Source organism: Saccostrea echinata, unplaced genomic scaffold (assembly GCF_033153115.1).
Source record: "Saccostrea echinata isolate AGI-Se365-2 ecotype Australia unplaced genomic scaffold, CSIRO_AGI_Sech_v1 ptg000014l, whole genome shotgun sequence".
NCBI lineage: Eukaryota > Metazoa > Mollusca > Bivalvia > Ostreida > Ostreidae > Saccostrea > Saccostrea echinata.
Genome location: NW_026889763.1, coordinates 16,911,130 through 17,055,308, shown reverse-complemented (window position 1 = coordinate 17,055,308; position 144,179 = coordinate 16,911,130). Strand labels below are relative to the sequence as shown.

At 33.6% G+C, this 144,179-nt stretch overlaps 9 protein-coding genes across 17 annotated transcripts in view; 3 read left to right on the top strand and 6 right to left on the bottom strand.

The window, feature by feature from the left end:
• LOC133186546 (tetraspanin-18-like) overlaps nt 1–7,831 on the bottom strand; it is an 18,346-nt gene extending 10,515 nt beyond the window's left edge. The window contains exons 1-3 of the mRNA XM_061321777.1: nt 7,787–7,831; nt 7,032–7,250; nt 6,550–6,711 (exon numbers count right to left, since the gene is read on the bottom strand). Coding sequence (XP_061177761.1) covers nt 6,550–6,711; nt 7,032–7,250; nt 7,787–7,831 — 426 coding nt within the window. The remainder of the gene's footprint in view (nt 1–6,549; nt 6,712–7,031; nt 7,251–7,786) is intronic.
• A 4,360-nt stretch (nt 7,832–12,191) lies between these two features.
• Nucleotides 12,192–17,351, bottom strand: LOC133186856 (uncharacterized). Its single transcript, XM_061322220.1, has one exon. The coding sequence runs from the start codon at nt 17,349–17,351 to the stop codon at nt 15,363–15,365; it is 1,989 nt and encodes a 662-aa protein (XP_061178204.1). The 3' UTR covers nt 12,192–15,362.
• Nucleotides 17,352–31,983: 14,632 nt separating this feature from the next.
• LOC133186853 (prolyl 3-hydroxylase 1-like) lies at nt 31,984–59,100 on the bottom strand. 4 transcript variants are annotated; one of them, XM_061322211.1, is made up of 19 exons: nt 58,595–59,100; nt 57,635–57,787; nt 56,100–56,280; nt 55,850–55,975; nt 52,627–52,763; nt 51,431–51,532; nt 50,802–50,951; nt 47,696–47,752; nt 47,420–47,570; nt 47,072–47,174; nt 46,402–46,474; nt 45,898–46,132; nt 45,203–45,309; nt 44,784–44,879; nt 42,095–42,208; nt 36,237–36,387; nt 34,141–34,252; nt 33,748–33,826; nt 31,984–32,468 (listed from the first exon to the last, which is right to left on the bottom strand). In XM_061322211.1, the coding sequence occupies exons 1-19, from the start codon at nt 59,036–59,038 to the stop codon at nt 32,004–32,006; spliced, it is 3,036 nt and encodes a 1,011-aa protein (XP_061178195.1). In that variant the 5' UTR covers nt 59,039–59,100; the 3' UTR covers nt 31,984–32,003. The 4 variants fall into 4 exon arrangements, with proteins under 4 accessions (XP_061178195.1, XP_061178197.1, XP_061178196.1 ...); XM_061322213.1 differs by lacking the exon at nt 42,095–42,208; XM_061322212.1 differs by lacking the exon at nt 44,784–44,879.
• A 222-nt stretch (nt 59,101–59,322) lies between these two features.
• LOC133186852 (NSFL1 cofactor p47-like) lies at nt 59,323–67,293 on the top strand. The gene is made up of 10 exons (XM_061322210.1): nt 59,323–59,477; nt 60,340–60,473; nt 60,949–61,044; nt 61,178–61,258; nt 62,230–62,383; nt 63,574–63,683; nt 63,810–63,941; nt 64,927–65,067; nt 65,292–65,351; nt 66,851–67,293. Exons 1-10 carry the CDS (start codon nt 59,370–59,372, stop codon nt 66,981–66,983), a joined length of 1,149 nt encoding a protein of 382 aa, XP_061178194.1. The 5' UTR covers nt 59,323–59,369; the 3' UTR covers nt 66,984–67,293.
• A 1,186-nt stretch (nt 67,294–68,479) lies between these two features.
• LOC133186851 (bone morphogenetic protein 7-like) lies at nt 68,480–86,760 on the bottom strand. Its single transcript, XM_061322209.1, has 6 exons — nt 86,160–86,760; nt 83,669–83,855; nt 81,049–81,200; nt 72,733–72,927; nt 71,673–71,749; nt 68,480–71,267 (listed from the first exon to the last, which is right to left on the bottom strand). Exons 1-6 carry the CDS (start codon nt 86,530–86,532, stop codon nt 71,007–71,009), a joined length of 1,245 nt encoding a protein of 414 aa, XP_061178193.1. The 5' UTR covers nt 86,533–86,760; the 3' UTR covers nt 68,480–71,006.
• A 6,203-nt stretch (nt 86,761–92,963) lies between these two features.
• On the top strand, nt 92,964–96,057 carry LOC133187308 (lipid droplet-associated hydrolase-like). The gene is made up of 4 exons (XM_061322669.1): nt 92,964–93,049; nt 93,836–93,954; nt 94,819–94,950; nt 95,247–96,057. The coding sequence occupies exons 2-4, from the start codon at nt 93,843–93,845 to the stop codon at nt 95,924–95,926; spliced, it is 924 nt and encodes a 307-aa protein (XP_061178653.1). The 5' UTR covers nt 92,964–93,049; nt 93,836–93,842; the 3' UTR covers nt 95,927–96,057.
• Nucleotides 96,058–97,554: 1,497 nt separating this feature from the next.
• On the top strand, nt 97,555–118,635 carry LOC133186850 (V-type proton ATPase 116 kDa subunit a 1-like). 4 transcript variants are annotated; one of them, XM_061322207.1, is made up of 22 exons: nt 97,555–97,685; nt 104,476–104,616; nt 104,802–104,880; nt 105,413–105,510; nt 107,406–107,534; nt 108,459–108,544; nt 108,657–108,783; nt 108,921–109,003; nt 110,857–110,950; nt 111,114–111,326; nt 111,434–111,584; nt 111,721–111,860; nt 112,114–112,262; nt 112,357–112,456; nt 112,624–112,742; nt 113,085–113,236; nt 113,634–113,692; nt 113,901–114,002; nt 115,273–115,380; nt 116,827–116,947; nt 117,345–117,516; nt 117,605–118,635. In XM_061322207.1, the coding sequence occupies exons 2-22, from the start codon at nt 104,500–104,502 to the stop codon at nt 117,696–117,698; spliced, it is 2,493 nt and encodes an 830-aa protein (XP_061178191.1). In that variant the 5' UTR covers nt 97,555–97,685; nt 104,476–104,499; the 3' UTR covers nt 117,699–118,635. The 4 variants fall into 4 exon arrangements, with proteins under 4 accessions (XP_061178191.1, XP_061178190.1, XP_061178188.1 ...); XM_061322206.1 differs by lacking the exon at nt 115,273–115,380 and adding an exon at nt 115,907–115,996 and having other exon boundaries at nt 108,438–108,544; XM_061322204.1 differs by having other exon boundaries at nt 108,438–108,544.
• A 2,740-nt stretch (nt 118,636–121,375) lies between these two features.
• LOC133186855 (beta-1,3-galactosyltransferase 1-like) lies at nt 121,376–130,765 on the bottom strand. 3 transcript variants are annotated; one of them, XM_061322218.1, is made up of 2 exons: nt 130,747–130,765; nt 121,376–122,849 (listed from the first exon to the last, which is right to left on the bottom strand). In XM_061322218.1, exon 2 carries the CDS (start codon nt 122,774–122,776, stop codon nt 121,838–121,840), a length of 939 nt encoding a protein of 312 aa, XP_061178202.1. In that variant the 5' UTR covers nt 122,777–122,849; nt 130,747–130,765; the 3' UTR covers nt 121,376–121,837. The 3 variants fall into 3 exon arrangements, with proteins under 3 accessions (XP_061178202.1, XP_061178201.1, XP_061178203.1); XM_061322217.1 differs by lacking the exon at nt 130,747–130,765 and adding an exon at nt 128,103–128,371; XM_061322219.1 differs by lacking the exon at nt 130,747–130,765 and adding an exon at nt 125,866–125,948.
• An 8,469-nt stretch (nt 130,766–139,234) lies between these two features.
• LOC133186854 (uncharacterized) overlaps nt 139,235–144,179 on the bottom strand; it is a 15,276-nt gene continuing 10,331 nt past the window's right edge. Inside the window, exons 4-5 of the mRNA XM_061322216.1 lie at nt 144,026–144,179; nt 139,235–141,602 (exon numbers count right to left, since the gene is read on the bottom strand). The exon at nt 144,026–144,179 is cut by the window's right edge and continues 751 nt beyond it. Of these exons, the coding sequence (XP_061178200.1) occupies nt 140,326–141,602; nt 144,026–144,179 (1,431 nt within the window). The 3' untranslated portion in view covers nt 139,235–140,325. The remainder of the gene's footprint in view (nt 141,603–144,025) is intronic.

Below are 144,179 nucleotides of genomic sequence, written 5' to 3'. Positions count from 1 at the left end.
TTTTTTCTTTTCAAGATATTTTCGCGGTTTGATACTTTTGGGAAATCAGTTTTACTTGTCAAGAAATTTCTGGGTTGGATTTTCTTTTTTGACTTGGATGACCCCCCCTCCCCCCCCCCCCCCCCCCCCACTGGAAAGAATTACTGGATCCCTACTCTCAATTAAGAATTTTATAGATTTAGTGAAGATCCAAATTAGACAGATTGCTTTCATCAGTGATTAATAAATGGTGATTTATGAATAAATAGAATATTTTTACACAGAAATTTAGACAATTTTTTTTTAATATTTGCGTATAATTTACAGATTAGGTACGTATATTGTACAAGTAAAAAATAACTACCGGAGAAAGAACAAAGAAGAGGTCGTGGAGATTAATATTACCTAATCATATTTTCTTTTCTGATATACATGTATATACAATGTGAATTAATAAATTTGCCTAACCATGAGTAGCACACTAAAATATGAATTTAATTAATAAATGAAAATAATTCTTGCATGAATGAAGATATACATGTTATGTAAAACATGTCACAAGAATATTGATTTTATTCCTTATTTTTTTTTCTTTTGATATAGTTTCAAGTGCATTGTTTCATTGCGTGGACAATATTATGAGATTATGAGATTTTTTACATGTGCGTAAGACCCCCCCCCCCCTTTCTTAAAAACGTATGATCTTGGTTTGGGAGAAATAAACATGCTCTCTGTGTTTGCACGTTAATTTCATGTATTCATTGATTAACGTGTGCACTGTCATAATATTTGCAACCATTTTACCATAAAATAATTCTGTGAGATTTTATTTGAGACTACTATGTACCAATCTCAAGATTTTCTGAGAAATCTCAGATTTTTTTCTCAGCTGAGTCAGAAAAAATGTTGGTGGCACGCACGTTTCAGAGAAATCTCAGATTTGAGAAAAATCTCAGATTTAAGAAAAAACTCAAAAGATAAGTCTGAGTTTCAGAAAATATTTCATTGGTGGCACAGTTTGGTGAGAAAAACTCAAATTTTCTGAGAAATCTCAGATTTGAGAAAATCTCAGCGTTGGTGGCCCCGAAGCCTGGCTTCGGGGCCACCAACGCTGAGATTTTCTCAAATCTGAGATTTCTCAGAAAATTTGAGTTTTTCTCACCGAACTGTGCCACCAATGAAATATTTTCTCAAACTCAGACTTATCTTTTGAGTTTTTTCTTAAATCTGAGATTTTTCTCAAATCTGAGATTTCTCTGAAACGTGTGTGCCACCAACGTTTTTTTCCGACTCAGCTGAGAAAAAATCTGAGATTTCTCAGAAAATCTTGGGATTGGTACATAGTAGTCTCAAATAAAATCTCACAGAATTATTTTATGGTAAAATGTCGCAAATATTATGACAGTGCACACGTTAATCCATGAATACATGAAATTAACGCGCAAACACAGAGAGAATGCTTATTTTCAAAACAAGATCATACGCTTTTAAGAAAGGGGGGGGGGGTTCTTACGTACATGTAAAAAATGTCATAATATTGTCCACGCATTGAAACAATGCACCTGAAACTATATCAAAAGAAAAAAAATAAGGAATAAAAGCAATATTCTTGTGACACGTTTTACATAACATACATGTATATCTTCATTCATGCAAGAATTATTTTCATTTATTAATTAAATTCATATTTTAGTGTGCTATTTATGGTTAGGCAAATTTATTAATTCACATTATATATACATGTATATCAGAAAAAAAATATGATTAGATAATATTAAATCTCCACGGCCTCTTCTTTGTTCTTTCTCCGGTAGTTATTTTTTACTTGTGCAATATACGTACCTATTCGTGTAAATTATACGCAAATATTAAAAGAACATTGTCTAAAATTCTGTGTAAAAATATTGCTATGCTTTCAAAATAATTTATAAATCACCATTTATTAATCACTGATGATAGCAATCTGTCTAATTTGGGTCTTCACTAAATCTATAAAATTCTTAATTGAGAATAGGGATCCAGGAATTCTTTCCGGGGGGGGGGGGGGGTCCATCCAAGTCAAAAAAAAAACAAAAAAACAGAAATTTCTTGACAAGAAAAACTGCTCTCCCAAAAGTATCAACCCTGAAATTTTCTTGCAAAGAAAAAAAAATCCGTTTCACAAACGTGAAAAACCTATTTGGTTGTGGTAGTGGTGGGGTCCACGTTTTCAACGGGGGGGGGGGTATCCAAAATCAACTTTTATTGATTCAGTATATACTTTTAAGAACTCTGCAAATTCCAGGGGGGGGGGACCACCTCCCCCTTCTTGATCCGCGTATGAGGATCTGCTTTATACTCACAATCCATCGCACACAAAAATCTCTGACCGTTTATATTATTTGTAAGAGTAAACCTGACCTTTTTTTTTTTTAATACGACCAGTTACATTTTGAGATTAAAAAAACAAGGATGGTCCAAACTTTCAAATAGTGCACGATTATGCCGTGAAACTTTTCATAGGAATTTTAAATCAGTTAATCTTCACTTGATAAGTGAGTGTTAGATTGATTTAGGTGTCCAGTGTAACAACGAATATTGCTCACTTTATTCGTTGTTATTATATCTGAAATTAATTATTATTATATATATTATATCTGAAAAGAAGAATATTTTTCCTGTGACATTTTCTCACAGGGGATCGTGGAAAATGTGATGTGTTATTTAGCCTCGTCTCTACATACATGTCCGTAGTTCAATTTCAGGTTTTTTATTTCTTCGGGGGAAGGGGTGTGTATACCTGATATAACCTGACATTAAACAATTTGTATCGAAATTTTCTTGATAAAATGGGTTCACGTAAAACCAAGCATATATGTATATTGAATTGAATTGTAATTATGTTACGCGCCCAGGACATTTTTTCTGTCGCAACTTATGCACGAATTTTACGGAACACTCAAGAAAATTATCATGTGAGAAAATTAACATTTACATGTAATCTGCTAGAAAAAAAAAATTACTCGGTATTTTCTTAATCACTGTTAATGCCGAGTTTGCAGTATTAAAATCATCATTTCGGCGGTAAAATTTATTTTCTTTGATCGCTTAAAATGATTTTTTTTTTTAAATTATTCTAAATAGGGACAAAAACTCCCTGTATTTAAAACATTTTTTTCTATAGAGGTAAAATGTAATAGATATATCTGACAGTACAAAACAAAATAAAAGAAAAAAAATGAGTAATCGGTCTGTAACTATAGGCCCCCCTAGAGTCTTGATCCGCCTATCTACTCTTTGTAATCTTTCGACACGTAACGTCACAATGGCGGAAGTGACGCCTCGGTGTATATTTTTGTGTGTTTATGTAGACAGACGAACCAAGACTATAAAGTTTGGATATGTTTTGTGTTATTCTTCTGTAGGGATTATTTTACGGGGACTCGGTGAATATTTATTGTCGCAAAGATCGTAATGGAATCCTTTCCGTTGAGTGACTCAAAACAGCAAATAAAAGACGAAGGAAGTGTAGAATGTGTATTTTCGCGATTATACACCAAAATATTGCATAAACAACTAACTGAAAGGTAAATTCAATCATTGATTCAACAGCTTCGTGCATTATAAGAAAAAAGGTCGCATATAACAATAAGAATAAGTCTTAGATTTTTCTCAAATCTCAGCTTACGTGAGACGAATCTCAGCAATGTTGGTGGCACGGTGTTTTAGGAAAATCTCAGGTGAGACAGAAATCTAAGATTTGAGGTTGAGATTTGAGCTGAGATTTTTATATGTTGGTGGCCCCGAAGCCTGGTAAGAAACAAATCTAAGTTTAATCCAAAACGAGGAAGAAATCGAACTTTGGATGCCGTTTGCGACACATTAGAAAATATTCATTTTCCAAACAAACCCAGAAATATCAAACCCAACCTTTCTAAGGAAGAGGAAAAAGCTCTTAAAAGCCTATGCGATGACCCTACTATCATTATTAAAGAGGCTGATAAAGGAGGTGGAGTTGTGTTAATGAATAAGGATTTTTACAAAAATAAAATCTTACAAATGTTACAAGACAACAACTTTTATGAAAGACTGCACAATTGTCATGAGAAGAAAACAATTACTAAAATAAAAAAGCTGGTATATGGACCACTATCGGAAGGTTTAACAGATAAAGAACAGGACTACCTGACAAACTTTGAATTCCGAGAGAGCCAATTCTATGGTTTACCTAAAGTTCACAAGTCTAAAATTATTAAGGACGCCATAGCAAATCAAAATAGTGTATGTATTAAGTGTCTAGATCCAGGTGATTTATGCTTCAGACCCATTGTAGGAGGACCAAACTCATCAACACAAAGACTGAGTCACTTATTGGATATACTTTTAAAACCATATTGTCAAAAAGTACCCAGCTTTGTAAGAGACGATCTGGATTTCATAAATCATTTACCTACTCAGATCACCTGTAACACAAAACTTGTCACTTTTGATGTCGTTAGTTTATATACTAATATTCCTACAGAATTAGGATTGGAAGCTGTAAAATTTTGGATGGAAAGTTATCCCGATATACTAAATGACAGATTCCAACAGAATTTTATTTTAGAAGCACTTAAATTAGTTCTAGAAAACAATTCATTTGCTTTTTCTGACCATCATTACCTTCAAACTAAGGGAACTGCAATGGGGACGAAAGTCGCACCTACCTATGCAACATTAACCTTAGGTTATTTAGAACATAAGTTACATGAACAATTATGTTCGTTGTGGGGAATAGAATCTGCAAATAATATACAGTCTAAATGGAAAAGATTTTTAGACGACTGTTTTATCTTATGGGATGATGATGTCGACAAATTATCGGAGTTTTACGATCTAATAAACCAAATGAACTCGGATATCAAATTCACGATGGAAACAGATGATACGCAAATGCCATTTCTCGATGTTCTTATATCAAAAGATAATACCAGGTTAAATACGGATATATACTATAAGCCGACAGATACACACCAATATCTGCATTTCGGATCGTGCCATCCCCACCATACTAAAACGGCTATACCATATAATCTCGCAAGAAGGATCTGTACCATTGTGAGCAATATTAATACGAGGGATATCCGTTTGGAGGAATTAAAATTGTATTTATTGAGCCAAAAATACCCAGAGCAACTGGTAGATAATAGTATTATGAAAGCCAAGGAGTGTGATAGAACACAATTACTTTCAAACACACGACGTGCGAAGGACGGAGAAACTATACCCTTTGTTCACACGTACAATCCGAGAAATAAAAACATCAATTCAATTGTTTATGAATTAAATAGCTTACTTAGAGAGGATGAACAAACGAAAACTACATACAAAAACTGTCGTTTTATCAGCAGTAAACGTCAGCCTAAAAACCTTAAGAGAATACTTTGTTCCTCCCAATTCGCTGACCATAATTATACAGTGTCAAAGTGTACGGACCCTCGCTGCGGCACATGTGACTACATTACAGAAGGGACGAGTTATAGTTTTAACGGACGTGAATTTAAAGTTAATGCCAACATGTCATGTGATACGAAAGATGTCATATACGCCATCATATGTCCTGGATGCAAAGAATATTATATTGGTGAAACTGGCAACAGTCTCCGTGCCCGTGTACGTGTACATAAGCAACACATCAGTACACCTGAATATAGACAAATCAAGTTAAGTGCACACCTGGAAACTTGTGGAAAAAAACGATTTAACATTTTCCCTTTTTATAAACTCAGATGTGCCAGTGATATCCAGAGACGGGAAAAAGAAAAACATTTTATTTGTATTCTAAAGCCAAAACTTAATAGTCTCTTATAAACTACCTATGATTTTCCCGAACTTTTTCATCATCATTGCAGTATTTTATCTATGACGTCACAATATAGACATTAAACGTTCCGCTTAGTTTAACGTCATAATCATTGTTACTATGTTACCGTTGTATACATTTTTGTAATGTAAAGCTTCTGAAGATTTTTAATGAAAGCGCTAAAGCTTTACGGAGGATTCTTGTGTTTTCTTTTTATATTTGTTTAATATTGTAATCCGATTACTGAGACTTTATTTCAATTTTGGATATATATATATATATATATATATATATATATATATATATATATATATATATATATATATATATATATATATATATATAGTTTTTTCCCCAAACAACATACTGGTATGACGTTCTCAGAAGCCTGATGATTTGAAACGATATGTCCAAGCGGAACAAATAATTGCAAGTCCGGAATATGCTGGTTCTGGTGAGAAAAACTGACTAAATTTGTAACGTTGTTTTACTTTTTTCTTTGAATTAGAAAGGTTTTGAAAACATATTGCAGATAATATGGCATATACTTTTACAAAATAAGGCTTTTCTGTTAACAACACTGTATGATATCTGCAGTTATCTAAAATTTACAAATACCTTTCTATAACTTTACATGACCCTGTTATCTTAATGATAACTTACTTGAAAACCAATTTAAGCGCGATTTGTCGAAATTCACAGCTTGAATACTAAGATACCTATTTAAATTTGATTTTATGCTTACTTACTTTATTTTGAAATATTGCCGCAATAACAACTGCTGCTATTTGTACAAACAATATAATCACCATCACCACACAGTACTGAAAAAAAAATTCAACAGAATTATAGTTAATAAATGTCGTAAATGTGGACATTTGATACTCAATACTAGTTATACAAACAAAAATCTAGAAAAAGAATGTTTGGGAAATTTCTGACTAGTGAAAAAGGCCACAATTTCTTTCAAGTCGGGGATAATGTAATGAAAAATTAATCCATCATGATTTATGCTTTTATACTTCTCTTAACACTTTTATATCTTTATCCAATCTTAAATTTGATGGTGATAAATTCGTAATGTATTAATATTTCTAGCCATTTGTGACCTCATATAAGATTTGAAATATGAAAAAGACATATGATTAACGACATAGGGTAAATACTAGTAATTATTTCACATTCCGAAGTATATGTCTACGTTTGCAAATTCCATTTAAAAATCACCTACAGCAAACAGGAGACAGTTATTTTCCTTCACAGCTCCACAGCAACCCAGGAATCCAATGAGGACAGCCACACCCCCACTGGCGATGAGAACCATTGCCCCCGTGCGGATGAGAGAGACGACATCGAAGTTGTCGGCATCCCCCACCTCCGTTAGAATTAGGATCTTATCATCGTCAATCAACGCCCAGACCCCCAGACCCACTGTCCCCAGACCGATGAGCTGGACAAAAAAAATCGAATTTAATACAACTGATGTAGTTTGAAGAATTCAAAAGCACCATAGAATTTGTCTTTGAATGGTTGTTTATGGTTGCTTTTGTTTTTGTTGTTGAGATTTTGTGCTCATTTTTTTAATTTTTTGTTTGTTTCTCAAATAAATCCTCATTATCAAGCAAAGGACTTTAATTTACCTTAAAAATTTTATATGTAGTAATATCGCCTTCAATGTAAACATGCTTAATTATAACATAATTGACATAAACATCTGATCTCTTTGTTTCCCGGTTTTTATTGTTATATCTTGCAAAAAACAAAAGAGTTCATCGAAGCTCGTTTTCCATACCGTCTACCATATGTTTTTGTTTCACGAGCTTGATGGAAACCAATGTGTCATTGATATGGTAGTAAATCGGTCTGTGTTGACGAATTAACTAATTCAGTATCTCTGGTGTATATGTTATTGTGTGACCACAACATTGCTGACCATAAAAGAACTTGACCTCAACAGGACAAAGCGACGCCCTAGTCGCAAACTACGACAATTCCAGAATTTATCGTCTGGACAATATATTTCAGTGCCATTTTCAGAGTTTTAAAAAGAGTACGAGGAGTTGATTGAATGCAAATAGAGGACATTTTCTTTCAATATTAAAAAAAGTATACCACACAAAAAGTATTGGAAAATTTGATAACTAATCCTTGTATTGGTTATCAATTATGTATTTATTCAAAAATTATTTTCTGAGATTAGAAATTAGAAGGATACCAATACAAAGTTTAATACTTGATACAGACTTGCTTAACGACATTAGTCTTCCACAACGAGCAATCAAACATGCAGAAGTAGATTCGTTAAAAAAAAAAACTCAACAACCTTTCCTCTCCATTAAAACTCCTGAAAGCAATGAATGATGACGTCATTAAACAGATGGTTACTTACGAAAAAAATGAAGTTGGCGATGAATAAAATGTATTTCACACATGTACTACCGCATGCCAGAGACATGGTGCCTAAAACAAGGAGAAAAAAAACAAGACATTAACTATAGCACGAAAACAGCTTGTACCTTAAATCTGACAGGAAACGAATAACGACTCACTATTAGTAAAAATTATCAATCGATGAAGAATTTGAACTTAAGAGGTTCGGTTCTGATATCCTTCTATATGTAAACTGTTTGCAGATCACTCATCAATCAAGCCGTTAGTCTCGTATTAAATTGTCTACGGATTTCTCCGTTTACCCTATCTTAACAAGGGTCATACGGCGGGTGTGACCGGACGACATGGGATGATTACTCCTCCATGACACCTGATCCCACCTCTGATGTTTTCAGAGGTCCGTGTTTGCTCTTTGAACATAATTACTGTTCATTATGTCTGCATAAAATTTCCCTTTTAAGATTGGACTCTTTCCTAACGTCTCTTGCAATAAGACCTTACTATTTTGAATTTCAAAGTTTATAATATTTTTGCTTAAATTCGGTGTACGTTAATAATTACTGGACATTGTGATTTACAGATGAAAATTTCTTGGAAAGTTCAATGAATTCAAAAAATTTCTTGTTTTGATTTAGAGCTCTTGTCATGATGCTACTCATCCTGGTGATGCAGAGGTGAGATGTGCATAAAGATCTTTTAAAAGCCTTGTCTTAAACGTTTCTATAATGATAATTCAGTTAAACATTTAAGGTGAATGTAAATAATTCACAATTATACATAAAAAATAATTACCACAGTTTAAAATTATTTAGCATATACGTTATCAATGATGATGAATTTGAAAATAACAAGAGTTAGTAAATTATTTCATTAGCAAATCGCAATTGAAAACTTGAAAGAAATGAAATATATTCATCTGAAGTTCATTGTTATAAAAACTGAAAATCTGGCAAAAATGTGGTCACTTTGATTTACTATTGTAAACACTATGAAACTGGAACCTTTGGTTTACCATAATAAACTATAGTGTACTATACAATTTTTTAAGATTATAATGAAATAAAATGAAATATTGTTTTTAACTTTATCCTAATGCAAGCAATAATTAATTGTTAAAGAGGTGAAGACCAAATTTGAGCACGAAATAAATGTATATTAATATAAAAAAAGAACAAAATAATATATATTGTTTAAAGTATCAATTAAAAAAAAGAAAGAACTGTAGAACAAGCAAACTCGTTTCCTTTAAGGACAAGAGATAACGTTTTCATTAAATATACTGGCAAGGACTTAAAACAGAAGTAAACTTACGTGCTGTGTATCCCGTGTTGTGAGAGACATCTAGTATGAACTCTGGCGACACTGGGCGATTCCCGGCAGTGTAAGGCTGGGCGTGGGAGCAGACGAATATAGAAACAGGCGGGAAATCGGACAGCTTTATTACCCTTACGTCGTCACAGTAACGACTAGCAGTTATGACAGAGGGCCAGTCCACTAACAACAAGCTCAGATTATTCCTCGTCAATTACATGTACTAAATTCATTAACTTTATCATAAAGAAATTTTAGGTTTTTATGACCATCTTGTAAATTAAAGTATTTACGTCTGCATCACATCAGAGCAAAGGTAAGAATTGTTATATAGTGTTATATAGTGTTAGCCTTTATTACTAATTTACACAAAAATACAGAACAAATGTTACATGACAATTTGGTGTCTCAAGCAATCGTTGTGAACCCATTGACCAGCTCAGTCGTGTTTTGCCGTCAATAAAGATTTTCGCCTGTTCTTATAGACAAGAGACTTGTTTCAATCAAAATATGTGTAATTTATGCAATAGCGGGGCTCGTATATTATTGAGTATTGATATTTGTACCTTATTCTGACCCTAGGGGACCTTGATGAATTCAATCTGAAATTAGGTATTAGGATACTGACAGGTTGTACTTGAAAAATATTTTAAAAGATGTTCCCCAGTATGTTTCTATGAAAAGCATCTTTAGGTGGCAACATCTTTTATTTGAAAACCTTTTACCCAGCTTATAGCTTTATGCTCAAATTGGTTGAAATTGGCAACATGGTTTTAGAGAAAAATATAAAGTGTATATTAAAAAAAGTAAACAGATATCAAGACATATGCCGGACGATTTTTTGGTCAGAAAAGCTTATTTCTGTCCTTAAGTGAACTAAAACTTGGAAACTATACGACATAAGAATAGTTATATACTAAAACAAATTATACCTGGTAACCCTCTTTTCTCTGGTGTGTCCTCAACCAGATTCAGGGGATCAGCCAAAGCTAAGCTTAAATTCTATATTTAATTATGGTCACTGATTATTGAAAACATAGCTAATGGGTCTATTATGCTAAACATATGTATAATCAAAGCCTATATATGCAGCTTATCTTCGTGGATATTAGCTATAGCAAAGACTCACTCTAAATGAATGATCTCGAATGTACATCCCTAGATGAAATATCCGTGCATTTGTGGTCATCATAGGACTAAAAGTTACTTGAGAATGGGCTTGCCCCCAGAACTTTAACATGGTTACACATTTAGAATATGTAGGTCAGATCCAGCATCCGTAGCCAATCTGGTATAATGTTCATCCCTAGAAGCATAGACCTTGGTCATCATAGGGCTTAGAGTTTCTTGAGAATGGACTTTCTCCAAAAACTTTAACATGTCAGGACACTTATCCGGAAATGTAGGTCAGATCCAGCAGCCGAAACAAACTATAGTATCTGGTAGTAATATGCTTCTCTGGACGCATTATCCATGCAAGTTTGATCCAGATAGGGTTAATTGTTACTTTGAAATGGATTAGTAGGGGTGTTATAATAGCATTTATAAACCTCATTTTCGTCGGGGAGAGCTCAAAATATTACAAAGATCAATGACTTTTATATAAGAAAGACAAAGTCTCACATTAAATGACTGTTCTTGTTGTGTACACCTTAGATGCAGCACCCATGTAAGTCTAGTCACCATAGGACTTGGAATTACCTGGGAATGTATCTATTCTTAAAATTCTAACTTGGTCACTCATCCAGAAAATGTAGGTCAGGTCCAGAATCCAAAGCAAATCTTAAATCATTCATCCGTGGATGCATCTTCAATGCAAGTTTGGTCACCATAGGGTGTAGTTACTTGAGAATGGACATGCTCGAAAAACTTTAACTTAGTCACTCATCCAGAAAGTACTGCCTGCTGGTTATTTAGGAAATAACTAAACCCTGGACGCGGATGCCAGAGGTCAAGTCATATTTTTTTTACGTCGTTACATAGTTGCATAATAACAAGATAACATGAGCTAAACATAAGATAGCTCTTTAGTCGACTAAAGGGGTATAAGCTTATCTGGGCTCCGTGGAGGTAGGCTAAAAACCCATCTCTAATGTCAAGGAGGTTTTGTGATATCGTCCCTCTTAACGAGGAACTATATCACAAAACCTTGACATTAGGAAGATGGCTAAAACTAAAATAATGTACATGTGTACATTTAGATATACAATATCTATATGATATTAGACAGGTAAACGTTCATACTTTCAGTATTGGATTCCCTCGTATCATACAGAGAGACAGATATATTTATATATACCCAAATAAAAAAAATTAACCCCCCCCCCCCGAAAAAATAAAAAATACAGTTTGTCCCAACAGTCGCTTTGGGTAATTTAACTTCTAGTTTTGGAACTAGTATCCTATGTAATTACCTCTCCCTCAAACCAAGTCATTGACTTTACTTCTCGCCAATGGGTGGTGTTAAAGAAATGTAATATAAATACTTTTCCTTTCAAACTTAACGCAACTGGGTGATAGCAACTGAAACAGTATCGACCAAGTTATGTGGGAGAGATAAAAAATACATCATTTTATTTTGGACTGCATTATAGGTTTTTTGTCAAAAAGGATGTGAAACACGTTTCTTTAATTTATTCAATATACTAGTATGTTTGATTTAATCTGAAAATTATAAACAACAGTATAATAGAATTCCACCATTATCTTATTTTATTTCAATATAAAAATAATGCCAGTACACACTGAGAGAAGGCAACAACACAATAGGCATCTTTAACATAAATACTAGTAAGTAATATTAAAGTAGAGAAAACAGCACCTTTCAGAATATAGAAATTGAGAATTGTTGAAAAAATATCTGCCCCTTCAAGTATTCAGTTCTTTGAGTAAAAAAAAAGTCCTTACAAAATATAAGCATGACGTTACCTTGTTTTTAACCGAACAATCGGTTTGAATATAAGATTGATTTTTTTTCTCTTCTATTAAATACAAATGATATTTTGAAGTACATGTATAATTGAAGTGAATAGCTGAAACTTAAATACATTGGAACAAATTATAGACACACGTATGTCAAAAAATGTAATTTTGAAATACCAGTAGTATAATTGTAGACATGGCTACTGTCTATAAACTATATGTTAAATATGAATGAGTTTAAAACTTCATGGAAGAGGAGACTTGACAATCAATAAACTTTCTTGAAAAAAAAGAAAAATCTATCGATAGTGTTGTATGATCTCTGTGATCTACTAATGTGTTCATTGTGACGTTACATTGATTGAGCACGTGATAAAGCACAGAACTTATTTATTGATATCAAATCAACTTTATCAAATTATTTTTATAGGTTGATAGAGTATAAATTATACATACAAAGAAGTGTTTAAAAAAGCCACATATTCCATCATTTTTTTTTTATCTTTGATATGTGAATATCTTAATTTTTCTGCTTGTTTTTTTTTTTCACGAGCACATCGTTTACATCAAGTGGAAAAAAAGTGGATAAAATAGTTTTGCTAGTATCAGAAATGAAATACCAGGTATGTGGTACTGTCTTTATTGATTTCAAGAAAGCAAAAATAGTTACCCTGGATATTTTTGTCAACATAATATCAAATATCTAGTGATGTCATACAAATACTTCCCATAGGCCTAGACTTGTACCTTACTACCCCCCCCCCCCCCCACCAAATGAAAAGAAAATATGGCAGTAATATACTGAAAGTGTCAAAGACAAATAGTGATCGATAAAAGGCTATAATTCCCCTTTTTGGGGGGTTTCAGAACCTTAGAGCCTCGAGTTTATCTGTGAGTTTCGGTCTAATTTCCAACCAGGAAGGGAAATGAACACATTCTAACTTATAAATATTGACAAGAGGATTTCTTGACTCGAAAAATAAAACTACACTGTCACAGAGTATTAGAAATATTGAAAATACACATTTATAACGGTACTGTAACAGTTTCTTTCTACAGGCATACATGTAGATTATTAGTTATTTATACTATATTGCAACACTTGATCGCATAGAATGTATTCAAATATTTTCACATTCATCGTAAAGAAATGTTCACAAGACAAAAACAAGAATTCTCTTAGGGGAAAAATGACTTAGTCACACGGAACAATCCATATAACATAACATAACAACGTGTAAGCTTAAAAAGGGTAGAACAAAAAGTACTGTCACAGGGAAATACGCGTGAGTCAACATTTTGATCTTGCATGGCACAAAAGAAAGATTTCTTGCATTTATAATCGTATAAAGAGCATTAATTATGAAAGCTTGACAAATTGCATAACAAATGTTAATGCTATTTTTCAGCCGTAACAAACTCGCATCCACAGTAAAGTGTACAGTCACTAGCTATCGCTATTGATTATAGATACTAGTATCAAATGTATAGGGTAAAAAAATAATAAATCAATTTACAATATAAACGGTATATATAGTGGAAATAAAAGAACGAGAACTGCATGCATGAATTGATATATTATGCGACATTCAAGAATGCATACACACCTACACTGAAAATTTGCATAGTGAGAGCAATTAATTAACTCAATATACCATTTATCTTACAGTTGCTGATAAAAAGCAACAATTTACTAACAAAGCTGCATTGATTGTAGATGAAAAAAAAAAGTCAATGTATAACACTTCGAAAAAAAAATACCTGTGTAAATTACACATTGCATTGATACTTAAATGATGTGAAAATACACGAAATCTATCATACACGAAATTTAAAATGATAGAGTCTACATAAATCTTAGGAAGTGAAGTATCCAACCAATGAATATTTATATTCCATTATCCCCTCTATAAAACCTACCCAAATGATTCAATGGCTATCATATTTATTTTACCAGTCACCATAACGTCAGATTTACGTATTCTTATTTTTTAAAAATAGTAAGGTAGAAGTAAAATATGATAATAACTTTTTGAGTAGATACTTATAATACATCTTACAATAAATGAATGGATGAAGCGATGGTTTATGAATCAGCAAAAGGGGGCTCATTGTATCATTATGGTCCTCACAAGATAGGCAGTAATGACACTCAGCGCCAAGTGGGTGTCATTTTTGTAGGCGATAATGACCAGATTACGAGAGTATGACAAATGGATTTTGTATCACAGAATCAACTTTAGCAAGTCATGCTTAATTACATACAAATATATAGAAAAATACACATGTAAAGTATAGAAAAAATACAATGAAGCAAAAATACAGCACATTCACAAACAATAAAGATATTGAGCTTTGACGACACTTTGTATTCATAAGGCAATGTATAAGAAATATAAAGATTCTAAGCTGCTGTCTGACACTTTATCACAGGCTTAATTAAAAGCTATATGTTCAAAATAATGCACCAATATTATACTGCTCCGAGAAGGTTTTCATGAATTAAAATTTCTTTCACCTCTTTAGATCAATAAAAGACAACGTATTGGATTACTTCAGCAGAACAAAACTTTTTTTCTATAAATAAATCAGAAAATAAGATTGTGTGTGTGATGAACACAGAATGAGATCATTTTCAGTTTTTCATCCTAAAAATATCAATTTGCAGCCACATTTGACAGAACCCATACGCAGCACCCCCGATCCTCTCAATGTCTCAATATACATTCCTGTGTATATATTCACAAAATAAATATCTACTACCTTGTCACAATAACTCTTTGGGGAGGTACTATTTACATACATTATCTATCTCTTGTGAACCTGAGGTCATTCACCTGCCGATTATCAGAGGTCATTGTTCCGGAAGCGCATCCGCTCTGAACTAGAGAGACAATCCATCTGCGGTTCTCCTGTATAATATCATGACTGCTGACGTTCAGATGCAGTAGCAGTATAATCGCCTAATCCTGTCGCCGTGGTCAATACATGACGATTGATTTCCATACGCGTTCGTTCTCAGTATATTTCCTAGGATTGTAATGTCTCTAGGGTCTTTATAATCAACCCGTGCTTCAAATAAAGCATCTCCAGGCTCGGTTCTGAGGCTTATTAGAAAACGCGTGGAACTTTCTACTTTCAAGAAATAACCTCGTAATGAGAAGCCGCGTTCTTGCGATGAATCGCGCTGCATATCTGGGAATATTAAGGAAGCATGGTGAATAGAGACAAATTTAACCTTGGCACACTTTGATTGAACTTTCTTTAGAATGTCGTTTATTCTATTAACAACAAGCCTCGCTGACTGTATTATTCTCTCATCCGAGTTCGATACCCTCACTGACGTATAACACGGACAAAAGACATCCGAAATTCTAGCATCTGCACAGCTGCGGGAAGGTGGAATTTCCCTAAATAAACTGATTTCATATGGCAACATGCCGTTTTCGTCAGGTTTCACCACGGGCTGTTCCTCGTAATTAGCGTGCAATATGTCTTTCAGCATTAGAAAAACATCGTGATTTGTAGTAAGTCGTTCAGTATTCATTTTCATGTTATGCGCTATATGCGGGTATTTTTCAGTCAAACGTTTCGGGAGAACAATTGACATCAGTGGTAGGAGGTTTGAAACCCGGCCTATGTCTGTATTCTGAATCTCGCTGTATCGTGGCCCGTGATCACTGAAAAACAGAAGAACCGCGTTGTCTAATTTCCCAGACTCTTTTAGCCATTTGAAAAGATTGAGAATATCCTCATCCGCCAGTTCCACCATATTAAAGAAATCATGGGCAAGTTCATTAATCCAAGAAAATGCGAATTTCCTAGTATTTCCATATTTCTCAATAAATCTCTTGTAATAATTCATAAGGATTTTATATCTTTTTTCATTTCCAAAACACAATGCCGAGACTTTCCGAAGAGGAATATTATGACTCTGAAGAAACTGGAAACTTTTGTCAATCGCCAGGTAGGACGGTCTAACTTGGTCCATTGCTTGAATTAGTGGTTGTGAATAGTGCATGGTGGGCTGGTCAGTAAAACCCTTGAATGTAGCAACTTCATACCAGTCCTCCACAAAAACATTAACGGCCCCTTGATCCGAAAAATTCTTAAATATGAAAGGCAACTGATGTACAGGTGGAATGGGATTGGTGTAATCAGATATCAACCCTGTCAATAATGGATTTAAATTTGGAAATGAACTGTCTCCTAAACGAGTATGTCCGGTAAACACATATGCACCTAAAGACTGGCGAAGATACTTCATAGTTTTTGGAAGTTTTCTTTCGGCTATGAGTCTGGAAACAGAGTCCAAACCAAAAGAAATAACACTTAGTCTGTCCAGAGACTCGTTCACTAGTTTTCTTGATTTCAGGAACGGCTTAGCGTCCACGTTGAAGTGAAGGTTGTTATACACCCGTTTGTTTTGATTGTCGAAACATTCCACATGAACAAAATCTCCATCCAAATACTTAGGCGAAATGTAATCAATTTTCTCAGAAAACACAAATTTTGTTTCCGATTTGCGTATTATGTATCTATAATGACATCGAATATTACGTAGCCCCGACAACTGGACGGCAGTTTGATTCAACGTTAAATTCCCCAAAGGTGACACAAAAAACAAATCTAACCAATTCTCGCACGGTAGAGGCTGTTGGGACCAAAACTGATCATTGATGGATTTGTCATACATGTCAAAAACCGGAAGTAGACAGGGAGCATGTATATTTTTGTTACGGAACACTTGGAAGACAGGCATATAAATAAGCATATTGATGTACGTAAATCCAACTATCATCACACATGCAAGTAAAAATCTTCCCCGGCAGGTGCCACAAATGACACGCGAAAATTTCCTCCGAGAGTTGCATATTCGCACTGGCATCACAAAGTAGTCCTGCCAATTTTTCGGACCCTTGTTCATCGTCGTCTGAAAGAAAGGAGAAAAACATATAATACCGAGAAATGTTGACGAATTGCATCAATATCATATGCTGTTTCGTGTCACATTAGGTGATGTTTAATACCAAAGCATTCGAACAGGCACTATAGCAGTGTCAAATAAAGTAAATAATGCATAATGCCACAAGCGACAGATTTTCTGCTCGCGCGTCCAACCCAACAGTTCAAAATCGATTTCAAACTATTACCTTTTTGTATTCAGTTAAATCGCTTAAATCGTTAATCCCTTAAAGCGATTTTCGAAAGAGTCTTGGAAAAGGTGACATTTGACCCCGTGATTTACATTTCATTTTTAAATGGACACCTATACTAATCTTCTTTGTTGGGTCTATTTATCTATCGATTTAACTGCGCTGTACAAGCACCGCTTCATTTTTTGTTTGTCCAATAATAGGGAATTGCGGGGTTTCAAATATGTCGCACGATAATAACGACTCCTATATTACTGGGAGTCGGATAATCAATGGCAAGTCCGAGGAACGGCCCGTCTGGGGACATTGAGGAAATGTTCTACCGACACTTTGTGTTGAATGTCTCTTTTATGTACTATACCCAAAGACAGTGAAATCAATTTCACGGCTGTTACTCTTCCTGCATATACTTGGGCCTGAAATCAATTATATCCAAATCTGTGTGGATATTTAAAAAAAGGTAGCGATGCATGAACTGTGTTCCAGATGTTTAAAGAGATATTGAGAGAAATCGAATAACTTTCCTAGCAATAATAAAATTTTAAAGTCAAATTTTGAGAAGAAAAAGTGGCTACCTCCCTACCTCTCCTCTCTCTCTTCTTTGAAATTCTCGCGTTCTTCCAATACCGGTGTTGATTGTGAAATTGATTGCATTAAATCCCCATTGTCAAACAAAAAGCCAAAATATAGAGCACTTATCTAAAGCAGATTTCAAAATACGAAACGAAGTCAATTAGTGCACTTTCAACCCAAAGGTATTATGTCTGCTTGACTTACCAATACGAATTAAATATTTCACAGAAAAAGGTAATTTTCTTTTCTTTCCGGTCCAAAGCTTATTATCGTAACTGAGAATTCGATAAATTTCTCCACAGCCAATAAAGAAATTAAAAGTCCCTTATTTTGAAAACTCCTTTGTAATAGCTTTCAACATAGTTGTTAATTTTACATTTACGTGGGTGGATTAAGTTTTTTTTTCTTTTAAATTAGAAATGTTACATAACAAGGCTATATTAACCGACATGAGAAAAATGACACATAAGACACATGACGGATGAGGCTTTACATTAGAATATAAACTGCTTCAACTAATTATGGGAAACATTTTATTTATTCACCGTGGTTGTCAACCGTGTATAAAATCGACATTGCTGTGACAAGATTTGCTTTAAATAATTTGATTTTATTTACTCAATGACTGTACAATAAAAAAAAATGTTAATCCCCATCATCCTCTTCTAAAGATTTTCGATGAAAATATGGAGGGAAGTGAGATATTTATTATGAATACTGGGATACACTTCTCATTCAAATATTTTCTCAGAAATTGCTTATTTTCCTAGATTTGCAGGTGAAACCTCCCAAGATGCACAGCCTGAGTTTGCGCTATAAATATTCTATAGGAAAAAAATGATCTCGCACAGAAATTAATTTATTTTACTCATTAGCTGTATAATGACACTAATAATCACTAACAATCGTATTTCGACCACAGAAAAGGTAAAATAATGTGTCAAAATACATATGTACGCTATAAACATTTTCTGTTAATTATTTTATGTTAAGTAAAAGTGTCTTTGATGTACATGTATATTTGTATCCTATACGTTTGTGCCGCATGTTTAATATCTTGAACGAGATATGTTCTTATCAAAATAATGAATAGGGATTTGTGTGGCACTAAAACATGGTGATGTTCTAGTATCTCAGTCTACTCTTCGCCGTTTTCATTCCAAAACCATTACAAAGGTATGGAGCAAGTAAACAAAACTGCGTTGGTTTACCAGAACCAATTTCAATGCTTCTCCACTTTTTAAAGTTCGGTGCGCCAGTAGCGCATATTGTCATCTAATGACATTAAGGTATTGATCTAAATTCTCCTGAATATTAATATACCTCAATAATTAAGTAACGCTTAAAAAAAACGGAGTTTATTTTGTAATTAGATTCCCCGAGGAATGGTGATAGCTACACACTTCTGACCCAATTTTCTGAACGTGTGTAAGTTATGGCAATATAAAAACAAATTACAAAAAACAAACCCCCAAAACATAACAGATTTCAGTTTACCTATTTAACCTAAAAGAACTTTTTTCAAATATACTTCGAAAAAAAATATTCAGCTTAAAAAGTTTTGATAAGCGAAAAACGTAGAAAACATGAACTTACTGATTTCACTGCGTTCTGTGTTTACTATCGGGTCTATCCTAGCTTACCATGAAATACGGAAACCAATACGGGACTTTAATTGCTGCCATTCTCCTCGTGTTCAATTACGCAATAAGTAATTACTTTATAGCGGTTTATTGACACCAAAGTGAACACAATGACATGTCGAATTTGCTCAAATTCACAGGTTATATTGGTAATTTAATGAACTGTTATCAGTAAGTGAAGCTTTGAATTAGTACGTGTGATAATTCTTGACAAACTATAGGCTTTTAAAGGTGCTTAGACACAGATTTGAAGTTTATATTTACTCAAGTTTTCTGTATAATTTCATGACGTGCTTGTTGCTATAGCATTTCATACGAAAATTTGATAAAAATCTTACTTTATCTGGAAGTTATTGAAACTTCGAATTTCTGGTCGCGTTTGATAGACATGCACATCCTTGCACTTTCACAAATTTTAACTTTATCCTTATTACTTTAGAAATGTAGCAATTTTGTTGTTTATTAATGAAAAATATTAAAACTATAATGCAGAAATTTCAGAGTAGAAATGTAGAAAGCAAAATCCTCTCACCAGTATTGTCAGTCCGTGCTCAGTGGTGTGTGGAGAGTTTAACAATTGAACACACCCGGTGAAATGTAAATATTAACAACAACAGAGCTCGTGCCCTGACGAAAACAGTTTACGTTTCACGGGTGTATTCAATTTGTTAAACTCCGTACACAACTACACAACACTGAGCACGGGCTGTTTTGCTTTCTGGATTATAAATGTAATGTTATTCATTAATACACAGCTAAATTGCTACTTTTCTTAAGTATTAAGTATAAAGTTAAAAATTGTGAAAGTGCAAGGATGTGGCTATCAAACGCCTACCGAAATTCGTAGTTTCAATAATTTCCAGATTAAATAAGTTTTTAATTTTATTTTCGTGTGAAATGCTATAGCAACATATAAGTTGTGATATTATACAGAAAATTTGAGAAAATATAAACTTCAAATCTGTGTCTATGCACCTTAAAGGGAGTATATATAAAGGCAATATTGTTTGCTTGCCCTCTCCCGACCGATTGACTATAAACGGCCCTATCAAAACTTTTCTTGACCTCCAGAAAAGAATTATTTTTTTTTATTCATTTTGAAATTTTCGCATCCCATTCACAGCTATTTAACGTCACATTTGCAGATATTTTTAAATTTAATTGCCTATCTACCCACCCAATTTGTTTATATCCGGGGTCGGGAGAGGGCTAGCAAACACATTTTAAAGATGGCCTATCCTCGAAGAGGTTTTAAGTGAATACGGAGTTAAAACAATATGTTTAGAAAAAAATACAACTACTTTTCCAATTGCATATAATCCTGTGATATTTGATATGCAGGTGTTTGAGAAGCAAGTATACGTACACCTGACATTTACATTTTCCAGGAAAGAGTTTTCTACTTAAGTATATAGTAGTGTGGTCCCTTTTTAAACTCTTATTTTACCAGCTAAATATTAGCATATGGTATTCAGTTTATTTTTATTGTGTATAACAAAGTGTTTCTTATTTTAAAGCATTGTGTGTATTTACATTTTGACATATCAAAAAATACAAGTAAATTTTAACACTTACCGCGCTTAAAAATTCCAGAACATTCCCCAGAGCAGATTGCGTTTTCTCTATTACATGGAAATGGGCGGAGACATTTAAATTAGATACAATATCTAAAGAAGATACTTGACAGTGTCCATTGCTACGGAAGTCGGTTGGTGCCAAGAAGAAAAAAAATATTTTATCTAGCGGCCGCCACATAAATAACCAGAAACTTATCTGGCGACCGCCCTATAATTTTCTGGCGGCTGCCAAATAAATAGATCATGGGGCCGCCACATAGATAACTGGCAGCCTCCAGAAAATTATTTTGCGGCCGCCAGTTCATTAACGACCGACCGCCAGATAATTATTTGGCGGCCGCCAAATAAATAGTTCTGGCAGCCGCCACATAAATAACTGGCGGCCCCCACATATTTTTCTGGCGACCGCCAGATAAAATATTTTTTCTACCTTGCACCTACCGGCTTTCCGTACATTGCAGAGACAAATTAGATAATTTTACCAACAGAATAAGAAAACTGATTATAATTTTGTATCAAAGATGTTCATTTCTTACTTGTATTCATTTATGTAATATAATTATAATTTATTTATGTTCCTTTTTTTTATATAGAGGGGATATTTCGCTGTTATTCCTAAGCATCATATGTTCTAATGTTTTGGCAATGTGGAATAAAAAGTTTATGAAATTTTACAATATTCACTAGTTCGAAAAATGCAAAGTTTAATGAATTCAACGACAAAAAACAAACAACGGAATTTTAGTTTAAAAAAGGATATGTGCTAAAAGAGGATGAGTTAATTAAGAGTAAGAAACATTCTTGATATATACATATATATATTTTGCAAACACGAGTTATATGTTCAAGAATTACAATCAACTAAAAATACAATTTTCCATTTACAAAACTTTGGTAATAAAACATTATGATAAGATGAACTAAACATGTCCATGCTAACCGGTATAAAACTGAGTAAGTTTCAACTGCGAGCTAGCACGTTTACTGGGGTCATTTACCCGTGACGGATACAAAATCACGTGGCTTGTTATGATTCTAAACAGGACATGAAGAGGTTAATGGCATGTAAATGAAGTCAGCGAAGAGATTCAAAATAACAATACTTTTAATTTAAAAAAAAAAAAAAACAACAGCACAAGATTGTTCAACAAAAATATTTATACATATAATATATAATATACACATTATATATCAAACTCGACTCTGAACAAACCTGTGCTCATTGTTTACAAAAGCTTAGAAGTGTGCACCTGTCATTGATTTCTTTAATTTTTTTTCTTGATTTCAATTATTTCTTTAATTCATGAACATCAGGGGACCCAACCTTTAAAACACAGCTTCGTATATTCTCTATATCTATTGTTTGACATTTTCAGATGTTGACTCAGACAATAAAGACATCAGTTAATTATAATATAATTTAATTCTTAAGGTTTTTGTAATAAATGTTCAGAAATTTACGAGTAACCGGGGACCACAGCTCTAAAGCCTTATTGAGACTTGTTCTTTCCGTAATAAAAGGAATATTTGTTATGATTAATTATATAGAGAACTTTAAATTTATACATTGTGTAAAATTATTTTACTTGTTGGGCGAAATCAGCCATCTTTTTGCATAATAAAATAGTAAATAGTATTGCAAGCAAGTACATATTTTTATTATACTACTAGTATTTATAAACCCTAGTTAAATGTCACGTAAAAAGAATTTCACAAGAAATTCACGTGAAAATGTAACTCAGATTAAAGACCTTTAGTTAGCGTACTAGTATTTTGAGCACTATTCACATGAATTTCATTTTAAAATAGTTAATTATCAATGTCAAGAATTGTCATGCTCTGTAAAAAAAAATAAAACATGTAAAGAAAACTATGGGCATGATCTTGACAAATGGCGTATTTAAATTATTAAAAACTTTTGGTTTTTTAATCTGTTTGTCTCTTTCTGATTATACCAAGAGTGCATGACACGTTTGACTTCGATCAAAGGAACAAAGAATAAAGATGTTTAAATACCTGGTATGTGAAAACTGAGAGTGGACCCACTGGACCGACCGTACATCAGTCAAACATGTGTTTGTGGAAACACCAAAAAAAATGGTTATTTGAACGTCTTATATTAGGAACCCATGTATACAATACGAGGGTCATTAAAAAAACGTAGACAAATGTCCCTCATCATCATATTATTTTCACAAGATTTAAGATCAACACATTTTCATATGTAAAAACATTTATTTTGTCGATGTGTGAAGTTTCATTCCATTTGATTAAAAGGAAGTCATGTTAGTCAGTTTTAAATGCAACTTTTTTGTCAGCACTGAGCACGCTTAACAACATTGTAACGTCAACACAACGTCGAGAAAGTTTCTCATTTCATTGTAGTGTCCTTCATAAAAACGTATTCATAACATTTGACACCTAGGTTGCTAACAGTTGTTCGAGTAGCTTAAGTTAGATTGTCAATGTTTTCAAATTCTTAACCGAGAAACTCTGCTTTCACAAGTTCCGCAACAGTGAAGCGCACCACAGACACTTGGAGTATGGACCACCCCCTCCCCCCCAACCTTTCCATTTTTTTTCTTTTTAAATCTGGGGTGGAGTCGCCTTTCCCCTATTTTTTATATTCTAATATGCACTATATGTTATCAATAATGTAACTCTCTTGTCTCTTAAGCTGTTTTTAAATGTATTGTTTTCGACTGATGCACTCTCTTTTTATGTATCAGCATGTAATAGACACTTATTTAAACTAGATGTGTCGATAACGACACGAATGCCCCCGCAAGCAGCCAAAATTTCAAATGCAATATATTTTTATGCCCCCTGCAAACGAAGTTTTTTTTTGGGGGGGGGGGGGTGGTATATAGGAATCACTTTGTCCGTCTGTCCGTCCGTCTGTGCAAACGTGTCCGGTCCATATCTTTCTTACGGAGGAACATTAGAATCTCCTACTTCACACAAAGAATATTCATGACCTTGACCCAAGGTCACTTGGGCAAGTTCAAGGTCACTGAAAGAAAAAGTTCATAATTCGTGTCCAGTTCATATCTTTTTTATGGATAAACTTGGTGAGTTCCCATTTTACACAAAGATTACTTATGACCTGAGGGTGTGTCAATGACCTTGACCCAAGGTCATCATGGCAAGTTCAAGGTCACTGACAGAAAAAGTTCATAATTCATGTCCGGTCTGTATCTTTCTTATGGAGAATAATGTAGGGATGTTGGGAGTTTCCACTTCACACAAAGATTGCTTATGACCTGAGGGTGTGTCATGATCTTGACCTATAGTCACTGTAGAAAAAATGGATAAATAATGCATCCATACTTTCCAACGGAGGAATACTTGAAAAATTGTTATTTATTTTTTCAATGTAATAAAAAAATGTTATTATAAGTATTGATGTTTTATTAGGCTGCGCCTTAGTTTCATTCATTAAAAAAAATTAATGAGCAGTTACCAGTAAATTTTCACTCTAAATGCTTAAACAAATTGTGAACACTTCTTAGATCCATCAAATACTAGTATTAGAGATGTTTCTGAATATGAGACGAATCTGAAAATGAATACGAAACGAATCTGAATCGGAGGGATCTCGATCCCGATTTGAAAATGAACAAATGTATGATTACAGTTTTTTTTCTTTGGTATATCAATCTGTAACCTGTATAAAAGGTTTAATGTGTTTGTGACCCCCTCCTCCCTAAAACAACACCACCACCAAATCCTGGGAATAATACATCCATTATTTAAATCGTATATGGATGTTATATTGTCCATTACTTGTAGCAATGTGAAAAAATAAGAGTTAATGGAGTAAGCTAGGTTTATATTTTCTTGGGGCTAGGAAATGTGTTTGAAATGTCAAGGGTGAACCAGGAATTTTACTTAGGGCTGGGAGGGGGACATACTAATAAATTTCAACAAGTAGATAAATAATCACCCTTTTTCTCAAACACGTATAATTTTTGACCGGACGTGAAAAAAAAACCTATTTGGGGGGATGGGGGGGGGGGTGTCATGCTTGTGTAATTCTCCTCGACTAGCATACGAGAGGTCCGTCCGTGTTTTCCAAAGGAGGGGTGGGTTGGGGAGGGGGCTGGCAAGTTCATCTTTGCTAACTATATGACATACAAATTAATATGTTCTCTGAAAAAAAGGGGGCGGGGCTGGACTACTTTGACACCTTCCACTGCTGATCGCTACTGAACGGCCTCTTTGTTCAAGTCGTCGAAAAAATAATTGCATAATATCAGGCCCGTAAGAACTGGGGGAGACAAGGAGGCCAGCCCCCCCCCCCTTCCTTTTAATTTTGCCGATATATACTACACAATTAATTTTAATCAGATGAAATCAAATTAAATTACGGTTATGCCCCTCATAAATAAAGTTTGTAGACTTGATTTTTGTTCAGTTCTGCCCGATTCCCGTACTGTAACTTCATCTTATAGATTAGCCACATTACATATTACATGTACTTATAAGTTTCTTTTTAATACATACAAAAGCTATCAGTTTTGTATTATTTTATTGTTCAACTCACTCGATATTCGTTCCTCGGGAGAATTGTGTTCTTTGAGATGAAGGAGACATTTAACTTTTACTATTCATTTAAAACTAGCTACATTCTTCGCCAATCAAGGAAATTTTCATGAAATGAAGGAAAACGTTTAAACTAAAAACTTGTAGACATCAATGTAAAGCTTTCGACAAAAAAAAAAAAAAAAAGGCTGTGAAAAAGTGTCCAAGGGGTTGCTGAAAAGGTTATATATCCGACATAATTTTCAATTACATATAATATATAAATGACTCGTATGTATAGATTTACACAGAAAAACTTTAAAAATAGAGTCCAGAAAACGATTCTTGCGAGAAACAAATTATGTAAGTAGGTGAATAATACAACAAGCAGGTTTTTCCATGAGATGAAAGGGTACCTGTTCTGTTTTTCAGTCTATAGAATTTGACTTGTTCCTTTTATAACACTCCCATCCTAAAGACAAAATTAAATATAAACATCATCCACTATTTTTTAATGACACATTAAACAGATACTTGTACTTGTATTTCACCATCGTCGGATACCCATGGGTGATCTCGTCATTTACACATTACTGGATGATGAGTAATAGACGAGATCACCCGTGGGTATCCGACGATGGTATTTCGCAAAAGTAATTTTGAACTAGTAAAATTCAGAAGGAGGAGGAGGATCAAACACTTTTCAAATTTAAATTCAATATATTCCTCGTCATCGTAATATTAAAAAATAAATAACAGAAATAATTATTATTATTCATTGTATAATTAAGAAATTTCCTAATGAAGATATCTTTCTCAGTTTTCAAATCGGGATCGAGATCCCTCCGATTCAGATTCGTTTCAGATTCATTTTCAGATTCGGATTCGATTCATATTCAGAAACATCTCTATTAGTGACTTGGCACCTTCTCTGAAAACCCTGCGGGGGATATTTGTCCCTTTTGGACAGTTCTAGTTAAATTTATATTCGAACTTGAACCGTACTTTCTGGTAAAATACCTGCATATACAATTTCAACCTTATACGTTGTACATACATCCCTACAAAAGTCAGAGAGTGGAAACTGAAAATTTCTTATTTTTTCCTAAGTTCAAGAGGAATATCTGTCAAAAATCATCGGACCATTACCAAATTAAATCTTGACCTGCGTATTCCTATGACGTATCCATATGTCAGATTTGAGTTGAATGTGTGCAACTGTTGCAGAGATAATGAACGGAAAGTGAATGGTGACAGAATGACGGAACAGGGTAACATTATATGCCCCGGCCATTTTATGGCGGGGGCATAAAAAACATCTTTTGAAACTCGGAACAACTTGGGACACATTCATTAAAGAACGATCGAAGCAACATTTGGAGACTGCATGAGTTCACTTGTCTAGAATAGAAAATTCGTAGCTGATCTTTAAGAATTTCTGTAAGAAAATCAACGCTGAATATATATACATAAAAACATCTTTTGAAACTCGGAACAACTTGGGACACATTCATTAAAGAACGATCGAAGCAACATTTGGAGACTGCATGAGTTCACTTGTCTAGAATAAAAAATTCGTAGCTGATCTGTAAGAATTTCTGTAAGAAAATCAACGCTGAATATATATACATTGATCTCCCTTTCAAAATCTGCCAAACGGAGAAATGTTTTGGGAAATGAAGTCAAACTTGAATTATATTGCACTTTTGAATATACAGTACACAGTTATAATTCCCAGACAGGAGATTTCCTTTGTGTGGATCCAGCTGATTTGCATGCTTTCCATTTTAAACTGAAAAAAATAATGTGTGTTTATCATGAAAAATATACATGATAATTCTAAAAATAATTATATCACTGAAATCGAAGAAAAAATGGGTTAAGGCTGAAATTGGGAGCAGAAAGTTTACAGAAAGACTTGGAGAGGAAAACATTTTGTAGCTAGGGTTCCTAGTCGTCCAAGAACTCCACACACAGTCTGAGATTCAAAGAGCAACTAACAAGAGGTGGGCTATTCAGCATCTGAGGCAAAAGAAGATTGAATTCGTTAATGACTATTAGGTTCATTAATCTGGACATAAAATCCCTGCTACCTTGTTAATGGAGGAAATACATTCCTTTCGTTTTACAGCTGGAGTGCCGATACAGTAAAACTAATGGGGTCTGCCATGGTTCGCCGTGCATATTCGTTCGCCATGCCTAATATTTCCAGCAGATTTCACTGAAACGGAAAAAAATCTAATAGCAACAAATATTTGAATCTCCTGAAATCCTTTTTATGAAGTCAAGGGAGCAGAACACATATACTTCTACAGTGTATATATTAATCTGTGCTGGTGCATCGAAATTTTTCAGACCATTGAGTTAGATAATTGCAGCTAAATCTTATAGACCGAAGACCTATATATTTTTGATACATACTACATGTTATTTTAGCACATTACAGGTGGAGGATGGGGTGGGGGTGACATATCTTCATTCAACTGAGTACAATACGTCACCGTACAATACGGCCCGGCTGGACATTATTAGAGAAACTTTAGATCATGACGTCTCCCCAAGTTTGACAGACAAAACTATAGTATCCGAAGTAAACACGAAGAACTATAATTCACAGTCACATAAGGCCTATCAGTATATTAATATCCAGTGATATTGACTCTGGCCTTGATCCTAAGTTTCATACTGTGTTGACTATCCCTAAGGCCATCTTTTAAAAAAATTGTTTGGTTGCCCTTTCCCGACCGACTGACTAAAAACGGTCCGACTCAAATTTTTTTTTTATCCTCAGTCGGGAGAGGGGAAGCAAACAAATTTTTTAAAGATGGCCTAACTAAAAAATTCCCAGAAAGAGGCCACTTTAGCCAACGATTGGGTAGAAGCCAGAAGCACATCTTCTACCGTAACCGTGATATATCAACTGATTTTTTTTTTAAATCATTTGTATAGTCAGAGTATCCTTAACACAGTTAATCTGTGTCTGATGACTATCAAACAATGATTCTCAACAATCATTTGGGTAATGCAGAAAACCACACAACCCTTGATTTCTTGACGCCAAAACTGTTTGGACCATCTGTCTATCATGGACAGTTTATATACTAGTATATATGAAGTTTGATAACAAGGAAATGGTTCTCAAGATTTTAGTCGGAAATAATTTCATATGGCACAAAGAAAACATGTGACCGGCCATCCAACTCTCCAAACAACAGACATGTGCTTAGTAGTTTATCCCACTTCTTCAAAAAGGGCATAAAAATCGACTGAGAGCTGGATGACTTATGGATCCTTTACACATGGAGACCGTTGAGAGACCTTTCAGCGATTAAAATCTTTCCGATCTCTTAGTGATGTTTGGAAGCATCGGAGACTAAATTCTCCAACAAACTGTTGGAATTTCGATGGACACTAATTGTGTTCCTTTATAAGCTGACCTGTTTTTATATTCCTATGAAACAGGATTTATTCAAAAACTACTGCACGAGAAGAGGAAATCACTAGTTGTGGCCTTCAATTCGACATTCAGATATATCGACGATGTTTTGTCAATTAACAATACACGTAGTTATTTTCATCCGTATGTTGACTCGAAATATCCCAGTGAACTTGAAATCAAAGACACCACAGAATCTGCTACATCTCAGATTTAGCTATTTTACTAACTATAGACGATAAAGGTCAATTAACAACTTAATTGTATGACAAACGAGACTTTAGGTTTTCCGTCGTCAACGTTCCTTATTTATGTATTAGTATTCCACTATCACCTGCTTATAAATGGTGTTTATGTCTCCCAACTTATTCGCCACTCAAAAGCTTGCTATGAGTACGATCAATTGTTACAGTGAGACAGGCTACTCACTAATATGTTGATGTTACAGGGTTTCAACAGCCTCGTTCAAAGTCAGCATTTCGTAAATTTTATGGTCGATATAATGACCTTGTTAGCAAATATAACCTATCATTTGGTCGTATTTTGGCTGACTTTTTTCATACCAATTGTTAGGCCTTTGTTTTTGCACTGAATTGCCTACGGATAGTTCCCTCTATCTGATCAATACATTGGGCTCACAGCGGGTGTGACTGGTCAACAGGGGATGCTTACTCCTCCTAGACACCTGATCCCAACTCTGGAATTTGCAGGGTCCGTGTTTTATGCCTTCTTCACATATTTACATTGTTTGTGGATTTTTTGAGATCGATCACTGTTCGTTATCTTTACCTTGTACAATGTTTTGTATAAATGTTTAGGGAGTCGTTGTCTGATGAGGTTGAGGATATTTCCGCGGCAGTGTCTCTCTCAGATCTCACACCAGTTCCCAAGATCTCACAACCAGATTTCCCATAGATCTCTGATGCAGTCTCCAGTAAGCTCAGTTGGTATCTTTACAGTCTCCAAATGATCTCTTTATATCTCTACCTTTATAAAGAGATGGCGACCTTAGGAATAGCTGAGCGTAGCGAAAATGGTTAGATCTATGAACGATTCTTCAACGGTCGCTCAGATTTCGTCATGACCTTTCAGGATTTCCCAGAGGTCTCCACAGTATCTTTAAGTTTTTAATCTGCCCAATGATATCTTTGATCTCCTTATGATCTTTTAAATGTCTTCAAAAACACACAAAATTTTTTGAAAGAACGCCTTAAGCTCTCTAAATGGTCCACTTTAGTCTAATAGATATCTCTCTTAATTCATCATACTTGATTTCTTTGCAATTTCTATGATTTCTCAATGATGGTCGCAAACCAATCACACAACAAACTTTTAGACGTTGTTACTGGAATGTAATCATCAATCTCTGTGGGATCTTTCAGTGTGCCATCCTTATTAATCTGATATTTTCAGGAGAGTTGTAGGCCTCCCCCCCCCCCCCAAAAAAAAAAAAAAATCGGAGAGGGCTAGATCATTGCAACTACTATTTCGTGACGGATCATCATGAAATGTGGCAATACCCTCAGTTTTTCATCGCACAACAAGCACTGTATGATCTCCCTATAGCATTCAGACAGAGACGGAATCTTCCCGGCTTTAAGAGATCAGAAAATTTGCACATCACCAATGGTCATGTAGAGTCTCTCAACGATCTCTATGTGTAAAAAGCCCCCTCCAGGGCATTCAAAAAATTGAGAGACTTCTAAGAGATCATTGGGATATCCTAGATCTTTGAGTGGTCTTTCTGTGCTCTTTGAGCAATCCATGGGTGTACTTCAATAATTACTGAATTTTGCGATTGTTGAGAGACCTCTTTGGTAGAGTCTGTAAAGATCTCTGGGATATTACTGAGAGATCATGGCGATGGCTGGATGATCACCGAGAGATCCAACCCATTTTGCAACGGTCAGTAATCTACCAACGGTTGCCTTCTTTGTGTAAAGCGGGTTTTAGAGGCAAACGTAAAGCGTTGCACGATTCCCAACAGAAATATGTAGGTAGATTTGACCAATTACTATAAACAGGTCATTAAAAAAAAAAACAAGAATTGGAACGGCAACAACAAGAATACGACGAAGTCTTACATCAACAATGGAAATTCTAAATTTTGCTAATGCTAACATAAATTAAAAGCAATGAAAACAAGGCCCATATTTGAACAATTTAGAATCCCCTTAACCCAAGGATGCTTCATGCCAATTTTGGTTTAAAGTGGTCCAGTGGTTCTTGAGAGGAAGTCGAAAATGTGAAAAGTTAAAACAGATGAACAGACAGACAGCTAGACAGATGGATGCCGGACAACATGTGATCAGACAAGCTCAATTGAGCTTTCAGTTCAGGTGAACTAAAAAAAAACTTTTAAAAGATTGTACTGAGAAAGAAACCTCAGAAAGCACAACACTGGAAGAGGAAGCTTTAGGAGATCTGAAATCCTTAATTTGTCGAAGAGAAATGGACCGTTGAACATCCATCGTTACTTGTAGTTATTCATTACAAAATCACGGAACACTTGAAAGGTTACAGAAAAAAACAGAATTTATGTACAAGTACTTTCTCCATGAACATCAAAGAAAATTCAGCCCAAAACGAAGCGTTTGATATTGGAAATTGTTAGCTAGAACCTAGGCCAAAATAACAAATAAACCAAAACTGTTTTAAATTCATTTAATCTCATAATTCTTCATGATCTTCATTCTCTTTTATTTCTGAGTTAATTTTTTCTTGCCTTTCTTTATCTTTTTCAGTCACTTTTGATTCATTTTCTACATCTTCCTGTATTGGAATAACATCAGAATATTCTTCATCCAAATTACTTGTGTCTTTATTAGGAAATTTATTTTTATTTGTATCAGTCTCATGATTCCCTTGCTGAATTCTGTTTGAATGACCGTTTTGGTTTTCGTTCTCGTCATTATTTCCTATTTCTATTTGCTCCCTTGTTCGTGTTCTCCCTCGAACAAAGGTTCCGTCAGCCATCTTCTTTTGAGCCTGGAAACGAGCCAACTCCTGTGTGTTTGGATCCATGGTGTACCACATGGCTATTGCACATCTCCGACCTTTACGAACTGCCTTCACTCCATGGTAATCCCCAGCATTAAAGCCCACCATCCTACCACACTTAGGGGATATGCTTATCTGAAATAAATTATTCACAATTTAAGGAACTATCTAATGCAAGTACAATCAAGCCTCGTTATTCTGGACGTTTGTGTTCCTGAGCAAATTGTCCGGATTAATGAAGCGCCCAGATAACTGAAACATACTTGGTACATGTAGTATATCTAAATAAATAAAATGTTTCCCGCATATTTCGTCTGGAAGGCGAAGCGTTTGCATTATTGGCGTCCAGACTAATGCGACTAATCCACTTTCATTCTGAAGTCTCTGGTTTATCCTACACTATATCAATAACCGGAAGCTGTTATATCCCGTCTATAGTCTTAATATGTCGTGAAGTAATTTTCGAGGAATAAACGAGTGGTTTATATTAAAGAGGCTTGATGAAGGACGTCTGGAACAATATATTTGAAAAGGGAAATGTCTCTAGAAGCGAACTATGTCCTATTGAAGTAGGTTAATGATTGATAAAATTGTAAAATACTGGCTTGAAGTGGGGTGCCTGAAATTCAGTTAGGTACCTTGTGGTAAAAATAAGTAGCAATGGCCCGTATACGAAAAAAAGTGCAGCCGTGCAATAACCTCATGAAAAATTAACGCTTCTAAAGAATTTAGCTTTATTTGAAACACTACTGCATAACCGTAGGAACCGGGGGGGGGGGGCACGGGGGGGGGGGGCGTGGCCCCCCCCCCCAAAAAAAAATTTTGCCGATATATAGAGTACTATAGAAAACATAGCTACTATATGCTTGTGCCCCCTCAATAAAAACGTCTGATGACCATTTTTTTTTTTAGCTTGTCAAGGAAATTTTTGGTAGCTGATAGTGCCCCTTCAACTGAAAATGTATGGCTGTGTCCCCCCCCCCCCAAAAAAAAAACAACAAACAAACTGAAATTGCTTCCTACGGGCCTGTACTGAACAAACTAACTTTCTTAAAAAGGAGAGGTGTACTAGTGAAGAAAAGTGTTGAGTATACATAGAAAACATTTCTTGATAAACCATGTAACTAAATTAATTCTTCAACGCAATTTACAAGCAATGGAAAATGTTCTTTCCTTCATTATATTAAGAAATTTTTACGAAAATATGCCACAAAAAAGATGCTGGTGTGGTATCAGCTGTATTTAGCAGCAGTTCATCAAAAAACTACTACATGTAGTATATTAGTAATACCAAAATATGATCTTTCACAAATTACTAGTGCATTTCTTATTTGTAAAATTGACTTCTTCCAATCTTCTTCTATTTAGGATAATTAATTAATTACCCATAAGCAGATATATTAGCAGCACAAACCTGCTCTGTTTTATTGTCATGGGCAAAAAAGAATTCCCCTCCCAGAAAATCTTCATGTCCATTCAGATATAACACGGCGCTGTAAAGAAAAATAAGAATCAAGAATAAAGAAAGGAATCATTCAGATATAACACAGCGCTGTAAAGAAAAATAAGAATCAAGATAAAGTAGAGTTAGTAATCAATAAGATATAACACAGATGAAGAAGAATCAACATAAACTCTGGAATCTTGTCACTGAAATACTTCTTTGATGTATCATGGAAATAAGAAGACTATATCTGTAGAGTTGAGCTATTGCCTTTAATTGTTCTATTTTTTAACTGTACATCAAGACATTTAAGCTTAATTTTTATAATGCATGTATATGCAATGTGAAGAAACAAAACTGGACCTATAGTCTCTTGCAATGTATGCTGGGAACTGACGCAGACAGGATCCATCTGGCTGAATCTGGCAGTTGTCAGCATGAACAGGATGACTCAAATCTGATCGCTCTTCTTCATCTGAAGTCACAAAAAAAACAGTGTTTCCTACTTAATTTCTATTTTATTCATAATAGGAGAAAAATTGCATAAATTCTACTACTATAAAATTACAAAAAATTTATCAACATTTTTTTGCTGAATTTTTTAAAAATTACCACAAAAGCTATATTATTAGCATAAAACACTTCACTGAAACTAGAAATGTAACTAAAAATGAGTGTCTTGAAAAAGTTCATACTAAAAAGCAATAATTCCGTGAAAAGTGGATCATAGGTCTAAAACTTGTTCTTTAACTCATCATCACTCCAAAAATTCAGTTTCAATATCTACAGATGCAACAAGATAAGGTATATAATGAAATTTTCAAAAACAGCAGTAGAATTCAGTTTGATGAGGGTCAATGGGGGAAAAATGATACAGGAGGCCAAAGGCCCTTAACGGTCTGATTATAATACAACACTAAAGAATCCATATAATAGAAATTTAGTTACTATATGAGAAACAAAATAAAGTTGAAGATATGATGCTCAAAAACAATGAAATAGGATGATAAAAGGATCAACAAAATAGTCTCAGCACCAACTCAGAAAGTAGATCTATTTACTTTTTTTGTATGTGCCAGTGCTAACTGTACACTCATTTATCATCGTACAATACAACCCATGTTAAGGATTCATTGATGACAATTTGATAATCATATAACAAATCAAAATAAGCTAATAGAGGAAGATGTCTACTCAAAAACAATAGAAATGGGGCAATGAAGGGTAAAAAAAATAGATAGTCTGATAATCTGCAGAGACTCCGAAAGTAGGTATATTTACTTGCATGTATACCCAGTATGTCAATATTATTACTAAACTCCCAAAAATATCTGCCTATCCTGTCTTTAAAAATAATATTTTTGGAATTAGACTGTAAGGTGATTTTGTCTAATTTTATTTGTTTATTATTTACAAAAATCTGACCATTAACCCTATAAAAATACTTTTCAAATTATACATAAAAATTCTTGAATAATTCTTTTATTCAAGTGACCTATCAATTACATTATTTACAATGATTAATTATCATATATAAATAAGGAAAAGGGAAATAACTTCTCTCAAAGCAGAGTAAAGATGGCCTTACATGATCAACAGAACCCTGTCTTAGCACCAGAACCCCTGACAAGGGCCATGAATGTAACAATTTTGAAAGAGACTCCTTGCTTATCAAGCACTTAGTTTGTCTGCTTCATTCCCTAGAGTTTCAAAGAATTTAAAATGCATTTTCACTATATAATCAATAGAGCCCCCACCCTTACACCAGAAACCCTGAACCTGGGGCCATGATTTTCAATATTTTGGTAGAGGACTAAATGCTTATTATAATCATGCCAATAGTTTGACTGCTTGATGTCTGGGAGTAAAGAGGAAGATTTTTAAAGATTGCATTAATTTTGATGGTTTTGACCCCAACCGGAGACCACAAAATTAATAATTTCATAATTTATAAATTCATATTTTTTGTTCCCCTTTGTCCAAAGATTCTATTTACCAAATCTGGTTGAAATTGACTAATCCATTCCAGAGAAGAAGCTGGATATGCTTTAAAAATGTTGAAACATATAGACAACTGGGGAATAATGAAAACAGATAGCAAAAGTTCACCTGACCAAGTGACTATCTGCAACTGATCATCATATACAATTATTTGTACAAAAAAAAATTCTAGTTAAAAAAAAAAGATTTCACAGTGCTTTATGTACTATCTGTTTTTAGTGTATCTGATTAGAGTTGTCTTATCTTTACACAGCAGGTTCATTCCTGTTAAATTGACTTCTTAGTAAGATCCAACCCTATTTAGAGGTTTAGGTTATCTTAACACAGCATTAAGTTTGATATTTTCCCTGTTAATCAGGATTAACTTCTCATCACGTATTACCCCAGTCTGGGCAACTGTCTATAACTATTAAGCTGTACCCATAACAGTCAGAAAATCACATGGATAAACTCCATACCTGTGACAGCTTTCCGACAAACTAAGTGGGTAAAGTCAAAATAAAGGGGGCGAGTCAAATTGAAAAAGTTCTCCACAAGAAGGCGAGCCCGCTCACTGGCATCTAGGTACAACTGTACCAAATCTTTGGATAATTCCCCTGATTGTGCAAGCTAAAATATAATACAAAATTTAATATTAACAAACAAATTTTTAATACATAAGTTTTCTTTTTGAAAACAAAAATATAATTTCTTCTAATAATTATACACCGGTATTTATTTAACTTGTAACTTGATAAATTAGGTAAAATAAAAATGATCAAGTGTATGAAAACTAGTTTATCAGCTTTATTAAAGTAAACTATTGACAATGTTCTTATCCTGTGACATTTATCAAACAAATCACTAAACTTATCATTGCATTTGTGTGTTTCATTTTAAGTACAGTAAAAATAGGGATACTGTTCTTACATTGCAAATGAAAAAAATTTGGTTAAGATAACAATGGACAAACATTCTAGAAGAAAAACTGGGTTACTGCGCCTTGGAAAATATGTAATTTTAGAGATTAAAATTGAACATAATGAAAATAATCTCTTAGAATAATAATTTTAAAAATGAAATGTGTATTTGAGAAAAATACTATATAAAAAAAAATACAATACATTGAAATAGGTAACAATAATTAAAGAATGATGATACTAGTATCATGTCCCGAAAGTGAATTTTATCTTTATGTCTCTTAGCTGCAAAATTGTAAGAAAAACAAAATGCCTAGGCACTACAATTCTTGTGTAGCAACAAAATCCAAAAGCATGACACCTTCATTCATTGAACTCAGTTCTGAAAGTATTGAAATGTCTGGGTGTTGTAAGATGAAACACATTCAAGGCATTAAGCATCACTCTTAGGGCCGGTACACACGATAAGGCTTGCCTTATAAGTCATAGAACTTAAGTTCTTGCCTTACCATGTGTATGCCCTTAATACACGGTTTTTCGAGCCTTACAAGTCTGACTTAAAAATAGAACACTGCTCTATTTCCTAATACAAGACTTAGCTGAAATTTTCTTCTCAACCAATGAAAATCATTCGCCCAAATGTCATTCTATTTTTATCAAGCCATACACATGGGTATTTGAAGTGAACACAAATTATTTTCGAATAAGCTTATGAAAATATCCACAAATGTTTCTGTTCAACCTCTTCCTCTTTTTGTTAAGAAGTGTGTATGTACTTGTTGGTATAATTATTACAAAGTCCAGTAATCTATTCTTCTATTTTAATGACCGAATGCACTATTTATGGCTGGAAACACGTGGGATTTATGGAAATGTTGTATATAATCTTGTAAGTCTTGCCTTAACGTGTGGACACGAGAGCCGTACATCCTGCAAAACGTAATGTTTTAGACTTATGAGGCAAGCCTTACCGTGTGTACCGGCCCTTAGGTACATGTAGTAATGAAATTCCAGAGTTTATAGCTCCTCCATAAGACACTGTGTAGTATAAGAGGTCACTCATAAACAATAAAATTCAGCTTTACATGTAGGTAGTAATGAAAGACATGAGCATGCAGGTCATTTATCTCTCCTAGAAAATGGCAAAATACCATTGCATCAACCCTAAGCTTTGCTCCTAGGTAGTAATGAAATGTCTGGAAATTAGTTTCTCTCCTAGGAAGTAAATGCCTTGGAAAAAGTTCACCCCTATATACATGTAGTTTGATAAGAAATGCATTCTCATTAAGATTCAGTGTTAGGTAAAAATGAAATGTCTTGGGTTTATCTTCACTCTTACTCTGTAATTATATGCCTGGACTTTAAGTTTCATCCCTATGAAGTTATGCAATATACCTTGACATTTTTATTCTATGGCAATAATGGATGCTTTTGCAATAAGCTTCAATCCTAAGTAATTATGAAATTCCTTGACAAATTGTTTACTTCTTATGTAGAAATGAAATGCCTTAATCTTTATTCCAAGCTAGAGATAGTAATCATTTTCTCACCAATGTATGCTACACTTATAAAGGACAGGTAAATGACAGGTAAATCCTCTGATTGTTGGTTTGTTTAAATATCACATGCAATATTTACTTTTTAATAACATGCATTCTACAGTAAGGTTATTGCCTTGAAAACTGTCCATTGAGATTTATCCACAGTGACAATGTCAAATACACTGATAATGTTAAATGTAATACATGTTATATAAGTGGGTTCTACAAGGTACAAGAGTTCACACATGATTACAAAACCTACAAAGAATTTTTATAATTATAATAGACTCAGACTTTTTTTTTAAAAAACCACAAGACAAGGAAGACAAAAAAAAAAAACAAAACAAAACAAAACAAGAGGCCCATGGGCCACAGCGCTCACCTGAGTAATTTTGGCCCTGCTGTTCTTCACCAGACTTTCCCCCATGTAATACACCTATTGTGGTCCCATCCTATCCCAGGGGTCATGATTTTAACAATTTATAATCTACACTACCCCAGGATACTTCCACATTAGTTTCAGCTTTTCTGGCCCTGTGGTTCTTGAGAAGAAGATTTTTTCTATATATTTCAATGTAAAACTTGGATTCCCTATTGTGGCCCCGCCCTACCCGGGGGGTCATGATTTTAACAATTTAGAATCTACACTACCCCAAGATGCTTCCACATTAGTTTCAGCCTTTCTGGCCCTGTTGTTCTTGAGAAGAAGATTTGTAAAGATTTTTTCTATATATTTCAATGTAAAACTTGGATTCCCTATTGTGGCCCCGCCCTACCCCCTGGGGTCTCGATTTTAACAATTTAGAATCTACACAACCCCAAGATGCTTCCACATTAGTTTCAGCCTTCCTGGCCCTGTGGTTCTTGAGAAGAAGATTTTTAAAGATTTTTTCTATATATTTCAATATAAAACTTGGATTCCCTATTGTGGCCCCGCCCTACCCCCAGGGGTCATGATTTTAACAATTTAGAATCTACACTACCCCAGGATGCTTCCACATTAGTTTCAGCCTTTCTGGCCCCGTGGTTCTTGAGAAGAAGATTTTTAAAGATTTTTTCTATATATTTCAATATAAAACTTGGATTCCCTATTGTGGCCCCGCCCTACCCCCAGGGGTCATGATTTTAACAATTTAGAATCTACACTACCCCAGGATGCTTCCAGATAAGTTTCAGCTTTTCTGGCCCAGTGGTTTTTGAGAAGAAGATTTTTTAATGACCCCACCCTATTTTTGTCTTTTCTTGATTATCTCCCTTTGTAAGGGGGCTTGGCCCTTCATTTTAACAATTTAACTTCCCCTTCAGCCAAGGATGTTTTGCGCCAATTTTGGTTAAAATTGGCCAAGTGGTTCTTGAGAAGAAGTTGAAAATGTGAAAAGTTTACAGACGGACGGACAGACAGACGGACGGACGACAGACAATGGGTGATCAGAAAAGCTCACTTGAGCTTTCAGCTCAGGTGAGCTAAAAACAAGAGGCCCATGGGCCACAACGCTCACCTGAGTTACTTTTGCCCTGCTGTTCTTCACAAGACCTCCCCTTTGTAATATTTATTGCGGCCCCGCCCTACCCCTGGGGGCTATGATTTGAACAATTTAGAATCAACAATACCCAAGGATGCTTCCACATAAGTTTCAGCTTTTCTGGCCCAGTGGTTCTTAAGAAGAAGATTTTCAAAGATTTTGCCTATATATTTCAATGTAAAACTTTGATTCCCTATTGTGGCCCCGCCCTACCCCCAGGGGCTATGATTTGAACAATTTAGAATCTTCACTACCCAAGGATGCTTCCACATAAGTTTCAGCTTTTCTGGCCCAGTGGTTCTTAAAAATAAGATTTTCAAAGATTTTGCCTATATATTTCAATGTAAAACTTTGATACCCTATTGTGGCCCCGCCCTACCCCCAGGGGCCATGATTTGAACACACTACCCAAGGATGCTTCCACATAAGTTTCAGCTTTTCTGGCCCAGTGGTTCTTAAGAAAAAGATTTTCAAAGATTTTGCCTATATATTTCAATGTAAAACTTTGATTCCCTACTGTGGCCCCGCCCTACCCCCAGGGGCTATGATTTGAATAATTTAGAATCTACACTACCCAAGGATGCTTCCACATAAGTTTCAGCTTTTCTGGCCCAGTGGTTCTTAAAAAGAAGATTTTCAAAGATTTTTCCTATATATTTCAATGTAAAACTTTGATTCCCTATTGTGGCCCCGCCCTACCCCCAGGGGCCATGATTTGAACACACTACCCAAGGAAGCTTCCACATAAGTTTCAGCTTTTCTGGCCCAGTGGTTCTTAAGAAGAAGATTTTCAAAGATTTTGCCTATATATTTCAATGTAGAACTTTGATTCCCTACTGTGGCCCCGCCCTACCCCCAGGGGCTATGATTTGAACAATTTAGAATCTTCACTACCCAAGGAAGCTTCCACATAAGTTTCAGCTTTTCTGGCCCAGTGGTTCTTAAGAAGAAGATTTTCAAAGATTTTGCCTATATATTTCAATGTAAAACTTTGATTCCCTATTGTGGCCCCGCCCTACCCCCAGGGGCTATGATTTGAACAATTTAGAATCTACACTACCCAAGGATGCTTCCACATAAGTTTCAGCTTTTCTGGCCCAGTGGTTCTTGAGAAGAAGATTTTCAAAGATTTTGCCTATACATTTCAATGTAAAACTTTGATTCCCTATTGTGGCCCCGCCCTACCCCCAGGGGCTATGATTTGAACAATTTAGAATCTACACTACCCAAGGATGCTTCCACATAAGTTTCAGCTTTTCTGGCCCAGTGGTTCTTAAGAAGAAGATTTTCAAAGATTTTGCCTATATATTTCAATGTAAAATTTTGATTCCCTATTGTGGCCCCGCCCTACCCCCAGGGGCTATGATTTGAATAATTCAGAATCTTCACTACCCCAGGATGCTTCCACATAAGTTTCAGCTTTTCTGGCCCAGTGGTTCTTAAGAAGAAGATTTTTAAAGATTTTGCCTATATATTTCAACGTAAAACTTTGATTCCCTATTGTGGCCCCGCCCTACCCCCAGGGGCCATGATTTTAACAATTTAGAATCTACACTACCCCAGGATGCTTCCACATAAGTTTCAGCTTTTCTGGCCCAGTGGTTCTTGAGAAGAAGATTTTTAAAGATTTTTCCTATATATTTCTATGTAAAACATTGATTCCACATTGTGGCCCCGCCCTACCCCTGGGGGTCATGATTTGAACAATTTAGAATCTACTCTACCCCAGGATGCTTCCATATAAGTTTCAGCTTTACTGGCCCTGTGGTTCTTGAGAAGAAGATTTTTTAATGACCCCACCCTATTTTTGTCTTCTCTTGATTATCTCCCCTTGTGAGGTGACTTGGCCATTCATTTTAACAATTTAAATTCCCCTTCACCCAAGGATGCTTTGTACCAAGTTTGGTCAAAATTGGCCCAGTGGTTCTTGAGAAGAAGTCAAAAATGTGAAAAGTTTACAGATGGACGGACAGACAGACAGACGGACAGACAGACGGACAGACGGACGGACGGACGACGGACAAAATGTGATCAGAAAAGTTCACTTGAGCCTTCGGCTCAGGTGAGCTAAAAAGCTCATGTGTACATAGCTCAAAAGATGTAAGAATAATTCAATAAAAATACTCCTAACAAACTTCAGTATGAAACAAAAGCAAGATTGTTACTTTTTACATAAGAAGACTGCAGGTGTAAATATAATTTTATCATTTGAAACATTAACATGATTGAATGCTCTTAAAATGAGTCCAAAATATTTAAAAGGTTGACAGTCATCTAGAATGTAAAGAATACTTTTGTTCATTATAGGGTGTGTGAATTATATAATCCTGATGTCTTTGCTGAAATTACAAACCTGAGTTGCCCTACCAACTGTCAAGCCCTCGAATATTTCGTGTTTAGTGTGTGGTGATATTTTGCCGACCTGAGATGCCGTCCCTTTGTAGCCATCTCCCTGTATTCCACCTCTCTATATTAAGATAATACAATCAAGCAAAGTCAAAATCAGCCATAACCACTCCCAGCAAACTTCATAAAATCAAGAAAATGGAATTCAAGAACATTTGGAAACTGAGAAAATCCAAAAGTCAATGTTTTTGATTTTCAGTTCATTTTAGAGTGTCAGTATTGCATTTTCAAAAGTTCAAGATCTTGGTTTAAAATCCTTCTAAAAGGACTTGCATCTCTTTTAAACTGATTTAATTGGAAGGTAAAGAATATCATCATCATCTTGATTTCATTTCTTTAGACATGCAACAAAATTGAATTAAATGCCAACCCCTGTAAAATTTACAGAACTGATGGGAACTGTCTATTTAAAAAAGAGAGGTAACTCTCAGTGCAGTTACAAATATCACTAGCATACTGACATTATTCTACAGATTAAGTAAAATTTTCAAAAAATATGTATTCAATGATTATATGTAAAAAATGTTCAGGAAATTTGAATTTGGCAGTAACCTTGAACTCGATTAATATTTAATCAGATGTCAAATTAGAAAGACCAAAACAATGATCTTGACCTAGTAGTAATTCTGAATTCCATCAGATCACTGATATTTTCAATTGTTTTTTTTGTTGTTGTTAATAATGAAATTCATGGCATCTGGCAGTGTAACTTGATACAGACAGACAGATAGACACTTGACAGTGATCCCTCTGTGTCAACCATGTTCACCTCAGAACACAAAAAGGACATTTATGAGGGTAAGAGTAAACATTGGTCATGAGTACCTTTGTATAAACATTAATACACAGTACTACTTAGTATGTCTAACTTACCAAAACACGCCAAGACCTATATCTTAGTAAAAGGTACACACAACAAAGAGTTATCTGATTGTTTGCTATGAACAACACATACATAGTAACATAATTATATATATATAGGATCTCCCATGATTTGTAGTTGGATATGATTTTTATCCAACGAGTTGTGTGTTTTTTTTATCCCTGAGCCTTGGCAAGGGGATAAAAACACACAACGAGTTGGATAAAAATCATATCCAACTATAAATCATGAAAGATTCTTTTTATCCCATGTTTAATACTTCACAACCAATGTTTTACACTGTTTTATATAGGACTCCACTTTATTTTACTTCATTGCGCTAATGCAAAAACCATTGTGACGTCACAACTGTGGATTATGAAAAAATTATCCAATGAGTCATATCCACGGGATAAAGGGGTAAACATGGGATAAATAGATGTATATATAAAAAATGGCAAATCCTACTGAATTTAAAGTTTACGTGACCAAATATTTTACAAAACCAAACATTTAAAAACAAAAAGAATATGGAATGTTTAAATACAAATATTTGAATTATATCCTAAAACATGCAATAATGTTATTACAATATGAAACCCTAAAGTATAAACCTTACCTATGACAAATAATATACATAAAATGTTTGATAATAAAACACTATTAGTCGAGCATAAATATTAACAGTGGGAAAACACTGTAAAAATAAACTGGGAATAAAAAGCGAGCTGGAAAAGCCCAAATCTATAAACCCAACAACAGAAACGTACACATCAGTTTGCTCTTAGATCTATCATTACTGTGTTTTTGAAATTTCAATGGTCAGTTTTATTCTTTCTTTCTTCATAAAGCTTGAATAATAGCACATGAATATTGTTTCTTTGGTTTCTAATTTGTTTTATTATATTGCTTGTATAAATAATTAAGCAAACACAAGAGCTGGGATTTCATCAAAGCTCAACATTTTCAAGAAATTTACATTATGTCAAGTAGCCTTGACCTTTCTAAGTGCAACTAGGTTAAGATCATTACTTGACTACCACTCTTCACAAGCATTCTAAATGTTAACCTCTTATTTTATTTTAAAGTCTTAGAGCGATGATACACCAAAAGGTCATAAGCAGCCTTTTGAGTCATACATATGAGGTTCTATTAGAAAGTTAAAACCAAGGTTTATTTTTATGCATTTGAGCACTTTCATACTCTTTGACCTTGCCCAAATGACCTTAATTCAGGATGATAGCTTACAGAAATACCATAAGCAACCTTTCTGTCAAGCTTAAGTCAGTATCTCTGGACTACAATATAAAATGCCTAGAAGACAATTTTACATTTTGATCCCATTGACCTTGCCATTGAACAATTGACCCAGGTGCCATTGAACGACTGATGTAGGTTCAAGGTAATGAGACACTGCAAGGTCAGGGGCAACCTGAAGCTTCTTCTATCTCCGTGTTGTAAAGAAATGCCATGCTCTAAAATTAAAAAAATTTGATCCCCATGACCTCCTTCGGGCTTGTTGTGTTCATGGCACATCCTCAGGCATTATGCAAAGTAAAAACTTCTAATATTTCTCCAGAAAAAAGTTATAGCCTGAACAATGATTGGCAAGCAGACAGATGAACAATAGACTTGATGATTCCTATATATCTGGGGGGTTTTTGGACTTTAATTTCTACATATAGTTATGTATACAAAATTTCTAAGAATTTGAGTTTTCTGATGTGTAGATTTCTATAAAATTTGAAGCTTGTCTCACACTACCCCTGTCTACCTGCTTGGCTCTGTCATCTGTCAGACCAGTAAACACTTCATTTTGTGTAAATGGTGACCTTTCACCCCTGTAACCATCCCCTTCTATACCACCAGCCTAAAACGGGGGTTAGTCATTGTGTACCAGTATCTTAGCTTCTAACAAAAAATTATGAATCCAAAAAAGGTTCAATGGAACAATGACAAATAAATAATTTATTTTCTTTGAAACAGTCCTGGAAGCTAAAAAATTAACTTAATATTTAAACAAATACATTTTAATAAGCAAAGAAAAAATCTAATTATCTTCCCTTCCATACAAAGATTCTTCAACAGTCTATAAATAATATGTGAAAATAGTATCAATGATGGACTAATCATTAAAGTTTATTTTTCTAACCATATTTAAGACTTCAGTCAAAACCTCTGGCACAGTCTTACCTCTAACAAAGACATCAGGTTTTGACAATCTCCCTCATTCATCAAACCATCAGCTACAAATCTTTCTTCTCCATGCAATTCCTCCCCACTCTGAACAATGGTCACACCTAATATAAAATGTTATTTAAAATCATGTAACACAAACTTTAACTTTAAAACAGCTTATTTTTTGTATAACTGGCATTGGGTACCAAGGATACTTGTGTAAAAAGTGGGAGATCATGAAAGAAAATTAAAATTCAATTCTAAGGATTTTAGGAGGAAAAATTCTACAGAAAAGGGCAAAGCATGTAAGTATACTTGGGTACAAAAGACCAATGTCTTCAGATAATAGAGCAACTGTATGGTACATGTAAGTGGGGTTAAGTCCCAGCTTGATCATTGCTTTCTTTTTCTCATAAAACACTGTTAATAATTATTGATCAAATTCAAAGTAGCTCAATTTTGATTAGAACATATGTATACCAATGTTCCTTTGTGTGTGACTAATCTTTAAAAGTTTCATGAAAACTGCAAATGTGAAAGCTTGTCACCTTGTACATGTAGAAATTGTTTTGTATCTTAAAGGACAGGCAACTTAATTATGAGTACCCATGAAAGAAAATTATTGAGAAAAAATTTGAAGGGAAAAGTAGGTGCAAAGGAAAGATGGCTCATGCTGGTGGAAAAAAAAATCTATAGAGGGGATAGCTCACCTTTATGTTTGAGTTCATCCACCCTCTTTAGATGATCAATATTGAGTTTCCTGACTCGGTCTTCATCAAGGTCATTAAGAAAGGTCATGGCTTGACGATATTCGGGATTGTCCTTGTCTTTCTCAAGGGCAAAAGTCATAAATATAACACATCGCTGAGAGGCTGGCTGTGTAACGGTGTGTCTGTCTGTGGCCTCAAACACTGTAAAGAGCCCCTGTCTGGGGGATACTCCTGCCTGAGGAGAGAGAACATAAAAGTACTGTACACAATAGCAATATCTAAGGAATGGAAGCAAACTCTTGAGCATTAAAACAATGTATGCTTAAAATTCATAACTAAGAAGATAACAAGTAACATAACCCCTACAAAACAAACTTATTTAACAATGAATTTTAGAGTAGAAAATCATCATCTGAAAATTGAAGACATTGTAAGCACAGCTTGCGAGTAATGCTGAATACCATAGGTTAATGGAATAAAAAAACTCTTTCAGACAGTACGTACCACTGCAGTGTTCTTCCTGTTTAAGAATACAGTCTCCCCTCCATCTGTCACATTATTAATAAACAATACAGCTCTGCAAAACGATAAATTCCACGTCAAAATTTAGTAACAGCACATAAAACAATAAGGTATAGATATGTCAAATATTTATCTAAATATATTATTATTTCAAATCATATGTATATTTCTTCCTTTTTAGACTAAACAAAGTCTTATATTGTTTTACATTGTAATACATAACCATTGCAAATAAATCATCAACATTTATTCTACCAGCATATATCAATTGTACATTGTACGTTGCTTCCTATTTTTCCTAGATCCACTCCCATGCAGACTTTTATATACACAGTAGTCATCTAGATACCAGTATTCTATGACAGATTTCAACACTCCTAGATCCATTCCCACACTTACACATACCAGTAATCATCTAGATACCTGAGGCCTGTTCAGCAGAGCGAACGTTCGCAAGCGCTCGCGAACATTTCTGATTGAGGGATAAGGAATTTTGGCGAGCGCTTGCGAACATTCGCTCTGTTGAACAGGCCTCAGTACTCTGTAATAGATTTCAACACTCCTAGATCCATTCCCAGACTTACATGTATTCATCTAGATACCAGTATTCTGTGACAGATTTCAAAACTCCTAGATCCACTCCTAGACTTACATGTATTCGTCCAGATTTTCTGTGACAGATTTCCATGCTTCTTCATCCACACAGCTCCCATCCTCTTGAGGGAAACAGCTGCCATCTTCTGCATTTTCCAGGTCTTTCCAAAATAATGACAAATTGAGGGAATAAATATAAAAAATAAAATTTCAAAATTCATCAATACATTTTTAAAGCATGTGTCATATATTTTTACATCTTAAGCTTTTCAAGGAAACTCATTTTATTGTTAAAGAAGAATGTCCAATTCTGATCAATATCTGAATTACATAAAATGAAGATATAGCAAAAGGGGAGTAACTCTTGTCCATTATCTGCCAATATATTAATAAATACTATGTGTACCAGGATCAGTAGGCCCTCTGCACACTAATTTAGTTTCCTTGGTGTAGAAGCTGGTCTGGTTGTAGAATCTGGAGGTAAACAGTCTGACAGACTCGCTTAGTTTTAGTAACAGTCGGAGTGAAATCTCCAGATCTGGGTCCCCCCTCACAGCCTGCACAGATCACCCATCACAATTATACACAAAAATCAACTCAGAAACTTATATAGGAATTTATTGTGAAGAATTTAATGCAACCAATATGAATTATGCTAAAGATTTTTCTAAATAACCAATACCTCAATAGCATTTGGAATAGAAATTGTCTTTACACCAGACGAATCTGTTTTTGTGGACTGAAAATAAATAAAATCACAATAAAGATTATAATTATCACTGTTATATCATCTCAAACATTAGATCTCATTGAGTAAAGAGACAGAAATCATCAACATCAAAGAAGACATCTCATTTCCTCTGTTTATTTAAAACCTGTTCTCCTAAGGTTATCCAGTTCTTCAGATAAAGTTTCTCTAGACTTTGAAATTTATCAAACTGATGACAAGTTAACGTTTCATTTATGATGCATCTTTCTAAGAATTCATCATGAAGATAACAAAAATATAGGTCAATAAAATTTATATGAATATTTGCAAAATTATGGAAATTGCATTTATAAATGGAACATTTTTCTGACAATCAAAATGTAAACATTTTGACTGTACGAGGGGTGATCAAAAAGTTCGCGAACTATTTCTATATTTACAAAACAACAATTCACATCAGAATGAAATTTGGCACACATATAGTCATACACATGTTCTATAAATAACAGATGTTAAATAATGTTTTGCTCCGTGTTTGTGACGTCACAATGTGAAAATGACGTCAATATGTAGGTCACTTGTGACAAAAAATGGTTGATTCAGTCGTACTCGAACAATGAACGGCTGTAAAGTTTAACGTATATCTTGGAAATTCCTTTGCAGTAGAATATGATAATTTGTACAAGGTTTATGAAGACAAAAGACTTACCAGAAGTTCAATCATTAATTGGATTGATTGTTCAAGTGAAGACAGGGAGATGGTTAAAACTGATGTTTGTTCTGTTGTCAAGCGAAAGCAAGCCGGGGAAAAAATGTGTCCTTAGTTGAGCAATTTGTTACAAAACATCGTCAAGTTACAATTACAAAAATAGTTGAATATCTTAACAATAATATAATTATTAAATCCCTAAAATATCGGTTACTTTAGACTTTAAACATATGAGATATGATAAAAAGAAGGCACCCACAGTTTATCCACATTGGATAAACGACACTCCCAGGACAGAGGACTCGGGTTGTGATGGGTCACCATACTAATTGTGGGAAGGGATATCCTTATCCACCCATCCAGTTGCCAAGATTTGGCCATTTCTGACAGATAGACTGTTCTTGTTATAAAAAATAATTTCCACGGTAAGAACTATAAGACTCGGAAAATTCTTTTAGCTTCTGTGAACAGACTGCTACAGAGCAGGTCACGTGACTGCCTGGATCACGTGATTCGCGCATGGGCAAAACAATGGCAGATGTGCTTTAAAATCGGAGAGGACTACTTTAAAAAATAATAAACACTGAAACCTCATTTTATTTCTTTTAAGGAATTTATTCAATTAGTTCGCGAACTTCGTAAGTGATAATGCAGTATTTCAAACAAGAAAAAAAATGCATTTCATAATTAATTTCAGAGATTGTTGACTATGTTTAAGTCAGAACATACCATGTTAAATTAACAGCATCAGAATAGAAGATAAAAATGGGTTTATAATACAACTTCCTGTGTATTTTACATTTTGACTGATTGTTAAGGTACCCTAGCCTGGCTAGATTGAGTAATTCCTCTGATTGTTAAGGTACCCTATCCTGGCTAGATTGAGTTATTCCTCTAATTGTTAAGGTACCCTTCCTTGGCTAGATTGAGTTATTCCTCTGATTGTTAAGGTACTCCCTACCTTGGCTAGATTGAGTTATTCCTCTGATTGTTAGCGTACCCTATCCTGGCTAGATTGAGTTATTCCTCTGATTGTTAAGGTACCCTACCTTGGCTAGATTGAGTTATTCCTCTGATTGTTAAGGTACCCTACCTTGTCTAGATTGAGTTACTCCTCTGATTGTTAAGGTACCCTATCCTGGCTAGATTGAGTTATTCCTCTGATTGTTAAGGTACCCTACCTTGTCTAGATTGAGTTATTCCTCTGATTGTTAAGGTACCCTATCCTGGCTAGATTGAGTTATTCCTCTGATTGTTAAGGTACCCTAGTAGGGATGGATATCGGCAAAAATTTCGTATCGTGATATATCACGATTTTTTCCCAAAAATATCACAATAAATCGTAATATTTTTACACACTATTTTTACTAGAATTTCAAATGAATTTACATAGTATTTGTTAAAAATATGCTATAAAAACATAACTTTATTTTTTAAATTTTTATTCATTTAATATAAAGCATGTTTGGACGCCGTTGTTTAACTGTTTTCAACATTTTTTACACTTCCTGTAATTGTCATTCAATAGTTTGAACAAATTAATGAATGATTTCCGGAATTTATAGTTATGTACCAAGTACCGGTACTTAAGTCTCCGTATCACGATACGTATCACACAATAAAAAATCGCGATATACCAGTATACCGATAAAATCGTGCATCCCTATACCCTAGCCTGGCTAAATTGAGTTATTCCTCTGATTGTTAAGGTACCCTATCCTGGCTAGATTGCATAATTCCTCTCATTGTTAAGGTATCCTACCTGGGCTAGATTGAGTAATTCCTCTGATTGTTAAGGTATCCTACCCTGGCTAGACTGAGTAATTCCTCTGATTGATAAGGTACCCTACCCTGGCTAGATTGAGTAATTCCTCTGGTTGTTAAGGTACCCTAGCCTGGCTAGATTGAGTAATTCCTCTGATTGTTAAGGTACTCTACCCTGGCTAGATTGAGTAATTCCTCTGATTGTTAAGGTACCCTACCTTGGCTAGAATGAATAATTCTTCTGATTGTTAAGGTACCCTACCCTGGCTAGATTGAGTAATTCCTCTGATTGTTAAGGTACCCTACCTTGGCTAAATTGAGTTATTCCTCTGTTAAGGTACCTTACCCTGGCTAGATTGAGTAATTCCTCTGATTGATAAGGTACCCTACCTTGGCTAGAATGAGTAATTCTTCCTATTGTTAAGGTACCCTACCCTGGCTAGATTGAGTAATTCCTCTGGTTGTTAAGGTACCCTACCTTGGCTAGAATGAATAATTCTTCTGATTGTTAAGGTACCCTACCCTGGCTAGATTGAGTAATTCCTCTGATTGTTAAGGTACCCTACCTTGGCTAAATTGAGTAATTCCTCTGTTAAGGTACCTTACCCTGGCTAGATTGAGTAATTCCTCACTCTGCTCATCCCTCAGGACCCCCTCTGCTGTAAACCTCTCCCCCTTCAGCTCCTCAGGGTTCTGGATCACTTTTATACCCAGTTTCTCAAAAATTCCCAAGTAGTGACCTCTTTCTTTATCATTCTACAAGTATAAATAGCTTTTATTCTTAAAATATTTCAAGGCCATGAAAAGTATTTGTAGATATAATACAGCAATGTGAGAGTCACCATAGGATCCATGCAATTCAATGCACCAATATTAAAGGTTAATGATTATATTTATGACTATGAATTTTCATCTCACACAAAGACACAAGGACATTCTACCCATTAAAAAGGGTTTTTTTCTGTAATTTTGAAAATTTCCTGATAGAATATGGAAATAAAAAATTATATCAAAAAAGATTTAGGATACCATTTAAGACAGAGATTTAAGACGAATTGTATTTTGAGTTTAATAAAGGAAACACAGTGACAGAGTTATCTCTCATAGTTGAGAGTTATTGCTCATTGCTCCATCAAGACAAGAATTGTTTTGTAAAATTTTATATGACAATTCAAATGTACATAGTACAGTGTCTTACACATGTCTAATAGGATGACAATGGCAGGCAGACTTACTCCTTCAGAATCATCAACAAAATCGTCTAGTATATCATCAGACTCCAGGTACTGTAACAAAGACTCCAGTTTATTCCTCATCTCTATGTATTCCACTGCCTCCTACAAATAAACCACTCAACTTCATCAGATCCTGCTAGCAACAATCCTAAGAATTTTTTGTCAAGTACATGACATTGTATATTTTTAGTATCTACACACAGTTTAAAAAGAAAAAAAAATGGGGGTCAATTTGCTTCTTTTGGTGCATTTAATGTGATCTTTTTGCACTGTAATTGTGTCTTACACAATAATCTTTTTTTTTAAAGTTTTTCCTCCAATATTTTTTATCCAAATAAAATATGGGACCAAATACAGTCTTATTTAAATATTGAATTATTATTGTTTGAAATATGTAGTCTCATAATTACAAAGGTGTGTGCAAAAAAAACAGAGTAATGTGTGTTATATTATCTAACCTGTCTGTACTCACAAAATGTCATTTTTCTGGCATTGAAAATTTAACAAGCAATAAAATTATTTAAAATTATTATTAAGATTTTACTGAATTTAAGCAGAATGATCAAAGTTATCTTATATATTCAGAAAAAAAAAATGGGGCTCTGTGATGAAAATTTTGAGATATTACCATACTAAAAAGTGTTCATTTTAAGCTAAAATTGGGGCTATTTTTCTCTGGACTTTCACAATATATTTGCTATTCTTAATGGTTAATTTAATTTATAATTCAGGACCAGCAAAAAATATCACACTGTGCAAGATAACTGTGTAAGCAACCTGCATAGAAGAATAGAAATACAAACCCAACAGTGCCGTAAATACTATGAAAAACTGATCATTTCTTCTAAAAAAAACTTCTGCCACAGAGTATAGTTCCCCCCTTAATGCTTTTTGTATAAAATTTAATTTCAATCATGGGTTTATAATTGAATATAGTTAAATTGGCATTGTTTAATCCAATTTTATTGAAAGAACTAAAATATGATGCAGAATTTTAGAAATAGAGGTCCAGAAAAAACTCTGCTCAAAAAACTCAGATCTACATGCCACATTTTCAAGAACTAATGTACTACTTGACAATGTACAAGTACACTATCTGTTACCGGAATTAAATGATTAATACTAAACTGTACATACAAATCTAGATCCCAATCAAGTAAGATTTGACCACATATAGATAAGAACTTCATTATTACCTTTCTAGCACTGAGGTGGGAGTCATGGTAACCCAGCCTGGTGATAAAGTAGAGGCGATTACGTAGCATGTCCATGTGGGAGGAGTTAAATAACAGGAATGCTCCAATGGCCTCTGCTGCTCGGTCCAAATCACCAGCTAGGAAAATAAAGACACATAAATACTGCAGGTAACAAAAGATTTTAAGAATATATACTTAGGGTGTTATTATTGGGAAGCAGACCTACTATCAGTGGTAAATTGCAACAAGCTTTGGGAGTATGCATGATATATGCCAATATTTAACATAATGCTTATTAAAATGACATACTATGAAAAACAAAGTAGCTATGGGCCTAATAAAATGAGCTTTGATGGCTCACACATTTTTTATGAAAAAAAATATTGCAACATACTATAAATGCATACTATGACAGATGTAGAAATACCTAACATACTTTAAAGGCATACAAAGGCGTACTGTATTGAATAGACTTACAGTGACATACTTTGAGAGTAGGCATACCATCTCAGTAGAAAACACACTATATGATATACTTTGATACGGGTATACTATGTCAGAAATAAACACACTATGGTATACTTTGATACTGGGTATACTATGTCAGAAATAAACACACTATGACATACTTTGATACGGGTATACTATGTCAGAAATAAACACACTATGGTATACTTTGATACTGGGTATACTATGTCAGAAATAAACACACTATGGTATACTTTGATACTGGGTATACTATGTCAGAAATAAACACACTATGACATACTTTGATACTGGGTATACTATGTCAGAAATAAACACACTATGACATACTTTGATACTGGGTATACTATGTCAGAAATAAACACACTATGACATACTTTGATACGGGTATACTATGTCAGAAATAAACACACTATGGTATACTTTGATACTGGGTATACTATGTCAGAAATAAACACACTATGGTATACTTTGATACTGGGTATACTATGTCAGAAATAAACACACTATGACATACTTTGATACTGGGTATACTATGTCAGAAATAAACACACTATGACATACTTTGATACTGGGTATACTATGTCAGAAATAAACACACTATGACATACTTTGATACTGGGTATACTATGTCAGAAATAAACACACTATGACATACTTTGATACTGGGTATACTATGTCAGAAATAAACACACTATGGTATACTTTGATACTGGGTATACTATGTCAGAAATAAACACACTATGACATACTTTGATACTGGGTATACTATGTCAGAAATAAACACACTATGGTATACTTTGATACTGGGTATACTATGTCAGAAATAAACACACTATGACATACTTTGATACTGGGTATACTATGTCAGAAATAAACACACTATGACATACTTTGATACTGGGTATACTATGTCAGAAATAAACACACTATGACATCTTTTGATACTGGGTATACTATGTCAGAAATAAACACACTATGACATACTTTGATACTGGGTATACTATGTCAGAAATAAACACACTATGGTATACTTTGATACGGGTATACTATGTCAGAAATAAACACACTATGACATACTTTGATACTGGGTATACTATGTCAGAAATAAACACACTATGGTATACTTTGATACTGGGTATACTATGTCAGAAATAAACACACTATGGTATACTTTGATACTGGGTATACTATGTCAGAAATAAACACACTATGACATACTTTGATACTGGGTATACTATGTCAGAAATAAACACACTATGGTATACTTTGATACTGGGTATACTATGTCAGAAATAAACACACTATGACATACTTTGATACTGGGTATACTATGTCAGAAATAAACACACTATGACATACTTTGATACTGGGTATACTATGTCAGAAATAAACACACTATGGTATACTTTGATACTGGGTATACTATGTCAGAAATAAACACACTATGGTATACTTTGATACTGGGTATACTATGTCAGAAATAAACACACTATGACATACTTTGATACTGGGTATACTATGTCAGAAATAAACACACTATGACATACTTTGATACTGGGTATACTATGTCAGAAATAATCACACTATGGTATACTTTGATACTGGGTATACTATGTCAGAAATAAACACACTATGGTATACTTTGATACTGGGTATACTATGTCAGAAATAAACACACTATGACATACTTTGATACTGGGTATACTATGTCAGAAATAAACACACTATGGTATACTTTGATACTGGGTATACTATGTCAGAAATAAACACACTATGACATACTTTGATACTGGGTATACTATGTCAGAAATAAACACACTATGACATACTTTGATACTGGGTATACTATGTCAGAAATAGACACACTATGACATACTTTGATACTGGGTATACTATGTCAGAAATAAACACACTATGACATACTTTGATACTGGGTATACTATGTCAGAAATAAACACACTATGACATACTTTGATACTGGGTATACTATGTCAGAAATAAACACACTATGACATACTTTGATACTGGGTATACTATGTCAGAAATAGACACACTATGGTATACTTTGATACTGGGTATACTATGTCAGAAATAAACACACTATGACATACTTTGATACTGGGTAAAAGTGCAGAGGTAAAGACAATGTAACATACTTTGATATAGGCATGCTCTGACATACTTTGATAGTACATTATGACATATTTTGAAAGTAGGCATATGTCAGAAGTAGACACATTATGACATACCTTAATAGTAGATATATATCATAAGTAGACACAGTATGACATACTTTGATAGTAGGCATATGTCAGAAGTAGACACAGTATGACATACTTTGATAGTAGGCATATGTCAGAAGTAGACACATTATGACATATTTTGAAAGTAGGCATATGTCAGAAGTAGACACATTATGACATACCTTAATAGTAGATATATATCATAAGTAGACACATTATGACATACTTTGATAGTAGGCATATGTCAGAAGTAGACACAGTATGACATACTTTGATAGTAGGCATATGTCAGAAGTAGACACATTATGACATACTTTGATAGTAGCATATGTCAGAAGTAGACACATTATGATATACTTTGATTATTAGGCATATGTCAGAAGTAGACACATTATGACATACTTTGATAGTAGACATATGTAGGATGTAGACACATTATGACATACTTTGATTATTAGGCATATGTCCGAAGAAGACACATTATAACATACTTTGATAGTAGGCATACTGTAGATAGTGGTAATGTTCCTCCAGGAAACCTTCCTCGTGATCAGCAAAAACTCGACTCAGCTTGTACTCACAGTCCACCTGACATCTCAGTATGGGAATGTAAAGCTCTGTTCATTAACAATATATATAACTATATGTTTTACAATAACATCTTATAAATTTGTGGGCATCAGAACTTTTTTATCATATGAACATCTCTACCAAAAAGCATTCTTGTTAATGCCAAATTACCTGCAAAATAGTGAAAGAAGTCAGTCAGATGGGAAGAAGCTGGAATGACTAATTTGTCTTCACACTGGAGTCGACATCTTTGTTCCTCTTCATAGAATTCCTTTAAAGCCCTCTCAAAATGTTCAATGACACCAGTCCAATTGCTTTCATCATATGCAATGTCTCCAAGGATGTGAGATGCCTTTTAATATGAAAATATGGCATATAAAGTTAGTCTGTAAAATTGGATAAGGAGGAAACTGCAATCCCAATATATTTCGTGCTTAATGATTGCTATGAATATAAATGGGGAGACCATCTGACAACTCTCAAATGACTTTGATTATATTACAAAGACAATATTTTTTTGATCAGAACATTTTTTTTTTATTATGACCTTCATTCTAAGTTTACACTATCTGTATGTTTCCATATAATAATATACAAGTTTTTGTTGTAAATGCCTACTTTTCCTCTCAAACTCACATATTTTTCTAAAGAAATTAGGCCATTCCAAGTTTTTTCTCTGTTTAGCGTCCACCCATCTTTCAAAAACCTACCTACCTATTCGCAAAAAACACACAAACCAAAAAATAAAACACAGACTTTATATGTCTTAAAAATAATGTTACTCAAAGGATTTGATTTTATTAATCTATTTTTCTCATAGAAATATCTTCTGTTTGGTAAAATTAAAGTATTAAATGCTTAAAATATACATATGACATTCTAGTGAGAAATATTTAAAGAACTTGACAAATTTCCAAAATTTTGACCAAAAAAATCAATTTTAGGACTCCTGATTTCGTTTGTTTTTTCTGATATGGGGTGTCAAAAACCAAGGTGCACACGGGCGCTAAACATAGAAAAAACTTGGAATGGCCTTAATAAAAAAAAAATTTTAAAAATCAAAAATTGTAATAATTAAGTGTCTAAATATCAGTGTCCTGACAATGTTGTGATCCTGACCTGTGATACAGTGATTCTTAATCAACTTCCTTCTTTCCATTTAAGAATATGTTAAATCTAAATTTGTAAATTGATAGGATAATTCAACTTTCACCTGAGTTAAGTCAAGGCTCAATGTAAAATTCAGGAGATATCCTAAAACTGAAGTGATATTTATTATCAGCTGAATTTAAAACATTTTGGACAAATATGGTTTCAACTGCCTTCATGGGTGGAGGAAATTTCAAATCTAAACAATGAACAATAACATGTACTCATAATATGTCAAGTGCAATAACTATGTGAATATATTCTAAAGAATGTTTGCATTCATCATTTGTTACTGCTATGCATACATGGCATGCCTCACAAAACATACAGAATTTTTTGGTTGCCTATTCGCTAAAAATTTAAACTGGTATGACATCTCAAAAAAAAAAAAAAAAAAAAAAAGATGAAAAGCATGATTATAATATTGAAATATTTTAACTTTATTCAAAAGATTTTCAAAGTGTGCATAATATACAAATACATGTAGTTAAAAAATCGATTTGAAAACTTGAAGCCTTTTCATCAACAGAAGATAAATTTAGAGACATGACCTTTACCTGATACGGTTTTCTGTCAAGGTCAGTAATTTCCTCATCCTTGACCCCGAATCTTTCTCTGTACAGCTGGACATTATGCTGGGCATTTATGTCATGTGGATGTTTTAAATAATAAGTAAAGGCTGCAGAGGCAGCTTGGGGATAATTCTTCAGCTGAAAAAATAATGATTCCATAAAGCATCTGTAAAATTAAACAGGCATTTACCACATCCTCCATTGAACATCTGGAAATCATTTAGATTCATACATAATTTCCCAGGGTTTTGTAACTAGAATTATCCTTCCTCAGACTAAATCATCAAAATAAAGATAGGGAAATACTCTCCTACTACTGTAACAAAGATTCATTTCTAAAAGAATTAGAATTGTTCTCCATCCTCTTTTAATGGATGAAAACAATTATAAATAAGTAATTGGTAGTTCACAATAAAATAACTGGATAAATAATAATAATGATTTTTTCTATGTATACAGGTAGAATAAAGAAGAAAAATAAAAACTATTATGGAAAATTGATTGTTTACATTCTTAATACACTGTAATAAGATTATACCCTCCTGGGCTAATCATCATTCAACAACTGTATAATCTATCTGCCAGCCCCCTGCCATGAAATCTCCTGCAGTCATCATCAAAAGATCAAGATAAGGGTTCATGGTAAATCTATTTTCTAAGATGTAAACAATCTCACAACGCTCACATGCAAGGAGATAAATTTACATGAATGAATTTTCAGTTCGAGAGAAGCCAGAAAAATACACCCCCCACCCCCCCTAAATATAGCTGTAGAAATCTTCTTTTTTATTTATTTTCAAGTGTCCATTATTAATTGTCCTTTAATATTTAAGAAAATCACAGTAAACACCCCCCTTTGACAAAAGCATAGCTGCAGATCTACAGATTTCAAAACTATACAACAGGAGTTATTTCCCTTTATATCGCATTTTCAGCATCTCTCACCTCATATTGGCAAAACTGAATAAACTGGTAATGTCGTCCATCTTCAAAATCTTTGTCTATCCTCACAGTGTTTGAATCGGGAAGATGTTCTGGTCTCCCTCCAAAAATTCTTATAAAACATCTTTTTAAGCATTTGGATTGATAAATAAAACTTTGAAAAATATTAATTTCTAAAATATCTAACACTTTTCTAGAATTCGTAAGTTTTTCTTCCAGAGTGCTGTTTTTCCTTCTACACTCAACACGACAGTTAATGGCATTCTTATGGTAGAAATGGTAATCTTCCAATGCTTTCTCGAAGAGAGTGTTTGCAACGGTGTAATTTTTCTCCCGGTGATGCTGAACTCCCAGTTCATAAAGTCTGTAATAAGTCACCAAAGGATCTTCTTCCAGTGCTTTAATAGTTATCAAAAGTGACACTGTACATAAAATTACGGAATGCATCGTTTAAAAAACTTCCAGTTACATGTAACTTACACGATATCTACACGCGTCTTACGATGAGATCACAGTCACATCAACGACTTTTGGGATAGTCCCTCGCACTCTCAAATAATTGCTCGATCCCGAACGGTGAGGATGATGAGATAAAATAATGATGAGTTGGTAAAACTCAAACAGTATAGAAATATAAATTTATAACATCATGCAAAAATATCCTTTTGATAAAAAATAACTTCTTTCGTGCCGAGATTTTATGTTTAGAACATAATTATTTCGATCGGGTTAGCATTGTAGCTCTTCAGTCTTCGGAGGTAAATAAAATTGCAAAATCATGGCTGACAATTCTCAACGGGAGAAAATCGAACAATTTACTAACCTGACCGGCGTTGATGCAGACAGAGCAAAGTTTTATCTTGAGTCATCTGGATGGAATATAGAGGTATATGTACAAAGAATAAGAAATGTAGCAATATTTCTTGATTAGAACGTTTAGAATATTGCCTTTTCATTAGAAATGTTGAAGATTTTTAGAGACTAATTAATTAAAATTGAATACGAATGTTGTTAAAACAACTAAAAAAACAAAACAAACAAACAACTTCCGTGAGTCCCTTAAGCTATATTGAAAAAAGAAATATCTTGACTATTGACAAGAATATGAATAGCAAAACTAATGTCTTAGTCACTGCTCATACTTTCTCTTCTGTAAGTATTTGTAGGCCTTGTACATGGTAGTGCATCTGTTGCAAGATTAATAAGACTGGCTCAGAAGGGTTGCATTACATTAATAATGTTAAATGTTCCACAAATCAAGATAGATTGATTTAATATGTTGACGGTGGGACCGTTGGGGGCAAGCGCAGTTATTCACTAAGATCTGCCTCTTCAAACCGCACGAAACATTTGGAATGTCTAGACTGTGACATCCCATGACATCGTATATTAGCTGCATATTTCCATAAATGAAGTTTGAAATGTGCAAAGTTTTAACTAAGAACGTACATTTAATCTACTATCTGTATGCAATATCCACTAAATCAAGGTGAGTTTATTTTTTGTGAATTTTTAGTTGTTGTTACCATGAGAACAAAGTTAGCAGCAAGATCCACTTGCATTGCATTGTGGGTCTTAAGGTAAATGCTGAAAAAAATCATTTGGATCAATGTGCAAAGTCTGAATTTTCTCTTTGCCCAGGCATTGTCTTTAGAGCTCGCATTGCTATTGGCACTTCGTGTCGCTTGCTGCGCTCGTTTAAATTTCTCTACTGGATTTTCTGATGTCTACATTGTCCTTATTTTCAGCTGGCAGTAGCTAGTTTCTATGAGCATGGTGAGGATGATGATGATGTACAGGTCCTAGATGCACCACCCCCTGAAGAAGATGTATCTATAGTTGAACAGCCCCCTCCTCAGAGAACAGGGGCCACAAAATCACGGTAAGCATTTGAATATATCTGTTCCCAGTTGGAATTTGTCCCTGTAATTGAGTTATACAAGAGCATTGTCAAAATTTTATGAATACTGTCAGACATTTGGATTTACAGAGCTTAAGATTTGTCAGTGCAAAGTTTTTACACAAAGCTCTATCAATCCAAATACTGAGTACCTTCTTTTGGTTGTTCAAGTTTATCAGATACCTGGACTGATACAAAAAAAATGTTGTTCCAAATTGTTTTTTTTTCCAATCTTGCTGACAGGACAAATGTTTTTACCACAACTCAAGTTACAGTAACCTTACTTGTTAGGGAGCAGGGGATTGCAGTGTTAAAAAACCCTTCTTCAAAGAATGAGAAACAGCCTAAGAGTTGGAGATCTATGTGTCTTGTTGAAATCTATACTCATTTAATTATAACATGTAGCTCACGATCTTTCTCACAAACCATTACCAAATTACTGATTTCTTTTTTGCAGGTTTGGCACTATCTCTGGTCTCACACAAAGTGACAGTGAAAATTCCGATTCCGATGAGAAGGGACAGGCCTTTTATGCAGGGGGATCAGAACATAGGTATTAAGTTTATCAATGAACAGCCTCACTATAAGTGTTTTCTCTCAAATGTTTTCTTTTTGATTGTTGCTCACAATATTTACAAGCACTATATAAGATGTTATTTTATTGGTGAAACTTCTTTTTTTTTCAGTGGACAGCAAGTTTTAGGGCCACCAAGGAAAAAGGAAAGTGGGAAGAAAATTGTGGACAATCTGTTCAAATCAGCAAGAGAGTATGAACTAAACAATTTATAAGAATGTTAATGTTTGTGCATAAAACGTGAAAATCATTGAAGCGAAATGGGCTATAGTTAGGGATGAGTATTTCCAAAAATTGTTGTATCACGATTTTTCCCAAAATATCATGATAGTATCATGATATTTTTACATGCAAATTTTACAATGATTTTAAATGAATATCTGTAATTTTTCTGACATATATGCTGGAAAAACATAAGTTCACTTTTTTTAAACATATTTTTATTTACATAATATAAAGCATGCATGTATTTAGATGCTAAGATGCCATTCTTTTACCATTTTCAACTTTTTCTTTTACACTTCCTATAATTGTAATTTGAAAGTTTGAACAAATAAATGAATATTTGCTGGAATTTATAGTTATGTATCTAAATACCCAGGGTTCGAAATTCACTATATACAACTCGCAAAATGCGAGTTAGAATTCCCAAATTGCGAGTGAAAAATTAGGTAACTCGCAAAAACTTGCAAGTTGATTTTTTTGCATTGAAACTGTAACAAAATTATATAATATGACAGAACACAATGCTTTTGATTTAAATCAGTAATTAAACTAAAAGTCACACTGAGTTGTATTTTGTGTATTGCACAATAGTTACTTTTTCCTTAAGTTACATGTATTTAATTTATATAAATTTAACTTTATATGAAAATTGCGAGTAGTCTTATAATATTGCGAGTTCACTTTATTGGTACTCGCAATTATTTGCGAGTTGTAATTTTAGGGAGTTTCTAACCCTGAATACCCGTATTTTAGTTTCCATATCATGATATGTATCACACAAAAATCACAGTATACCTGTATACCTATAAAACTGCCCATCCCTAGCTATAGTAGGCATTTGCATCTTCTCTGCCATTTAAAATATTGTTAATCTACATTAAAAAAAAAAGTATATAACATACAATGTAAGATTTTAAAAGATAGGATTTATATTTTCAGACATGGAGCTGAGGAAGTTGGGGAGGGTTCAGAAACACAGACCCAGGGAGCTAGTCGTTTTGCTTTCCGTGGGGCAGGATACAAACTAGGGGAAACAGAGGATGACCCTGTCAGTGTGATACAGGGAAAACCCATAGAATCAGAGAAAAGACAGGTAAAGGATTGTAGGGAACACCTATAGAATCAGAGAAAAGACAGGTAAAGGACTGTAGGGAAAACCTATAGAGTCAGAAAAAAGACAGGTAAAGGAATGTAGGGAAAACCTATAGAATCTGAGAAAGGAAAGGTAAAGGATTGTAGGGAAAAACCTTTAGAGTCAGAGAAAGAAAAGGTTATGGATTGTAGGGAAAACCTATAGAATCAGAGACAAGACAGGTAAAGGACTGTAGAGAAAAACCTATAAAACCAGAGAAAAGACAGGTAAAGGATTGTAGAGAAAAACCTTTAGCATCAGAGAAAAGACAGGTAAAGGATTGTAGGGAAAACCTATAGAATCAGAGACAAGACAGGTAAAGGATTGTAGGGAAAAACCTATAGAATCAGAGACAAGACAGGTAAAGGATTGTAGAGAAGAACCTTTAGAGTCAGAGAAAAGACAGGTAAAGGATTGTAGGGAAAACCTATAGAATCAGAGAAAGGAAAGGTAAAGGATTGTAGGGAAAAACCTCTAGAATGAGAGACAAGACAGGTAAAGGATTGTAGGGAAAACCTCTAGAATGAGAGACAAGACAGGTAAAGGATTGTAGGGAAAACCTCTAGAATGAGAGACAAGACAGGTAAAGGATTGTAGGGAAAAACCTATAGAATCAGGGAGAAAGAAAAAGAGGGAAGTTAGGGAAAACCCTTGAAATCGTAGAGAAAATTGGTTAGAAATCCAATTATAGGAAAACTCAGAGAGAGAAGATAAGTTAGGTGGAAGCAAAGAAGAAATGGTAAGAATGATAGGGAAAAACTAGTAAGGAGGAAGATGGTTGACCATTGTCGGGGGAATTGTTGTTCCTTACCACAACAAACAGAGCATTATTCTTCAAAGGCATAAGTCTAATTTGAAGGTAAGATAGGAGACAGATTTAAAATATGGTATGGGTTGCAGTGAATTTAAAAACTGTTCATTCATTCTGGAAACATAAATACATTTAGCATCCATGACTTGCCAACATATAAAAAAACCCCAAAGAAGATGGCTTAAATAGATTAATTATTAAGAAGAATTTCATATCTTTAGAAAAGCTCAATTATTTGCCAAAAATTATTAAAAAAAAATTACTAGTAAGCAAAAAGCATGCATAGATATGTTGATATTTAGAATTCTTGTGTTTATTTCCAGTTTGACTATTATTCCAGGTTGACATGGTGCTTAAGTTATGGAAGAATGGATTCAGTGTCGATGATGGCCCTCTGAGAGATTTTCAGGATCCAGCAAACAAAGAATTCCTAGACGCTGTGTCAAGGGGGTCAATATCATTTATTTATCCTTAGAAATAGAAATATAATGTAGAACATAGCTTAGTTTTCCTTGGAATTGAAAGAAAATGTAGAAAATACATGTACTTTATTTTCGTGCAATTTTCTGGCTTTAGTGAGGTTCCGAGGGAGCTAATTAGCAGAGGGAAGGAAGTTAATTTAAATATGGAAGATCATCGTACAGAGGACTATGTCCAACCCAAAGTTACAACCAAACCTTTCACAGGTGCTGGCCATATGTTGGGAAGGTATGAGTTAATACAACCAAACCTTTCACAGGTGCTGGCCATATGTTGGGAAGGTATGAATTAATACAACCAAACCTTTCACAGGCTCTGGCCATGTGTTGGGAAGGTATGAATTAATACAACCAAACCTTTCACAGGCTCTGGCCATGTGTTAAGAAGGTATGAATTAATACAACCAAACCTTTCACAGGCGCTGGCCATGTGTTGGGAAGGTATGAATTAATACAACCAAACCTTTCACAGGCGCTGGCCATGTGTTGGGAAGGAATGAATTAATACAACCAAACCTTTCACAGGCTCTGGCCATGTTTTAGGAAGGTATGAATTACAGGTGTAATAGGGCAATATCGGGCATACGTAAGGAAATGTCAAATTTTTCTCTTTACCAGTTTTAGAAGCCTTAAGAATTTAAAGTAATCACTCTGTCTATTTGTATGTCTGCAGATTTCCAGAATTAGATATAACTTCTGTCAAAATTTTCTCATAAGAAATAAATTTAATTTTGTAGAGATTTAGCAAGTTGAGACACATTTTGAATTTTATGTTCAGGTCATCTGGATAGATGTATGTTTTATTTTTTTTAAGTTCACATTTAATTGAATTTCAAATGATTAAAATAAAAAAAATGGGAGGTTTAAAGTTTTTCATTTCTGCTATATCTGTATGTAAATACCAGTACATGTACATGTGCAAAAAATATTTATTTTATAGCTGAATTTAGGAAATGCACTATTTTCTTTGAATTTAATAATAAGTGTAGTTATTCATGAAAACATTCTTTTTCTTCAAGTTTTATTTTTATTGAAATTATCAAATTAGAATTCTCATTCGCTCCCCCATATATCACCACTGATGATTTCTTATTTAAGACAGTAAAGTTAGTGTGTAACATCATATGCAACTTAAATAAAGGTAATAAGTTTATTGACTTTTTACTTGTTAGTAAGTATACATCTAAATATAACTCCTAAATAATTTGTTGTAGCCCAGCACCAACAGTTGTCCGATCTCCAGGCACGTCATCCAGTAGTTCTGCGTCCACAGAAGAAGCAGCAAAACAAGGGGTCAAGGTCAACGACAAGGCCCCGACAACAAACCTTCAGGTCAGATTGGCCGATGGATCACGGTAAGTCTTATAACTTATTTACTGTCGTGCAGTCATAATTATTTTGAAAATTGAAATGATTTTTTAAATACAAGTATTCGTATGATAGTGCAAGATGTTATAATTTGGTGATTTTTGTAAAAATTTGTAATATTCTATAATTTTGATGATATTTTTATAACTTTGTGGCATTTGTATAACTATGTAATATCTGTAGGATGTTATGATATTTATTTTATTGACAGGTTAGTCATAAAGCTGAATCACACACACCGAGTTAGGGACATCAGGAATTACATCGTAACGTATCCTTTTAATACGGAAACTGATAGGTCTTCAAAAATCTTTTTTTCTTCCTTAGATTTTTTTTAATTTCAAATTTTGGGATTATTTTGTTTAGATAAGTCAGAAAAAGGAAATATGTCTTATTTGGATTGATTTCAACAAAGAGGGGTCTTATTGATAAAATGTTACATTAAAGAGCTAGGTTCACTTTATGCATAAAATGGCCCTGTCCATGTACCAATGAATTGACAAACACCCTATGTCCCATTTCAAACATCAACATAGAGACTTTGTGCTTTCATTTCCTAAATTGAATTTTCTCTGAGAATCCAGGTATTGGAAAACAGGGTTTTCAAAATTGCAATATTCTTGGAATTTTGCAGAAAACAGTTGTATTTGAGTACCATTAGAAGTGAAATAAGAGCACACCCTCAATCCAAAAATAAAGCATACAGTCAAACTTCATTATCTCAAACTCAATGGGACCGAGAAAAAACTTTGATATATCCAAGGGTTCGAGATATTGAGGGTAAAATACTTAAAGAAAAGAACTTGGGACTTCCAAATCACTTCGACATATCCATGGTGTTCGAGATATCTGTGTTCGAGATACCGAAGTTCAGCTCTATTTTTCATTCTTCAGAAACATTTCTATCATAATATAATTGCACATTTTAGATCAGAGGTTGTGCTCTATACAAAATATTGAAAAACAGCTTAAGCTTTTGTTCATTTTTGAAGAAATTTTCAGGATATGGGAATAAGTACGCAATTTACCTCATGATGCATTGACTAGAAGAAAAATCATTCATTTTCAGTAGAAATGCAGTCAGCAAGGGTCCTAGTAATATTTGATGCATTATCAACTATAACTGTGCAGTTTTGATTTTTTCAGAATTTTACGGGCCAAAAAAGTCCATACATGAACCTTGCTCTTTACTGAAGATTTTTTTAACACAAGCAGAGCTGCCTACATAATGAAATGAAAAATTATAAGGAGGGGTCCAGGGCTGCCTAGACCCCCAGTTGCTGGAGATTTTTAGTCATTTCGTTTACTATAAAATGATTTAGATCCCTTGTTAGCATAGAAATGGCAATGACAACAAAAGCAATCAATGTGAGAAATAATAGTGACCACTGAAGATGGAGAACTTTAAAATCCCAGCATTTTGAAACTTTGATGGAGAAATACAAAAATTGAAAGAATAAATAGAAAATTCATAAGGTGTATCTTAGGTGCTCAAACCATAAGCCTTACAGCAAAATGGTAAGGGTGCCAGCTCTGCACAATACAAAAATATCTTATAAATCTGCAAAATTCAAGAGTTATTTTAATTTTCGTTGAATTTATGTCTTATTACTTGTAAAATTTTGAGATTATTTTGCTATGGATACACAGATACAAAGATAAATGGCTCCCTATTTGTGTGGCATTTATTATATAATCTGATATTAGTATTTTGTGTTAATTTTTTTTTTCACATGAGATTATCAGAGTTGATCTTAACTCATTCCACAGAGCCCGTCCAGAATATGCCTCATCAAACTTTGTCCTGTTGACAACTTTCCCAAACAAAGAACTCTCAGATGAAAATCAAACCTTAGCAGATGCCAAACTATTAAATGCAGTCATAGTGCAAAGACTCAAGTGAATAGGACCAGTGATATTGCATAGTTATCTCCCTTAGGGTGCATTCAAAGAGATTTTAAAAAAAGCAACTAAGAAAAATATTACATTAGATCTCTTTATTTATCTTGAATAATTTGTTTTTTATTTCAACAAATTATTAAAAATTTGTTTTTAAAGTTTCAAAGTAAAAATTGATATAGCACTCAGAAACAAAAGTTTTGCGAGTGCCGTGTCAACTCTCTTTGTAGTCCATGTCTACGATTGTTGTCTTATAACAAGACGATAATCCTGAATATAAAAAAATAAACTTGTTGATAATACCTGAAATGTTATTGGTGTCTCTCCTGTTATTATTTCAGTTACTTTCCTCTTATTAAACAAATATTTCGTAGACCTTTGGGTGCATGTTGGGAGGGGGGAATGTATGTTACTAAAATCCCAGTCCATTTAGGCATTGATTTTCATCAATACATAAGAAACAATTATTTGTTAGAATAAAAAATTATCTTTTGAAAGTGTTTCTAATAAACTTTTTATAATATTTTATTTGGAGTAGGAAGCACATGGGTTTTAAATAGTACCTAGAGGGTAACTCTTCAAAAACAGGAGAATTTGGAAAAAAAATTCCATATTTTACAGTTTGTTATCTAGGGGAAAACTAGTGGATAAAACCATCCTCACTGTGTGATAAAGGATCAGCCAATCCTACAGACAATGTATTCAGTGTTTTCCCTTTATTTCAGAGCAAAAGGATGGAGATCAATTGTAACAGGCTTTGGGTTGAAGATTATGCAAATCTCTGTGGACCTTACAACAATGTAATTTTGATTTTTTAAAATTTATATATATATTTTTATTTCGAAGCGGCATTTATATCAATTGAAGCAGTCAATTTGGCCGCTAGCCGGTTCTTAGGGAAAATACTGATGTACTAATACAAAGGATATCAACCAACACAATAGATCCTATAGGCCTGGTGATAATATCAAATATTATACTTTCATGTAAATTAGTTGAATCTGATTCGTCGAGAAACATTTGTTAAAAAACACTATTACCCGCTGAATAATGAAGCCACACCCACCAGCGTAACAACAGTTAACATTGGTTGACGACGGGTGTTATTCCAAAAAATATTGACTGCGCAGAATTCATGCGCGCAAGGTTCACTGTAATATGTATTTGTATAAAACATTCAGTATAATATAATAAATACTGCATGTAGTTGAGTGTAACATTGAAAATTTTCACCCCTCGAAAACCATTGTCAACCTCGGCTGCGCCTCGGTTGACAATGGTTTTCTTGGGGTGAAAATTTTCAATGTTACACTCAACTACATGCAGTATTTATATATTAACGGATATCAACACAATAGATCCTATAGGCCTGGTGATAATATCATTAAAGAATATCAATGCAATAGATCCTATAGGCATAGTGCTAGAACAAAGAATATCAACACAGTAAATCCTATAGGATGGTACTTATATTAACAAAGCAATCAAATAGGACATTTTTTATTGCAGAATTAACATTTGTACATAATATACATATTTGTATAATTTTTGTGTAAATTAAAATGTTCTATAAACACAGATCTATAAAATAAAAGTTGTATCAATCACAAAACTGAAGTTCTTCATGATATCATGAAAGTATAATTCACAGCAGTTTGTAAAACAGGAATATCAACCCAAATAAATCTACAACTGACAATGTTCATGATTACTGGCTGAAAAGTCCCAATGAAAATTTATAAAAAAAAACAAAAAATATGAAACTCATTGGCTGACAATATTTTGGTGACAGTAACTCAAGCCAAGTATGTAGTTCAAATGTTCAAAAAGTAGTCTGTTTTAACTTAAATGAAATTCAAGTCATCCCCTGGCAACTGTATAGTTTTAATTTTTTTGATAGTAATTTTTCTGTTTTCTTAAAATCTGTTTTTGCTTCATATTCAGTTTATTCAGTTCCCCCCTTCATTCATTATATGTATGTATTAAGTTTTACAACAGTACTCTCTTTACCATTATATACTACAGTAAAACTCAGCGAAGTACTGGGGACCTGTGAATTTACTTCATTATACATGTATCTGTAATTCGTTATATCTATAACAAATTTGTTAAAGTATATATTGTGAATTTGCAATGTACGTTTACCTTCAAGAATGACTACTGAATATGATCAGGGAAGTATTAAGAACAGAACTTACCTTGGATTACACTAAAGTTTTCTTATAAATTGAAAGTCAAATGTTAATACATGTACTTAGTATGAAAAAATAATGTCAGTTCCTATTTTAAATTTTGTAATCTTGAAAAATTTATTATAAAAGAGGCAATTTTTGTCATTTTTAACCTCTATGGGGCACAAAATCAGTTCACTATATCCATAAATACACTATATCAGAGTTCGTTATAACAGTAAAATTTTACAAGGAATCGTTAAGAATTTAGTTAGGGATCCCCCAAAACTTTGCTATATCCATGTTATACTAAACAAGTTTTACTGTAGATATATCCGCTAAAAAAGGCAGAAATGAAACTGACAAAGACATAAAAGATAAAGCCTTGTATGTATTTTTGCATTCCTGAAAGGAAAAAAAAATTATTAAAAAATTGCATGTACTGCAGAATCATCACTTTTAATGGGAGACCAATGTTCATGGGTCTCCCTTACCCACAAATTTACATCTCCATCAATTATAACATTATCAATATATATCTTCATTTCATTTTCATTATTTATGAGTGCCACAAAATTACATCCCTATGAACCAGTAAAATTTTGATTACCCATGAACATTGACCCCCTCAAATTAAAATGATTCCACAATAGTGGAAGTATCTAGATTAAGAATAAAAAATAACGACCCAAAACTTTCAAAGAGGGTTTTTTTGGTCCATAATAGATTCATAAAGTGTCTGAAAAAATATTAATGTCAACAAAAATCACTTTTCTTTAATTAATAAATATTAATTCGACCTGACTTCTAGGCAAGATTTATGGATATACCAGACATATTGCCTAGACTTACACTGAAAAAAACAGGAATACTTTGTACACAAAATTCAAAAAAATATTACAAAATTAATCATATTTATACAATTCAAACTTAATTCTCTTCATGTCTAAAAATAATTATGCATACAGACTCTAAGATATGAACCAAACTGATATGTAACAATTTAAGAGCACAAAAAAGCTAGTACTGTCTTAAAATCCTTGGTATTTTTTTCTTCCCTTTGAGTTAAATTTCTGTACATCTAAATTTATGATATATGTATGTACATTGACAAAGAATTTTTCATGAAAGCTTCAGCAAACATTTTATTTTAATTGAGTACCAAAGCTCAGAAAAACAAAGGAAGACCAGATATTGCAGATCAGTCTAAATCTCAAAAATGAAAATAATGATGTTGCGTAATTCTTTTCATAGAAATGTTGACTACGATACAAAAATATTAGAAACTGTAAATCTACCAGATCTGAATTATTAGCAAAAAAGCTGTCATAAAAGTGGAGGCACTTAATGCTTCTGGGCACTTTTATATCAACTAATGGACAAACACATTTTGTAAATAATGATTATATAGACATGTAAACTTGTTCAGATATATATGAAAAAGGCACAGGTGTTATTTACTAATTGAAACATGAGGCAATCATGGTTCAGGTCATTGAGATTCTTTGGCTTTTACAAAATAAATTAAACAAATCAAAACATCTATATACCAACAAAAGACTAAGTGTCCTAGTAGCTAAACTGCTAATCCCCTGATCTGAAACTCAACTGGAAATAACATACTCCCTGCACAGCAGATATTTGTCTATGGACAACCTTGACCTAGTCCTTGTGTCAATGTCACAGCAAAACCCTGATAAGCAAATAAAGAGCATAGAAATGCCTCTTTTATAACAATTTTACGGACTGGACAAAGATTCTGACAGAATAATAGACAGGTTAACAGGGGAATTCTACAATATTTCTTTTCCTAACTCCACTGGAAACTACAGCACAGTGACAAGATACTAGACTTCTCAATGGCATCCACAGGATGTGACGATCATCTTAGGGAATTTTTTCAGAACTACATTACCATCATCATCAAAGTAGAGTACGGACTGGGCACTGAGCTTTGATGGGGCACACCCAGGGCTGGGGGCCTTATAGGGGGTATACATGTGGACAAGTGTCTGTACAATGGCATGATTTGTGGCGTTAACATGATTTCCTATGGGAAATGAACATTCTCCCTCACAGAAGAAAGCATGGTATCCATCAGGGGCTATAATCCAGCTCTGCCAAAATGTTAAAAATAAATTGCAGTATGTAAAAAAATAATTGAATAAAACATAAAAACTACAAACATCACCTGAATTATCGAAGGAAATTTAAAACTTATCTTTGTATATTTATGAGTTTCATTAAAATGCAATCAAACATGAGTCAGAAATTTAAAAAAAAAAAAAATCAATTCTCCCCTTCAGATGACATTTTCTAATACACTGTACTTGAAACAAGAGAGATAAAAGAAAGTGTTATTAAAACCTTCTCATGTCAATCTGTATCTGATTTATCAGTTTTCAGAAAATAGAATGGCATTCTTTTTTTCTGAATTCATTTGCATTGGTAATCAATTGATTATAAGCTTTGATGTCATTTTTTGCATGATTGTGGCTTATTTTTAGAAAACTGATTAATACCTGCCACCCAAGATCTCGGAACTTGACATACAAGGATCGCCTCTGACATGGCCACCTTCCTGCACCCCGCTTGTGACCTACAGCATTGATCATTAAAATAATTATTGTTATTTTCCTATTTCTAGTATACACATCTCACATACTTTTTGTAAATAAGGAGAAGTTACCCCTTAGAATGAAGTATGTTTGCTTTAAATATCATCTCCATTTGAAATCAACCGGAGCATGTAGCTCTAGTGTGTTTAATTACTCTGTAAACATAAGAACAAGTCTGCTCTGTTCCCTCGTTAGATGACGGGGATGATAACAATGTTTGTGATGATGACACATCTATTGTAACCCTTACTTCATGATAGTTTGATACAATCAGCACATACAACAGATGATTTTACAGAAATTACAGCACACATTTCTCCAGGTCCTAGGGACTTTACAGACAAAAGAACCCCCAAGATTTGTAATAAATTACATCAGATAATCCTGTGATGATGGTATGAGCTACACTGATATCTATATGGTCCTGTGAATCTGTAATTCTCTTAATATGATTAAAACCATTAAATTTAGATCAACTTACAAAAGCGAGAAAGCTTTAGATACACTCCCTGGTCTATAGATATATATACACTCCTTGGTCTTTATTGCTGGTCAATTTAAGATTTACAGACTGGAGTTGAAATCCCAAATGTAACTGTTGCCTTTTGTAGCTTCATCTTGTTAGTAAATTAAGAACTTCCTCTTTGTTGACAGATACTTGCAATTATGACGATGACCTAGTTCTAGACCCCCCCCCCCCCCCCCCCCGACTTAATTCATATACATGTACTTTTATCTAATAGCAATGCTGTACAATATATTATATTGGTATGTATATATTATTAGTCCCTTGCATCAAATAATTTAAAATATGGATAAATTTACACATATACATTTCTGTTGGATCCATTCTTCTTTTGGCATGAATATATTCTGCATAAAATTATCTGTATCTCACTTTCAATGCATTGTTAAGGAGGATATTCAATGTTTACGAGACAAACTGAGGATACTCAATACTTACGAGACAAATTATAATCCTGGTATTTTTCTTTCTCCTCCCTGTAGGAGTACAGCTCCCGCCGTCGTCTGAGGGCTGTTCGTGTCCTGTGGGGATAAACCATTTCTTGTGAGGAGAAAAATCCCACCATGAATGGCCTCTTATCCTCTGAACCTTTATAACTGATGATACCCAGTTTGTTAGGGTCAATTTCTCTACCTACAATATAGAGATACATATTAGACACTTAGTAGCTGATAATACCCAGTTTGTTAGGGTCAATTTCTCTACCTACAATATAGAGATACATATTAGACACTTAGTAGCTGATAATACCCAGTTTGTTAGGGTCGATTTCTCTACCTACAATATAGAGATACATATTAGATACTTAGTAGCTGATAATACCCAGTTTGTTAGGGTCGATTTCTCTACCTACAACGTAGAGATAAATATTAGATACTTTGTAACTGATGATACCCAGTTTATTTAATAGGGTCAACTTCTCTACCTACAATGTAGAGATAAATTTTAGATACTTTGTAACTGATGATACCCAGTTTATTTAATAGGGTCAATTTCTCTACCTACAACGTAGAGATAAATATTAGATACTTTGTAACTGATGATACCCAGTTTATTAGGGTCAATTTCTCTACTACAACGTAGAGATAAATATTAGATACTTTGTAACTGATGATACCCAGTTTTTTAGGGTCAATTTCTCTACCTACAACGTAGAGATAAATATTAGATACTTTATAACTGATGATACCCAGTTTATTAGGGTCCCTAACAAAATGAGTATTATCAGCTACAAAGTAACTTATATATAACTTTATTATAAGGGATGATTTGACTTTCTTCACAGACTTAATTTATCCTGCACCAGGGTTTTTCTAGGGGTTGTAGGGGGGCCTGTAATAGGCCCCATTCCCAATGGTAAAAAGTATGTGTTTTTCCCAATTTCATCAAAGAAAATTCCCAAAAGATGATTTGAAGCATGACATTAAAGTCAAATAATTCTAAATATTATAGAAAGAATAGAACTTACAACTTAACTGATTTTCAATAAGATTTATTGAATGTAAATAAGTCAATAAATGCCTTGCAAGTAAAGAAATGACTCTTATTTGAATTTTTTCTATAAAAATGTGAATTATGATATTTTCCCCAATTTTAACTAAATGTCGCTAATTTTTCCCAAATGGAAAGGCCCAGGCCCTTGATTTTAAGACCTAAATAAAAACCCTGTGCACAGCTTTATATTTCTGCTACTGCTCTGTTTTGTTTTGTTTTGTTTTGTTTTTTTTTACTTATACAGAAATGTTTGTAGGAGGACAAAATGTTTACACTAACAGTGCAGTACTAAATGTAACACATAAACAGAAAATTTCAAAGATGAGTGAAAATTGAATATTATAGTAACCATGAGAGAAATCATATGTACATCTGTCTATAGATGTGTGTCTTACTCCTAATATATCAAACATCAAATCCCATATACATGTAGTTATTTATATGGCAAAAATAATGTTAATACACTGGACATTACTAATAATCATACTGGACCACAGAAATATCAATGTCACCATTAGATTAACGTTAATATCAAAATAACAGGTGGGTCTGGACCACACCACACATCAAAATACAACTGGCCAAGCCTGGAAGAGCATACTCCCTGATTATTTGAAGCCATGCATTATCATTTCTTTAGCAAACATAGAAATTTTCCAGAATTTTACTGCATTATCTGAAAATTTGTGTGTAGGAAGTCACAGTGGAAACATGTGGTATTACAGGAGAATTCTTTACTGAATGACTTCTCCTTAGAACAAACTGCAGATGCCTTCCTCAATCTGCTTAGTGCTATACATCTGCAGTTCTTCTGTATGATTTTAAAAACAAAGGTAACAGGTATTCTTATGTACACCTGTAGATTACCATAATCAAGATGCCAAGATTTACAGTCAAAAATGGTGAACTGACAATAAAGTATGTATGTTTAACATAAACAGAGAATTTTATTCACTTTACAGTTGCAAATTCTGGATATATGATAACAAATTTCATAAAATACTGGATATACAGTCAAAATTGGTTATCCTGAACTAGATGGGACCGAGAAAAACTTAAAGACATATGAGAATTTAAGGTTATAATACATGAAGAAAGAGTAGCTGGGACTTCCAAGTGACTTTGACATATAATGGTATTCAAGTAATCTGTGTTCAAGATGAGGAAATTCTACTGTATATGAAAAATTTATGAAATATTAATTGGGATATGCATGTCAAATGATAAATATTGACAGGATACAATGACTGATATCAACTGCATATCATGACTGATATCAACTGGATATCATGACTGATATCAACTGCATGGATATCAGAAATGATAAAAAGAAGTAATTTAAACCTCTAAGGTCAGATTGTAGCCATATTTTATACAGTATAGACAGTGCACAAAAGCATTTATTAAATGTACAGTGTATATCCTCAAGTCTTTAGCCCAACAACAGCTGTAATTCTTAAGAGTCGTTCTCTGTAAGCATCAAAATGGGTGGAAATTGACTGTCACTGATTTTGTTGAAACTTGGTGAAATAATTACATTATAAGCCCATTTTACAAATATATTATTGGAAATGATCAATTGGTCTTGTTTCCATGGCAACAGGTCACGTATTTTCGTACATAAATGGTGGAAAATATCAATAAATGTAATTTCACCCGATAATATATATTTAATTAATATAGGTGATCATTATGAATTTTTTTCCTAAAAATAATTTGTATTTTTTATACAAGAAAGTTGCAAAAAAATCTTGGACTTTCCAATAAATGCCAAATAATATTTTTAATAAAAATGCTTTAAAAAGGGGGTGGAACATAACAGAAATTTAAGATGAAGTTGGCATAATTTCAGTAGGCCGCTCCATATTTTTGGCCTTAAAATGGTGGTTTTGGTTACCATGGCAACCATTACTCAAATTTAATAATTGACCCCAAATATGCTCTATACATGGTGTTTCTACATTACATGCAAAATATCAGCCAAATCTGTGATGTACCATTTCTAACTTTTTTCTAAATTCTTTGATTCTTACAGAGAATGACTCTTAAATTGTTTTCATGATAAATTAATATCTACAAATTACACATACAATCAAAATTACATAAACTGGTCAAAAAAAATCTTGGCAAATGTTTGGTTTCCTTAATACAGAAGGTAAATGTGTTTTCCAATACACAAATAAAACCATTCAAACCTATTCAGTATTCTAATAGCATTAATATAATTTAAGCACTGCAAGTAAACACAATGTTTTCTGTATATCTGAGGTAATCTGTCGCTTGAATTAAATCTTAGTTTGGTAGACATGTAGAGATTCCATCCCCTTCTCAATACCATTTCAGTCTCATTGCATCATATTTAAAATTTAACATTTTTATCAGCAATATTTCCTCAGTTACACAGATATAGTGAAAGTTTTTTAGGAACCTCAGCAAATTCTTAATTATAAATTCTTGGTAAAATTTTATTGTATAACAAACTTGGATATCAAATCTATATGTACTTGTATATAGTGAATTGATTTTGTGTTCCATAGATGTTAAAAAAAAACCCCACAATATAGTAGGTCTTTTATAACAAATTTCAAGATCACAAAATTTAAAGTATCGAAATGACATTATTTTTAGTAAGTACATGTATTTATGTTTGAAATTGAATTCATCAGAAATTTTCAGTTCTCCGCTGAAGATATTCAGTAGTCATAATTAAAGGAATTTGCTATACATGTATATATAATTGAACAATTTAACTCGATATATGAATTTAATGAATTATGGATACAGTGAAATAAATTCACAGGTCCCCAGAACTTTGCTTTAACCAAGTTTTACTGTTTTTTTTTTTTTGAACTTTTTTGGGGGGAGGGGCGTGTTTATCTTTTAAAGATACCAGTATATGTAATTTTTTATCCTATAGTGATCATGGTAGATATTTATATACGACAGAAAAATGATGACACAAAATCCTTGTAATCTCTAAAGAATGCAGAAGTAAAACCTCACTAGAGTTTTACATAACTTTCTCATCTGCTGTCAAGATAAAAACCCTTTTAATACAGATATTTCCAGAGAAGATATCCTTTAAATGGACTTGTCAAATCCCAAACTTGTCAGTCCTGTGACTAACTGAGCCTTTATATTGCCTGACATTTTATAGACTAGATTCCCTTTATCTTGTGTTGTGTTCTGGACTAGAATTTAATTTTATCCAAAGACTGTGGATCAAAGCTAAAGCACAGGTGGCAGAAAAACTCAGGCGTGCAAAACAATGTTTAATGGGTGCTGTGTACAACTGAAGAAAAGTTTACAAATAACTTAAAAGACATTTTGTAAACCATGAACCGCTAAGAAGTCTGTTTTGAATAGATTTGGTAGAAATTAAAAGGTAATACCTTTGAAGACTTTTATAAATTCACGTTATATGGAAATAAAATTAAATCAAATCATATCATTTGTAAATGATCAAAAGCCGATTGTGGTTTATCAATATGAGAAGTAACAACTGAAACTAAAGGCTGAGAAATAATCATATCTCACTAAACCACAGCTATGTCAAATTAACCTGACTGCTTTTAACCACTCTACTTATATATGCTGGCCTTGATTATAAACTGAGTGCCAGGTGTGAATTAATTGTGATATCTAGACCATGGAGGATTGTAACATTGTTTTAATATTTTTTAAATATCATTATGAATAGAAGTTTGTGAGACAGCTAGTCCAATGTACTACTACTCTACTTAATTTGTACACAGATTTAAGAATCATCTTGATATAAATAGTAATTTTTTGCAATATGCAATATAAAGATTTTATGACAACAATTTATTTTAGCTACAGGGGCATTATTCCAATGTGATCAAATGGCTGTATATTAATTGTTTTATCACTTTAACACTTAAGTTTTGATGGTCATTTTCTCATCAATGTATATTAAATAAATGAAGAGAAGTATAAATGACAGACAGCACTACTTACAGTTCCAGAGTAGGGATTGATGACATCACAATCACAAAGACTGATGACATCACAATACAAGCACTGATGGTAAGGACTGAATAAAGTCTTATGATATCACAATCACAAAGACTGATGACATCACAATACAAGCACTGATAGTAAGGACTGAATAAAGTCTGATGACATCACAATAACAAGGACTAATGACATCACAATAACATCAAAAACAAGGAACTTCTCAAATGAAGTACAAACTGGATATTGAGTGTGTAATATTACTTCTAAGGTTTGTTACTGACTGCATACAGAAATCTATTGGACTGATCAATCTCTTAGATGGTGAACACCATGTACACTGTTATAAATTATTCCAACTACATTGTTACAGGATTGTTAGACATCAGCTCTGGCCTTCCAGACATAAAAATTAGCCAGCAGTCACGTGTCACGTTTAAACCAATGAATGTGTGACATATTTCAGTCTTAGGGCTGGGATGATATATCGAGATATCGATAATATCGATTCAATGTGAGGATGATATGCATATCGATACTTATGAAGAAATATCGAAATACATGTATCACAAAAAAATTCTGACTTATGTTTTTCTTTGTTTACTTAATATTTTGGGTTAAATATATTATAATATAAATATGCTGAATATTAATATAAATATGAAATACATAATAATTAACATGACTTGTGTAAAATTATTTTCTTTTACAACAGGTATACAACTTCTTTGAATAAATTATTCTTATTTGTGAAGAAATGTTTTGTTTATTTAAATATAAAAAAGACATTTTATAACCAATTCAATATATCGTGATACATATCGTATTGTGCCTCAAATATCGTGATACATATCAATATAGAAAAAGTTCTATCGTCCCAGCCTTATTCAGTCTGAGGGAAAATAGATGTGAATAGTTTGAATCATGGCTCTAGTGGAGGGCTATAATATGGAGTCAAAGTTATATGTAACATTTTATATAAAAATAAATTATATCTTTGAAATTTTCTTCCACAGAATTTTATAAAAGGCTATAAAGAATTGTCCATAAAATTTAGTGAGGGGCAATGCCAGAATAACTGGGGGATTATGTCATTATAGGTGGGGAAACTCCCTGTTCCTGGGTCGTATGCACAACCCTGCTATAAAACTAGATGTGTCGTTATTGCCACGAATGCCCCCCCCCCCCCCCCCCAATCAGGCAAAATTTCAAATGCAATATTTAGTTTTAAATTTGTGTTCAAACTTGACCCATATTTTCTGGTAAAATACATGCATATGCAATTTCAACCTTTTACATACATCCCTACAAAAGTTAGAGAGTGGATTCTGCAACTAAAAATTTTATTTTTTCTAATTTCAAGAGGGATAACTCTGTCAAAAATCATCTGACCATGACCAAATTCAAATTTGACCTCTGTTTTCTGGTGAAGTACCTCAATATGCAATTTCAACCTTATACATATATCCTTACAGAAGTTAGAGGGTGGAAACTGAAAATTTCTTATTTTTTTCTAAGTTCAAGAGGGATAGCTCTGTCAAAAATCATCGGTCCCAGACCAAATTTGAAAGTGAATGATGACGGAATGACAGAACAGGGTAACACTATATGCCCCTGCCATTTTATGGCGGGGGCATAAAAATAACTTTGTATAAAGAAGCAACCCTGTATTATGACAGGTTTGAATTGCTTAAGTTTCTGTAAGGAGTTAAGTAATCCCTTAAAGACTTAGAGCCAGGGTGAGGGATGTGATTCAGACGATACTGTTGCCCACTGCAGGCTTCTTTTTTAGGATGGGAGTGGTTAAGGTGACATTAAATACAAACTGTAGAATGGATGTTGAATGGATTTGGAATTCAAAATTTCAGGAGAGTTGTATTCATGGATGTTGAATGGATTTGGAATTCAAAATTTCAGGAGAGTTGTATTCATGGCTATTGGACCTGATCCAGTATACTGACCAATAAATAACATAGATTTTATCCATATTGGCATTCATCTAATAAAAAAAAAAAAAAACAAGAGATGTTTGTAAAACACTTATGTTCCCTCCCCCCCCCCCCCAAAAAAAAAAAAAAAATTATAATTTTTCTAAGTCCAAGGGGCATAACTCTGTCAAAAATTGCTCGATAGTACCCAAAACACAACTTGACCTAAATATTCTCATGATAAATGTGTATACCAAGTTTCATTTCAGTATGTGCAACCTCTGCAAAGAAAATGAACGGAAACTCTTGGTGGATGGACAGACTGACAGACCAACCGACCAACCGACAGCTGCAGAGCAATATGCCCTCCCTTCTTCGAAGGAGGGCATAAAAATACCTCACTGATGGAAAGATCATTAACCTAGAAATATTTTAAAATTGTGGAAAAAAGATATTTTTTCTATGCATACATTTAATTTTAGTATCTCATAAGTTTTTGAGACAGGATGCCAATATTTTATATGCAAATGTAATCATGATATTTTATTTGTAAGACATGTATTTGGCATGTGACACTTAAATAAACAATTGCTCACTAAATTATAATATTGAATTAGAATACAATATGTAAGCTAATTCATTGTGTACTTAAAGAATGCCAACATTTTCTTCAATTATTGCATTCATTGAATTATTGTTGCTTTAATGAATGATAGTTGAACAATGTTGGTTTAGCTAGGGCAAGTAGGCGGAAAGGAGGGTGCAGTTCACATTGAGAATTACAGTAATTCAATAATATTTACAAAGTTAACCACATATTCTCTAGATCTGCTCACAGACCCCAAGCATCTTTGTTAGCATGAGGATTTTTCAGCTTAATTTACAACTTTACAGCTGTGTCGAAACAACTTTATGAAATTTAAACCAACTCCAGATATTCTAAACCATTAAGAATTATGTACATGTACTTTCAAAATTTAATTATTTTGTCTGTAACAATAGCTTTTTTGCCAGTGGGTTTATATTTGTAATTTCACCATTTTTTACCCAACAATCATTTCGATGAACTTAGGAATAGCTATAAATGAAAAATATTAATAATTTCTCTATTTTATCTGGTTAACTTATACATGCATACTATAAAGAACAACTGGAGAGTAAACAGGCAAAGAACAGGGTTGTTATCAACATCTCCTGCACAACCAGCATACAAATGTATGCACAAACAATGTACATGTACTTCTTTACTAATGGCTACCTTTTTTTCCTTTAAGTAAATGACAATCAAAACTCAGTCCCCTTTAACCCCAAAAATGAAATAAGGAGAGACTTTGATTTCTTTCATTACGCTGGTTACCTTTAATAATAAATAAGACTTTCATGAACAGTCCTAGGTTAGTCTCTGGCTGAATGGTCCACAGCTCAGCAGCTCGTGTCAAGTTGAATGTGATCCACCCCTCCGTTCTGGCCTGTACAGTTACATTGGAGACAGACTCTAGGATTTTATCTCTACAAAGAGATATGGTAGGGTCATTATCTTAGATTGAATTGTGTTTGATGAATATCTTTTAGATTAATTTTCTATTGAGAGAAGCAAGGAAAAGACTGCAATTTAAATTCTTGCATATTCAGCTGAGCAACTAAACACATAAAAGCACCATAAATTTACTTGCATTTAGACATATTTGAAGAATCTTAAGTGCTTAAAGTACTTAAGTATTCAAATTCTTACATATGTACATATTCTCTAATGCCAAAGTTCAAGTTAGATGACATCTTAACTGAACTTACAATAATTTTTTTTCATTACAAAGTAATGGTCTGAATAAAAATTTCCTGTCTTGGTTGTATAATCTTATAAACTCTGGTCAATGAATCTCTGCAGGTCATTTAAACAAAACTTCATAAATGCATAAAACATGAACTTATATAATGTTGGGCAATATAATTTAAGTTTAAGGTCAAATATATCTAATATTTCTAAAATTCTTATTTTCATGACCATGACCTTGTCAATGACCTTGAATCAGAATCACAATGTGCCCTCTGTTCATTAGCAACATTTTTGCCAGGTATGAGCATTTTCATTTCCCAGTAATGAAGTTTCAGCATTAAACAGACAAACAGATGGACAATGTGAATTCTATACAGCTCACAAACTTTGTGTAAAAGATAATGAGCTTCCTTGGAACTCTATAGATTTCTCTGCTTGCACTTCAAATAGTGTAACAAAGAGAAACCCTGTGGGTTCCAACAAGGGATTAGGGGATGAATTACTCTGCTAAGGAATGAACTATTTTATCTACAGAGACAGCTAAAACATGCAATTAAATTCACCACAGGAAATAATTACCTCCATCAGACTGCTGCATTACCATTTGACTGTTTTATGCTTTTCAGTGTCATAATTATCACATCAACACCTTCCCTCAAGGCTGAGAGATGTTCCAACTCACCCAAAAATTATTGACTTTTGATTGAATTTTTTCAGCCAAGGCTGTTGTCAACAGCTTCCTTCTCCAGGCATTACTAGATGACACTGTCAACATTGTCATCATCCAGAAACATGATTTAAAAGGTGCATCATTTATTCTACTTAAAATTATTCAGTGTATGAAGAATAATCAATCCTCCATACACAATTAATTTTTAACTAAAACTCTTTCTTTTAAACACATCTTTTTTAATTACATTTTGTAATTATAAAAGTTATTTGAGCTTCATTCTTAAATTAAAGAAAACAAAAAACAAGCAAAATCAGAGAATTGTGGTCCCTTGCTTTTTGGGTCTTATTGGTTGGGGTGCAATGAACCAATTGGCATATTGTTAACTTCTTTTCTGTCCTATCTCGCTGTCCATCACACTATAAAGAAGTTTTACATTTTTGAAGCAACATGTTTTGGTGCAAACATTACAGCTAAGTTAAATTTTTGAAAAGCAGGCCAAACTTTAAGGTCATGAAGTAAAAAAATCATAGTACATTTGGAAAGACCTTGACACAGAAAATGCAGACAAAAAAATATGAAAGCAGTTTTCTTTTCACGTACAATAGCACTGGCAACAGTCTTATCGCAGGTATTGGACACAAGACATATGGAAGCCCTATATTCTCTCATTTAAAAGCTACAAGTCATGTATTACTAAAGTTAATTTTTATTTTATGTATATTAAGGTCAAGGTCATGAGGTCAAAATTCACAGTACACGTGTTCTCAAAGATAATTCACATGTGAAATATGTAAGTCCTATCTTCTCTCATTCAAAAGTTAGGACCAAGGTTAAAGTTTTTGTAACTGACAGATGGACAGACAGGCTAGACAGATGAATGGACAGACAGATGAATGAGATTTAATGTCCCTGCACTTTCATGAAAGTGCAGGACAATAATTTGGAAATCATCTAAGAGATCAGCATTACCATGTGTGTGTGTGTGTGTGTGTAGTTAAAAACAGTTGGCCTTTTGGCAATGCTAATCTGATTCCATTTTTATCAGATGTTGAAAGTCCATGTGATAGATGGTAAAGGTTAAAGTTTTTTTTTAAATATTTATTTTGAATTAAAACTAATACATGTATTTATTTTAATTCATTTCTTTCCTTCCAAAAATTTCTTTTTGATTTTCATTTTAGACTTCTTTGGTTTGATAAACCACAAAATTATGTATCCCATAATGCTTTACCTAAAAAAACCTAAATTTGATTTTTGTTTTATAGGCTTGACAAAGTGATATTACTAATGTCAGATTTGTAAAAGTAAAAATTCCAATCTCTGTAAATATGGTAAATGTTCCGCCTTCACACAGAACTAAATCAACCAGTGAAAAATCAAACAGAAGGAAACGGCACTAACAGACTACACGCATCACCGCATTTTTAATGCCACAACAAAATCCCTCTTACTGTTAGATGTGCTTGTTCCTGACTTTAATGACTTATAAGAACAACAATGATCAATTGATCACCAAAAACTACAACTTACTCAGGGTCTTTTCCTTGTCTTATCATATAGATCTGAATTTGGAAATCATGGTTCTTTTTCCATTTTTTGGCTTTTTCTTTATAAAGCCTAAGCTCGGCCCCGACCACTGTTTCTTTGGCAGTAACATCACTAAAGTCAAAGAAAAAGGTTCTGTCCTTTTCATGCCGCAGGTGTGGAACTCTTCTGGCTTTAAAGTGCAAAAAAAAATAAAGACAAAGATCAAATGTCATGTTATGCGTACATGAAACCTTTACAGGAGTAATTCTGCCAATGACAAAAGCAGTTTTATAATGGGCCAAAATATTTCTGCCCCTGACATAACTCATTCTAAAATGCTAAAAATTCCATTTATCTTCTAGGCACTGGTATTCCAATTAACACAAAGTGACTTGTATTTATCTAATAATGAATCAGATGTCTAGAACTTCTATAATTTTGCATTAACTGTACTAACAAACATACCGTAATATTAACTGATACAAGAGTTAGCAATAGAAAAATCCCAAGAACATATTAGAATAATTCCTTCAGATACATTCATTTCTGGTAACTACAGTATAGTGTAATTAACAACTTAATGTATTCAATAAATAAAATTATAAATTTACACAATTTTATTTTCACTGAGGCTTTTTTTATTTATTTTTCTAAGTAGAGTAGATCTATCAAAATTAAGTAAAATAAAACGATATGTTAAATACATCTATTATCAAGAAACAATACTATTTAAACATTTTGCCAAAGAAAACAAAAAAATCAAAACAAAATTATCTGAACATCTTGACAATATTATGTACATCAATTCAAACTGTTTGTTTTTTCTTGCCTCTCCCCTCCTATTTTTGTTTTTATGTCGTGACAAATCAAAAGGTTGAAAAGCACCTGTTACCACTATTCTATATAAGATTTGTCCATGTCCATTATTTAGATCTACAGTACTTAAGACTTTGTAAAGACATGGATTAAAATATGAGTTCTTTGCTGAAAAATTATCAATTCCTTTTAATATAATGTTACTCATATATATTTAATTAATTTACACATCAACTTAAAGGACATAGGATACTGAAAAATATGTTACAGAAATTTGTAAAACAATTTGTACAGGATTGTCAAAACACTTACTCCTATCAAGCCATCCTTAATTTTGCATCTTCCCCAATTTATACTTTTATATTTATAAAATGAAATTCTGTAAAACCATGAAAAAAATTGAAATTGACTCTTATTTTAGCATGTAAAAAATTAATTTGAATCTAACTAGAGCTATGATCATAATGATCAATGGGTAACCTACAACCTTAAGCTTTGGGAAAAAAAAAAGAAAAAAATATTGAAGCCTGAGATTCCTTTGTTTCCTGTCTAGAAATTGTAATTAGAATTACATAAAAAACCTATCTACACAGGAACTGTAAGTGGGAATACATTCCTTAACTAAGACAGTTCAAGAGTGTTTTTTTTTTTTTTAAAGTTGTTTAACAGTTTTAAAAACACTCAAAATAAATTACTGAACTTCTTTTTCAAAGAATATGATGAGGAGAAAAAAAAAACTGAAGAAAAAAAAACAAATGTCCTTGGAAAGTTCTGCATAAAAATCCACTTTTTTAACTATAATTTTTTTTCAAGGTTTTCAAAATTTCCACACTAGTTGAACCACTATAGATTACATCTCTCTCTTGCCCCTGAACAGACAAAGTACAAAAACTGGGGGGATTGCATGTACACTGGCCCTATAATTGAATAAGAGTGCTTTGATGAATCAGAAGCCTAATTTGCACTTTGGATCTCTGACAAAGTTTGTATTTACAGGACGATTTTGTCTGTAGTCTATATACACAGACTTTACATTACGACCTATCAAAAGTCTGAGTTCTTACAATGAGCTTAATGATATATCTACACCACAAAACACCAAACTAATTCCTAAACTCAGCAATGCAATTTGAAGGTCTGGTATATTGTTGAGACAGAGAGGGCTATAATTTGTGGCCATAAAGAAAATTCAGAAATCAATGCTTGAGCAGAAAAGACTCTCTTCCCATCAACATGATCAAACCTACGACTCAGATTGACGGAGCATCATTGTTCTGATATGATTCACAATCTAAATGGATACTTTGAATGGGACATAGGTTAAGGACTCATACAGAGTCTTTTAGAAACACCATTTTCAGTGGCTTTCTTTACAAGTCCCATAATGTATTTTACAAATATATCAAGTATATATATGAAAATATATAAATTATTCTGCACATTGACTTATTTGTGTAATCCAGGATTACAAAGACTGCAAATGATATTAATTAGTGAAATTCTTTGACATTTTTTAAAGATATTTGTTTTACTCCTATAGTCCTATTAAAATAATGGATAATTGTAAGCTGCTTTTAAAATTAAAAAAGTTGAATTTTTGCTAAAGTATCTATATTCAAAATATTTTTTTTTTTAATATTTCATTAGTAAGGCCAATAAGTGACCACCCTGTGTTTACCTTTGTTGACAAAACTAATGATAACGTCAGTTCCTTCAATGGGTTGGACAACACTATCTCCCACAGTGACGTTATGACTTGTATGAAAACTACCGTCATCTCTCACCACCCCATTGTCTGAAGTAATGGAATTATACAGACTCAACATAAAAGTCGGAGCTGAATCCTTAGTTGTGCTGGATTTCGGTTTGGGTCTTTGATGTAAACCAAGTAATGTAAGAATCTCATGTTGAAGCTCGCGTTTATCTCGTGAGTTCATCTCATGCACTTTTTCTGTCTGTCCGATACCATTGTCTACATAATAAGCAGAAGATGCTAAGATCGTCCTTACAAAAAATAACGCCGTCCAAAGACAAAGAAAGAAATCCGCCATGATTAGCACAATACAAAAATGTCAAATATTTGTTGATGTTAATCAAATAATGAAGGTATTTCCAAACACGATAACTTATCCAAGGAATTTTGTTAACTTATATTATTTCATATTGTCTCCTGAATACTTATAACACAACTGATCACTTATGATTTAAGTGAATTCCAAAAGTAACAGAAAACTTTTCTCTCGCAAAAGCATGTCGAACACTACGCTAAACGCAGGTATAAAACGGTAATTACCTTAAAACAGGTCATTAGGTGCAACGGTTCGAAGTAATTCGCTCGTAAAAGTGTTCGCAAAGAACATACATTTATATAGCCTTGTGAACTCTCAGATTAAAATCAACACAGGTGCACAGGTCTATTCCAAAATAAAAATGTTGTATTGTTAAAACGAACAAAACAATAAAACGTTGAATAGAAGCTGGTTTAAATTTATTCAAATTCATACAGAGAGTGGGTTCATTCCCGGCCCATATGCAAATATTCCTCCAAGTTTCTATTTGTGCTTAAAACAATTCATTATTATCTATTGCCAGTCTACTATTTTTTTTAACTCTCAGAGGTGTAAGTGTATAATAATTGTTTCCCAAAGCAGTGAACCTTCCGATCTCAAAAATAAATAAATAAATAATAATAAAAGAAATATAATCAGATCTTAAATTCTTCAGATCGAATTATAGTGATAAAGAATGGGAATATTTAAATTTCCAACACTGAATTCAATACGATTTTCTTTTCACAGGTGTCCTTTAGTAATTATTCTCTATATCTGTCTGCAATTTACACTGGTTTACACTTCATTAATAAATTCGAGTCGAGAGAGAGAGAGATAAAAATGAAGACCAACTAGTGCAATTTTCTAAAATATGGAACGATCCTTCGTGTTGCAGTAGCTTCTGGCATGGAAAAGATTCAGTACTCGTCCAGGTCTAAACCCCCCCCCCCATAATTGGTAGTGTCCAAATTCTCGAAGAGACTGTGTGACGTAAAATGAAATATATGGAGATATCGAACAGTATTCAAGCTCAAAAGTCCATTAAACAATACAAAATAGGAGCAGAGCAAACACGGACCTCCAAACCATCAGAGGTGGGATCAGGTGCCATGGAGGAGTGAGCATCCCCTGCCGACCGGTCACACCCGCCGTGCGCTCCTTGTCATGATAGGGAAATAACGGAAAAATCCGTCGACAATTCAGTTTGTAAATAATGGCCTAACAATTAGTATGAAAAACGTCAGTCAGCATTTGACTCAATGATAAATTGTATTTGCTGACAAGGTCATTGTATCGACCATAGAACTTACGAAATGATGACTTTAAACGAGACTGCTGAAATTCTTGTTTCATCAACTTGTTTGTCAATAATTTACCTCGTTTTAGAAATTGTATACGTAGAGCATGCTCTTGCGTATCGAATCAACTGAGAGATATAAACCCCGTATGCAGGTGATGAAGGTATATTGCTGCATAAGTAAGGGAAGTTGACGATTGAAAAGTTAAAGTCATCACGTTTATCATAAAGCTTGGTTGTTAGATTACCATTAACGTCTTTTTCAAGTAAAATATCCAAATATGAAACAGATGTGTCAGACTCTGTGGTATCTTTTATCTCAAGCTCACCAGGATATATCGTATCGACATAAGAATGGAAATAACCATTGTTAATTGACAATACGTCGTCGATATATCTAAATGTCGAGTTGAAGGCCACAGCAAGGGTTTTCTTCTTTTCACGTATACGATTTTAGACAAATTCTGCTTCATATGAATACAAAAAAAGGTCTGCTAATAACGGGGCGCATTTGGTACCCATGGGAATTCCAATAGATTGTTGGAAGACCTGGTCTCCAAAAACCACATAGATATTGTCAATCAGAAACTCAAGAATCTTTTAATGTCAACTTCAGAGTACTTGTGTGTACAATCGGAATGTTTTTTAGCAAAATAATTTTGCAAATGACCAATGACAAGGTAAGTAAATTTACGAGTTCCATTTTTATTTAAAAAAGCAGCTGTCAATGATATCAAAAAGCCTGGACTTTAATTTATCGTGGGGAACAATCAAACAATCAAATGAAACAAACAAACTGACAAACATATAGGCCCTGGCTATACAGGTACTTCGAATTTCTGAGGTTTTGGAAGTTTAGACAATGAGACACCCTCACAACATCAGGGATCCTGAGTCAAGACGTTGCCGCTGGGCTCCTGGCAAATTTCATTCGATATCTTGCGGGCTGATTGCGGCGAGGTCTTTCGGGAAAAAACAATTCTTTTTTTCTTATTTCTCAACCAATCACATTAAGCCTTTTGCTGACGTGTTGACTCAGTATCCCTGACGTTGTAAGGATGACAATGAGGTTGAAGGTGACTTCTGATTTTTTGAAACCAATTCAACCAATTTTCAATCAATTTTTTATTCTCAGATTGTGTAAACAACATAGAGAAAATACAACACCGATATCAAACAAAATACATGATGCAAGAGTGTACAGTTTACATTAACCTGGAAGGGTAACTCTCTTATTAATTATACTGATGAATTTACAAAGGTTATTGATGACAGATACCTTTTTACATGAAAATAAATTTGAAAACTTAAAATCACTTGGTCGAGTTATATATGTTGATGGTAAATGGTAAACCATACCAGTATATTGAATTTAAAAACTTGTATCCCCGCTATTTTCTTCAACGACTAGTATTTAATATAAGCAAAGGTGTTTGAATAGAATTTGCTTTGATTGTATAACTGATTTGGAATATTTCATTAATTTGTCCACATAAGTCAAATTAAATTGACACAAAAATATGGAATTAGGTACTGAGATATATAGGTACTATCCTTGTACCCTAGTCACTTGTGTACGGCCTCCAGCTGATCAATATTTTCACAGAGCGAGAGGGGAGTTCGCGTCCTTTATAAGGGTGTAGATATTGAGGACTAATTTTACAAGTTTTACATATATATGACTAGGTCGTAAAATCTCGACTTTGGTCAATGTATCATTTCAAATGATTTATATATGTGTCTAAATATTCTTAAACATTTATCGATGACTATCAAGAAACTACCAAATCTCACGGGCCTGTCCCCTCCTCCACTTTTTTTTTTAATTCCAAACACTTTTTACGATTGAAATTGTTCATTGAAAGGCCGGTCCCCCCTAATGTTTTGTTGCAATATAGTCAAATAAGGGTAATATAGTACTTGTATAAATACCACCCCCACCCCCCGAAATAGGATTTTCGAGTTTAGACAATTATTTTCCTTTTTTTTTTACTTGTCAATTTTTTTTTTTTAGGCAAGTTGAAATTTTTTCTCTGGCTGCCCCCTCCCCCATCCCCTTTCAAAAACTATGCAGATCATGTAAAGTTCGCTACATTACATGCAAAGAGCAGTAACTCTCTCAAAATAAATTTCATTTATTTTTAATGTACAATATTAAAAGATAAGAAGAATCCATCTCTTAAAAACAATATCTAAAATTAAAATATGATAATTGGGATAATACCGATATATAATTTACACAGTTTAGAATGAATTTTACTTTTAAAAAGAGTCTGATGTGTATGCACATGTGGATGTGTGAGAGTAAATATATGTTTGATATGTATTTATATATAAACAAATTTGTAATATTGCTTAGAACTTTTGTAAACATATATATGTTATCTGGTTTATTACCCCTTTTAATGCCTGCATGCAACTCTTTTTCTCTTGCGTAGAAGAATATTGTATTACATGTATATGACCTTATATGAGTATTTACAATGTACTTTCTTGTTGCCCGAGCCTTGAGGGCCCTTAATTGGTAAAAAAGAGATGTGTTTGTGAAACACTGATGCCCCCGTATAGCAGCTTATGGCGAAAGTTAAAGTTTCTCAAATGCAATTCAAACTTCAAGGTCAAGAGATCAAAAATTTTGTTACCCAAAGAAGGGACCTGTGTCAATGAATAATTATGCCTGGTAAATAAGAAAGCCGAAGCGCCAACCATTCAAAAGTTATGGTCAAGGTTAATATTTTCTAAAAGTGGGTTAAACTCCAAGATTAAGGTCAATGGGGTCAAATTAATGGTATGCAGGTGAAGACCTTGTCATAAGAAATGCACATGCAAAATACAAATGCCCTAGCGCCAACTATTAAAAAATTATGGCGAAGGTTAACGTTTTTCAAAAGTAGGTCAAACTCCAGGGTCAAGGTCAAAATATTGGTATCCCAACTGTTCAAAAGTTATGGCCAAGGTTAATGTTTTTTAAAAAGTGGGTCAAACTCTTAGGTCAAGGTCAAAATTATTAACCCCCCCCCTTTCCCATGGAAAGGTCTTGTCACAATGAATACACATGTGAAATATGAGATCCCTAGCACAAATTGTTCAAAAGTTATGGCAAAGGTTAAAGTTGGATAATTTTTTTGCAAAAGTGAGTCAAACTCCAAGGTCAAGATAAAATATGATGGTACCCAAGGGAAGGTCTTGTCACAAGGAATACACGTGTGAAATATGAAAGCCATAGCTCCAACCAATAAAAAATTATAGGCAATGTTAAAGTTTTTTTTTATTTTTGGACAAACAGACAGACGGACGGACAGGGCAAAAACTATATACCCCGAATCTTCGATTACGGGGGCATTTATAACTTGAAACTTTTGATTTCACTAAAGCCCCCACATGGGGTATGTTAGTACAATGAGAGTTTAACAATTGAACAAATCAACATCTTGAACATGTGAACAGTTAACATGATGAACTACAAAAAGATCTTTGATACGGACATCTGCTCTACAGTCAGTTGTGGTTACCTCTCTTTGTGGAACTCTCCAAGGTGTCGGGTGGTTACGTTCCGATTCCGTGTTCGACCCGCGTGGTTACGGTAACGGGACGTTTCGCCCCTATTGACGTTTCGCGCCGAGACCATTCGCCCCTAAAGACGTTTCGCGCCGAGACGTTTCGCGCCGAATTTAATCTACATTGTCTACAACGATATATTACGATGTTTTAAGATAAATATTTATATATAAGGTTAATATTGACTGTGTTAAAAAAAAGTTCTAAGGTTACTAAAAAACTTTTATGTTTTAAAAGTTGTTGAAAATAGGCTTATACCATAATTAAATGTATAATTATCCATGTGCAGATATAATTATGTTTATTCAGCAATCATAATTGTCTGATTCAGTTTTGTAATTAAGGTGTTATAACTATAATTTGGAGATTCTTCATCATGTCAAGATAAAGAGGAGAATTAAATTATGAGACGGGTGTCAAGTTCATTTTACCGTTGCTCAATAGCTAGGATGCACACTGACTTCAATTTTCTTTGCGATTTTGAGTAATGCTATATAAGCATGATAAGTTCTTATCAAAAATATACTTCCAAAAAAATCTTTTCATATAACCAATTTCAAAAGTGACATTTCTATGCCTGTTACATCAAAATAGATATTTTTTTCTTTTAAATCATCATGTCATTAAATTAATCACGAGTTGCTGTTTTCTCACATCATAAAAAAAATATCAGGTCATTTAAAAATATCTTCTTTTTTTTTAAGTAACAGGAATTCATTAAAAAAAAAAATCAGGTCTGACAATTTTTTTTAAATTTTAGTGTGGTTATGGGCGGGCCGGAGGGGATATACAGTGAAGTCGCCAATTACGGGTTATTGATTGAACCAATGGATTGGATTTATATAGCACAGTACAAAAGTTATTAAGAAGTTAATAATTGCTGTTAACAAGTGATAATTACCACATAATTGATTAATTGATCTTCGGCGCGAACCGTCTTGGGGCGAAACGTCTCAGCGCGAATGGTCTTTCGGGGCGAACCGTCCCGCACTCGTGGTTACGACCCAAGTGGTTTCGACCTACTCTAATATATATATCCCTTCATGTCAATACCTGAGTACAGGGGTATACACTGTGCGGTAAACAAATGGATATCCGGTAGTTGTATATTATATGGCTTCAGAGATGTGCGTGTCAATAGGTAGTTGTTTCCGTACTGTGTAGTCAACATGCAGGTTTCCTAACATTTTTTTTCTACTATCGTGGAGCATGAATGTTGATAAATTTGATTTAGTAATGAATTATATTTGAACAGCTTTCCATAAAAATTAATCAAATACTTCTTCAAAAATACCGTGATCACATATGCACTGTCTAAACAATGTACGTTTCTCCAAATTAAATTACATACGATAATTAACACAAATATACGTGGTCAAAATAAAAAAAATGTAGACGAAAAAATAAAATGTAAAACTTTTGAAAGTGTGAATTAATTTTGTTCCGAAGCAATTAATTGTTAATTAATTGCTTTGGAACGAGACCACTCGGGTCGAACATGAATTCGTGTCGAAACCACGCGGGTCGAACAAGTCATCGGAACGTAACCACCCGCATTCCTCTCCAAGATGTAAAGGTACAATTATTCGTGCGGATATTCTGGAGAAAATTTGGAAAGGGTAACGCTAACGTTTCCAGTCCCACAGCTGTTTATTTTACAAGGTTGAAAATTATGGATGTAGAAAATACAAAATTTTATTTAAAATTCGAATTATCACTGAAAAAAGCAAGATTCGAAATATTGTTAATTCATAAATAGAATCTTTAAACCGTGATAGATTACAAGTGTCCGAAGTACATTGTTTTTTTCCAATCAGCTGATCAGTCGTATGTTTATATAGTTGTTAGTTTCTTTGCATCTCTTTAAGTGAAAAATAATATATAGAGGATATTCAATGTTTTGTAGATGAATATGGAATTTATTTCACGAGTGGGACAGGATTTTTTGATATTTTCACGAGTGCGAAGCACGAGTGAAAATATCAAAAAATCCTGTCTCACGAGTGAAATAAATTCCATATTCATCTACAAAACATTGAATTTTCTGTTTATTACATTTTCTTTGATTTTTACTTTGCCTCTGTCTTTTCATAACACAGTGTCAAAGGCTTGACGTCATAGTTGAGCGGATGAGACGTAATAGCTTAGCAGATGTGTGATTGAAAACATTACATAGTATGGATTTTAGTAACATATTTGGGAAGAAATTTGCAGTTTTAGCTCTATCAAGATGCATAGTTACTATCTCTATCTTATGAGAGGCCAGAAATTAATTTTTACTTACTTTGATATCCTTTCACACTGTGAGAGAATATCATTTTGGTATCCTTTCACACTGTGAGAGAATATCACTTTTATTCAATAAATAAATCACAGTATTTCACTGTTGAAAATGTAATAAAAAGCTTTACTGTAGGAGTATTTGACGTTAATAATTATTCCTAATAGGTAAAACATGGAGGAAGACGCAAAGAAGAGTGAATTTGTCCCACTTTGCGGAATAATGACACACGTTTTAAAATATGGCACAACCGAAAATTCAAAATATCTTTTTCTGATAATTCCAGGTAAGGAGTGTTTTGATGTCTTTAATTTTGATAAATTCAATGGGTATGAGTAATTTTAAAAGTAGCGTACTTGACTACTTGTCATTTTTAAAATGGTGAAGCATTGTTTACCTTGGTGACGGCTAATTGCTGAATAATTACTTGAAAACATAAAAGAAATACATTGAAAATTGATCAGTTTAATTTTACATTATCATCTTTTGAAATCCATTTTTACAATTAAGCTGTAAAATAGCTTATCAGGGTTGTTTGTTTCTTCAGACATCTTTAATATGTTTTACTTTGCAAACAAATGTACATGTTTGGGCAACCATGTTTCAAAACGGAGTCTGTGGACTATAAAAATGATGAATTATAAACAGTTCTATTCTGCTTAAATGTTGTATATATGATCATAATCATATTTTCACATATTGAAACTCTCCCGTTCACAAAAGGTACATAAAATTTCAGAAATATAACATTTATATTCAATGGACAAGCCTAATTTTAGTTTTAATATAAGTTAAGATAAAGAAAAGGGGCTTCTGATAAAATGTTCATTGACAATATATAAAAAAAATGGGCCTTTGGCAATGATTTATGCTCTTCTCAATATAGCAATAAGCTCAGTTTAACTAAAAAAAAAGCTTCTTTATAGAGTATTTGGTCTGATTTTTAAATTTCTAAAAATAAATAGTACTAGTGAGTCAACTGTAGATGCAAATTCATCTAAAAAGTTTATTTCTTGATCAGAATTTCAGATACAATTAGCTGTACTGGAGTATATGAATGCAAATATAAATACCTAGATGACTGTTTAACTGTTAATATTACGGTGTTGAACTTTATGCTATAATTTTGTTTTTGATTCCATCTTAACAGGAAATCCTGGAATTATTGACTACTATGAGCGATTCATGCAGGTTCTTTACAGGAATTGTGATCAAAAGATTCCTGTCTGGGGCATATCACATGCTGGTCATGTGACAGTTCCAAATAAAACATTAGATGTTGGTAAGTTTTACTATGTCAGTATTACAAATAATTCTTAATTCAGTGATGTTGTGACTAAATTTTAAATGTTAATTCTGTTTTGTCAGGATATATGTTTTATGTAAAAAAAAAAAGTTTTTTTTTTGATACTAGCATTGTATAATTCATATTTGGAATATTTACTTATTTATGTTGGTAAAGATCCAAAGGACAGTAGAATACATGTATATTCTGATGTATTATTTATGAAGTTCAGGGGTCAATTTTAACTAAATCCGTGGCACCCAATGCTTGTACAATTTTTTTTTTTTCAACAGAAAAAGCCTCCTATTCTGTTTGTTCTCTGGAAGGACAAATCAAACACAAGATTACATACATCAAAGAACACATTCCTTCAGATGTTAAATTGATTTTGATTGGCCATTCTATTGGATGTTACATGATCATGAGGATCCTGGATGAGATAGATCACAGTAATGTTCTAAGATGCTTTCAGTTATTCCCTACCATAGAAAGAATGGCACTGTCTCCAAAAGGCCAGGTAGCTACACCAATGTTGAAATACCTACGCTGGCTGGGGACAGCGATAGTTCATGGTGCATCTTATTTATCTCCCCATGTCCAATACAGACTGCTTCTTTGGTATTTCAGTGGTCGAAAAATCCCTGAGTCTGTGTACAATGCGTCAATGAACCTCTTTGACCCATTCTGTGTCAGTAATGTGATGTACATGGCCAACTTGGAGATGCAGCAAGTGGCCGCCTTAGACGAGGATTTAGTGGAGAGGCACCTCCCAAGAATGAGTTTTTACTATGGTGAAGATGACCACTGGTGCCCTAAATCTTACTATTTTGACATGAAGAAGAAATTCCCCCATGGGGACATCAAACTTTGTCAAAAGGGCTATGATCATGCCTTTGTTTTAGAAGCCAGTGATGAAATGGGAGACATTGTATGGGAATGGCTGCAGGCAGACCTGGCTAAGCTGGAATCTTGAGAATGGTATCGGGTACGTTCGCCCTATCTACCTGTTTGCATGAGTCTGTTCGCGCAGGGTCCGTTCGCCATTATTCTTGATCGCCATATATCGCCATATATCTCATTTGCCCTATTATATATACAGTATATAGTTAATATCAACATTTGTTATTAATTTTATTCGATATTTTACAACTTTTTTTTTTTTCAAATGTTGCCACAGTATTTTTTTATTTACGGTAATCTTAATTAAATAATTCAAATTTGATATTTTATGCTCTTTACGTCTGTTGTCTCCCATGTGGAATTTATGTACCAATGTACATAAAATTTATTTTAAAAAATCCATTGATTCATTATTCAACTTTCTGCAATATAAATAAGGCGAACGGACCCTGTGCGACAAGGTTTAGGGTGATTGGATTCTGGGCGAACGGGAATTAGGGCGAACGGCGTCAAGGGCGAACGAACATACAACCCTTAAGAATCAACTAAAATAGTCAAAAAAATAAAAACATTTGCTCTTAAAACTTTCATTTTATTCACTCAAATGCAATTTAATACACTGACTGAATGTAAGAATATCATACAGCGAGTGAGAGGTTGGGAATTAAGAGTCACAGAATACATTTACATTTTATGCCTTGAGGAGAATTTGATGATACTATGTAAATAAATGATACTACATGATGTTGTGAAATATGTTCAACTTTTTAAATGTGTAACCAGCAGGCCTGTACATGTATTTATATACAGTACTTTATTCTGTATACCAGTATATTTCTGCTGTGAAAAAGTACTGCTTTATAAAAATCCTAGATATATCTAATTTTAATTGTACATATACATAATAAATCTGTTCACTGTATATATTTGAGAGTGAAAATTATGCATTTTTCAATTGTGTCATTATCATTGTAAAGTCTGTGATACTCATTATAATGTTTTGCACTTATGATAAATGTGTCCTCAAGCCATGAATGCCTCGTTCTACTTTTTTTTTTGATAACCAAGAAATTTGAGACCAAGTCATGGGGAAGGTCAATGTTATTAAATTTTATATTAATGGATGATTAATAAATGTTTACTCAAAGCAAAATGATTTGTTATAAAGATGTATGTAGATAAATCTTTACTGAATTTTAGGCATTGGATAATCACATGATACTTGTGAACAATGAGGTCAAAATCAAAAGTATTAGGTCAAGATGGAAAAGGTAAAAGTGACTCTATACCATTAAGAAAAAAGTGCTGTCTCCAATATGTAAAAAGTGCTGTCTCCAATATGTATCTTCAAGATTACAAAGATGGAGCTAAGCACAAATTAAGAAAAATGTAAGGCAGAAAGATCAATTAAGGTCAATTTTTTTTTTCAATTTTATTTCAATGATCGAAATATTATTCTTGAATACAATTAAAATTTCCCTATTTTCAGCTTGTTTTCCCAAATGTCATAAGGTAGATTCATTTCATATATGATCTTTACAGGATCTGTACTTTTGTATTGAATAAAGCAAAAGAATTAATATTAAAAATCAACGTTAAAAAAGGCTAAAATTTCGGAGTTCTTTGTTAATTTTTCGGATAGGTCTGAAGTCGAATAAGTCAAGGAATGCATTAACAATGAGAAGATGGAGTTGTCGCCCTTCATTGATTCTTCAGTGTTGGTGACGTAAAATCTTATGATCATCGATTTCGGAGTAGGAGAAGTTTATCATAATTTATCAAAGATATGCACTGAAATAAATCAGGAGGACGTCTGAAAGGCATTTAATAGGGTAAGGTTAATTGTAATTGAGGATAATTAATAGCATAGACATCGGTAGTAAATCGACAGGTACGTGATCACCACCTTGTCTAAAAGTCAGCATTTGTTTGGTCACAGGACTAGCGACCGGTTTCTGTATCCTTGAGTGAAGGATATCCCTTTTTATTTTATCTTTGTCTGGGCGAATTCTTCCTGTTTTATCCTAGCGTTTGTGACTGAAACAGTAGGCATATTTTATAATCTATGTCTCTTCCATGACTTGCAGCTGTTGTGAGTATATTTGTTTTAAATTTTAACAGGTCCAGCACAATCATTTGATATAGTTATATAGCTTGAAATAGCTATATAGCTTTATTAACCTATCAAAATAGCTTAATAAAGCTATTTCATGCAGTTTTTTTTACAAGTACGTTTTTTTAATCATAAGAAAAAGAAAAAAAGTCGCAAGTATGTGACTAATCATATTTGCATATTTGTACTATGGACTATTAAAAAAAAACAATCCAAATCAAACATCATTTAAACATTGCTGCTTTTCAACACTTTTAAGCAAAAGATGTATTTCCATTGTATTGGTAACTGATTACCACCTTGTGTGTGGTGAGGAATGGCTTACCTCACACCGTGTTTATTGAATTATTACCAATCATTTATCTTGTTGACCACAATTGATCTCTTTTATAATTTCATTCAACAAGTAACTGTGTGGTCACAAATCAATTGTATTATATAGTCCAGGAATTTTAGAACTCTGAGTGCAAAGTTGTCAAGGAGATGCAATTTGATGAGTGATTTTTTTCATGCACTGTTTTCAGATTTTAAGATCAGAACAGTTCAGGTTGAAAACTTTCACTGCACCAAGTCACTGTCTGACTTTTTTTATCTGCTAAAAAATTGCACATTTAAGGAAAACAAATGATCAAATAGCTAAATCAAGCTATTTTGAATAGCAAATCAAGGGATATAGCTAATTCAAGTTATATACAGCTAAATCAAGAGATATTGCTAGACCTGTTGAATTTTGAAATTATGTTATTTCAATCTGATTTTTTAGATGGGACATCCAGTGTTTTCCCCAGAAAATTTTTAATGCATGGGGGGAATTTTGCTGAATTGACGGCGCGCGGCGTCTCATTGAGTTACTTGTGCATGTATCTGAATTTATATTTAAATGAAAAATACAAATGCATCATTCATTTATATATTTTTTTAAATTAAAATGATATATTTTGAATATATTGTCAATTTAACTTTTAAAAAAGCTAAACAATTGAGTTCTCTTTTATAAAAATAGATATAATCACAAAAAAATGTTCTATTTTATTTTCCTCTAAAGCCACTGTCTTTTTATCATGTTAAATGTGCTGTGTTATTCTTGCTTCCTACAAACTGAATAGGCCCCTAGTGATCCCCGCACCTTTTTTTTATTTACTACATTTTTGGGGGGGGGGGGGTGTCCCTACTTTTACAGTCATTTTTAAACAAAAAGGGTGCACATTATGTAGCATCATTGCTTACATGTAAATATTGTGACAACATTTAGTACATTGGTGTCTGACTTTTTTTTATTCAACGTAAGCTGTTGAATGTGGGTCAAGCATATGCGCTTGAACTATATTTGCCCATAGTTCATAGAGTAAATAAACAATGATAATATTTATTGGACATGTTTATTTTAGCATATTTATGCTAAAAAATGGCTTTAAAATTATGTGTTTAACTAATGAATCATTTTTGGTGTCGGAACATCAATGCTATTTATAGAATGACCTGTGGATGTTGGAAAAACCCATATGTGCATCTTTTACCATGTGTACAATCTGACAGTAATTAATAAATTTTTCATACTTATAAATATTTCTAATCAGATAAAAGCTTAATACTTAGTAACATATCAGTAAACTGCAATAAACATAAATTGCATCATACCCCGTTCCGCGATTCGCATCGAGTTCACCACAGGTGCGCAACATGTGTACAAGTACACGCTATGATTCTAGTGATTTGAATTGTTCTGTTGAAAGATTAATAACTGATAACATTCGAAGTATATCTTCTTCTTAAAATAGTCTACCTTTAATAATTCATGCATAGCGGCAATGTGTGATGCATGGCGGGGGATCGTGAATGCATGGCGGTACCGCAAAACGGCCTGGGGAAAACACTGGACATCTATTTTATGCATATTTAAATGTCAGAAGAACAAAATGATTTCATAGTGATGTTGTTACATAACCGTGTAGTCAACTTAACTAGGAATTTCTTATAGATACAGAAAATGACATGAATTGATTTTAGGATATGAGAGTCAGTCATCATTGGTGAATGAAGTACCTTCTCAAATTGAATATGAAAGAATTTATAACTAATATTTTGGGTAATCATGGTGAAGGAACTTTAAGATATACTGGACCATAGCATTCTTTGGCATCAATAACATATAATTTACTTGAACTGGCTCATTTCAATCCTCATGAGTCTACACCCTGTGTTAATGATGGGCAATGAGAATTTCAAAGTGCTTTAAGATTTAAACATATTCTATTGAATCATTGGACACAAGTTTTTCCAAATAAGATTGTCCTCTCCAATTTGAATTGAAACAAAATGAACATGATGAATGATAAATACATGTGATGTGCAAACCTACAAATGTATAAAAATAGATTTAAAGTACAAGGAATGAAAGAGAAAAAAAGAGTGCAGAGAAAAGGGTGAGAAGAGGGTTTTAGAAGATAGGAATGCATGCATGGTTGGGCTGATCATTGGAATCTTTTTGATTTTTTATTTATTTTTTTTTTAAGTGGTAGGTAGTTTAATTTGTTTTCTCTTAAAGGGTGGGGAGTATTTTTTGTGTTTTTTCCCCCATGAAAAATTACTTTAAGACACTAGAATATGACTTTGTAATTAACATAAATATTTTTATTTAGGAAAAAACACAGAAATTGCAGTGAGGCCATTCCAAGTTTTTTCTATGTTTAGCGTCCACGTGCGCCTTGGTTTTTGACACCCAATATCAGAAAAAACAAACAAAATTAGAACTCCTGACATCGAATATTCTGGTCGAAATCCATGAATTCTGTCAATTTCTCTAAATAATTGTCTACAGTATGCCATATTAGGAATATTGTAAGCATTTAATACCTTGATTTTGCTGAAGAATAGATATTTCTACGAGTAAAGATAGATTAACCATATTAACAAAATCAAATCCTTTGAATGACGTCATTTTTGTGACTGTAAAGTCTTGTGTTTTATTTTTTGGTTTGTGTGTTTTTTGCGAAAAGGTAGGTAGGTTTTTGAAAGAAGGGTGGACGCTAAACATAGAAAAAAACTTGGAATGGCCTGATTTAAATAACAGTAGAACCTAAGCTACACTCCCAGGAAAGAGACTTATAATACTGCAGTCTGCTGTTTAACTTTAGAATAGTATCATTTAAAATATCTCTTTAAAGAAAAATTCTGTCAGACATTTAAGCATTGGATCATTATTTTTTGAAAGATGTAGTCTCAAAACTGCAATGGTGTGTGCAAACATATTGAATAACACACAAATTGCAGTTATGAGTCTACATCTTTAAGAAAAATAATGATTCAATGCTTATATTTACAATTTTTAACTCCTTGCCTTGACTACAAATGTGATTTATATTTCAAAATCCCTGTATTATCCTTCGGGTAAGCTTCTGTTCAATATGAGTGTGAATTTTGATTTTCGCTTATAATGTTGCACTTGCGTGGTTTTCAAAGTTTGTGATGTCAAAATTAAATGCATACTTTAACCTTTTGACCCTCCGTCCGTGTTATGGTGTTTTGAATGCCATCACTTTCCATACATTTTATAAGCAAAAATATAATGACCAGTTATGTACGAAGAGAATTTTCTATCTACCATTAAATATAGACATACATGTAATTTTTAGCTCACCTTAACGAAGTTGGGGGAGCTTATGTAATACCGACGGCGGCGTCCCAGGTTAAGGTTTTTGGAGCAGTTTTCTTTTCAAGTACTTCTATGGCCTATATTACCGTATATACTCGCCTATAAGTCGGTCCGCCTATAAGTCAGTTGTGATTTTTGAGGTTATTTTGGAGAGATTTGCCATTGACCCGCCTATAAGTCGGTAAAACTTTTTGCCAGAATCGGTGGACAATTTCAAATCAATGCTCTAATGTTTTAACGTGTTTCAAAGAATATTTTGAGAAATTACGCCGATATTTTATTTCTTTTTTTCTTCTCTTATAAATCTTATATCAATACTCTAATGTATTTACCTGTGTTCAAATAATATGTTAGGATATGGCATCGGTAATTGATATTTTCATTTTTCAACAAACCAACCCACTACCATTTTAGTTTTCTTTTTATACTGTAAATCCCTTTTGTCTTGTATATTTTATACACTGATCTCAATCATAGGCGGATCTCGGTGTCTTTGGAATGGTGATGAACTATGTAACGAGTCTAGCAACATTTTGATGATATTTAATTAGGAGGTACTCAATGTCCAAACCATATCTATCGTTTTTAATAATGCTATGTTTGATCTGTTATTGGCAATTATTGTCTCTTAATTAACTGTAACGTTATCCCTTACCTGACACAGTGTTTATTTAGTGGCATGCGCCACGAGAAAATTGTGTACCACACATGGGAAGCATTTTCATAAACAATCGAGTTTTAATAGACTCCAGAATAATATTCTCAATTATATTTTAAGAATATTATATCTGTTTTCAAAAACATTGCAGACAACACATATAATTATACAATAATCATTTAATGCTGAACGTATTATATCGGGTTCGCAATTCAATTTTATCGATAAACGATAGATTTACAGTAAGTCACAAGTCAATTAAAGGAATATTTTTGTTAATAATTAATTAAATAAATAATATACACTTAAGATCAAAATAAAATCATAAAACATGTAAATACTTGTACTTTATACATAATCTTAGAATACATAAATAATATAATACGTTCAGACATTTCTTAACGATAATCGTCGAAGTTATGTAAAAAATACTACATTTTGCCGTCCAGAAAAGTACCAAGCTTTTGATGACTCGCCTATAAGTCGGACATAGAGTTTTGGACCAAAAGTTAACTCCCAAAAAAACCGACTTATAGGCGAGTATATACGGTAGTCAAAGATGCATGGAGGATGCTTCTAGTATGTTTCATTGTACCAGTCAAAGTTTCAGATGCTGCAATTTCAGCTAAAGAATGACCAGGTTAATGTTTTTGGAGCAGGTTAAAGTTTTTGGAGCAAGTTCAAGTTTTTGTAGCAGGTCTCATTTCCAAGTAACTATAAGCCCTATATTGACCAAATTTGCATGGATGATACATCTAAGGATGCACACTACTGAACTTGCTTCGGATGCTGGATCTGACCTACATTTTCCGGATGAGTGACTAGGTTAAAGATTTTGGAGTAGATCTCATTTACAAGTAACTAAAAGCCCTATATTGACCAAACTTGCATGGATGATACATCTAAGGATGCACACTACTGAACTTGCTTCGGATGCTGGATCTGACCTACATTTTCCGGATGAGTGACTAGGTTAAAGTTTTTGGAGTAGATCTCATTTCCAAGTAACTATAAGCCCTATATTGACCAAACTTGCATGGATGATATATCTAAGGATGCACACTACTGGACTTGCTTTCGATGCTGGATCTGACCTACATTTTCCGGATGAGTAACTAGGTTAAAGTTTTTTGGAGCAGATCTCATTTCCAAGTAACTATAAGGCCTATCTGAACCAAACTTGCATGGATGATGCATCAAGGAACGAACAATCTCAAACTTGCTTTGGATGCTGGATTTGACTTACATTTTCTGGATGAGTGACTAGTTTTGAGTTTTCAGATAAGTCTATTCCCAAGTAACTGCAAGCCCTATCAGACCAAAATTGCATAAATGTTGCATCTAGGGATGCACACTCCAGGGTTATTAGTTTAGTGTGGGACTTTGCCTTACTTAAAGACAACATTCGTTGAGGTGAGCTCTGTAATCTCTGATTACCTATGTTTAAGTTCTGATGTCAAGTAACTTAAAGATCAAGTGATGAAGAAAAAGTATACTCGAAAAACAATGTATACAATAACTTTATCTACAAAGAGAATATTTTAATTACAAACACTGAACACACCATGAAGTATGTACTGATAGAAAGCAGGACAACAAAACTAAGAAACAAAAAAAGAAAATGAAAGAAAAAAGCCAAAACAACAGATAATTTATCAATATCCTCAATGTGACATGTGGAATAGCACTCAAGGCCATATTACCTGTCTTACAGATGATAACTACCACATCTATTGTGTCTATATCCATCAATTAAAGCATGCATGTTATCTGGTTTTAGGATCAAAATATTTTTTTAAAGTAAATTAAAGCTTTCAGGTCCTATCTATTGATATTTTACAGGTTAAATACACTTCATATTAGAATGCTTTTACGCTTTCCTTTTAATCAAGTTTAGTATATATCTCACATTTGTGGGGGGAAAAACTTGTATCTTCTTGAAAAATACTAGGCACACTTTGATACATGTATTTTTGTGAAGTGTGCAATATAGAAACATAAAAGGAAGTTCCTTAGAGTGACTTATTGAAAAAGTCATAAATATAAATTGAAATTGAAATTTAAAACTCATCAAGAGAAATGTGTGTCCTGCCTCTTGAGTAGATTTACAATTCTACTTGAGGACATATATTTCATGTAGGAATACTTGTGTCCATGGACTGACCTTGTGAATTTCATGATTTGTCCTTTGGTTTTCAGAGAGGAGAGTTTTAACCTGCAACAATGGGGTCCCTGTTTAGGAGTGAGGAAATGACTCTATGTCAGTTGTTTCTTCAGTCAGAGGCTGCCTATGCTTGTGTATCAGAGCTGGGGGAATTAGGACTTGTGCAGTTTAGAGATGTAAGTGGAGGAAAAAAGACAACCAGTTGTATTGTATTGCAGTTGACCTAAAGAACAAATTTAAAAGTGTTGCAATTGTAAAAATGTATTTTAATGGCCATTTATTAATGTATAATTATTTACATTATTACAGAAAATTTAAACCTTTTTTGGGCCATGCTTTAATTAATCACTGTATATTTTAGTTAAACCCAGATGTGAATGCGTTTCAAAGAAAGTTTGTGAATGAAGTAAGACGATGTGATGAAATGGAGAGAAAATTACGTAAGTTATACATGTACATTACGTAAGTTATACATGTACATTACGTAAGTTATACATGTACATTACGTAAGTTATACATGTACATTACGTAAGTTATACATGTACCATGCATAGAAGAACAAGATTTTTAAAAGATTTATACAACAAATTCAGAATATACTGTATGTGTACTTAAAAAAGCAGGCTTCATATTTTAGTGGCTTTGGCGCAGACAACGATGCACAAATTCATGAGTACCACTAAGAAATCATTTATAAATACAATGTACGGCAAGGACATGTATAGGGCCAATTCATGATTTTGCCAACAACTCCATACCCAGTGATTGCGCTAAATTTTGAATATGTCAATATGTGTACATGTACAGTAATCAATGCACAAATCCTTGCCTCCAATAGAAATGTTTACAGTATACCTGGTAATATGAATTTATGTAGGTAAAGTTAAAAACAAACAAATGAATAATTTGAACAGGAATTTTAACATGAATTTTAGCTATGTGTCAGTAGTAATAAAAGTGATTTTAATGCAGGATTCTTGGAGAAGGAGATAAAGAAGGACGGGATCCCGATGCTGGACACGGGGGATAATCCAGATGCTCCTGTACCCAGAGAAATGATTGACCTCGAGGTTTGAAATTACATTGTAAATCAAGATGAAAATTTTGTTTTCAATTGAAGCATATAGAATACAAAAAGGTCCAAAAAAGGTCACACAAATATTTATGCAAATTAATTATAGAAAATTTACATGAAATTTTGTATTTTTTTAAAACTATTTAAAATATAAAACAAGAGTATGTTTATTGCCATGATTACATCTGATAAATTATGATTGAGATTAAAGTGATTTATATAAAAGTTATAATTTAAGTGCTAAAAGGTCGTGTTTTATGTACTGTTGCTCAGTAATATGCATATTGCACACTAACCTCAAATTTTTCTTTCCATTTTTGCTGTATGAGTTGATATCTGAAAATTACCTCTCAAAAAGTCCTTGATATATCTGGTTTCAGGAGTGACATACCTTAAGACCTAAAGTCTAGAAAAGATAAGATGATATATATATATATATATATATATATATATATATATATATATATATATATATATATATATATATATATATATATATATATATATCTGATATGGGAATATATGGGGATAATCTGATGAAAACTGTAGAATCATTTCTGTTCAAATCAGGACCCCTAGGCTAGGATGGGACCAAAGAAAGGGTTCATGGTTTTACATGGAAATATAAATGGAAGAAAAATTAGAACAGTCTTCTCATAAGGAAGAGCAGAACCAAATCACTTGTTAATAAAGCATCTTCAAGTAATGCCCATTTGTTCATACCATGCCAGTTTTCATTTGATGTAAATTCAAAGTTTGTTCAATGCTTGGTTTTAGAGTCTACAATGGGGCCAAAGTTGGATAACAGAGATATATGTTGACATTCACAAGAACATCAAGACCTCCAAAAAGTTGACATAATCCTCTATATAATTTTTGAATTAAAATTGTTGAAATAATGGACTTTGATTTAGTGTGCATAATAAAGGGTTTAATTTATATAAATGTACATGTTGATTTGTAACAAAAAGCAGGGTGACTCAATAGAGTGTCCATTGGGTTTTTTTTTATGGAAATGATATGCAGTCATTTGGCTTTATATATGAACTTGATAAATTGTGATCCTAATTTTTAGCTCTACTGGTCAGAGACCAGAAGAGCTTATGCAATAGTAAGCTGTCTCTCTGTGTGTTTGATTAAGTAAAAACTAGTAGAGCAGCAGTCTCATTAGATACTTCTGGTGTTTAAGGACCCTCTATACACTGATGAAAAATTTTTTTTAGACTTTGCCAAAATTATATAGTTTAAAGGAGGATATTTTGAAATTAACTAATTCATTTTTAATATAGGGAGCCTGCCTTTTTTATCCAGGAAAAATCTTCAAAGACAATGAAGTAATAATCTTGAAAAATTGATTTTGCTTTTTCAAATGGAAAAAATCCAAGCAAATAAAGTTTTCAACTACTCTATCTTGGTCTAATATAATGTGTAGAATACTTGGATTTATTTTAAATTATGTCATAGAATGCAGATTATAATTTATTTCTTTTGTGTTTCAAATTATGGGTCTGTCTAATTACACAAAAATACCCTAAAATTAGGGTGCAGTGTAGAGAGGGTCCTTAAAGTAATTGCACTGAAAAATTGCTTAATTTCTGATAGGCCTAGGAATTAACCATCATTCTGTATACATGCATTGTGGAATAGGGGTAAGAATTTACAGTTAATTTGAACTCAATGGGACAGAGAAAGAACTTCGAGATATCCAAAGATTTGAGATATCCAGGGTAAAATGCTTAATAAGTGGTTGGGACTTCTAGATCACTTCGACATATCCATGGTTTTGAGATACCAGTGTTTGAGATACCTAAGTTCAACTGTGTTTATATATGAAATCAGTCTTTATCAATCATTGACAATGATGCCATAAATCAGTAAATTTTATTTTAGGCCACATTTGAGAAACTGGAAAATGAAATGAAGGAGGTCAATGGGAACACAGAGGCACTGAAGCGTAACTACTTAGAGCTCACTGAACTGAAGCACATTCTGAGGAAGACTCAAACTTTCTTTGAGGAGGTTTGTTATATTCTAGGCAGAATCTATAAAATAAAATGGAGTTTTTCTAAGTTAATATAAAGAGAGGATATGTACTTAAAAAAAAAGCATGTGAATACTATGATTCTCTTCATGCCTTACAGTAAAACACACTTAGAGCAAACTTGTTTATAATGAATCAAAATTTAAAACGAAGCCTATGGCTTTAAAATATATTGCGAACTTAAAGGAAACAATGAATTACGTTTGTAACAATGCTAAATTGTCCGTCCCCCTCACTTCCTTATAAGCATGTTTTACTGTATATGATGTAGCAGTGGTGTTTTCTATTATAAAACACGCTCCTGAATCTGAAACATAAAATTCAATGTAAAGGGTGATTGATGATTAAAGTGCTGTAAAAATGTTATGTTTAAAATATTAAAGAGGGGCTGAGTATGTAGAAAGTGGGTTGGGTTTCATTCTTTAATTAAAAGTTTTATTTCATCTTTATGATATTATTACTCTTATTCTTTCTTATTACTTGCACATATAATTTTTTTGTTACTCCATCTTCATTATCTGTATTGAAATTTGATTTTGTTATAGATGTTTTTAGACGTAGTGCACTGAATTGAACATTTGTCTTGTGATTCCCAATTTAGTATGAATATATATATTACATAAACTGTATTGCATGCATTCATGTAATTTTGTTGTACACGTTCATTTGATATTACTTTATCATTCAATTCAGATAGACATATCATTGAGAAAAAGATAGCACTGAGATGCTGAGTATAAGTGATTTAGTTGAAATATCTTTGTTTATTCTGTATTGTATACCGTAATGTTGTCTTACATAGTTTTTGTTATACTCTTGTTTTTCTATTCCTCTGGGATGGGATTTTTTAAGTTTGGTTGGTTGTCTTATATTTTAATCAGGCTGAAATTCATCATGTTCAGGCCATGCATGACCCAAGTCTTACGGAGGAGAACTTTGGACTTCTTGGTGAGGAATCCCAACGCTCGGGGCAAGCCCTCAGATTGGGGTATGTGTTGTATATTAAACAAGATGTACATGTACATGTATGTATATATTATAAAACTGACAGGAATTACCCATGTATTTTGTGTGATAAAGTAGTTATAATCTGTCTATAGATTTGTGGCAGGAGTGATAGTCAGAGAGAAGATTCCAGCATTTGAGAGGATGTTGTGGAGGGTTTGTAGGGGGAATGTCTTCCTCAGGCAGGCAGAGATTGACACCCCATTGGAAGACCCTGTTACGGTATGGTATTACTATAGCTGAGTGAAAGCTTTTATAAGACCACTAGGATTATCATCTCTTTAAATGTAAAGTAAAAATTATCAAAAAACCTTGAATTGAAGTTAAAATTTAAATTATGTTTAAAAATATTTTCACAGGGTGACCAGGTCAACAAATCTGTTTTCATCATCTTCTTTCAAGGGGAACAACTCAAGTCAAGGGTCAAAAAGATATGCGAGGGGTAGGATAGTTTCTATTACTTCAGATAAAATGGATTGCCACGGACTTCTAAAGTGTTTTGTACAGAGCTTAACCCACCCTTTATGTTTTGTTTTTAATACATATTCATTTGAAAACTTATCTGATGTTAGGTGTTAGATCCACCCTTTACATATCTTTTTTATGCCCCGCCATGAATATGGCCGGGGCATATAGTGTTTGTCATGTCCGTCTTCCGTCCTTCCGTCCTTCTGTCCTTCCGTCCTTCCGTCCTTCCGTCTGTCCTTCCGTCACACTTTGTGTTTAGCTCTGTTCAAAGCTCAGTTTCAAAGAAACTATCCAAGATATTTTTATCAAACTTCATATGCTGATAGATATTGATGAGGGCTATGCAACTGCATCAACATTTTTTGACCTTGACCTTTCCTTTGACCTTGACCTCACTTTTCTTAAATTAGTGTTTAGCTCAGTTTTAAAGATACCATTCAAGATAGTGTAATCAAACTTCATATGTTGATACATACTGATGTAAGCTATTCAATTGCATCAACATTTTTTTGACCTTGACCTTTATTTTGACCTTGACCTCACTTTTCTTAAATTAATGTTTAGCTCTGTTTTAATGAAACCATTCAAGATATTTTTAACAAACTTCATATGCTGATACATACTGATGAGAACTATTCAACTGCATCAACATTTTTTACCTTGACCTTTCCTTTGACCTTGACCTCACTTTTCTTAAATAAGTTTTTAGCTCAGTTTTAAAGATACCATTCAAGATAGTGTTATCAAACTTCATATGCTGATACATACTGATGAGAGCTATTCAACTGCATCAACATTTTTTGACCTTGACCTTTCCTTTGACCTTGACCTCACTTTTCTTAAATTAGTGTCAAACTTCATATGCTGATACATACTGATGAGAGCTATTCAACTGCATCAATATTTTTTGACCTTGACCTTTCCTTTGACCTTGACCTCACTTTTCTTAAATAAGTGTTTAGCTCAGTTTTAAAGAAACCATTCATAATATTTTCATCAAACTTCATATGCTAATACATACTGATGTAACCTTTTCAACTGCATCAACATTTTTTGACCTTGACCTTTCCTTTGACCTTGACCTCACTTTTCTTAAATTAGTGTCAAACTTCATATGCTGATACATACTGATGAGAGCTATTCAACTGCATCAATATTTTTTGACCTTGACCTTTCCTTTGACTTTGACCTCACTTTTCTTAAAGTAGTGTTTAGCTCAGTTTTAAAGAAACCATTCATAATATTTTCATCAAACTTCATATGCTAATACATACTGATGTAACCTTTTCAACTACATCAACATTTTTTGATCTTGACCTTTCCTTTGATCTTGACCTCACTTTTCTTAAATTAGTGTCAAACTTCATATGCTGATACATACTGATGAGAGCTATTCAACTGCATCAATATTTTTTGACCTTGACCTTTCCTTTGACCTTGACCTCACTTTTCTTAAATTAGTGTTTAGCTCAGTTTTAAAGAAACCATTCATAATATTTTCATCAAACTTCATATGCTAATACATACTGATGTAACCTTTTCAACTACATCAACATTTTTTGATCTTGACCTTTCCTTTGATCTTGACCTCACTTTTCTTAAATTAGTTTCTGAATCTAACGTCATATGCTGATACATACTGATGTAAGCTATTCAACTGCAGCAATATTTTTTGACCTTGACCTTTCCTTTGACTTTGACCTCACTTTTCTCAATTTGTGTTAAAATGTTGCATTACTAATATACCCTTGGCGGGGCATTCATGTCCTATGGACATATTTCTAGTTGTTGAAACCTTTATCTGATAATAAATATTTGTGATGACAGATTTAGAGCCACCCTGTATCCCTGTCCAGAGACTCCAGCTGAGAGAAGAGAAATGGCAATAGGGGTCATGACCAGGATTGAAGATTTAAATACCGTATGATTATTTCTCATTATATACATGCCAGTGTAATATACTTAGAGAATTCATGGAATTAATTATAAAAATATCTGCTTTAATACATGATGTAGAATGCACCTTCATTTGGACAATTCATGTATAAAATTTGTGAAAACAATATTAAAATTATCTTTTACAGGTTCTTGGTCAGACACAGGATCACCGACATCGTGTGTTGGTGGCCGCAGCTCGGAACATAAAGATCTGGTTCATCAAGGTGAGAAAAATCAAGGCCATCTACCACACACTCAACATGCTCAACCTGGACGTGACTCAGAAATGTCTGATTGCAGAGTGCTGGTGTCCCGTGCAAGATCTGGACAGAATTCAGCAGGCACTTAGGAGAGGCACAGTGAGTAATGATGGAAAAACTGTCATACTTACAGTTATCTAGATGTCTGTTTATTTGTCTTTGTTGAAAGAATGAAATCAAATGCTGAACTTTAATCTTATCTACAGGAAAGAAGTGGGAGTTCTGTTCCATCCATTTTGAATCGCATGAAAACAAAAGAAGTTCCACCCACATATAACCGTAATAATAAATTCACACAAGGATTTCAGAATATAATTGATGCTTATGGGATTTCCACGTATCAGGAAGTCAACCCAGGCAAGAATTTCTCTAACACTCTAAACTTTATATTAGAATTATAGAGAAAGAAACTTTATATTAGAATTATAGAGAAAGAATAATATGATATAAAGTATATGCATTTGTAAAATCTATGTTGATTTTTTTTTTACAGCTCCTTGGGCTATAATTTCCTTTCCTTTCTTGTTTGCTGTGATGTTTGGAGATTTTGGTCATGGTTTTATTATGTTTTTGGTTGCTCTTTACCTTGTCACTAGAGAAAAGCAGCTTCAGGCAATGAAGATAAACAATGAGGCAAGTAACAGTTCATTATTTAATGTTCATCGATAAAGTAGGCATCTAGCTCTAACTCGCTATTCTCTTTCAAAACAGCAAATTCAACAACTTCTGTATTTCATGCGTTATTGTGTTTTCTTAAACTCTGAAATTGCATAAAAGATACCAACATTTACATTCTTGGAGGATATAATGGTTATTTGTACTGTATGTGCACTAGTACTTGTATCCAGTGTCATTTTTTTTTTAATAAAACTTGATCTTCCTGCAGATTTTTGACATGTTCTTTGGAGGGCGATACATCATTCTGTTGATGGGTCTGTTTTCTATGTATACTGGACTGATCTATAATGATGTCTTCTCTAAATCACTGAAATTGTTTGACTCATCCTGGGACCCACATGATCCTCAGACATTTAAGTAAGAAATCAAAGATATTATTGCTACTTATTGTGAGATTGAGGTTCAAGTTCTTGACGGCTTTCATTAACTGTACACCTTATGTTTATTTCAGACCCTATGTAGCTGACACCCTGAAGGGGTCTACCTCTCTACAGTTAGACCCTAATGCCTCCTTCCCTAAAGGCGGACCCTATCCATTTGGACTGGACCCTGTAAGTCTTTAAAAAAATTTTTAAAAATATCATCCAAGAACAGAAGATAATTGTTTACTTGTGTTATATATAGTTTTTGATATTGATCTTTTTAATAGAGTGCTGAGTCCCTGATATACTTGTATAATTGTGAGCTTTTTGTTATGCATGTTTTGATTTATTAATAGGTATGGGCCCTATCCACCAACAAGATTACAGCTCTGAATTCCTTCAAAATGAAGATTTCTGTCATTTTTGGTATCTGTCAGATGTTTCTGGGAGTTATGTTAAGCATAGTTAATCACAGGTATAAAAAAAGTAGATCTTGATTTTTGATTATTCAGTCTAAGTTTACTTGATTGAACCTTCATTACTGTAAACTAACTATTATTCACGACATCTTTTAGAATCCATCGCGACTACTGATGTTCACGACTGAGGCAACATTCTACATAAATACATAAGTAAATAATTGATTCACGACGAGAAATATTCATGGATTAAAGAAGGTTGCGAAACTCGCGGATATTTCTCACTCGCGAATAAAAGTTGGTTTACAATATTGGGAAAGTATAGTGTTGAAATCATTCTCTAAGTGTTTCCTCTTTACTTTGACCATCTCTGGAAAGTTTTTATCTTCTGTTTTCAGATTTTTCAAAAGGAAAGTGAACATTTACTTTGAGTTCATTCCACAAGTTATATTTTTGGCAGCCATATTTGGTTACCTTGTAGTGGAGATATTTGTTAAGTGGATAATATTCACGTGGAGAGATGCAGGGACTGCACCTAATTTACTTATAGGTAACTCAGCAATATTCAGTGAAACAATAAAATGTTTTCTTTTTTTACAAACAAAGAGAGACATTTTATTGTTTAGATTTTTGTCTGTATAATCATACATTAAAAGTAGGTTAATTAAGGTATGTGAAATATTGTATTGTTGATCTCATGTATATTTCATTGATGGAAGAGCTCACTGCTTAAGGAGTCTTTTATACATGTAACCTTGTAAAACTAGATCTAACTAGTTAAGCCTCAGTGGATTGATTAAGGGAAGTGGTTTTCAAAAGAAATAATGGAGAAAATATTCAGTGGATGTAAATATTACTTAATGATAGGTAACTCAATAGCATTCGGTACATATGACAAACCTTTGTTTCATTTGACTGACTATTAAGTGTACTAATGTTTATTACAGGGCTTATTCAGATGTTCCTTTTCCAAAGTGACCCTAAAAACCTGTGGTATAGTGGCCAGGTAATATATTAATTCAATTACATGTACAAATGTATGACAAAAAAAAGTAAGATGGAGACTTTTGTTTTTGTTTGTTTGTTTGTTTGTTTTTTTGGATCTCAAGAACTTTGAATTGTTTTTTCATATCATGGATTTTTTTAATCATGGGACGGACTCATTAAATATAATTGTCTTGACACCTATCTATACATGCTGTTTTGTTTGACAGGTGGGATTCCAGACTTTCCTAGTCATTCTGGCCGTTATCTGTATACCCTGGATGTTACTGATCAAGCCATTCTATCTCAGACATCAGCAGAAATTTGGACAGGTACGTCACCTCACAATGATTCATCATATCTAAATTTCTACCAGTAGATTTATATCAGTATATACTTTATAAAAATCTAAAATTCATTTGTGTAAATTGTAAAAGATATATTGAAAAACTGAAATAAATGGGAGAGTCTAGCCACTTGTTTAGAACAGTTTATATTAATGTATGGAAAAATGTCTCAAAATGCACTCACTCAATTCTGAAACTGGAGTAAAATGAAAACAGATATATATATATTTTTTAAAGTAATTTCTCTTTTAAGTACTGAGGCAATATTTTTTATGCGCCCGGATTGTTAGATCGGGGGCGCATATTGTTTTTGTCCTGTCTGTCTGTTTGTCTGTTTGTCTGTCTGTTGTCAACTTTAACCTTCGCCATAACTTTTGAACCATGAGAGATAGAGACTTCATATTTGGAATGCTTACCCCACTAATTGAGCTCTTTCAAATGACACCAAGGTCAATGACCTTGTGACCTTGATTGTGACCTATATGCTAAAAATAGCTTTTTCGAGCCTTCGCCATAACTTTTGAACCATAGGAGATAGAGACTTCATATTTGGTATGCATACTCCACTAATTAAGTTCTTTCAAATGACACCAAGGTCAATGACCTTGTGACCTTGACTGTGACCTATACGCTAAAAATAGCTTTTTCGAACTTTGTTGCCGCCGGGTGCATAGTATTTCACAAACACATCTTGTTTTTATAATTAACTTATCCTGTATCCTCTATACAGATAATTTTTGAGTTGTTTTAGCTTGATGTTCACTTGAGTAGTTAGAAATATGTCTGCTGTGTTTAGAGTAGTAAATTAAGCAATTAACAAAATGCCTCAGCACTAAAACAGATAAAAAAGTATATAATAATAGAGAGCCTTGAATTAGGGAGGAAAACATTTTGAAGTACAGTGTTTAAACTTGGAACAGTTTACCCTGTAAAGAGATAAATTTTATGTGTATATTCAGGTGTACATGTAATTCTTTCTCTTTTTAAGCTTCATATTGATTTGCTCGTTTTACTTTGATGATGTGATTACTTTTTGTACATTATGTATTAAATATGTCAATTGCATGATTAAATACTCATTTTGAGTTCAGATGTCACCGCATTTAGTCATGAAAAATGTTCTAAACCATTCTTCATTCATAGCTTGTATGGCATTTTTTCCCTAAAAAGTATGTGTGTTTATGTGTTCTCATTTGTGTGGACCCGGTACTGGTCTTCAATTTGTATGACTTACAAAAGAACCATCTTTTGCCAGTATCAGTACCAGGAAGTGCCGACTGGTAATCTTCTGGACGACAGCGATGGTGAGGAGGTCGTCTACCACAGTGACTCGGAGAGGTCACATTATGACCCTGAACCAGAGGTGACCTTGGGCTGCAGACAGCCCCCTCTCTAACAAAGAGTTTGCTTACTGTAAATGACCCTATGTGATTTGTATTTTTCAGCTCCAGTCAGTGAGTTAATTACCAGATTATGACATAGAGAAGGGGGACAAAAATAACTAAGCACCAAAATTGCATGAAATTCCCATGTTATGAAAACACATGACTGATTGATCACATGAATTGACATGTATTGAGGTTTCCTGATTATTTATTGGTGGAAGCAGTGGCTTCTTCCCTTTTGATTGGCTGAGATAAGAGTCACACATTGTCATGGTTAACCAAACTCTTTGTATTTACACTTTACACTAACTTGCTGCAGCAGCCATGCTTCTACCTCGCCCTGGTTGTTTGGAGTTCTCTCCCCTTTACATGTAATTTTATTATACCAGCATGGGGAGTAGGGATTCAAATGTTTTACACATGTAAAGGGAGATAACTCTGAAATAGGTTGTATGTAACTGTGTGCATCACAAAGCTCACTATAATCTCTTTAAAAATTTCTAGTTTAAACACCAGCCGCTCTCAGTAAATAGTGGGGACATAATTGGTCAAGATTATGAAGGTGAAGGCCAGATAGACGTGACCATCGAGGAGGTGAAAACATGATGTTGTGTATTTTATTTAGACGTGTAGTTATTTCCAATTTTCTTTTGTATCTTATTTGCTTTGCTCTTCTATTTATTTATATTTACACAACTTGTCTATGACATTAGGCCTCATCTAGAAACACCATTTACAGCTGTATTATTGCTTTCTGTGTACCATGCACTAGTTACATGTACATTTAGTTTATACTAACCAAAATTATTGCTACTAATAATTTGGGTCAAAGGGACCAGAATTTGCTAACTTCACCTTTGTAATTAGTGAGTATATTGAAGTGATTTAAGATTATTTTGTTATATAGTGTAATTAAGTGATTACCTGGTAAATCTAATCAGTCTCTGAATGTTGTGTATGAAACTCAAATTAGACCATGTATGAAATTGTAATGGAGAATGAATTGAGGAGGTAGGGGGTGGGGAATGTCCTCTTTTAATTTGAAAAAAAGGGAATATTAGTCATTATTTCTCCAAACAGTTTATAATTCTAACTGAATACTTTTGTCACCTTACTTAAAAAAGAAAATACACTTTGATGAAGATCTGTGTTCATTTTTTTTTTAAAATCTGAGAACCATTTAAAGAAAATTTCTCAGTAAGGAGCAAAATAGCTTAAGTTAGCTTGAGTTGTGTCCCTTTTGTTTTTTTTGGTTTTTTTTTTTTTGCTTTCTGCTTATTAAGATATTTATTAATTATTTTCTTGGTTATGGCTTTAAATGTTGTTAATGCTTTTGCAAATTTTGAAAATTTTGAAAGATAATTTAATGAGGAGTAGGAAAATGGATAATGACCATTTTTAATGACTCTTTATTTCTATTGTAGGAATTTAACTTTGGAGATGTGTTCACCCATCAGTGTATACACACAATAGAATACTGTCTGGGCTGTGTCTCACATACAGCTTCCTACCTGCGTCTCTGGGCGCTCAGTCTGGCTCATGCTCGTAAGTATACATTGATAAACAGGCTTCAGAAGTAGATATTAGTCTAGGCTGATTTCCTAAAGACTCAGTATCTTGCAGAATGTTCAAATTTCATTCCTGTGTATAAACATGTATCTGACAAAACTCAAACCTGGGGAGGCTCACAAGTACCTTGGTGTACATATTACAGAAATAAAGTCAGCATTGGTTTTTTTTTTTTTTTTTGGTAATTTGAACTTTTTTTTAAAGATTTTGTGATTCATGATGATTAGTCCAGAGGTGCCAGATATGCATCAACTTAAAAAATTAATATTTGTATTGTATGTAATGATTGTAGTTAAACAATTACTTCAATCTACCTCTGATGTACTTTGTATTACTTTAGTAATGTTAACAGAAATACTTCTTTCTCATATAGAGCTGTCAGAGGTTCTGTGGAATATGGTGATGAGAATAGCTCTACAGATTGAGGGAATTGCCGGGGCATTTGTTTTGGCGGGGGTCTTTGCTTTCTGGGCCTGTGCGACTGTTATTGTGTTGATTCTGATGGAGGGTCTCTCTGCATTTCTTCACACACTACGTCTTCACTGGTATTTACTGTTTCTAGTCATTGTCATATAAAATGCTGAAATGTTTGCTGATCCTGAATTTTATATTATACTTTGTTCTTTCTTTCAGGGTGGAGTTTAACTCTAAATTTTACGATGGACAGGGTTACAAGTTCCATCCATTCTCCTTCGAGGATTTGTCAGAGTATAGCATTGAGGACTAAAATGCTCTACCATCCTCTGACTGAGCAGACATCTCCACATATTGTTATACTAACACTACTCTCAGAGATTGATTAGAGAGAGTAGCCTCCCTTCTCTATAGTCATTGATTGGAGAGAGTAGCCTCCCTTCTCTATGGTCATTGATTGGAGAGAGTAGCCTCCCTTCTCTATAGTCATGAAGTTTGATTAGAGGGAGTAATCTCCCTTCTCTGTAATCAGTTTTATGAGTGTTAGATATTGTTAATGCTGTGTAGGTGTGTTTTATTTATTGTGTTATGAGATGATTTCTAAAGCATAATACACTGTGTGTATCAGTTCATTAGCTTTAAATTTGGTGACTGAAAGAGAAATCCAAAGGTATACAGTAATTTTTCATCTGCAAAGCTGTAAGGACTTGATCTGTCACCAGAATGTAACTGTCTAAGAAGGCACCCTTCAGTACCATTGTAATTTATTCATTGTTTAGGCTTATAATTGTGTTAAGACTCAAACTTACTTGGAGAGTGGTGTTAAACTGTTTGTTATATGCTACAGTTTTGTTAATTCTGAGGCTGATTGAGTTGAATGTTTATCTGAGGCGATTTTTTCCTGATTGACAGCCTGATGTTTACAGCAGCTGTTTTTATCACTACATATCATTTTTCCCAATCTCTGTGTTTGGTTTGGATTATGTTTTCTATGTATTTCTATATTATCACTGATTTTGTTTTTGTTAGAGTGTTCTGAGAAATTCGCAGCTGAATTTGGCAGTGAATATTTCCTAGTTTTTCTCATTTTTAATAAAACTGCATTAGTAAAGTACAATAAAATAATACATGAGCACTGATTAATTGATGTTCCAGGTTATAAGAATTTTCATTCCTTTTCTTTTCAAAATGTGTCATAATAGGTTTTGTGTAAAATGTTGTTGAAGTCCTTAATAAATGAGAAAATTTAACTTAAAGTATCATTTTCTTTTTTAAAAAAAGAAGACTCTTTTACCTGAAAACCTGCAATACTTTCGAGGAAAACTAAATACATACACACAAGGGAAAGGGGCTAGGTGTATGTTTAAAACATGTAAATGTTCAGATGTGGAACATTTATTGTTTGTCTAGTCCATCTTACCATCCTTCCATAGCATTTCTCTTTCTTTTCAAGTAAACTTTTAAAATGTTTTCGTTGAACTTCATACAAATACGTCCGTAAGAGCAATTCATCTGTATTAATGACCATAACTTTAACAATATAAACATACAGTGTAATTGTTTTATATTAAGATCACTCTACAAAAGTTCTCAGAATTTCCAACATCGACATATGTAAATATGTAGTGACCTAGTAACTGGGTCAAATGCAGACATTTTTAGGTTCCTCCTCTGCATATTATACCTTGTAAAATGCTACAAAGGAAAGGGAGGTAATATCCTAGTTTTTGGTCTCCAATCAGCTGACACGTCCAATGGTAAATTGGTTACTGTAACTTTCTGCATTTAGGTTTGAAATATTTTGTATTAGCACACCTAAATTTTAGCGTTGATAATATGTATATAAATAAATGATAAAAAGGAAAATTTTTATAATTCTTCAGGAATTTTATAAACTGATCATGTCCACTTTTTCATCACACCAAAGCGTTTCCAGGGTTCAAGGACATTTTGACAAGTCAGAAAAGCACTCCAGTGATGGGTTGCCCTTTATCATCTTTTTAATTTCCTTTTCTTGGACCCCCCCCCCCCTTCTCCAACACATACAACGTGTACGTGGTTATTTAATGGAAGGCTGAAATAAAATGTTATGTTATATGATGTCCATTCTCGGACATCTACGAGTCCATATTTAGGGAGCTGTTTGCAATTTGTCAACAGATGTATATAGATTCAATGCTTTCAAGATCCACCCATTAACGTTTGAGTATTGAAGACAACTGGTCCTCCGACACATGGCTGAACTACGGTTTCACGAGGACCTTTATTTTATTTTCCCTGAATAGTCCCAATATTTTCCTCTCTTTTTTTCAATATGGCATTAAATGTTTGCAGATCAAATTAATTTACTTGTTTTTATTACAAAATATGTTTACAAAACTATAATATATTCATTAGCTTCACATTCAGTCAGGAAAGGCTTCCTGACACGTTCTATTCATCAGCAAGTCACTTTAAAAATATTTTTCTTTGCCACCGTGAATAAATATAAACACTCTTGTTGTGTAATTTCAAGAATTATGTTAACATGTTTGTTCCATCCTAGACTTTGGTTAAAATTGTAACTTTATTTTTGATTGAGACAAATGTTTATCCAGTAGGATTACTTTGATTGACAGGTTGAAATCTCCAGCAGCTGTTCCTATCAGTAAGCCTCATATTCCCCCTCTTAATGTTTGCTTGGGTTATATGTTTTGTCTTGATTGCAGCTCTTTGATTTTTGTTAGCTCTCCAAAAATTCAAAATATTAGAGGGATATTTTACAGCTCTAAAACTTTTTAAGTACACAAGTATTTGTTATACGTAAAATATTTTTACTATACCAAAGATTCCTTTGAACAGTGAGTATGGAGAAATTAGGGATTAAAAATGAATAATGTTGTATAACAAAAAATTACAAACGTACGAGGGGTTATCAAAAAGATCGTTGACTGGCGCCATGAAATTAAAAGTGCTTAAGATACATCAGTGAATTTTTACAAATTTAGTTAGCATCATTTTTTCTATCATTAGAATAAAGCATGAATCCTACGTATAATGTCAATGTTTTTGTAAGCAGTGGTATGAACAATCACGTGAATTCACTTGTGTTTTTAGACATAATTGTTCCGTAAAATTTTCAATTTTTACTCATTCTCTAATTTCTATGTAGTCGTTAACTTTTATCTATAGAACTGTCAACCAAATGGAGGGGGGGGGGTGTTACCCCAATGTGGCATGGTGAAGTTTGTCTTTTTTCCCTCACATCCTTTTAAAAACTGGCATAGACTTAGGAATAGTAACAGACTAGAGAGAAAAAAATACGTTTAAGTCGAAAGTGATGTTGCTCGTTTGTGGTAGAAATTTTAATCTTGTCATAGTCAAGTGAGATCCTAGATCCATTTACAATATAATTAAAATAAGCGGTACACGCTCATGACATTGTAAAGTCATATTTAAAATAGATGCATGTTAGTCTTTATTTAAGTCCAAGGAATTTTATCAAGAAAAGTGTATTGAGGCAGAGGGAGCGGACATTGGGAAGCAATGAGGTTGTCGAACGTCATAAATAACGGCGACAGCTCCAGGTGATCAAACTTAAATTATCTCAAACCTTTTTGTTTTTTTCCCCCTTAAAATGCTGTGAACATAGCCTACTGGGATACTCTGATTTTAACGCACCAATCCGAACTTTTTGATAACCCCTCGTATAAAACAATGCAAACATCGCAGTGTGAGAAATACTGCTACACATGCATATCATGAGGAAAGGTTGTGTCTTCTCCCTACATGTTGTATTCGATTATTCAACAAAATGTTCATGACAATCGCAAAATCTGATTTATCACGTTCAAGAATAAATAAAGTTGACTGCTTTTCCCATGGTGATAACATTTCCCTACCTATTTGAGGGCATTGGTAAATTGAAATCTTTTTTTCACAAAGTATAACCTTTTTAACACTGAAAAAACAAAATAATAAAAAAAAAATCTTAGTTCATAAAATATTTTATTTTTTAATTTCAACATAAGAAATAAGTCAATATCACAGGTTTTGTGTTCATCTAACATAAACGAGAGCATTATAGCCCTATAATACAACGCGGGAGGTGAGAAGGAGTTTTGTTTCTTATCTTGGTAATTACTAGCTGTACACCGTACATGTAATTGATGTAGCACCAAATTCACCCAATCTTTTTGTAGGTCAAACGCTTTTGTCAAAACAGAATTCCTAGGAAAGATAAGAATCTTTTATGAGGGTCAGCTTGCCTTTGAAGGAACCACTTTATCCCAACTTTCTCACCAGTAAGAAACATCTGAAAACACGTCACTGATCTAGCGGTTTTCACGGATCCTGATGTTCAAAATGTCTTTATAAATATTACAAGGAAAAAGAAAATGGGTGAGCATGTTTATAAAGAGTGGAATGTATAGTTTATCAGAAATAAAAGAAAGAATAAGCATATACAATGTATTAACACTGAAGATCCCCTTGCGACAGTTCACGGTATATTTTCAACATTTGTTCTCCGGTAACATAATGCCCGGAAATTTGGTTTCTAAATGAACATCCGGAGGGTCGTCTCTTCTGGAAGGTGAAGCCACTGTGATCAAATCTAGGAATTCCGGCGGCGCTGGCACAAATCCCCGTGATGTGAATATCCTCCATCCAGAACGGTTTAATCCTGCCTGTGATATCGTAGAGAGCTCTGGCAGCTGGAACTGTAAAAGCATAGGCCGTTCCCGATAAATACGGTGGATAAAATTTTTCTCCAAATTCCTTTGATGAGGTGTAATATTTCGAATTTTTGTCTTTTATTGGTCTAGCGCCAACCTGCTTGCTTCCTATAAGAAATTTATCAACTCGTCGTCTCTTCAAATTCATGGCGGAAACCAAGTTTGGAATGTTTATAAACATGTCGTCATCAACTTTCAAGCCATATTTCGCGTTTGCACAATAATTTTTAATCCATTTGAGCATTGATATCGATTTGAGCGTCAGGTTTCTGTATGTATCCACAAAATTCCCTAAAATAATATCCCTGTGGATACTATCCTCCTGCTGGACTCTATCCAGAGTAGACTCATTTCCCATACCAACTAGAAACACAAGTTTGGTTTTGTAAAAGTGATTTTTCGAATACATTCCCCATGACTTTCGGATAAAATCGCGTGATTCAGAATTTCCAAGACTAGTACAAACAATAACTATAAGATCCACGTCACCGTTACAAGTATGAGGGTGGTTTAGGGGAAATCCTGACGGATCGTTCAACCTTATGACTGTCGGTTTAGATTTTGGACTTCTTTGAATCACTCGCTCGGTTACTATCACACTGGTCAGGTAGATCAGAAGGTTTATAAGAAGGCTCAAACAGAATATGACGGTCAGAGCAAAACGAGCAAGATTCATCGTACAGCGATCTCCTGACCAATATCACATATAGGTCATTTCTTCCTGGTCCCATTCCTTATTACACACATCACTGTAATTAGAATATATTTAGATTTTTCAGAAATGAAATTTCAAAAAAAAAAATGTAACAAAACTATCGACAATTGAACACTATACTGCTTACATATATCTACAAGAATTAAGTTCACTGAATAAGACACAATACATAAACTTATAGAGAGAAGTCACAACTAAATCATATACCCCCGAGTCTCCTTCCTCTTAGTTCTAAGCCACGGTAAAATGTTTGTATTAGTTCATATTTCGAAACCAAGTGCTGCAGGCTACGGGACCAAAGTTATCTATCATATCAGAATCTAGCTAGTATTAAGAAAAAGTTTGCCTTCCCCTTTTATCAATAAAGTCAATTCTGTGAGCATATCTGCCTACATCGGCCAGAAAATTATACTTCATTGTAGGAAATCTATACAGCTGTGTCTGATGATTATATTGGCGGTTACTAATAGTTATACACAGTACTTTACAAATGTACACTTCACTAAATCAAGGAAGCAAATGTGAGATATGACAAAACAATGTAGTTTATTCCCTAAACTGTAGCTATAATGTAGAGAGGACATTACTAACATGAAACATTTATAATGTATGCATAAGCAGAGAGAGAGAGAGAGAAAGAAACCAGAAGTATCTGACAAGACTGATGCTCTACCGGTATGAACTTGGTGTATCTTAGTATAATGTACTTGTGTACCAAGTCTTATTGAAATTTGAACAAAACTATAGCTAGGACGAGTAGCATTTTGAAAGAATTTCAAAGAAATCTCTATTTTTAGTAACCATGGCAACACCTTTTTGTTGAAATTAAAAACTGATAAATAGAATTATGCATCTTAGTATAGTGTACTTGTATATCATGTCTCATTGAAATTGAATAAAAACTGGGGGAGGAGTAGCATTTTGAAAGAACTTCACAGAAATTTTTATTTTTAGTAGCCATGCGAACACCATTTGTCGAAATAAAAAAAAAATCGATATATAGAATTATGTACCTTAATATTTAATCAATACATTTTTGCTGTTTATAGTAAATAATTGTTCAAACTTAAAAACATTAAGATTTGTTATGCCCCGCCATGAATATGGCCGGGGCATATAGTGTTTGTCATGTCCGTCTTCCGTCCTTCCGTCTGTCCTTCCGTCACACTTTGCGTTTAGCTCTGTTCAAAGCTCAGTTTCAAAGAAACTATCCAAGATATTTTTATCAAACTTCATATGCTGATAGATATTGATGAGGGCTATGCAACTGCATCAACATTTTTTGACCTTGACCTTTCCTTTGACCTTGACCTCACTTTTCTTAAATTAGTGTTTAGCTCAGTTTTAAAGATACCATTCAAGATAGTGTAATCAAACTTCATATGTTGATACATACTGATGTAAGCTATTCAATTGCATCAACATTTTTTTGACCTTGACCTTTATTTTGACCTTGACCTCACTTTTCTTAAATTAATGTTTAGCTCTGTTTTAATGAAACCATTCAAGATATTTTTAACAAACTTCATATGCTGATACATACTGATGAGAGCTATTCAACTGCATCAATATTTTTTACCTTGACCTTTCCTTTGACCTTGACCTCACTTTTCTTAAAAAGGTTTTTAGCTCAGTTTTAAAGATACCATTCAAGATAGTGTTATCAAACTTCATATGCTGATACATACTGATGAGAGCTATTCAACTGCATCAACATTTTTTGACCTTGACCTCACTTTTCTTAAATTAGTGTCAAACTTCATATGCTGATACATACTGATGAGAGCTATTCAACTGCATCAATATTTTTTGACCTTGACCTTTCCTTTGACCTTGACCTCACTTTTCTTAAATAAGTGTTTAGCTCAGTTTTAAAGAAACCATTCATAATATTTTCATCAAACTTCATATGCTAATACATACTGATGTAACCTTTTCAACTGCATCAACATTTTTTGACCTTGACCTTTCCTTTGACCTTGACCTCACTTTTCTTAAATTAGTGTCAAACCTTATATGCTGATACATACTGATGAGAGCTATTCAACTGCATCAATATTTTTTGACCTTGACCTTTCCTTTGACCTTGACCTCACTTTTCTTGAATTAGTGTTTAGCTCAGTTTTAAAGAAACCATTCATAATATTTTCATCAAACTTCATATGCTAATACATACTGATGTAACCTTTTCAACTACATCAACATTTTTTGATCTTGACCTTTCCTTTGATCTTGACCTCACTTTTCTTAAATTAGTTTCTGAATCTAACGTCATATGCTGATACATACTGATGTAAGCTATTCAACTGCAGCAATATTTTTTGACCTTGACCTTTCCTTTGACCTTGACCTCACTTTTCTCAATTTGTGTTAAAATGTTGCATTACTAATATACCCTTGGCGGGGCATTCATGTCCTATGGACATATTTCTAGTTTCATAATATTTGGACAAACATGCGAGTCTGGAAATTTTTATGTGTGGATCACTGCAGTTAAATAAGTAGTGGAATGCATCTTCCAATTTCTTTATGAACACAAGTGATAATTCTGTTCTCTCTTGCAATGCATGGCCGTAGGAACCGGGGGGGGGGGGCACGGGGGGCCGTGCCCCCCACATTAGAAAACTTAGCTACTATATGCTTGTGCCCCCTCAATAAAAACGGCTGATGACTTTTTTTTTTTGTTTTTTTTTTTTGCTTGTCAAGGAATTTTGGTAGTTGTTAGTGCCTCTCCAACTGAAAAAGTTTGGCTGTGCCCCCCCCCCCCCCCCAAAAAAAAAACCTGAAATTGCTTCCTACGGGCCTGCAATATTATTATCCTACTTTCCTGTCTTAATTGAAAGCTTATCATTCTAAAAACACGATTCATCTAGAAGAGAGGGAGAGAGGGCATGACAAGCTCAATCCATCATTAATCGACTGATGACCATCGCCTGAATTATGAGATGTTCGGATTCTCATTGATTTATAGCGACTGATCACATTTAACTCGTCACAGACCGACTCTACAACACTGAATTATCAACTGCCAGAAAGGTGGCAAAACATACCGTTATATATTAATTTGTTGATGGTGCAATATGGAAGTTCTCAATCTGTCAGGGCAAGGCTGCATTCTTCGGATAGCTTCATAAAAGAAGGAAATGAAAGACTGTGCTGCTAAAAAAATCAAAACCTTACGTAACGAACGAGAATAGCGTGTTATGTTGTTAAAGCAGATTATCCAATGACACGAGTTTTTGTGGCACATTAAACGTTTTGATGAAGTATGAGATAAGTTTAGATAAGAATGCGCTGATAGGAAGCAGATGCTTTGAATAACCTACTAAAAAGAGATCATAGGGAACATATATATTTTAATAGCACAAAAAAAATCCCCCGTCTGTTTGTCGCTGTGGTTTGATTCCAAAAGAAAAAATAATTACATTTCGTACGACTGGGCAAAAGATAATTGCACATCTTGATTTTAAGAAAAAATCCTTGTGTAATCTTGATTTTCAGATGTAGTCCAATTTAGGAGAGCTTGTTTGGCATTTACCAGTGCCCCCAAATAGGTCGGGAAATGTCATTTTCCGACCTGCTTTAGAGCACTGGGAAAATGATTCTTTTTTCACCGTGACAAAATTTCAAATAACCTTTTCAACACCGAAAAATTCCGTAAAAAATGGTTAAAATTAGCCAATGTAAATGTAACAAATTATTTTGCCCGGTTACATAAAATATTGAATACTCTGCTAGGGGAAAATGTTTTCTTATAGCTCAAAGTGGACACTAAAGCATACGGCATTTCTCTTCCATCATTCCTGTGCGATGTTATTGTGAGAAGTAAATGCGAGTTTTTATTACAGTCTTAAAGTTATTTAACACACTTTCATCTCAGAAACGCATTTCTCGTAAATAAAGAACTGAACAAATCGAAAATGACCATGTTTAAAAAAAAAAGAAAGAAAGAAAGAGGGTGTGGAATTAGAACTATTATCTTGACCCTGTATGATGTGAAAATACATTATGTCATGTCAGCTTTCATTCCTTATTCATTCCTTATAATTTAATTTTCTATTATTAAGAAAAAATAAGACAATTTCTCCTGCAAAAATGCCTACAAAGTGTACGTATTTTAAATGTAACGTCAAGCGGATTGATACGTTTTTGACGTAAGTCATTGTGACGTAGGCAACCCAGGATATACGATATAATCTATTTTTCTAATCCAATCAAATGACGCGTTACAACCAAAATTAAATTATCATTTTTTTTTTTTTTAAATTTAAATATCACCATAAGAAATAGGTCAATATCACAGGTTTTACTAATGCCCAGGGGCAAAGAAGAGTGCGGGGTGGGGTGCGAACTGCAGAAGTAAGCGAAAGCGTAAAATATTGCTCAGGTAAATACAATCTACGGTGCTTACAGGTCCACTATTTTTTGTCAAAGAGTCCAACAGTATAAAGTCGGATACAATATTCTAGCACATAATTACTGCATTTTTTCTGTAAGCTAATTCAGTAAGCATGGCGAAACTATGTTTTCAGTGGGCCCTGATGAGATTCTGTACAGATTAAGATACCCGGCTGGAAAGGATTGTAGACAAGTAAAATCAAGGCGCGTGGAATGATTAAAAGTAGCCGGTTTGTTTACAAAGTTCTCTATGTACAGCAATAACGAGGGGGTTGATTGACGGACAGTTAATTATGGTGATTGACAACATATGCCCCTTAGATATTAATATGACGGGTAGTCTTAATAGGTGTTTATTAGTCACCCTACGGGGCCGTCTTAACACAGTATGAACGTTCAGAACTGGAACTTATCAAAGAGTATCTTTGTGTTTGATTACAAACAATCACCACTTCTGAGAGAGAGAGAGAGAGAGAGAGAGAGAGAGAGAAGCAGCTAGCGCCCTATTCTGCTGATCATTCCTCCATTTATATATAAATCAAGAAATTCCAACAACATTCGTAAATTCGAAAACAACAAAATATCAAAATTAAACGGAAACATATGCATCAAATTATTATCATTAATACTAATTATGCAATTTCTTTTTTTCAGAATGTAAACAGCAGATTTATACATAACTGTTCTCTGTACATAAAATATATAATAGTATATAAGTATTATGATATTGTTACTATTTTACATCGTAATTTCGACAGAATCTGGAATGGATCTCACCATCATATAATTGTATGAAGTTCATGGAATGTGTGTACTTAGTCTAACTTAAACCTATCTTATTGTCTAGACCTGCGCATCCTTTATGATTACTATTTTCCTATCAACACACCAGAGTGTCTTATAAGACCTTGGATACAGCCGGAAGTTATGTGGTGTTTGGTGAAACACTTTCATGGTTCTTGAATTTCCGGACAAACTTCCTGGCTTGTCGGTACAAGGTGAGTCCGTTCTGCCAGGCTGACACTGAAACCGAAATTGCACGGTAAAATGAATATCCCCGCCGCCAAATCATTAAAACTTGTAATCACTTATCCAGGCTAAAGGTCCGAGGCTGCACCAAGTTCGAGACGGATTGTTTTCAGACAAAACACAATTCCGAAAGTCTCTCTCTCTCTTACCATTGCCACACAATTTCCAGACTTAAAAAAATGACAATTACATATCAAAGCAATGATTGGAATCTAGATATGTTGGTTAATGCTTTTGATCAGTTCTAAAATCCAAGAAGCTTTCGCGCTGAGTCAGAACATAGAATCTTTCACTCGAGACTCATGAAGTGAATTGAAATTGAGTTTCGTTGGCAAATAAATCAACTTTGGCAGGTGTTTCTTCGGACAACTTTTTAATGGAGGCCCCGAGTTACCCTGGTCATTAATCTTATGCCTCTTGCAGCAGGGGCCAGAACTTAATCCAAGATTTAGAGGATTAATTGAATTGGGCAGCGCAAAATTCTTTATATGACCGGTAAAGATAGTCATCTTAGTGTCTTCCCACAAATTTTTATTATTTAATAGTATGACTAGTATTTAATAGTCATAACACCAACTTTTCTATTTTAATTAAAATTTTGTGGGAAGACATTAGGAAGAAAAACCTTTATCAGTCTGTTTATGCATTCATAAAAAAATCGTTAAGAATCTTTATTTAAAAGAAAGAATCACCCAAATGCGATATTTTCTTGCCAAAGGGTGTGGAACAAAACATATAGAAAGAAAAATAATTCATAAAACACGCACCTGTTATTTGCACAAGTTATGTCCATGATGTTAAAGGAAGTGCTACACAGTGTCAAACTTCACACAATGGATGGATGCTCTGAGCGACAGACTGAGTGGCTGAGAGACAGATTAACTTCAGAGAGTGCAAATCTAACATGCTTTATGGCCCAAACATTATTAGTTTTCTACAGACACATATATAAATTAAGCATGAAATGAAGTGGCTTTATCAGATAATTCACCAATAAGCCGTCTGTTCGTGAGGTTTGGCCCTCTTCTCCTCCATCAAACGGAGAAAGATACCCCTAACTTGATCAACATATACTCATAACATATGGAAATCAAACGTCAGAAATATATATTTTTTGTTTTGGTTTGATTTTGATGTTATGATTCAATTATTTTAATATTTCTTTTGATGGAAGTACTTTACACGTATAAACTTAGCCAAGTGCAAAGAGCAGATATTGCAGGTACAATTAAGACACTCTATAGTTGATGTTGAAATGTCTGAATATCATATATGAAGATCAAAGTGTCTATTACAAGAACTTCGACAACAATCAGATCATTCAAATTTCTTTTATTGATAGGTGTTAAACGTTTCTCAATGATCGAGCTTATCTTCTGGAGGGCTAATTAGAACTCCCCACCCCACAATTTTAAACAATGACATTAAAAGTATTTATGCAAGGAAGCAGTTCTTGAAATGCAAAATATGAACACTTTTCCCAAGGCATTTTTTGTTATGTTGGGTCTATTTTTATAAACAAAAACATACCCAGTAGAAACTACTATCCTTATTTATGATCCTGATGTACCCAATATCACGCAGAGTTGGACATTGCTTTTTTCGGCAATTTATACCATCATTTTTCCCTCCCAGTCAGTTGGTTTACATGAAAAGAGCAATTTTTTATAAGTGAAAAATAGGAGAGTTTTTGAGTTCTTATACGGTGTAAAAATAGTACATGTGTTACATTAAAAGTTTAGACTTTATCAAGTTAAACTTATCTATAACAGTCTGACTGTTATAGATAAGTTTAACTTGATAAAGTCTAAACGTTTAATGTATGCCCCCCCCCTCCTTTTTTTCAACTCAGACGAAATGAACAGTCATAACTCTACAATCAATACTGTTTGCGTTTACTGTCTGTCTAGTTAAAAGTTTAAATCTGTGAAGTCCCGGTGCGTTTAATATCTTGATCATAATTAAACATCTGTTCTGTCAGTGACATTCAGAAAATTCACAATTGACAGCATCACGGGAAGCATCTGCTTATGTAGGACAAACGTAACTGAATATAAACGCAGGAAAGTAGTATTTTGTTTGAATTGGTACAATGTACTATGTATATATACAGTAAGCAATTTACATGCGTTACATTAAAATTTAATATGTATTGATCATGCAACTTTAACTTATCCATAACAAAATTCATAGTTTAAATTGAAAAACTTTAAATATTTTACGCAATATTTTGAAATAATCAAAGTTTTGTGAATAAGAGAACTGGTTACTAAATCGACCATTTAAGAACTTAAGAATCTAGAGATAGTTTTGGTTAGTTATTTCTCTTCTGAAGTTCTCCTATACCTGAAAAGGAATCATTCAATGTTACATACAAAAATAATAAATACATGCAAGCATACTATTGTTAAAATCCGTGCAAGTGTACCATTATTAGTTCCCTCTCTTTCATTAAACCGAGGTAAGAAATTTTAAACTTTAAATTTTGAGAGAAAAAAACTTACCAAAAATTCACAGAACACATCCGACAACAAACTGAAGCTCCCACTTTTTGAATGATTTCAGTCATGTGATTTTTTTAATGTAAAATATAGATATCGGCAACGCAGTAGGGTAGGCCATTCTTAGTAAGCCACTGGATCGCTTATCAGGAAATCCGGCGTGTTATCAGCTGTTCTACCGAAACCTAAGCATCCTATATCTTACTTCAGTAAAAAAACAGTCATTTTATCAAGAGAAGCCTATAGCAAAAATAGACCCCGCCATAGATTGCTTGATATCACCATGTTCTAAGTGCTTGTTCGGATGAAAGATGTATTTAATTAAGATTCAAAGACCAGACAGAAACTAGGGAAGTTTAACGTACATGTATTTGAATTTAAAAGATTTTAAATGATTTCTACAAAATGTTCCGCTACATCCTAAATATCGATTGAAAGTAACCAAAAAACGTGTGCTATACTTGTGTTAACCATGAAATATCATGCCTTTTCGTCTTCTTTCCCGAGGAGCGGATCTCGGGTAGCAATTCATATCAATTTTGAGATCATCAAAACATGCTTCAAGATAAATGAAGAGGTATACTTATTTGTCTACCTTGATAAAACGCTAAAAAATATTAAAAGAAATGAGGAGTTTAGGAGGAGATAATAGTTTTTGTGATAAAATTAAAAAGCTGGAGGCAAAGGTAATTTCAAATAAGATTCATAATGAATGATTGCTTCATGTAGTAGAAACATGACAAATATATTTCTTTCGCTCAAATCTTTTGCGTTCCAGTATATTTAAATCATATACATGTATGTACATAGATAGAGATCTACATGACTATTACAACATCTCGTACACAGTACACCAGTGTGGCCCATCAATCAAAAATTATTTGTTTCCTGGAATTTCTCGGAGTAAATATAAACACTATAAACTAACACGCACACAAACAAAATCCTCAGCACAATACCATCCAATATCTTATAAACCAGGGTTAGTTTCTATCTGCTTTCACACATTAGCTCAGATTACAGATTTAATACAGTATTGATTGTCTTGTGTTATTTCCTCTTCTCCAGTTTTATTGTGTGTGTGTTTTGTTTTGTTTTGTGTGTGAGTGTGTGTGTGTGTGCGTGTGTGAGGGTGTATATGTGTGTTTTCTCTCTATCAAATGTAGTTACACAATAAATTGAAATCAATTGGACAAAGTCTATTTGTCAAAAAGATAAACATCGTGATATCAACAGGATAATTATGCAAGACTAAATGTAAATGCATGTGAAGTTTAGATAAGCCCAAATTTTCCAATAGGTTAAAAAAAAAACCATCAAGAGAACTACTCATATTTTCCTATTTCATGTTGCCCGCTGAAATACTGCCGACTCGGTGTTATGCATTAAACAATAAATTATTTAGTTGACAGGAGGCCCACGAGCGTCCGAGGAAGAAAATTAGATATCCAGACTGCAATGGATGTACTGATGGTATGGAGCCTTTGTTTAGTCTTGCAGAGACGGTTAACACTGCGATTTCAATTTTCAAAAATTCATACACAAAGAGCGATAACTCCTAAATAATGCCTAGTTCCGCTCAAAGGAGATGGATGTACATGCCGTGTAAAATGCCTATAGTTTCAAAACTTAAAAAAAAATCATATTAATTTTTTTTAATTTAGCATTTAATGTAAATTTCTTATTAAAAGGTATGAATTTATAACAAACAAATTTTTCTGCGTAAAATTCTCCTGGCAAAAATTATTCTATGATTTTAAAACAAAAGTATATGTGGTATGCTTGGGATTCGAATCCTACCAACAACAACAACAAAAATTAACTTGGAATTTCATTTTTTTTCCCTTGAGACTAACAAGCTAATCACTACGCTATAAAACTCATGACAAACCTTTAACATATAAATCATGTTTGTGATATGACCCTTCGTATTTTTTTTTTAGGTAAAGAGGGTCTTTCCTCCATGTTTTAACCGAAAAATGCATATTTTTACGCATATTTTGAGGATAAAAAAAGGAGCGAAGAGCCATTCCTAGGGAAATACTGTGTTATAGTATGAAAAATTGATCATTATTGCCCTGGTTTGCAATTGTTTGTTATGCTATTTCTTAGACGAATAATTTCAATCTTTGCGAGATTGTTTATGGAGATTTTCCATTAAGTATCGCCAAACCCCCTAACTCCGTCACTACCCTCACTCCGTCACTTTCGGGAAACTCCGCGCTGTTTGTAAACGAATGCGATTGTGACGTCATTTTTTATATGCTGAAAATCTACAATCAATTGCCGAGAAATTATGACAGTCAAGTTCAAGTATGCGTCCAAAATAAATAACAAAATTTACACGTGATCTATTATACCCATCATATTTTAGGTGAAATCAGTAAGCACTTTTTCCTTTATGTGCTATTCCATCGATACCTCCGACATGTGCGTCAATATGCTCATTTTTACATGTCAGTCGTATTTATGAAGGTCTTTGACAAAAGATTGATAAGACATACCATATTGAATATGGCAAAAAATATTTTATTTTTTGACTCAATTTGCCCTAATACGCTACACGTTGGAGATAACGTAGCTTGACGTTATTACATATAAAATACGTTATATTAACATTATTTTTTCTGTTGTTGATACTTTTCCCAAAATATAATTTAATACTATTTTAAATCTTCAAAACTAATTTTCTATGTTTACAAGTTTAAGATGAAGGGAGAAAAAAGACCAAACTGGAAAAAAAAATATTATCATTGTAGAGGGCCCCGGCGACTGAGTTAGGGTTCATTGAACGTAATGTACATGGATGTGATACGAGTTCTATTTATAGTAGTTTTGTACAAGCCCAATAACTGATTTTATTTTTTAAAAATAGTTCTGAAAACAATGTTAAAGTTCATTACTAAGTGTAGCAAACAAGAAAGAAATCCAAAAAATAATTGAGAGAATAACCGGGGGTGTTTTCCGCTTATGGTGACGGAGTTTGGGTAGTAGGGGATTGATTGATTGTATGTTGTTTTACGTCCCGTTCGAGAATTTTTCACTCATATAGAGACGTCACCATATATCGGTGAATGGCTACAAATTTTGACCTTTACTTAAGAAATAAGGTATCATTTTTAAACATCTATCGGGATATAAATACGGGTTGGTCACGAGATCAAATTCCATAAAGCCCGAAGGGCTTTATAGTAAATTTGATCTCGTACCAACCCGTATTTATAGCCCGATAGATGTTTTAAAATGATACCTTATTACTTATATTTACATTTGTGACTTGTTCATATTTTATATTTACCTGGTTATAATCTTTAACGCGTGAAACGTTTTATTTTTCAAACTCAACGGCACGTATTTGATCCATTGTTTGCGCGTCGACCCTTTATGACGTCACTGAGAAATTACGTCGAACGTTTATGACGCGAGGAACCGGTGTTTATACGGATATAGATACGCGTTGCTTTCAATAGCGTTATATAAGGGAAAACATTTGCAAATGTAAATATTCGGCACTCAGGGCCATTGAGCCGTGAGGAATCTTTATCGTGCCAACGCCTGTCGTGACACGGGGCCTCGGTTTTTATGGTCTCATCCGAAGGACCCGCAACTTTCACTTCAAAGTGCCGAGCGCATGGCGAAGGAACAGTTGCTACCAATTTTTTATCGACTTAGGTCAGTCGCGGCCGAGATTCGAACTCACGACCTCCCGATCACGGAGCGAGCGATCTACCGACTGCACTACCGTGAACAGTTTGGGTAGTAGGGGATATACGTTAATGTTAAATGAAATATTCAAAAAAAAAATTGTTATACCTGTTAGTTGAGATTTCATTTCTCACTTTCTTATTTGTCGCAACATATTTTGTTCACCTTGTTCGGCCATCATTTTAGTGTGTAAAGCCACGGAGAGCGTTCTGCTAAGAGGGATAACTAAAATAATAAAATTGATCACGTAAATTTAGCCTGTACCGTAATATGGTATAATGTTACTGAATTTGGTAGCATTTAATTTTATGCATCCATTCTCTGTTGGGAAGTCATCATCATTACGGATAAAAATCCATTCTAGATGGCTATCAAACCCTATTATGCAACTGGGACAATAGACGGCAAAGTTGTTTTTTGCTATGACAGAAACCTGATTTTTATCGTATTTTTTACTATTTATAACATTCATTTACTAACGTATAGTGGTTTACCGTTTTGACATACCATAAACTATTTTTTTGTAGAATATAAAACTATGATTTCTTAAAAAAACAAAATAAGAACAGAATAAAGTTAAATTTCAAACATCGTTCAAGAAAATTTGGTCAAACTGAGCTTATATAATTCAAACGGCTACTCTACGGTCACATTTCTTGTTGTATTTAGGCTCTTTCCGACATAACTGCAAAATGTGGATAGTTTTTGTTATTTAATAAGTGTGCCGCAAGTGCTTAATTATGTTGAGTCAAGATATTTTGGCTGTCGTGAACGACAGACGGGGCAAACAATGACAGCAGATTCAAAACAGAATGTGGCAATCGGAAACAATGGATACAATTTTTAATAAAATAATAAATTTACTGTCTTATTATCTTATTGATCTTCAAATTTCGGAATATATATATATATATATATATATATATATATATATATATATATATATATATATATATATATATATATATATATATATATATATATATATATAATTTTTTTTTTGCACATGTCTTCAGACGGTCCATTTGTGATTTAAGAGTCGCAAATTTTGTTTTCCAGGGCCACGGAACGAAAACCGGATATTCGGGACTGTAAAATATGATGGACCATAGTAAAGTATTCAAATACAATTTTCATGCACAAGTCTAATGTCATCATAAACTTGGGTTTTTGAATTCTTGTTTGAGCATATTCTATTTCTGAAATAATAAATCATGCAATTAAGAGATATCTAACATGATAATGACGATGTTGTCAATGAGCTCGGTACGTATACAGACTGATTCTAATACAAGATACGGAAATGACGCCCGAATAATGATTTTTGTTTGAATATTCTTCTGAAAATGTTTCAAACAGTTCGTTTCTTATGATATTTTTTATCATGCAGTGAAGCCGAGATTTTCTTTAATAGGGGGGAAAACAGATATTGGAAGGCTCCCATTTTCTCTAGTTCAAAATTTTGGATCTGACAACACTGAAATTCCATCTCTCATTTAACTATTTTGGTTATCAAGTTGAATGGTGACTATTAAACACATTAATGTAGACTGCTTACTTATCTCGTGAAATGAATGCTTTAAGTTTGATTCATGGTGGTCCTCTCGTGCCCGGTTTTATAATTTTGTTTTGACAAAAACTTTTGTAAAGGAATTCATTAATTATCCTAAAAAGCATATAATGTCTACAAAAAAAAGTAAAGGCGAGAGTTGTCGGAAACGACAACTATCGTTACATTAAGCAAAGCAAAATAGAGCTATCGTAGACTATGTAGATTTTATGAAGAAAAAAGAAAGATTAAAATGATACTGTTGAGCTAGGTGATTTTAAAATCATAATTGCTATATGAAAAAATAAAATTGTGCTAAGTATTTATTATTCACAAAAAATATTTGTTTAAGAAAAGGTATTTAGAGTCATATACCAAAGTCAGAATAACAGTTTTTTTTTAGCTCATCTGAGCATGGCTCAAGTAAGCGTTTCTGATCAAAGGGTGTCCGGCATCCACCTGTAGTGTAATGTCTCTCGTCTGTGATTTTTTTTTTTTTTTTTTTTTTTTTTTTACATTTTCGTATTTTTTTTTTTTTACAAGAAACAGTGGGCCAATTTCAGCGAAACTCTTTCAAATGAAGGATCATATCCTCTTTCAAGGGGAGATAATTAAGAATTAGTGAAAATTTAATGACACATTTTTTTAAAAATCTTCTCAAGAACGACTGCGCGAGAAAAGAGGAAACTTTTGTGAAAGCTTTATTGCATAGAGTAAATTCATTTTTTTTTTCAAACCATGACCCCCGGGGCTAGGGCTAGGCCACAATCAGTGATTAAAATTTTACATAGGAATACATAGAAAAACATAGGTAATCAAAGATTACGAAGCTCACCTCGACGAATGTTATCTACATGTAAGGCAAATTTCACATTTTTTTTTCTAGTTAGGGTACATCCCAAGATCAATATCCATGCAAGTCTGATTTAATTATAGACCTGCTCAAAAAACTTTTGACCTCTTTAGTAATCAAGAAAATTTTGGTCAGTTCCAACATCCAAAGCAAGTCTGGAAGTTTTCATCCTTAGATGCACCATCTATGCAAGTTTAATCATAACAGGTCATAATATTATATAGCTACTCCAAAAAAATTACCCTGGTCACTCATCTGGAAAATGTACGTCAGATTCAGAATCCAAGGCAAGTCTGGAAGTGTCCATCCCTAGATACATCATCCATGTTAATTTGGTTAAAATATGGCTAAAATTCACTCATGTGGAAAATCTAGGTCAGATCCAGCATTCGAAGCAGGTTGGTTAGTGTACATCCCTAGATGCATCATCCATGAAAGTTTGGTCCAGGTAGGACTTATAGTTACTTGGGAACGAGACTACTCCTAAATCTAAACCTGGTCTCACATGTGGAAAATCTGGGTCAGATCCAGCATCCGAAGCAAGTGTGGTAGTGTCCATCCCTGGATGCATCATCCATGCAAGTTTGGTCAAGGTAGGGCTTATAGTTACTTGGGAATGGACCTGCTCCTAAAACTTTAACCTGGCCACTCATCCGGAAAATCTAAGTCAGATCCAGCATCCGAAGTAAGTGTGGTAGTGTCCATCCCTAGATGCATCATCCATGCAAGTTTGATCCAGGTAGGGCTTATAGTTACTTGGGAATGGACCTGCTCCTAAAACTTTAACCTGGCCACTCATCCGGAAAATGTAAGTCAGATCCAGCATCCGAAGTAAGTGTGGTAGTGTCCATCCTTAGATGCATCATCCATGCAAGTTTGATCCAGGTAGGGCTTATAGTTACTTGGGAATGGACCTGCTCCTAAAACTTTAACCTGGCCACTCATCTGGAAAATCTAGGTCAGATCCAGCATCCGAAGCAAGTGTGGTAGTGTCCATCCTTAGATGCAGCATCCATGCAAGTTTGATCCAGGTAGGGCTTATAGTTACTTAGGAATGGACCTGCTCCTAAAACTTTAACCAGATCACTCATCTGGAAAATCTAAGTCAGATCCAGCATCCGAAGCAAGTTTGGTAGTGTCCATCCCTAGATGCATCATCCATGCAAGTTTGGTCCAGGTAGGGCTTATAGTTACTTGGGAATGGGACTTGCTCCTAAAACTTTAACCTGGGACGCCGACGCTAACGCCGACACCGACGGTATAGCATAAGCTCATCTCGACTTCGTCGAGGTGAGCTAAAAATCTTTTAAAATCTTCTACTCACGAACAACAAACCCACGATTAGTCACATTTATTAGTATATGGAAGCATCCTTATGTAGCGTAGATTAAATCTGTTCAATTTCGTGACCCCTGGGGGTAGGGTTGGGGCCACAATATATTATCAAAGTTTTGCATAGGTATGTAAGGGGAAAATCTGCCGGAGGACAGCAGGGCCATAGTAACTTAGGTAAGCGATGCCACCCATGGCTTCTCGATAAATCTTTAAATGTTCCAAACTATAATTATCCTTTAATTGATTTCAAATATATATGGTTGCTAAGTAGAACTCAACATTTTGCTGATTAAAACATCGAGAACTAAATTTAAATAAAGTTGTTACCGATTGCCTTCATCTGTCGTCAGTGTTTGCCATGTTAACAACCATCTGCTGTTCAAGACAGCCAAAATATCTTGACCCAACAAAATCAAGCTCTCGCAGCACACTTATTAAACAAGAAAGACTATTTATATTTTGCAGTTATGTCGTAAAGAGCCTAAATTTATTATATACAACAAGAAATGTGACCGTGGAATAGCAGTTCGAATTATATAAGATCAGTTTGTCCAAATTTTCTTGAACGACGATTGAAATTTAACTTTATTCTGTTCTTATTTTGCTTTGATAAGAAATCATAGTTTTATATTCTACAGAAAAATAGTTTGTGATATGATCAAAACGGGGAACCACCAAACGTAAGTAAACGAATGTTGTAAATAGTGAAATATATGATAAAAGTCAGGTCTCTGTCATAGCGAAAAACAACTTTGCCGTCTGTCGTCTCAGTTGCATCAGCAGTCCCAGTCGCCGGTAATAGGGTGTGGCTATTGTAGTGTGCAAATCGACACAATGAATGCATTTGTGGGTATCTTATTAGTAATCAAAGAACTGAAAAGCCTCACACTTGTCTAGTATATGTAGCTTATTGGCATCTTACTTTTTACAGAAACATTTCCAGAGCCAGATTGTTCTTCAATATCCTTATAATATATATGTTTTACTTAAACTTGTGAATACCACATATAAATTTACTTTCATATTTTATTATTAAAACAATTCCCATACATTCATTTTAATATTAACAATTTTTAGCTCAGCTAACTGAAGGATTTGTCTTGTTGAATATTTGAACTTCTTAAAAATTCATTACATAAATTAATTTCTTCTACAGAAAAAAAACACTGGAAACTTTTGAAACATAATTCTCAAACTTTAAATTTTTGTGAAATAACCAGATACATTAAAATTTTCTCACCAATATATAGCCTAAAACGGAGAGACACATCCAATCATATACACATAAATAACACAGTAAGCTGAAATCTTGTTCACAAAAACTAATCTACATGTATCCAATCTAATAAGGCTGGCTCAAACATAAATACCACCATAATGGCAGTATTTCCATGTAATTGTAAAATTATGCTAAATTAAGATTCAGGTCAGAAAACATGAACCGGGGGAAATTACATACAGTGTAATTCTGGCTTATTATGGTGAATTGTAACTTCCATTAAAAAAAAACCAAACATATGCTCTTCCTCATAAATGCACAGATTAAAAACTTGGGTAAATTTCTTAAATTCTGTGAGAATGAATTTGAAGGTCTTAATCTGATTTTATTTAACTGAACTGCTCAGACTAGTTGCCCGACTAGAGGATGTTTACATTTCAATATATTTACACAATAAAGTGCTGTCCTTGTGTTTGATATGCTTGTAACATGGCAGAATAAATACATAACCCTCATTAACAAGTTATTTTTATAAAACAATTCTACAATGATTGCAACTGTTATTCCCCATATAGCATAACAAAGAAAGGCATTTTATTATTTATCTCTAAATCTTTTTAAATAATGATAGAAAATGGGTGAAAGTATGTAAAATAATAAAAATAAGGATTCTCAATCTGTTCATTATGTAAGTGAAACAGTTAACTTTTAACATTTCTTCTATAATGTATATTTGGAGTTAAAGATGGCTTTAAATACACATGTAATGGATTTAACTTGATTAGAAGTCTGTTCTCATATTAAATAAAGGAGAAAATGTTACATTTGCACTAACCTGACTTGAAAATTATTTAAACATTACAATTTGTTATCTATAAAGTTTAACTAATGAAAAACAAATCACTGAATTAAAACAAAAAATTAAGGACGTAAAACTTCAAATCTATCTGCAATTGGTTCTTCCCCAAAATGTTCTTGTACGTGTCGTTCAAACTCTGATTGCAATTCAGCAGGATAGCTAGCATCACACATAGGACAAATCCTGACATCTTTCTCAGATGTCTGCTGTGGGGACACATTTCTTAGGGGTGGGGACACATTTCTGAGGGGTGGGGTTACATTTCGTAAAGTCATGCACTCTTCTGAGTCATTATCCATACAATGAAACACATGCATTTGGAAATTTTCCATACTAATATTGACAAAATTTTGTCCACAGACTGGACATATCTGTGAATTTCCTAAAGAACTTTTCTGAACAACCTGTTTTGGCCTAGTTCCAGTACTTGATGGTGCCACGTTACTTGGCACTGTGCGTATTTCTGGCTTCATAGCATTTTCTTGTGGGACTCGCCCAACAGAAGGCTGGAGGAAGGGTTTATTTTTAATCTCTGTCTCTTCACCCCTTGTTTGTGAGGAAGGGGATCTAACTGCAGAATTAGGGGGAGATATTCCCCCACTATTGTGTTCCTGGGGCATTCGATATGGAGTTTTACTGATTTGTTCATCTGGTGGCAGAACCTTCACACGAGGTGATATTATAGGAATGTTCCCTGCAGGATGACCTGGTATGTCTTTTAATTTCACGTAATCACTACCTTCAGGGGAATAGTGGTGACTGGAAGATCCAGGAATATTGTAAGATTTCCTGTCCCCAATAAACCTGCCCCTCTCTGAATTTCCCACTTCAGTCAGAATGTCCAGGTTTTCATACAGACTGATATCCTGGGTGGGAACTGATTTTTTCCTGGCAGTATTGGAAGTTTTAGTACCAGTGGGATATGTAGCCTCTAGAGCTTGTTTTTGAGGTGGACTAACAGTTGATACATGTCGGGGGCTTTTGCTCTCTTTGTTCAATGCTCCTAATGGTGAGGGGTACTTATAAAATCCACTCTCTGCATTCAAATTTTCACTTTCTTTTGGTCCCCTTGTGGACTTATTCTCAACTGCAGGTTTTCCAAAATTCAACTGTTGAAACTGCTCATCCAGATTGTGTGTGTTCTCATCCATGGGCAAAGTCTGTAGGGTGGGGAAGGTGGAGATGAGGGGCTGTTGTTTTCTCTGGGCGTCCACCGTGTGACTTGTGAAGTCTGTGGTTTTGGGGGGCACCTGTGTCTCAGATTGTGAGGACACAAAAGAGGAACCCTCTGCTGCATAACGGGAAGTGGTGGATCCAAGGCTGGAGCATCTAGAATTGTCTGAAACAGAAAATTACTGGTCAAAAATTATGTATTAAGTACAAAAAATTTTTTTTAGATAAAAATTAAATGAACTATAACATGTGCAGTTGAACTTCGGTATCTCTAACACTGATATCTCGAATATCATGGATATGTTGAAGTGAAGTCCCAACCACTTATTCTTTATGTATTTAACCCTTGATATCTTTAATACTTGGATATCTTGAAGTTTTTTCTTTGTCCCATCGAGTTGGAGATAACGAAGTTTGACTGTACAAGTTTTACTTGTGTCATAAATTAAAACCTTACCCCCAAAAAAAAAAAATTAAATGTACTATCTTTTTTTGAAAAAAATGTTGCATACTGCACTTTTAGACAATTCTTATTTGTACCTTTGGCAATTAGATATCAAAGGGATATTGAGTATACTATATGTATGTATAGATTACTTTATATAGACAATAAAAGCTACAATCTACTGAGTAATAAGTCACTGAAGTATAAAGGTGAGAATGAAAGTCACCTTAAGGGTGGATCTGAAACCTGTACAGACAATATCAACTTGTATGTATGTTTCCTGTTATTTCATGTATTCAGGAAAGAAATATGCCTCATAAAAAAAATTCCCAATTACCTGATTTTTGACCTCAGTTTTTTTTTGGCTTAATCATACTTTTACGTGAACCAGTACATGTACATGTGTATATAAACTGAGATGCAACATTTTTAAATACATGTCTGGCAAGTCAAACTATGTATTTAAACATAGACAGGATATATAATAAATAAATGTACATGTCGTGGGATTTTTCTTTTTTGTAAGATGGAAGATATTCAGTTTTCATGTCATTTTACTATGGGTGACTTTAAAAATTAAAAATAAATAAAAATACATAAATTAGCCTTTTGAAGGAATATTACAGAAATTTCTATTTTTAGTAACCATGGCAACACCATTCTTCAAAATAAAAAACTGATTAAGACAATAATGCATCTCAGTGTAGTCAACTTGGCGCTTGCATGCCATTAGTTATATTAACATCAAATCAAACTGTAGGAGGAGTTGTATTTTGAAAGTATTTCACAGAAATTTCTATTTTTAAAAACCATGGCAGCACTTTTCATCAAAATCAAAAGCTAAGAAAAAAGAACCATGTATCTTAATGTTGTCTACCTGTGGGCCAAGTTATATTGAAATCAGACCAAAACTGTAGGAGGAGTAGCATTTTTATTAAAGTATTTCACAGAAATTTCTATTTTTAAAAACCATGGCAACACTGTTCATCAAAATCAAAAGTCAACAAAAAAGAAAAGAACGATGTATCTTATTGTTGTCTACCTGTGGGCCAAGTTATATTGAAATCAGACCAAAACTGTAGGAGGAGTAGCATTTTTATTAAAGTATTTCACAGAAATATCTATTTTTAAAAACCACGGCAACACTGTTCATCAAAATCAAAAATCAAAAAAAGAACGATGTATCTTAATGTTGTCTACCTGTGGACCAAGTTATATTGAAATCAGACCAAAACTGTAGGAGGTGTAGCATTTCACAGAAATTTTTAATAACCATGGCAACAGCACTCATCTAAATCAAAAACCGATACACAGAATTATGCATTGTAGTGTGCCAAGTTATACTGAAATCAGTCCAAAATTGTAGAAGAAGTAGCATTTTGAAAGTATTTCACAGAAAGTTCTATTTTCAGTAACCATGGCAACATCATTCATCAAAATAAAAAAACAGTATACAGTAAATGTATCTTAGTGTAGTCTACTTGTGTGCCAAGTTACATTGCAATCAGACCAAACCTGTGGGAGTAGTACATGTGTAGCATTTTGAAAAATCGTTCATAGACAGACAGACAGACAGACAGATGGACAACAGTAACCTTACTATTGCATAAGCTCTTCTGGTCTCTCACCAGTTGAGCTAATAAAAAGCCCCCTTTTTTTTGTAATTTTTTTTTTTTTTACAATATCCAAACTGGGTCCTATTGAGTTATTCATATGCATGGATTATAATTTTAGCTATCTAATCCAGGCCCCCATTTTACAAAAGAACTTGGGACTACAACCAATACATGTTTTTGTGAATTATTGTCTTCTTTACATTAATTTGAAAAAAAATGTATTATAATTTTTAAGACCTTGGAAATAAATCTTTACAGAGCAATTTTTATCTAAAATATTAAGTATGTAAGGTATTAAGAAACAGTTAAAAAATTTGTGTTAGTTGTAAGTTCTTTAGTAAAGGCCACTGGCCTTAAGTAATGTCAATTCATATTATTAAATGTCCAAACTGGGTTTGACAGGCACTGACACTTATTTAACACTTTCCATAACTGGCCTTGTGTCACATCCATAGATGCTTAATTTTCACTATTCAAACTTGGTCTTATCTCACACACACTGACTATTACTTTACAATATCCACCCACCTATAAGTTTCCTGATGGCCTCCTGCTGTCGGACCAGCATTTTGCCCTGATCCTGGACTTGAGCCTTCAGAGTTTTGATAGTTTTACTGTATCGCTCCACTTGATCCAGAATCCTCTTTTCCTCCTCGAATGAGATGGAATTTAGGGAGGGTAA

Coding starts and splice junctions, on each gene's coding strand:
- LOC133186856 (XM_061322220.1), bottom strand. CDS start 17,351: ATGAACAAGGGTCCGAAAAATTGGCAGGACTACTTTGTGATGCCAGTG.
- LOC133186853 (XM_061322211.1), bottom strand. CDS start 59,038: ATGCATTCCGTAATTTTATGTACAGTGTCACTTTTGATAACTATTAAA. Junction 55,976..56,099: donor CTTCTTTCACTATTTTGCAG/GTAATTTGGCAT, acceptor GTTAATGAACAG/AGCTTTACATTCCCATACTG. Junction 33,827..34,140: donor TACATTGCAAGAGACTATAG/GTCCAGTTTTGT, acceptor TTTTCTTTACAG/CGCCGTGTTATATCTGAATG.
- LOC133186852 (XM_061322210.1), top strand. CDS start 59,370: ATGGCTGACAATTCTCAACGGGAGAAAATCGAACAATTTACTAACCTG. Junction 63,684..63,809: donor CTAGACGCTGTGTCAAGGGG/GTCAATATCATT, acceptor TTCTGGCTTTAG/TGAGGTTCCGAGGGAGCTAA. Junction 65,068..65,291: donor AGATTGGCCGATGGATCACG/GTAAGTCTTATA, acceptor TTTTATTGACAG/GTTAGTCATAAAGCTGAATC.
- LOC133186851 (XM_061322209.1), bottom strand. CDS start 86,532: ATGGCGGATTTCTTTCTTTGTCTTTGGACGGCGTTATTTTTTGTAAGG. Junction 83,856..86,159: donor CATTAGTTTTGTCAACAAAG/GTAAACACAGGG, acceptor TGCACTTTAAAG/CCAGAAGAGTTCCACACCTG. Junction 81,201..83,668: donor AGACAAGGAAAAGACCCTGA/GTAAGTTGTAGT, acceptor ATCTCTTTGTAG/AGATAAAATCCTAGAGTCTG.
- LOC133187308 (XM_061322669.1), top strand. CDS start 93,843: ATGGAGGAAGACGCAAAGAAGAGTGAATTTGTCCCACTTTGCGGAATA. Junction 93,955..94,818: donor TCTTTTTCTGATAATTCCAG/GTAAGGAGTGTT, acceptor CCATCTTAACAG/GAAATCCTGGAATTATTGAC. Junction 94,951..95,246: donor AAATAAAACATTAGATGTTG/GTAAGTTTTACT, acceptor TTTTTTCAACAG/AAAAAGCCTCCTATTCTGTT.
- LOC133186850 (XM_061322204.1), top strand. CDS start 104,500: ATGGGGTCCCTGTTTAGGAGTGAGGAAATGACTCTATGTCAGTTGTTT. Junction 112,457..112,623: donor ATCCATTTGGACTGGACCCT/GTAAGTCTTTAA, acceptor ATTTATTAATAG/GTATGGGCCCTATCCACCAA. Junction 113,693..113,900: donor ACCTGTGGTATAGTGGCCAG/GTAATATATTAA, acceptor TTTGTTTGACAG/GTGGGATTCCAGACTTTCCT.
- LOC133186855 (XM_061322218.1), bottom strand. CDS start 122,776: ATGAATCTTGCTCGTTTTGCTCTGACCGTCATATTCTGTTTGAGCCTT.